Source organism: Hippopotamus amphibius, chromosome 11 (genome assembly GCF_030028045.1).
Source record: "Hippopotamus amphibius kiboko isolate mHipAmp2 chromosome 11, mHipAmp2.hap2, whole genome shotgun sequence".
NCBI lineage: Eukaryota > Metazoa > Chordata > Mammalia > Artiodactyla > Hippopotamidae > Hippopotamus > Hippopotamus amphibius.
In genome coordinates, this window is record NC_080196.1 from 102,771,688 (window position 1) to 102,915,866 (window position 144,179).

The 144,179-nt window shown below is 41.9% G+C and overlaps 3 protein-coding genes and 2 pseudogenes across 6 annotated transcripts; all 5 read right to left on the minus strand.

The window, feature by feature from the left end:
• Positions 1 to 2,805: 2,805 nt before the first annotated feature.
• On the minus strand, positions 2,806 to 10,038 carry LOC130831024 (serpin B3-like; annotated as a pseudogene).
• A 19,710-nt stretch (positions 10,039 to 29,748) lies between these two features.
• Positions 29,749 to 41,146, minus strand: LOC130830942 (serpin B3-like; annotated as a pseudogene).
• Positions 41,147 to 52,041: 10,895 nt separating this feature from the next.
• Positions 52,042 to 87,001, minus strand: LOC130831023 (serpin B3-like). Of its 3 annotated transcripts, none has more exons than XM_057698450.1 (8): positions 86,898 to 87,001; positions 86,103 to 86,292; positions 85,402 to 85,458; positions 56,183 to 56,311; positions 55,770 to 55,887; positions 54,502 to 54,644; positions 54,051 to 54,206; positions 52,042 to 52,446 (listed from the first exon to the last, which is right to left on the minus strand). In XM_057698450.1, the coding sequence occupies exons 2-8, from the start codon at positions 86,265 to 86,267 to the stop codon at positions 52,042 to 52,044; spliced, it is 1,173 nt and encodes a 390-aa protein (XP_057554433.1). In that variant the 5' UTR covers positions 86,268 to 86,292; positions 86,898 to 87,001. The 3 variants fall into 3 exon arrangements, with proteins under 3 accessions (XP_057554433.1, XP_057554435.1, XP_057554432.1); XM_057698449.1 differs by lacking the exons at positions 52,042 to 52,446; positions 54,051 to 54,206; positions 54,502 to 54,644; positions 55,770 to 55,887; positions 56,183 to 56,311 and adding exons at positions 79,617 to 80,461; positions 82,029 to 82,184; positions 82,478 to 82,620; positions 83,683 to 83,800; positions 84,070 to 84,198; XM_057698452.1 differs by lacking the exons at positions 85,402 to 85,458; positions 86,103 to 86,292; positions 86,898 to 87,001 and adding exons at positions 66,379 to 66,435; positions 67,085 to 67,274.
• A 12,799-nt stretch (positions 87,002 to 99,800) lies between these two features.
• On the minus strand, positions 99,801 to 112,750 carry LOC130831350 (serpin B3-like). 2 transcript variants are annotated; one of them, XM_057699380.1, is made up of 9 exons: positions 112,718 to 112,740; positions 111,936 to 112,125; positions 111,238 to 111,294; positions 109,863 to 109,991; positions 104,571 to 104,688; positions 103,329 to 103,471; positions 102,873 to 103,028; positions 100,259 to 100,492; positions 99,801 to 100,144 (listed from the first exon to the last, which is right to left on the minus strand). In XM_057699380.1, the coding sequence occupies exons 2-9, from the start codon at positions 112,098 to 112,100 to the stop codon at positions 100,088 to 100,090; spliced, it is 1,059 nt and encodes a 352-aa protein (XP_057555363.1). In that variant the 5' UTR covers positions 112,101 to 112,125; positions 112,718 to 112,740; the 3' UTR covers positions 99,801 to 100,087. The 2 variants fall into 2 exon arrangements, with proteins under 2 accessions (XP_057555363.1, XP_057555364.1); XM_057699381.1 differs by having other exon boundaries at positions 99,801 to 100,492; positions 112,718 to 112,750.
• A 20,540-nt stretch (positions 112,751 to 133,290) lies between these two features.
• On the minus strand, positions 133,291 to 140,945 carry LOC130831956 (serpin B3-like). Its single transcript, XM_057700449.1, has 8 exons — positions 140,814 to 140,945; positions 140,015 to 140,204; positions 139,355 to 139,411; positions 137,815 to 137,943; positions 137,384 to 137,501; positions 136,151 to 136,293; positions 135,688 to 135,843; positions 133,291 to 134,121 (listed from the first exon to the last, which is right to left on the minus strand). Exons 2-8 carry the CDS (start codon positions 140,177 to 140,179, stop codon positions 133,723 to 133,725), a joined length of 1,167 nt encoding a protein of 388 aa, XP_057556432.1. The 5' UTR covers positions 140,180 to 140,204; positions 140,814 to 140,945; the 3' UTR covers positions 133,291 to 133,722.
• Positions 140,946 to 144,179: the final 3,234 nt, after the last annotated feature.

Genomic DNA, 144,179 nt, shown 5'->3' on the forward strand with positions numbered 1-144,179 from the left:
AAATAGATCTACAATATGATCCTGAGACACATGTTTGTATCCATGGGATCCTGAACCAGCCTGAGCAGCCCAGACACTGGGCGATCCATGGACTGAGACCATAGTTCATGCTTATCTGCTGTGAGCGATGGGCCAGGATAGTGGATATTGGCACTGATGCAGCAAATGGGAGGCTGTGCACTGGCAGCAGGTGGGAACTTCAGGAGCCTTGAAGGACCAGCCAGAGGGTGTGGGGTGACTTTGTCATGGCTCCCGTGGTCCTTCTCCACCCCAGGCCCCAGGAAACGTTAGGGGGAGCTGCACTCTGGCTTGTCCCTTGCTTTTGGACCACTTCTCATGCCAGTAGTTTAGAGACCCTAGAAGTAAACTCCTAATTTCAAGGGCAGAGATGGGGAGGACAGTACAGGAACCTGGCTGCCACAAGAGTGGCCCTTCCCATGGCCCTGCTGGAGGCCTGATTCCAAAGGCAAGATGTGTTTAGTGATGGATCTTTCCTGACCCAGCTCCCTTGGTAAGATGGTGTGTGAGTGTGGTTGATGAGAGGGAGATACGGAGAGAGTTTGGGAAAGAAAATGTCAAGGGCGAAGGTAGGAAGCAGGGAGAGAAGGAGAGAGAGCAAAAGGGTGTGGGAGTGTGTAGTGCGCGGAAGTTGAAGAGGGAGCAGGAGAGACTGAAGCCCCTGAAGTGGATGGTGGGTCTTGGACCCATGACAGCTGACTTTCTCTGAGGTTGGGAGGCGTCCCTGAACCCAAACATCTTCTAAACCAATGGTCTTCATATGAGAGTAATTCTAAAGGTGCCTGCAGAGGTGTGTCTATTGTATGAGATTTTCAACATCACAAGTGCATGTTTTCTCATGTCCAAAACTTATATGCCTGAAAGCGTTCACAGTGGCCGGTTTCCCAACTCTCCCACATTTCACCAAAGAAAAGCAAACTTATCATCTCCCTCAGATCTTACTGATGTGGATGCCCGGCAGCAACGGAGAGGAGACGTTTTACTGATTAATCAAGTCACACAGGCCCAGACGTAGGGCCTCTCCCTCCCCTGTTTTTCTTTCTTTTTTTTTTTTCCTCACCTGTTTTTCACAGATTCCTGTAGCTTGTGGAGAATGGGATGTCTGAAGGTTAGTATTTTAGCTCATATTGAGGTGTCCTGAATTAAGAATATACATAAATTTAAGCAAGATGACAGTGGGAATAGTGACAAGTTTTCAATAATAACATAACCTCTTCTAATCTTTCACTATTGTCTAGATTGGGTTCCAATGGAGACCCACCAGAAGAGCATCGCAAAAAGCACTGAAGCTAAGTATGAGTTTTCTATCCATGAGTTTCAATGGGACAAATTCTCTTCTGCTATTCCTGTTACTATCTCAGGCATGAGAAAATAGCAATAAACTGAAAAGTTTAGTGGGTTATATAGTTTTAAGATATGTTGGTTAAAACCTAGGAAGTTTCTTGCTGGTATGGTGTGTATTATTCAGTTAATACATAAAATCCGTGTCGTCAATCCTGTCATAAATATGGGACACTTCCTATGGAAGCGTCTCCTCATTTATTTCACCTCCGGAAATGTTTAATGATTCAACCTGCTCTAAACAAAGTTCAAGATGCCATGTTAGATGCAGAACCAATGAGTGTTTAGCAGTATCCATCTTTATCTTAAGGGAAAAAGGACAGAGACATTATGCTCTGGTTCATTCCGTTAAGAAATGGTGTTTCCATAAAATATGAGCGTTCATGTTTAATCATTATTTATTAAATTTTCGTATGTTTCGTTCTTATTTGCCATGATCATATTGCTCTAAGTAATCAAAGGTCTCTTTTGTATTGAGATGTAACTACATTTACTCTTTGTATAAAATTGTCATAGAAGTGGAATTATATAACATGTACATTTTCTGGTCAGCTCCTTTTTTGCACAGCATACTGTGTGGGAGTTTTACCGATGTTGCGGCAGGAATCAGTATTTTCTTCCTTTTTATCTCTAAGTACTATTCTTTTGTTTGCATTTTTGTTCACCAGCTGTTAAAATTTTGAGGTTTTGCTAGCTTTTGGTTGGTATGCATAAGGCTTCAATGAACATTTGCATACTAGCCCTTTTGTGGTGCATGCATTCACATCTCTTGGGTAAAATCAAGGATGGGATGGTCAGTATGCGTTTAACTTTATAAGAAAGTACTGATGTGTGTCTCTTTGCACACTATATGAAGACTTTCTGGGGAAGTGCATTGCTCAGCCATGGAGATTTACAGTTTTCTGGAAGGACATCACCCAGATGGCGTTGTCGGAGACCCCAGGCTCCACTCCCCCTCAGGGGTCAACAGGGAGACAGCTCTCCTTGAACAAAAAGAGCTCACAAAAAAGAAATGGCAATGTTGTGATGTCATAGAGGTGTCAGTGCAATCTGTGGTGGTGATCATTTTGCAGAAAATAATTGTATCAAATCCACACATTGTACACCTTCAACTTACTCAATGTGATGTGTCAATGATATGTTAATAAAGATGGAACAGATAAAATGGCAAGACTGTTTTCTGAAGTGGCTGCAGCTTTTGAATCCGCCCAGCGGTGCAGGAGAGTTCTGGGTGATCCCCATTCTCTCTGCAGGGAATGTGACCAGTCTTTTCATTTTAACTTTGGCCAATCCAATGGGGCGAGGTGGTATCCTGGCAGGAGGTATTTTGTGTGTTCATGATATTCTTTATTAAACTTCTGTTATGTTTATTTTTATTTTTTAAACCACAAACATTGATTTTTATTGCTTTACACTCAAAAATAACTTTGTGTATGATTGATATAGAAAGCAGTGTACATATCTAATCTCTGCAACTTCATGAGTTTTGGGATGAGTAGACATCTGTGAAACCATCCCACCAATCTATGTATTAAACATATCTGTCACCTCCAAAAGATTCCCCTGCCCTAAGAAAAGATGTGTTTTAGAAATAAAAATTGTCAGTACTTGATATTTATAAATTGGTTCACTGCAGGGTCATATCTTGGCCCTCCTTTCTTCTCATTTTATTCTCTCCCAATAGGATCCCTTCTTTGCCTTTAGCTACAATTACCATATTTTACTTAGTATCTCTAATATTTGTATCATCTGTCTTATCAGGCTGTATTCCATTTCTGAGTTCTAGTCTCTTATATTCAATTCTTAACATGGGTTACAAAATCTTTCATATTCTGGTAACCGTCCATCTCTTCAACCTCATCATGCTCTACTAGTTTGAATTTTTATATATGAGAATATATCTCTAAATTATCTGCTCTACATGTGGTGGGTCACTTGCACTTTGTTGTAAAGCAAAAAAAAAAAAAAAAAAAAGGAAAAGCAACAACTGACATGAACAAGTCGTTGTTTCATTGATAATGCATTTCTCAAAATCAAGAAATTTAGAGAAGTAAGGGTCCCTAAATTTACTTAAATTCAAATTAATGTGGGTGTCTAGGTGAATAGGTTTGAATCGTAGATATATTTTTGAAATAAGAGGTATATTTCAAACTTGGTAGCAGATAGAGTGTAGAAATAACCTTTAAAAATATAAACATTTTGTCCAAAGAGGACTTATCATGGGGATATACAGTAGGTTTACATGTGTTTGTAGAAAAAGAGAGACAGACAGACATGGCATTTCAACCAACACATTCTTAGTGATGACTGTGAGGTTGGAACGGAAAATCAATCAAGAGAAGCTGATACTTCCAGTAATCAAGGTTCAGGAACAATTCTGGGAATTTCCCTGAGTGTAGCCGCCAGCTAATCACATCTCAGGGGAAGAGACTCTGCCGTAGAAGAGGATGGTGTTGGTCTTGTTGTGCTTGATGAAGAACAGGAAAGGGTGGTCACAGTGGAAACTCTCATAATGTGGTAATGATGTGGTACCACTACCAATAGTGCCTTAACAGCTGCAGCCTCCGTGCCCTCCTCATTCACCTCCACATAGGACTTGTGGACGACATTTGACACCACCAGACCTCTTGTCACTGTCATCCCTGAGAAGTCGACATCCCGGTCACTGAAGGCGGCCACCATCCCCAGGGCTTTCAGCGGGTCATTGAGGCTGTAGCTCGCTTCCACTTTGAACCGAGGTAGGTATAAATGTACGTGACTCCCCCTCATATTCTGTGGGCTCGTCCACTCTATTAACTTCTCAGCAGTGAGTTGATCTTCAAGCTGTAACAATGGAAAAGGGAACAAGTGGCAGGATTCTCACTGGACATTGAGCCCCCTTAGCATTGGATTGAAACATGTGGGAAAACTTTAAGAGTAGACATAAATACAGGAGATTGTTTCTTAGGCTTTATGTGAGCAGGCAAAAATAACAGAGTCCTGAATATATATTATATGATCAAATGTGTTCTTATATATTCATGACTCTGCTCTTTTTATGTATATATGTACACAATAATAATCTATGACTATGTGTACATATCTACAGAAATGTATCCATGTACATATATGCACACATATATGCAACAACAGAATCATTAGATACAATTATTTGTAGATGATGAACCATCCATCTCTTATTCTTGTTATCTATGACCTGCTTCACTTTCAAATAGACTTCTCTTGTTCTTTTGCCCATAAATATTTACACAGTACATTTACAGTGTACATCCTAATTTTATACCTTTTCCTTGCTTGATCTATTTGTAACTTCTCCCATATAGATATATATTTCCCGAATCAAGTTTATGCTATTACATAATAGTACCACTAAATTGATACTCACTGTATGTATCTTTATTTAGTTAATATCTTTCAAGCATTCACTGCCTGTCAGTCCCTAACCTAAGCTAAGGTAATACAAACATATACCACTGTTTCGTATTTTAAGATTTTCATTATTTTGAGCCACTTCTGTCCAAAAGTTTCTCCTTGTTTAGACTTGCTATAGGATGAATCCTAGGACTGAGTTTCCTGACGTCATTGATAACGGGGAATTTTGACCTGGAGCAAGAATACTGTGATGACTGTTCACATTTGTTGCCATATTACTTTCCTTAAGAGTTTCCAGTTCTCAGTGTTAAAACGTATATTTGGAGTGCGGCCGCTTCTGCATCTTCATCAGCTACTACAGTAATCGCAGATGGTCTGTTATTATACGTCCTTTTTTTTGCCAGATATTGTTACTGGTATTTTTACATATTATCTTTACTATAACAATGCTGAGAGGAAAATTCTATAATTCCAGCTGCCCCCCACCTTTTCTCCGAACTCCTAGCAATGAGGCTCTGAATGACGTTTGAGCTCCTAGAGACAGAATAGTTCAAATTAAAAAGTGGGCATGAAGATAAATCTACTTGCCCACAGTCTATATAAAACCACTGTGAATGAGTGTATAAACTTTATTGTGTGAATTTCCTTGTTTTGTTTGTGAGTGAACTTGTACATATTTCCATGTGTCACAAATGAGTGTTCATTTCCTTGTCTTCAAATAAATAGCCTGGAATATATCAGAGGTTCTTATGGTTGCAAAATAGTTCTGCGTGTACCTAGGTATATTTTTTTGTGAATTGACATTGCATAGTTTCATCAGAATACTAGTGTGACCTGTGATGTACAGATACTCTTCATATCATACTGTGATACTTAAGGTTTTACTTTTATATTTTTTGTTCCGTGCTTGAGCTCTGCCAGCCACTATCAGCAATCTATGAGCAGACTGTACAAGCCCTGTATCACTAGGAATGTAAGCAATACCAAAAAGCATTGGAGGTACCAGGCTTTACCTTCTGCAGACCATCCACTTCATCGGGCAGCAGCACCACCATGCTTAGCTCTTCGCCTTTGTACGGAATTTCCAGGATCTTGACTTGCATGTCCTCCAGTGCGGTGAAATTGAAATGACTGGTTTGTTTCATCATCTGCACAGATATGCTTGTGTCCTGCAATAAATTCATGTGACAAAGATGCCAAATGAGCATAAGTCAAATAAGGGTAATATTATTGAGGTACCAAGCACATCCTCCTTCTGAGGGATGATCTGGGAAATCTGTGCATTAGAGACAAAGAGTTTCTTCAAGGAATCGCAACTAAATAAAGTAAAAAAAGGAAGAGAAGAAAATAAATGTTGATAACTTATATCTGCTATGTGCAGTTATATATTAATTACTATATATTTAAATTTCACACGGAATGTGTAACTATGTTACATTATATACATAAATTATAGACAATACCTTGTTCAGCCAAAATTTTTCCTCCACAGTGTTTTCCTTCTTAAATTCCTGGAGCCACTTCCCTTTGAAATAGATCGCAGTCACCAGAACCAGAACGGTAGATCTGTCAATGGAGTCTTTTGGAAACAGATCCTTGATCTTTTCTGTCAAAGAAAGAAAATCGAAGGTCTGTTATGAAAGGCACAAGTGGTTTGTCTGGAAGATGCTTTGAAAGCTAGAACTGATCATTCAATATTCACACAAGTCAGCACATGAAGGATCTGGAGCCCGACTGTTCACAAGGTGAAGCTGTGCTCCTGGCAGCAGCCTGATGGAGCTGCCCTCACGGAGACCCCCTTCCTCTGCCTGGGAAGGTGTTCAGACTCTGTCTGTGGGGACATCAGTCATCTCACACTGAATTCTGTTGAACAGATTTCAGCTGATCCTTCCACTGGTCAGTTTTCACCCTCCCTCTCTCCCTCCCTCCCTCACATCCCCTCAATAGCTCCCTCCATCTCCTCTTTCCTCCATCCTTCCTTCTATTCCTCTTTTCTTCTTCATTTTCTTCTTTGCTTTCTATTTTTTCAAATTTGAACTCACTACTCAGAGGAAATGGGCCTGGTCGTTCTTTAGGAGAAATGACATGGAGGCTAAGATCTAAAACACGCACTCAGACACCATTCCCTGGGGTGTCTTCACCTTCATTCTCCACTTTGAATTGCTTCGGTTTGGCCTGTATTTCGGATGGGAGGTAAGGCATGGTTCATAGGATGGAGACATCGCCCAGTGCCTGCCGTGGTTGGGGAGGACACTGTGACCATCCCTGCAGGGTGGGGGGTGGGGAGGTGGGCCCCGCAGCTCCTATTGCAGGTGGCAAGAACTGTATAGAGGAGAGCGGCTCATGTCCCAAACAACAGAGGATAAGGGAAGCCTTATAATATTACCTCTTAGGAATCATAATCTCAGAGTTAAGCCTCTAATTTAATGAAAAAAGAGGTTATTGCCATGAAGTTTGAGCAGAGACTTGGGATCCACAAAGACACTGTCACCCACAGACTCAGCTGTGCTTCCAGGCAGCTGGTCCTGGGATCCCTCCTGGGCTCCCCTGTTTCCCTCCACATGGATGTGGACCATTCCACCCTCTGCAGTGCCCTGCCCCATCCACTGCAATCTCATCTCGCTCTGGCTTCTGGCACCCCCATTCAGGGTCCAACAGAGCTTTACACGCAGCAGGGATGCAAAGCTGTTTTCTAATGAGTGACTCTCTCATGACCTACCATTAGTTTGGCACGCCACCCAGCAGTTAATCATGTTTCGACTTTATTCTGCAGCATGGACAAAATCAGCAGATTCCACACTGGCCAGGTAAAATTTCTTAACATTATCTATGTATTCCTATGACAGGGAGAAAGACAGCAGGAATTAAGGGTCACTTCTCAGCATCTATGTCGGAATTCCCAAAGAAAATTATGTTCAATCATGACCACATTGCGTGCACAGTACAATTCCTAACCCCAGTGCCCTGGTGGGTTGTCAGGCTCTGGGACACTGCAGTGGGTGGGGTGTGGTCAGGGAGGCTCCTCTGCCTCCCCCTCCGCCATAGGAGATGGGGACAGAGGACCCAGCATGCAGACTAAAGGCGTGAGAGCCATGAATTACCTGAAGAAACGGAAACTCTTTTCCTCCATAGAGCCTGTTGGCGACCTTTAGCTCGTAGGCATCACTAGGTTTCTTTATCTCAGTCAGAAGCTTTTGAAATTGATGATGAACATTTCCTGGCTTTTCAACCTTCAAACACCAGAAAGTGAGCCCATTGGATTCTCATTGTATGTAAATGCTGCCCCCCCACAGGTCTGTTAGATCCTACCTAGAGTCTGGTGTCCCCACGGATGACGTTTGTTTCTGTTTCCCCATTTGGTGTATTTTATCTCAAATATCCTTTATAATCTTTACATCTGATCTTCCAGTAATTCTTCCTTCCTGCTCTAACATACTCAAAATTTTCCCCTTTTGAGCTAGAGATGCAGCAGCATTCCACTATTGGCTTGTGTGTTAATTGTTTCAGATGGTTTGGGTAAGTTTGCTAGCTAAACTTAAGCTCCTTGAGGGCTAGTCCCATAGTGCTTGTCTAACAGTCATCAACTGTTGAGAACATCAAACTTGTACATTTTTCTGTATTTTGATAAAATGCCGTGTCAAGCTCCTTGGTGGGGTTACCTGCTTAGACCCTTTGACTGTGACCTAAGGCTGGTCACTCCTGATGCTCACACTGGAAACAGGCACAGTGTGTACCTGGTACACAGGGAGCAGCTTCACAGCAGCATCTCTAGCACAGAGAACTAAGGAACTTCTCCAAGGAGATAGAGTCAGTTTTTCAACTCAGGCCTGTCTGAATCCAGAACCTTCCACTTGAGAGCTGAGAGTTTTGTACCATTTAGAGTATAAACCATAACTCTCAATCAATTTTCCAAAACATACTTGTTCATATGCTTATTGCTCTTAATCTAACTTCTGAGTAAATTAAAAATCACATAATATCAGCAACATACTGTGAGTCCTATACTTATTTTTATTCTATAATAATAATAATGCATCACATTTATTAGGGTTTTCGTTATCCCAGCACTGCTGTCCAGTTTCACACATACTCGCATGTATAGCAGCAGAGGTTTTATTGCCCTGAGTTAATGGGGATGACATCACTGTGCCTCAGGACAGTTGTATTTTGTCCCCTTCCTCATTCCTGAAGAGCAGAGCAGGAATATGAACTTAGTCTTTGGGTTTCAGAGCCCCTGCTGTGAAGCGCATGCTAATGTCTTCTCAGGAAAACTTATATATGAAATAAAAATGTAATAGGAAAAGAGAAACACCCTGTCCAGTCAATTTTGCCTAAGATTTCCCCACAATTAACATTTCCCAATTTATCTGAAGTCCTAGTTTAAAGTACGACCCTCTCAGAGATGTGATCTCCTTCTAGATCCAAAGCTCTGTGACTCACGAGATCTCTTGTAGCTCCTTCTCTTGTGCTCCCTGTGATTCCATTAAAGTGAAGGACCTGGAGGAGACAGGGAATAGAACAAGGAAACTTTACCCTGAAGATCTGCGGACATCAGCGAAATAAAATATAAAGAAATGAAGGAAGGAAAAAAGAAGAAAAGAAAGAAGGAAAAACCAGAATTCAAAAAAACAAACAAAACAAAATACTAAACCAATTAAAAAAAAAAGGAAAGAAAGAAAACTCCAAAGAATCAAAAGAACAAAGAAGTGTTCTGTTCAAGCATTTGCTCCTTAAGAAACACAGACTGTGTGTGAAAAACACAAAGCTGGCTGATCAACAGCCACTTCAGAGAATCCTGATTCACTTTTCATTCGTTGCTGAGGAAACACGGGAAGATGTCTCCTATGGATTTTAGTCAGTGCATCACTTCTACCTGAACTCTCCCATTTAAGCCTCAGCTCTGGTCATGGGGCAATTGTAGGGTTCATCCCAGCTCCCAAAGGAAGTCTGGGCACAGGGAAGAGGTGGGGCGGAGCACTGGGGCAGAGTGCATGCCGCCCACAGCTGGGTGCCCACCCAGTCACAGAGATGCTTGCAGCTTCCTGTGCTACCCCTGGGGACAGCCAGACCTGAGATCATCTGCACACCAGCCAACAGAGAAACCAGCGCAAACATGTCAACATAGAGGAAGCTGCCACCTACCTTCTCAATTTCTGATGCAGTCTGTCCTCTGGCCCCTAAGGAAGTCAGGGCTAAGGCTGACGTGATACTGAAAGGGGAATAGAAGATATTTTTCTCCTTTGATCCTCTGATCTGTTGGAACAGATCAATTGCAAAGTGGGTGTTTGCTTCACTGAGTGAACTCATGGTGGCCGGAAGTGGTCTGGAGCTCCTGGAAAAGCATCAGATGCATTTTACAATGACTCTACTGAAGGGAAGTTTACTGTGTGATTGATTTTCTGAAAAGAAATGCCTTCTATGTGAGTTGTGGGATTCTGACAACAATAGGTTCCTTCCTTTTACTTTAAAGCCTTTTTCAATGTACATGCATATATTTCATAACTAGAAGAGTATTGAAATTAGTGTTTAAAGAAATCCTTTGTGAAAACCTAATAAAATATCTTTATCTTTTCTTTTGTTCTGGCTTTGCTAAGACTGGGTAGACAACGGTTTGTAAGTGATACCAGGGCAAAGACTGACGTGGTAACAGCCAGCCGTCTCCCATTAGGTGCGTCCCTGCCTTTCCTGAGGGATCTGTGGGTGCCAGACATCCTCCCCGCTGATCACATGAGCTTCCAAAGGAGCATTTAGTATTTTCAGAAATAAATTCCCTCAGGATGAAATCAGGAGAATACTGCTCTGGCAGTATAAGTAAAGTACCATCTTACAGAAAGAAATAGATGTATTATTTAAAAAAACATATTCCTTCTTATTTTCAGAAAGGCATCATATGGTCAAGCAGAGCTGCTGGAAGCACATACCTGTGATCCTGGAGGAAGCAAAGGTGGGCAGGCCGCCTGTCAGCCTATGTGCCCTGGATGGTCAGGTCCTGAATATATACTCCTCTGCCACCTCCCATTCTTCACAGCAGCTGGTGTTTCAAGTAAATCAACTTCATATTTCTTCACCAGGTACCGTCCCTTTCATGAGCATGAAATCTCTATGACTAAAGACAAGATTAATGTTCTTTTCCTTTATTTTCTTTTCATCAGCAGAAGAAATCATGGCATGCAATTACTAGCTTCTGTGAAATGCATGTAGGTGCCTTTCCAGCCTCAATGAGAATAAAGTTAAATTCCCACTTCTTCACATGCCCTGAGCCGCTGCACCCAACCGGAACGAACCCTTAGAGAATCTTTCTTCTCTAACATGTTGCATTGTCTTTAAGGCCACTTCTAACACCAAGAATGAAAAAGGCTTACATTTTCTCTTTTATGTTCTGAAAAGGTTTGTCCAACCTGACCATTTCCTTAAGAATTATTCTGCATAACCAGGCAAACAGCTGGAATTCTCAGCTTAAGAGATTCTGGGGAAGTGTCTCAGCAGTAGGTGGAGAACAGGTATCATTTGCCTTCCCCTAAAGGCTGGCCCTTGGCCGTGGTCCTCCCTGTGACCCCCATGCCCCTTGCAGCCAATCCCAGAGGGTCTCTGATGTCTAAGGTCAGTGAGAAGCTCATTTCCCTGCAGTGTAACCTTCTCTCGGTGAGAAGAATATTGCATACAAACAGTGGCCATTTTGGTGACAGGGATCTAAATTTTACACAAAGATGTATGAGAAACATAAATTGAGCACCAGAATCATGGCATTTCTCAGTCATCCAGCTCTTTAGCACACCAGCTTCCAAGTCATAGTCTGGACAACAGAGTTAAATCCCTGTAAGAAGAAAAGAGAAAAAACGTGTTCTTTGAGTGCCACGGTTAGTTACATCTCTTATCATCAGAGCCTCATTCTTATCCTGGCTTGGCGTTCATATAGCAGAATAATATTAAAAACTCTTGACTCCTGCTGAGGGGGGATATGTATTCACCCAGTTCCCTGTTTAACACCTTCTTCAGGCTGGTGCCTTTATTTCCCCCATTTCACAGAAGACAGAAACGAGGCGCAAAACAGCTGAACAGAAGCCCAGGTTTCTAAGGCAGTGAACTGCTCAGGTGAGCTCTCCAGGCAGGCAGCTGGTTCAGGAAGCTGTGTGTGCATCCACTCTCCATAGGGTAGTCTGTTAGACAGACTCTGGGCTCTTAGTGACACATCACCTTGTATTTAAATGAAAAGAACTTGTTTCTTTTGCCCTCTCAAAAGGGATAATGTCCTCCCACAAAATCTGAAGGGGTGGGAATGGGTCCCCAGGTCTCCTCTGTGAGCCCCTCAGTCACCAGGAGAGAAGGCTGGGCTTCAGACACTCTTTTAGGGCTGGGTGAAATTTAGAAATTTTGATGTGAACATATGTTTTAATTTCTTAGGCATTTACCTAAGTGTGAAATCTCTGGGTCATGGTAAGTTTGTGATTGATTTAGAAAAACTGCCAACCTGCCTTCCCCAACAGTTGCATCATTTTATATTCCCTCCAGACTGTGATGGAAGGATGTGTGTATGGAGTTCTGATTCTCTGCGCATGTCCAGCACTTGTTACTGGTCTTGGTCCTTTTTAACCCCTGCCATGAACAGAGGCTGCAGTCTCACTACATCATTCATTCACAGGAAGATTCTCCCACAACAACGTCCCAGAAGCACCGGGGTTGGAAACATGAGGTGGAGGAAAGGGGAGATCTGTGTTCTAGGAACCATCCTGCAATTTCTAATACCTTTACAGGTTTCTTGGGAAATAGCTCCTCCTTTTCGTGAAATCTTACGTCCTTGTGAAGGGTGAGAAGATTTTTTTTTTAAATGGAATAGGACTTTTAATCACAGCATTCCTACAATTCAGTAAGAAAAAGACCGACAATCTATTGAAAATGAAACAAGTACACAATAGGCACTTTACAAAGTTGCATATGCCAAAAGCACAAAGGAAAACACAGAGATACAGAGACATACACACACACACACACACACACACACACACACACACACAGTGGGGATCAATCTCATTAGTCATTAAGAAATACCAAGTAAAATCATAGTGAGACTATTTACCAATCAAGACTGTTTAAATTAAAAGGAGAGACAGTAAGAATTGTTGACAAGATCTGGAATAATTAACAGCTTTCATACGCTACCAGCAGGAATGTAAATTGTCACAATCATTTTGCAAAATTGATCTTATCTTTGAAGCTAAATATTGATTCACCATATGACACAGTAATCTCATTTCCCAGGTTTATATTTAACAGAATCTATATATGTGAATAATTGTACAAGAACATCCATTACAACATATTAATAGTTCCAAACTGGAAATGTCCATCAACAATAAATGGCTGTCAACAAAACAATGAATGAATTAATTATATTATACTAATACAATTTAATATTGTACACAATGAAAATAAAAAAATTATTGCTACGTGAAACAACATGAAGAAATCTTTCAAACAACACATTGAATAAAAGATGTGAGTAAAATATATATGATTTTATTTATATAAAGTTTAAAAATGGATATTTATTGTTAGATATTAAGATAGTAATTATTGGAGAAAGGAAGAGACATAGTGACTTGGTTGTTATATAAGGAGTACTTCTGGGGTGAAGGCAGTGTTCAGTGATTTTTTGTTTGTTTGTTTTAATTTGGGTGAAGTTTTGCATGCGTGTTCGCATGTAAAATTTTTTTAAATTTACTGAGTTGCTAATTCATGTTTTGTATATATTTATGTATGTTATACTTCAATATAAAACTTTAAAAATAGTAGTGCTGTAAGAAGAGTGTTCTTACAAGTAGTGGCATTGCAAAGTGTGATTACAGAACTTAAAATTATACCTTAAGAAAAAAATCAATTTTTAATCATTAAATTTGCTCAGTTGCCATAAGATGGTTTTCTTTGGGGTCTGGTAAAGTAGTTATTTTCTCACATAACTTATTGAAATATGGATTATTACTATTATTACTTTTTTATAGATTATAGGTTTCAGCAACATCTGTTTCCTGGCCTACTAATAGCCTTTTTTTTTTTAACTTTTTATTTGTTTATTTTTTACAATAAACTGCATATATTTAGAGTGTACAATTTGGTATCCCAGTCTCCCAATTTGCTCCCCCCCCAACCCTCCCCGCTTTCCCTTTGGTGTCCATATGTTTGTTCTCTACATCTGTGTCTTTATTTCTGCCTTGCAAACCAGTTGATTTGTACCATTTTTCTATAGTCCACATATATGTGTTAATATACAATATTTGTTTTTCTCTTTCTGACTCACTTCACTCTGTATGACAGTCTCTAGGTCCATCCATGTCTCTACAAATGTCCCAGTTTCCTTGCTTTTTACAGCTGAGTAATATTCCATTGTATGTATGTACCACATCTTCTTTATCCATTCATCTGTTGATGGACATTTAGGTTGCTTCCATGTCCTGGCTATTGTAAATAGTGCTGCAATGAACATTGGAGTGCATGTGTCTTTTTGAATTAAGGTTTTCTCTGGGTATATGCCCAGTAGTGGGATTGCTGGGTCATATGGTAGTTCTATTTTTAGTTTTGCAAGGAACCTCCATACTGTTTTGCATAGTGGCTGTATCAATTTACATTCCCACCAGCAATGCAAAAGCGTTCCTTTTTCTCCACACCCTCTCTAGCATTTACTGTGTGTAGATTTTCTGATGATGCCCATTCTGACCAGTGTGGGGTGATACCTCATTGTATTTTTGATTTGCATTTCTCTAATAATTAGTGATGTTGAGCAGCTTTTCATGTGCTTCTTGGCCATCCGTATGTCTTCTTTGGAGAAATGCCTGTTTAGGTCGTCTGCCCATTTTTTTATTGGGTTGTTTATTTTTTTGATATTGAGCTGGATGAACAGTTTGTATATTTTGGAGATTAATCCTTTGTCTGTTGATTCATTTGCAAATATTATTTCCCATTCTGAGGGTTGTCTTTTTGTCTTGCTTATAGTTTCCTTTGCTGGGCAGAAGCTTTGAAGTTTCATTAGGTCCCACTTATTTATTTTTGTTTTTATTTTCATTATTCTAGGGGGTGGATTAAAAAAGATTTGGCTGTTATTTACATCGAAGAGTGTTCTTCCTATGTTTTCCTCCAGGAGTTTTATAGTGTCTGGCCTTACATTTAGGTCTTTTATCCATTTTGAGTTTATTTTTGTGTATGGTGTTAGGAAGTGTTCTAATTTCATTCTTTTCCATGTAGTTGTCCAGTTTTCCCAGCACCACTTATCGAAGAGGCTGCCTTTTCTCCATTGTATATCCTTGCCTCCTTTGTCATAGATTAGTTGACCATAGTTTATCCCTGGGCTTTCTCTCCTGTTCCATTGGTCTATATTTCTGCTTTTGTGCCAGTACCATACTGTCTTGATCACTGTAGCCTTATAGTATAGCCTGAAGTCAGGAAGCCTGATTCCCCCAACTCCATCCTTCCTTCTCAAGATTGCTTTGGCTATTCGGGGTCTTTTGCGTTTCCATACAAATTGTAAAATTTCTTGTTCTAGTTCTGTGAAAAATGCCATTGGTAATTTGATGGGGATTGCATTGAATCTGTAAATTGCTTTCAGTAGCATAGTCATTTTCACAATTTTGATTCTTCCAATCCAAGAACATGGTATGTCCCTCCATCTGTTTGTGTCTGCTTTGATTTCTTTCATTAGTGTCTTATAGTTTTCTGAGTACAGGTCTTTTACCTCCTTGGTTAGGTTTATTCCCGGGTATTTTATTCGTTTTGTTGCAATGGTGAATGGGATTGTTTCCTTAATTTCTCTTTCTGATCTTTCATTGTTCGTGTATAGAAGTACAAGAGATTTCTGTGTGTTAATTTTGTATTCTGCAACTTTACCAAATTCATTGATTAGCTCGAGTAGTTTTCTGGTGGCATTTTTAGGATTTTCTATGTATAGTATCATGTCATCTGCAAACAGTGACAGTTTTACTTCTTCTTTTCCAATTTGGATTCCTTTTATTTCTTTTTCTTCTCCGATTGCTGTAGCAAGGACTTCCAAAACTATGTTGAATAGTAGTGGCGAGAGTGGACATCCTTGTCTTATTCCTGATCTTAGAGGGAACGCTTCCAGTTTTTCACCATTGAGAATGATGTTTGCTGTGGGTTTGTCATATATGGCCTTTATTATGTTGAGGTAGATTCCCTCTGTGCCCACCTTCTGGAGAGTTTATATCATAAATGGGTGTTGAATTTTGTCAAAAGCTTTTTCTGCATCTATTGAAATGATCATGGGTTTTTTATCCTTCAGTTTGTTACTGTGGTGTATCATATTGATTTGCATATATTGAAGAATCCTTGCATTCCAGGGATAAACCCCACTTGATCATGGTGGATGATCCTTTTAATGTGTTGTTGGATTCTGTTGGCTAGTATTTTGTTGAGGATTTTTGTATCTAAATTCATCAGTGATATTGGTCAGTAGTTTTCTTTTTCTGTAGTATCTCTGTCTAGCTTTGGTATCAGGGAGATGGTGGCTTCATAAAAGGAGTCTGGGATTGTTCCTTCATCTGAAATTTTTTGGAAGAATTTGAGAAGGATGGGTGTTAGCTCGTCTCTAAATGTTTGATAAAATTCACCTGTGAATCCATTTGGTCCTGGAGTTTTGTTTGTTGGGAGATTTCTAATCACAGTTTCAATTTCATTACTCGTGATTGGTCTATTCATATTTTCTATTTCTTCCTGGTTCAGTCTTGGACGGTTATACTTTTCTAAGAATCTGTCCATTTCCAAGAGGTTTTCCATTTTATTGGCATATAGTTGCTTGTAGTAATCTCTTATGATGCTTTTTATTTCTGCGGTGTCCGTTGTAACTATTCCTGTTTCATTTCTAATTTTATGGATTTGAGTCCTCTCCTTCTTTTTCTTGATGAGTCTTGCGAGAGGTTTATCGATTTTATTTATCTTCTCAAAGAACCAGCTTTTAGTTTTATTGATTTTTGCTATTGTTTCTTTGTCTCTGTTTCATTTATTTCTGCTCTGATCTTTATGATTTCTCTCCATCTACTAACTTGGGGTTTTGTTTGCTCTTCTTTCTCTAGTTTCTTTAGGTGTGAGGTTAGATTGTTTTTTTGGGATGTTTCTTTTTTCTTGAGGTAGGATTGTATTGCTATAAACTTCCCTCTTAGAACTGCCTTTGCTGCATCCCATAGGTTTTGGATCGTTGTATTTTCATTGTCATTTGTCTCTAGGTATTTTTTGATTTCCTCTTTGATTTCTTCAGCGATCTGTTGGTTATTTAGTAGCGTATTGTTTAGCCTCCATGTGTTTGTGTTTTTTACAGTTTTTTTTTTCCTGTAATTGATTTCTAATCTCATAGCATTGTGGTCAGAAAAGATGCTTAATACAATTTCAATTTTCTTGAATTTACCAAGGCTTGATTTATGACCCAAAATGTGATCTATCCTGGAGAATGTCCCATGTGCACTTGAGAAGAATGTGTAATCTTCTGTTTTTGGATGTAATGTCCTATAGATATCTATTAAATCCAGCTGATTTATTGTGTCATTTAAAGCTTGTGTTTCCTTATTAATTTTCTGTCTGGATGATCTGTCCATTGGAGTAAGTGGGGTGTTAAAGTCCCCCACTATCATTGTGTTACTGTCAATTTCCTCTTTCATAGTTGTTAGCATTTGCCTTATGTATTGAGGTGCTCCTACGTTGCGTGCATATATACTTATAATTGTTATCTCTTCTTCTTGGATTGATCCCTCAGTATTTATGTAGTATCCTTTGTTGTCTCTTGTAACATTTTTTATTTTAAAGTCTATTTTAGCTGATATGAATATCACTACTCCAGCTTTCTTTTTATTTCCATTTGCATGGAATATCTTTTTCCATCCCCTCACTTTCAGTCTGTGGGTGTCCCTAGGTCTGAAGTGGGTCTCTTGTACACAGAATATGTATGGGTCTTGTTTTTGTATCCATTCAGCCAGTCTGTGTCTTTTGGTTGGTGCATTTAGTCCATTTACATTCAAGGTAATTATGAATATGTATGTTCCTATGACCATTTTCTTAATTGTTTTGAGTTTGTTTTTGTAGTTCCTTTTCTTCTTTTATGTTTCCCGTTTAGAGAAGTTCCTTTAGCATTTGTTATAGGGCTGGTTTGGTGGTTCTGAATTCTCTTAGCTGTTGCTTGTCTGTAAAGCTTTTGATTTCTCCATCAAATCTGAATGAGATCCTTGCTGGGTAGAGTGTTCTTGGTTGTAGGTTCTTCCCTTTCATCACTTTAAATATATCGTGCCACTCCCTTCTGGCTTGTAGAGTTTCTGCTGTGAAATCAGCTGTTAACCTTATGGGAATTCCCTTGTATGTTGTTTGTCGTTTATCCCTTGTTGCTTTTAATAACTTTTCTCTGTCTTTAATGTTTGTCCATTTGACTACTATATGTCTTGTCATGTTTCTCCTTGGGATTATCCTGCCTGGGACTCTCTGCACTTCCTGGACTTGGGTACCTATTTGCTTTCCCACGTTAGGGAAGTTTTCAACTAGAATCTCTTCCAGTATTTTCTCAGGTCCTTTCTCTCTCTCTTCTCCTTCTGGGACCCCTATAATGCAAATGTTGGTGCGATTAACGTTGTCCCAGAGGTGTCTTGGACTGTCTTCAGTTGTTTTCATTCTTTTTTCTTTATTCTTTTCTGAATCAGTGATGATCACCATTCTGTCTTCCAGGTCACTTATTCGTCCTTCTGCCTCAGTTAATCTGCTATTGGTTCCTTCCAGTGTATTTTTCATTTCCGTTATTGTGTTGCATATATCTGTTTGTTTGTTCTTTAATTCATCTAGGTCTTTGGTACACTTTTCTTGCAACTTTTCGATCTTTGCATCCACTCTTTTTTCAAAGTCCTGGATCATCTTCACCATCATTATTCTGAATTCTTTTTCTGGAAGCATGCCTGTCTCCTCTTCATTTAGTTGTTTTTCTGTTGTTCTATCTTGTCCCTTCATCTGGTACAAAGTCTTTTGCCTTTTCATTTTCTCTGTCTTTCTGTGGCTGTGATTTTCAGTTCCACAAGTTGAAATAGTGCTGATACTGCTTGATTCTGCTGTCTGCCCTCTTGTGGAGGAAGCTGTCTAGGAGGCTCCTGGGTGCTTCCTGATGGGAGTGACTGATGGTGGGTTGGGCTGGGTGGGTGGAGCTCAGGAAAACTTTAATCTGATTTGGTGGGTGGAGCTCAGTAACACTTTAATCTTCTTGTCTGCCAATGGGTGGGGCTGTGTTCCCACCCTGGTGGTTGTTTGGACTGAGGCGACCCAGCCCTGGAGCTTACAGGCTCTTTGGTGGGGCTAGCTAATGGTGGACTCTGGAAGGGCTCATGCCAATGAGCACTTCTCAGAACCCCTGCTGCCAGTGCCCCTGTCTCCTTGGTGAGCCACAGCTGCCCCCCACCTCTGCAGGCAACCCTCCAACACCAGCAGGTATCTCTGGCTCAGTCTGCTATGGGGTCACTGTTCCTTTCCCCTGGGTCCTGGTGAGCACACTTTTTTGTGTGCCCTTCAAGAGTGGAGTCTACATTTCCCCCAGTCCTGTGGAGGTCCTGCAATCAAATCCCGCTGGCTTTCAAAGTCTGATTTTCTGGCAATTCCTCCTCCCATTGCTGGACCGCCAGGTTAGGAAGCCTGATGTGGGGCTCAGAACCCTCAGGACTTCTGCGGTATAACTGTTCTCCAGCTTGTGAGTCACCCACCCAGCATTTATGGGATTTGATTTTTATGTGATTGCGCCCCTCCTACCATCTCATTGCAGCTTCTCCTTTGTCTCTGGATGTGGGGTGGTTTTTTTTGGTGAGTTCCAGTGTCTTTCTGTCAATGGTTGTTCAGCAGTGAGTTGTAATTCTGGTGCTCTTGCAAGAGGGAGTGAGCACACGTCCTCCTACTCCGCCATCTTGATCTGGTCACTCAAGAGTGAGAAGATTTGTCAGCATTGTTGAGTTGCACATCATAGGGGGAATTTATTTCTTCCTTCTTGCCAAATAGGTGATGTTCCCTTTTACAGGTAAACTGATTATTGGAGAAGATCCTTCAAGCATCCAATAATAGGATATCCGCCAATTACACTATTCCCTACAGATACAGGTACAGATATACATACATATGACGTGAATAGCAGAACAGGATGAATCAGTTCCTCCTGATTTTCATTCCTTAGGGAATGATCTCACACGGAGGAATGTCAAAGGAAGATTGAAACAGTTGACATCACCTCCACCCATCTTCCCCTTCCCACACCTCCGACTCCACCTGGGACACTCATCCCAGTCTATGCTGGTCACCATTCCACTCTGTCACTTGCTGATGGCTTACAAGTCCCTCTCCCTTGTTTCTTCTTGGCTCTCCTGTTCTGCTGCCAAAAAACCTATTGTATTTTCTCTCATTTCCAGGGATTTTCCTGCTTCCTCATTGTTTTCTCTGAAATATGTATTTTCCCCATGCCTGCAGGTCCCTTGATCTTTTCTTAGGGACAGCTCTTCATTCCCCTGTTTCATACTGTGAAGGAGAGAAAACATGGTCATCTCTTTCTCTTGTTTCCACTGTCTTCTCCAGCCATGCTTCTTTCTTTCTCTCAATGTCCCCCTTTACAGTTTCTGGCCGTGCAGGTGTTTTACCACGTGCCCTCCTAGCATCCTGCGTGTTACTCCTTCCTATGCACAGATAGTCGGTTGTGCCTCTAGCGTTCATGGTTTTGTTCCTCACCCCAAGTGCTTCCAGCTTCCTCGGTGACTTCAAAACCTGTGTTTTGTAAGCAAGGGGTGGAATCCATGCTTATTTTATGTTACATCTCTATTCTACTTGAAGCTCCTTCCTTGTGAAAATTTTGTCATATCTTTTGTCCTTTTGGTAATTGAATCCATCATCTTTCTTATCTATTTGAATATGCTTTGTATAGAGAGCAAGATTAATTATTGCTGATGCCTGTGTCTGGAGCCTTAATGAAATAAGAAAGTTCTAGAGGGAAGAAGAAATGTGATTACATGTGACATGGGTGTGCAGGGCGATTTTATTTTGCTTCTCCAGTTTCACCATTGCTGTCTCAACTTCCTCTGGCCGCAGGAGGCAGAGATGTAGGGAGACATAAGGAGGGTCTCGTCCTCTGAGGAAATTTGCATCTGGCCTTTGGGAGGCAGCAAGAGTAGACCCACAGCGGGGTGAGGTCAGGGTGCTCGGTCACTAGGCCTCCTCTCAGCAAGTGACCATAAGTGAGTTAGATATTCACATACAAGAGAGGATAGATCCTCAAAAACAATGTCCATTGGAGATAAATGTATGTTGAGAAAGGGTGAGGATCTGTCATTTGTGCATTCTGGGTGGGGAACAATGTGAGATTGATCATTGAAATGTTATCCTGGGAATGTAGGGGATGTGCTGGCTGGAGAAATGTGGAAATGTGCTGGGTGCTATCTGACACCTGTTTGTGATAGATGATCAGCATCGAGAGTCATCTGCTTCATATGTGGTTTGTCTATAAAAACACTGAGCCACACTGACAATGTCTGCGGTTTGTCTTTCAGGCTGAGCTTTACCCAGATGAGGGCAGATTCCTCATTTGCTTCTGTATCCACTGTAGTCTCACCCATTACACCCCTTAAACTTTCCTGCTAAAGCTCAACAGTGACTTCGTAATGGCTTCCTGATGGCTCCCATTTTAGGCTTTGCAGTGAGTTCTGTGAATGATTTGTCACAGGTGGACTCCTCTTCCTGGGAATCCTATCGTCAGCTCTCCTCCCCAGCTCTGACTGTGGTGTGTGTCTTGAACTCCCTTTCCACGGCCACCCTTACGGGCAGGCTTTGCTTTTCCTAGGGATGGACCCACCGCAGGTGCTCTCTCTCTATTCTACCTGGTCATCCATCCACAGCAGTGGCTTCAGTCCAGGACATCTTCTCAGCTTAGGGCCAATCCCTTTCTTTTCTCCCGGCTCTGTGCTCAATCCTTTCTCACATCTCTTGTTTCTAGAGCCATTCATACAGCCCATCCTTTCCATTAGCTTTGGATTGACATTTAACATTTGAAGTCATTAATAGTACATATTAATGAAGGACTGATTAAGTCCTTAGTTAAAATTTCATTCTATAGGTTCTTCTCTTATCAGAAAAATGGAAGTGCCTCCCACAGCAGCTTTTATGGGTCTCTGTTAATGTTTCAGTAGAATAAGCCTGTCTTTCGAACACAAATAGAAAGACTTTTCTTAGCGCACCAACTAGGAACAACTGGTTGTTGGCTTCTTACCTTTGAATGAATGCTTCTTGATTCAATTTGAGTGTAGGGATGGTCACATAATGTGTTTGATCATCATAGTTTTATGGCTTCTTAGTGATCCATCCTCCAAAAAATGGGTTCTTAGCTATTTTCTATGACTTCGTACTGAGCTTAGTGCTACAAGCAGGGACTAAATGACAGGGAGGTTTGCCAAGATTCCTTTACTTCTGGGTGACAAGTGCCTTCCGAAGCCTCAGACCCTGAGACGAAATCTGAGCCCATCACTTGACCACACATTTCCCACCTCATCACCGTGGAAGCAGCCTCTGGATTCCCGGATGTGATCCTGGCTTTAACATGTGTTTCTCCAGGACTGCCAGGAACAGCTGTCATCACCTCTTTCAGTTTCTCAGTGGTCCACGTGTGATAAGATCGATTTCCACAGAGAACAGTAAATATCTATTACTGCACAAGAAAGTCCTGACTGGAAATAGTTCCAGTGATTTCCTCCCTGCAGTATGATGATCACTTGACAAAATATCCTCATTAACTGTGCTTTATGTAAAAGTTTTGTTCCTGAAATTCAGGTCATTTCATTGAATTCTGATTTACAATATTATTCCATTGATACTTATGTACTTCTTTAAAAGTATTTTTTAAAAGTTACTGAAATCCTTGATTTTTGCTCTAGTAACTTAAGGTAATCCAGCAATTTAGCCCGGACAGTGTGTCAGGGGCTCGTCCTCTGCTCTCAAGCTGTGTGTTAGGCTCCTAGGACTGCTGTTGTGAGGTACCCAAAACTGAGGCTTAAAACGATTGGTATTTATTCCCTCCATTTCTGAAGGCTTGAAGTCTAGAATCAATGTGGTCTCAGGATCATAGGTCCATGGAAGGCTGGAGGGGAGAATCCTTTGCTGCTTCAGCTTCTGGTGGTTCCTAGTGTTCCTTCTTTGGCTTGCACCTCCGTCTTCATATGACCTTCTTTTCTGTGTGTCTAGTCTCTTCTTATAAGGGCCCCAGTTTGGATTAGGACCACCCTCAATTAGTATGACCTTATGTTACTAGTTGTGTCTGTGACATATTTCCAAATGAGTTCACACCCTGTGATTAGACATGAGTTTTGTTGGGGTGGGGGGGTGGGGGGGTATTCCTCAATCCAGGAAAATCAGCAGTCCCATTAACCAAACTAAAATCTTGTATGATTTTGGAGAGGAGTCATGGAAGTATTTTTCCAAGAGTATGAGAAACATATTTGTTTTCTAGTTCTGTTTGTTTGTTTGCTTTGTTTTTTAACAAAGAACAGCAGCATTTCTCATGTTTACTTGCTAATGTTAAAGGACATTTATTTCAAACAATATTTGCATGTGAAATATTTTAAAAATTTAAATCTCTATTAAGATTTCCAAACAATAGTATAATATAATGCTAAAATATTTGCCAAGTATTACACAGCCCTTCGAATCAAATTTCCTGTCCTATGGATTAAAAATCTTGTTAATGTTAGATAAGACTTGAGAAATAGGACAGAAAGTGAAAGTGAAAAGAAAGAGCAGTAATTAGTAATCTCCTTCCTTTGGTGGTGGATTTACCCAAAACGCTAGCAACTTGCTATTTGCACATGAATGATGGATGGAGATTCACAGTGCTGAAGTAAATCCAAATGATAACTTACCTATCTGGATATTCTGCTTGCAATACTTTTTTTTTAAGTTTTTATTTTATATTGGAATATAGTTGATTAGCAACATTGTGTTCATTCCAGGTGTACAGCAAAGTGATTCAGTTAGACATCTACATATATCTCTTGTTTTTCAAGTTCTTTTCCCATTTAGGATGTTACACAATACTGAGCAGAGTTCCCTGTGCCCTACAGGGGGTCCTTGTTGGTATCCATTTTAAATACAGCAGTGTGTACATGCCCCCCTCTCCCCTGCACCATATGGGAGACAGCACCCTCCCTAATTAAACTGAAAAGTTTTGCATAGCAAAGGAAGCCATAAACAAAACAAAAAGACAACCCAGAAAATGGGAGATAATATTTGCAAACTATGCTGCTGACAAGTGATTCATTTCCAAAATTTACAAACAGCTCATGCGGCTTAATATCAAAAACCCAAACAACCCACTCAGAATCAGGAAATCTAAATAGAATTTTCTCGAAAGAGGTTGTATGTATAGCCAAAAGGCACAGGAAAAGATGTTCCACATCACTAATTATTAAAGAAATGCAAATGGCAAGTACAATGGTATCACCTCAGATGGCTCAGAATGGCCATCATCAAAAAGACTACAGACAGCTTCCTCTATAAGAGGGCAGACAGCAGTATCAAGCAGAATCAGCAATATTTCATCTTGTGGAACTGAAAACCACAGCCACAGAGAGACAGAGAAAATGAAAAAGCAGAGGACTTTGTACCACATGAAGGGACAGGATAAAACCCCAGAAAGACAACTAAATGAAGAGGAGATCAGCACCCTTCCAGAAAAAGAATTCAGAATAATGATGGTGAAGGTGATCCAGGACTTTGTAAAAAGAGTGGATGCAAAGATCGAAAAGTTTACCAAAGACCTAGAAGAATTAAAGAGCAAACAAACAGAGGTATGCAACACAACAACTGAAATGAAAATTATACTAGAAGGAACCAATAGCAGATTAACTGAGGCAGAAGGGCGAATAAGTGAGCTGGAAGACAAAATGGTGACAATCACTGATGCAGAAAAGAATAAAGAAAAAAGAATGAAAAGAACTGAAGACAGCCTAAGAGACCTCTGGGACAATGTTAAACACACCAACATTCGCATTATAGGGGTCCCAGAAGGAGAAGAGAGAGAGAAAGGACCTGAGAAAATACTGGTAGAGATTCTAGTTGAATACTTCCCTAACATGGGAAAGGAAATAGGTACCCAAGTCCAGAAAGCACAGAGAGTCCAGGCAGGATAAACCCAAGGAGAAACACGCCAAGATACATAGTAGTCAAACTGGCAAAAATTCAAGACACAGAAAAGTTATTTAAAGCAACAAGGGAAAAACGACAAACAACATACAAGGGAATTCCCATCAGGTTAACAGCTGATTTCTCAGCAGAAACTCTGCAAGCCAGAAGGAAGTGGCATGATATATCTCAAGTGATGAAAGGGAAGCAACTACAACCAAGAATAGTCTACCCAGCAAGGATCTCATTCAGATGCGACAGAGAAATCAAAAGCTTTACAGACAAGCAACAGCTAAGAGAATTCAGCAGCACCAAACCAGCTCTACAACAAATGTTTAAGGAACTTCTCTAAGCGGGAAACATAAGAGAAGAAAAGAACCTGCAAAAGCAAAACAAAAACAATTAAGAAAATGATAATAGGAGCCTACATATCAATAATTACCTTGAATGTAAATGGACTAAATGCACCAGCCAAAAGACACAGACTGGCTGAATGGATACAAAAACAAGACCCATACATATTCTGTGTACAAGAGACCCACTTCAGACCCAGGGACACCCACAGACTGAAAGTGAGGGGACGGAAAAAGATATTCCATCCAAATGGAAATCAAAAGAAAGCTGGAGTAGTAATAGTCATATCAGATAAAATAGACCTTAAAATAAAAACTGTTACAAGAGACAAGAAAGGACATTACATAAAGATCAAGGGACCAATCTAAGAAGAGGAGATAACAATTATAAATATATATATGCACCCAGTATAGGAGCCCCTCAATACATAAGGCATATACTAACATCTATGAAAGAGGAAATGCAAGACAGAAACAGAGACACAGATGTAGAGAGCAAACACATGGACGCCAAGTGGGTAAAGTGGTGAAGGTTGAGGGGGAATGAATTGGAAGATTGGGACACCAAATTGTACACTCTAAATATACGCTGTTTATTATCTGTTAACTGTATCTCAATAAAAATTCTTAAAAAAAAATCTACAGACAATGAATACTGGAAGGGTGTGGAGAGAAAGAAACCCTCCTACACTGTCAGTGGGAATGTAAATTGGTACAGCCTCAGTGGAGAACAGTATGCAGGTGCCTCAAACACCTCAAAATAGATCTACCATATGATCCTGAGACACATATTTGTATCCAAAGGATCGTGAGCCAGCCGAACAGCCCAGTCACTGGGCAATCCATGGACATGAGACCATAGTTCTTCATGCTTTTCTGCTGTGAGTGATGCGCCAGGATAGTGGGTATTGGCACTGATGCAGCAAGTGGGAGGCTGTGGCATTGGCAGCAGGAGGGACCTTCAGCAGCGTTGAAGGACCAGCCAGAGGGTGTGGGGTGACTTTGTCATGGCTCCTGTGGTCCTTCTCCACCCCAGGCCCCAGGAAACATTAGGGGGAGATTCACCCTGGCTTTTCCCTTGTTTTTTGGACCACTTCTCATGCCAGTAGTTTAGAGACCCTAGAGGTAAAGTCCTAGTTTCAAGGGCAGAGATGGGGAGGACAGTACAGGAATCTGACTGCCGCAAGAGTGGTCTTTTCCATGGAGGCCTGATTCCAAAGGCAAGAGGTATTTATTGACGGACCACACCTGATCCAGCTCCCTTGGTCAGATGGTGTATGTGGTTGGTGAGAGAGAGAGAGGGATAAAGTTTGGGGAAGAAAATGTTGAGGGTGAGAGTAGGAAGCAGGGAGAGAAGGAGAGAGAGATTGGAGGGTGTGAGAGAGTGTAGATGGGAGGAAGCTGGAGGGGAACAGGAGAGACTGAAGCCCCTGAAGTGGATGGTGGGTTATGGAACCATAATAGCTGACTGTCTCTGAGGGTGGGAGGAGTCCCCTAACCTAAACATCTTGTAAACCAGTCATCTACATATTACAGTAATTCTAAGGTTGCCTCCAGAGATGTGTCTATTGTATGGGATTTTCACATTTCAAGTGCATGTATTCTCATCTCCAAAATTTATCTGCCCGAAAGTCTCCTGTGTTCACTGGTGGCTGGTTTCCCAACTCTCCCACATTTCACCAAAGAAAATCACACTTGTGACCTCCCTCAGATCTTACTGATGAGAGATGGCCGAGAGCAAGAAAGACAAAACTCTTTTCCTGATTAATCCAGACACACAGGCCCACAGGTAAGGCTTCTGCCTCCCCTGTTTTATACAGATTCCTGTAACTGATGGAGAATGGGATGTCAGAAGGTATTTTTAGCTCATATTGAGGTGTTCTGAAGTAAGAATATACATATAGTAAGGCAAGGTGACAGTGGGAATAATGACAAGTTTTCAATAATAACGTAACTTCTTCTAATCTTTCACTATGGTCTAGATTGGGTTCCTATGAAGACCCACTAGAAGAGCATCTCAAAAACTACTGAAAGTAAGTATGATTTTTCTACCCATGAGCTTACACTGGACAAATTCTTTTCTGCTATTCCTGATAGTTACTCGGTCATGAGAAAATACTAAAAAACTGAAGAGCTTACTGAGTTATACAATTTTAGGATATGTTGGATACAACCTAGGAAGTTTCTTGCTGATATGGTGTGTATTATTCAGTTAATACATAAAATCCGTGTCATCAATCCTGTCATAAATATGGGACACTTGCTATGGAAGAATCTCCTCATTTAGGTAAACTCAGGAAATACTTACTGATTCATTCTGCTCTGAACAAAGTATAAGGTTCCACGTTAGATGCAGAACCAGTGAGTGTTTGCCAGTATCCATCTTTATCTTAAGGAAAAAAGCACGGAGACATTCTGCTCTGGTTCATTTCGTTAAGAGATGGTGTATCCATAAAATATGAGCGTTCATGTTTAATAGTTATTAATTTTTATAGGTTTTGTTCTTATTTGCCATAATTATATTGCTCTAAGTATTTCAAAGGTCTCTTTTGTATTGAGATGTAACTATATTTACTCGTATAAAATTTTCTTAGAAGCAGAATTATATAACACGTACATTTTCTGTTCAGCTTCTTTTTTGCGCAGCATGGTGTGTGGGAGTTTTACCGATGTTGCGGCAGGAATCAGTAGTTTCTTTCTTTTCATCTCTAAGTACTATTCTTTTGTTTGTATTATCATTCATCAGCTATTAAAATTTGAGGTTTTGCTAACTTTGGTTGTTATGAATAAGGCTTCAATGAACATACTCGTCCTTCTGTGGCGCATGTATTCATGCGTTGGGTAAAATCAAGGCATGGAATTCCCGGATTGTATGGTCAGTATGCGTTTAACTTTATAAGAAAGCACTGATGCACGTCTCTTTGCACATTTAAAGAAGACTTTCTGAAGAAGTGCATTGCTCAGCCACGGAGATTTACGGTTTTCTGGAGGGATATCACCCACATGGTGGTGTCGGAGACCCCAGCCTCCACTCCCCTCCGAGGTCCACAAGGAGACAGCTCTCCTTGAACAAAAACAGCTCACACAAACGAAATGGCAATGTGTGATGTGATAGAGGTGTTTAGCGCAAGCTGTGTGGTGATCATTTTGCAGAAAATAAGTATCAAATCCACACGTTGTACACCTTCAACATACTCAATGTTATGGGTCAACAATATCTTAATAAAGATGGAAGAAATAAAATTGCAAGACTGGTTTCTGAAGTGGTTGCAGCTTTTGCATCCTCCCCAGGGGTGCAGGAGAGTTCTGGTTGATCCCCATTCTCTCCGCAGGGGGTGTGACTGGTCTTTTCATTTTAACTTTGGCCAATCCAATGGGGTGAGGTGGTATCCTGGCAGGAGGAATTTTGTATGTGCACGATATTCTTTATTAAACTTCTATTATGTTTATTTTTATTTTTTAAACCACATAAGACTTTGATTTTTATTACTTTACATTCAAAAATAACTTTATTTGTATATCATTGATATAGAAAGCAGTGTACATATCTAATCTCTGCAACTTCATGAGTTTTGGGATGAGTAGACATCTGTGAAACCATCACACAAATCTATGTATTAAACATATCTGTCACCACTAATAGATTCCCTCTGCCCTAAGAAAAGTTATGTTTTAGGAGATAAATATGTCAATACTTGACACATATATTGGTGTACTGCAGGGTCATATCTTGGCCTTCCTTTCTTTTCACTTTATTCTCTCCCAGTAGGATTCCTACTTTGCCTTTAGCTACAATTACCACATTTCTTTTAGTGTCTCTAATATTTGTACCATCTGACTTATCAGGTCTTATCCCATTTCTGAGTTCTAGTCTCTTATATTCAATTCTTAACCTGGGTTACAAAACCTTTCATGTTTTGCTAACCACCCACCTCTTCAAACTCATCATGCTCTATTATCTTGAATTTTTATATATGAGAACATATCTCTAAATTATCTGCTCTACATGTGGTGGGTCACTTGCACTTTGTTGTAAAGCAAAAAAAAAAAAAAAAAAAAAAGGAAAAGCAACAACTGACATGAACAAGTCGTTTTATTGATAATGCATTTCTCAAAATCAAGAAATTTAGAGAAGTAAGGGTCCCTAAATTCACCTAAATTCAAATTATTGTGGGTGTCTAGGTGAATAGGTTTGAATAGTAGATATAATTTTGAAATAGGAGGTATGATATTTCAAACTTAGTAGAAGATAGAGTGTAGAAATAACCTTTAAGAATACAGGGAACATTTTGTCTAAAGAGGAGTTATCATGGGGAGATAGAGTAGGTTTACATGTGTTTGTAGAAAGAAAGACAGACAGACATGGTATTTCAACCAGTACATTCTTAGTGATGACTATGAGGATGGACAGGAAAATGAACCAAGAGCACCTGTTACTTCCAGCAATCAGTGCTCGGGAACAACTCTGGGAATGTCCCCGAGTATAGTTGCCGGCTAATCACATCTAAGAGGAAGTGACTCTACCGTAGAAGAGGATGGTATTGGTCTTGTTGTGCTTGATGAAGAAGAGGAAAGGGTGGTCACAGTGGAAACTCTCATAATGTGGTAATGATGTAACAACTATAGTAGTGCCTGTAGCAGCTGCAGCCTCCGTGCCCTCCTCATTCACCTCCACATAGGACTTGTGGACGACGGTCGACACCACCAGACCTCATCTAACACTCATGCCTGAGAAGTCGGCATCCCAGTCACTGAAGGCGGCCACCACCTCCAGGGCTTTCAGCGGGTCATTGAGGCTGTAGCTCGCTTCCACTTTGAACCGAGGTAGGTGTAAATGCACGTGACTCCCCCTCATATTCTGTGGGCTCGTCCACTCTATTAACTTCTCAGCAGTGAGCTGATCTTCAAGCTGTAACAACGGAAAAGGGAACAAGTGGCAGGATTCTCACTGGACATTGAGCCCCCTTAACACTGGATTGAAACGTGTGGGAAAACTTTGAGTAGGGATAAATACAGGAGATTGTTTCTTAGGTTTTATGTGAGCAGGCAAAAATAACAGAGTCCTGAATACATATTATATGATCAAATGTGTTCTTATATATTCATGACTCTGCTCTTTTTATATATATATGTACACAATAATAATCTATGTCTATGTGTACATATCTACAGAAATGTATCCATGTACATATATGCACACATATATGCAACAACAGAATCATTAGATACAATTATTTGTAGATGATGAACCATCCACTTCTTATTCTTGTTATCTATGACCTGCTTCACTTTCAAATAGACTTCTCTTAATGTTCTTTTGTCCATACCTTTTTACACAGTACTTTTACAGTTTACATCCTACTTTTATTCTTTTTCTTGTTGGACCTATTTTTAACCTCTCCCGTATAGATATATATTTCTTGAATCGAATTTATGCTGTTACATTAGAGTACCATGAAATTATACCTTTGTATTGTTAATATCTTTCAAGCAATCACTGCCTGTCAGTCCCTAACCTAAGCTAAGGTAATACAAACATGTACCACTGTTTCGTATTTAAACATTTTCATTATTGTGAGCTACATTTGTCCAAAACGTTTCCCTTGTTTAGACGTGTTGTAGGATAAAATCCTAGGACTGAGATTCCTGATGTCATAGATAACGGGGAATTTCGACCTGGAGCAGGAAGATTCTGATGACCCTTCACATTTATTGCCACATCACTTTCCTCGAGGATATCCAATGCCCAGTGTTAAAACCTGTATATTTGGAATGTGGCAAGATTAGGCCACTTCTGCCTCTTCATCGGCTATTCCAGTAGTTGCAGATGGCCTTTTATGAAATGTCTTTTTTTCCTATTATTGTGACTGGTATTTTTACATGTTAACTTTATTATAACAATGCTAAGAGGAAAATTCTATAATTCCCACCCCACTGCCCTTTTTTTCTGAACTCCTGGCAATGAGGCTCTTAATGACTGAGCTCCTAGAGTCAGAATAGTTCAAAATTAAAAAGTGGGCATCAAGACAAATCTATTTGCCCACAGTCTATATAAAACCATGTGAATTAGTGGACAGTGTATAACCTTTGTTGTGTTCTTTTCCTTGTTGTGTTTGTGAGTGAAGTTGCACATATTTCCATGTGTCACTTACATAAGAGTGTTAATTTCTTTGTCCTTAAATGAATGACCTGGAATATACCAGAGGTTCTTATGGTTGCAAAATACTTAGATGTGTACCTATGTATAATTTTTTGAGAAGTCACATTGCATCGTTTCATCAGAAGACAAATGTGACCTGTGATTTACAGATACACTCTTCATATCATACTGATATGAAGGAATTAATTTTATTTTTTTGCTCTGTGCTTGAGCTCTGCCAGCCACTACTAGCAATCGATGAGCAGCCTATACAAGCTCTGTATCACTAGGAATGTAAGCAATAGTAGGAAGTGTTGGAGGTACCAGGCTTTACCTTCTGCAGACCATCTACTTCATTGGGCAGCAGCACCACCATGCTTAGCTCTTTGCCTTTGTACGGTATTTCCAGGATCTTGACTTTCATGTCCTCCAGTGAGGTGAAATTGAGAAAATCTGTTTGTTTCATCATCTGCACAGATTTGCTTGTTTCCTGCAGTAAATTCATGTGACAAAGATGTAAAGTGAGCATAAGTCAAAGAAAGAGAACACATTATTGAGGCACAAAGCACATCCTCCATCTAAGGGATGATCTGGGAAAACTGTGATTTAGAGACTAGAGTTTCTTCAACAAATGCCAACTAAATAAAGTAAAAAAAGAAAGACAGAAATAAATGGTCCACGTTATTTATTTACAGAAAATAAACCTTGACAACTTCTATCTTCTACCTGCAGTTATATATGAATTACTATATATTTAAATTTCACACAGAATCTGTAGCTATGTTACGTTATATACATAAATCCTAGACAATACCTTGTTCAGCCAAAATTTTTCCTCCACAGTATTTTCCTTCTTAAATTTCTGGTGCCACTGCCTCTTGAAATAGATCGCGGTCACCAGAACCAGAACGGTAGAGCTGTCAACAGAGTCTTTTGGAAACAGATCCTTGATCTTTTCTGTCAAAGAAAGAAAATCAAAGGTCTGTCATGAAAGGCACAAGTGGTTTGTCTGAAAGATACTTTGAAAGCTACAACTGTTGATTCAATATCCACACAAGTCAGCACATGAGGGACTCGGAGCCCGACTGTTCGCAAGGTGAAGCTGTGCTCCTGGCAGCAGCCTGATGGAGCCGCCCTCACGGAGACCCCCTTCCTCTGCCTGGGAAGGTGTTCAGTCTCTGTCTGTGGAGACATCAGTCATCTCACACTGCATTCTGATGAACTGTTTTCAGCTGATCTTTCCACTGGTCAGTTTCCTCCCTCCCTCTATAGCTCCCTCCCTCTCTTGTTTCCTCCATCCTTCCTTCTAATCTTCTTTTCTTCTTCATTTTCTTCTTTGCTTTCTATTATTTCAGACTTGAACTCACTACTCAGAGGAAGTGGTCCTGAATGTTCTTTAGGACAAATGACCTGAAGGCTAAAATCTAAAACATGTGCTCAGATACCATTCCCTGAGTTGTCTTCACCTTCATTCTCCACTTTGAATTGCTTCGGTTTGGCCTATATTTAGGATGGCAGGGAGGACATGGTTCGTAGGATGGAGACATCGTCCAGCGCCTGCCGTGGTTGGGGAGGACACTGTGACCAGCGCTGCAGAGTGGGGGGTGGGGAGGTGGGCCCCGCAGCTCCTGCTGCAGGTGGCAAGAAGGGTGGTTTGGATTAGAGCTGCTCACTTCCAATCAATAAAAGGTAAGGAAAGGCATATAATACTTTCTCTAGGGAGCATAGTCTAGAAGTTAAGCCTCTAATTTAAAGAAAAAAAAGCTAACTGATGTGATGTTTGAGCAAAGACGTGGGACCCCAAAAAGACATGGTCATTCACAGACTCAGCTGTGCTTCCATGCAGCTGGTCCTGGGATCCCTCCTGAGCTCCCCTGTACCTCTCCACATTGACGTGGACCATTCTACCCTCTGCAGGGCCTCCCCCATCCTCTGCAATCTCCTCTCACCCCTGCTCCTGGCACCCTATGCAGTGTCCAGTGCAGCGTTACACACAGCAGGTATTCAACAGTGATTTTTAACGAGTGACTCTCTCATAATCTACCATTAGTTTGACTTTCCACCCAGGAATTAATCATCTTTCGACTTCCTTCTGCAGCATGGACAAAATCAGCAGATTCCGCACTAGCCAAGTAAAATTTCTTAACATTATCTATGTACTCCTACGGCAGGGGAAGGAAGAAAGGAGGAATTAAGGGTCACTTCTCAGCAACTACGCAGGTATTCCCAAATTAAATTATGTTCAATCATGACAACATTGAGTGCACAATACAATCCCTAACCTCAGTGCCCTGGTGGGCTGTCAGGCTCCGGGACACTGCAGTGGGTGTGGTGTGGTCAGGGACCCCAATGCCCCTGGAAGAAATGGGTTAGCCAGACTCCTCTGCCTCTCCCTCTCCCATTAGGAGATGGGATCAGAGGACCCAGCATGCAGACTAAAGGTGTGAGAGCCTATGAACTTACCTGAAGGAATGCAAAGCTCTTTTCTGCATAGAGTCTGTTGGCAACCTTCAGCTCGTAGGTGTCACTGGGTTTCTTTAACTCAGTTAGAAGCTTTTGAAGTTGATGATGAACATTTCCTGACTTTTCACCCTTCAAACACCAGAAAGTGAGCTCATTGGATTCTCATTGTATGCAAATGCTGCCCCCCCACAGGTCTGTTAGATCTGTACCTAGAGTCTGGTGTCCCCACGGATGACATTTGTTGTTGTTTTCCCATTTGGTCTATATTACCTCAAATATCTTTTATCATCCTTACATTTGATCTTCCAGGAAATTCTTCCTTCCTGCTCTGACATACTCGAAACTTTCGTCTTTTGAGCTAAAGATGCAGCAGCATCCCACCTTTGGGTTGTATGTGAATTGTTTCAGGTGGTTTGGGTTGGCTTCTCAGCTAAACTTAAGCTCCTTGATGCCGCGTCCCATAGTGCATCTCTAACAGTCATCAACTGGGTGAGGACAGAAAACTTGTATATTTTTCTGTGTGATGATATGATGCCTTGTTACTCTCCTTGGTGAGATCACCTTCTTAGACCCTTTGACTGTGATCTATGCTGCTCACTCCTGATGCTCACACTGGAAAGAGGCACAGTGTGTGCCTGGTACACGGGGAACAGCTTCACATCAGCATCTCTAGCTCAGAGAACTAAGGAACTTCTCCAAGGAGACAGAGCCAGTTTTTCAACTCAGGCCTGTTTGAATCCAGAACCTTCCACTTGCGAGCTGAGCGTTTTGTACTATTTAGACTCTAAACCATAACTCTCAATCAATCATTTTCCAAAACATACTTGTTCATATGCTTATTGCTCTTAATCTAATTTATGACAAATTAAATTGCATAATTTTCACAAATTATTGTGAGTCCTATACTTATTTTTATTCTATAATAATAATAATGCATCACATTATCAGGGTTTCCCTTATCCTGGCACTGCTGTCCTGTTTCACCTGTATTTGCATGTATAGCAGTAGAGTTTTATTGCCCCGAGTTAATGGAGATGATGTCACTGTGCCTCAGGGCAGTGTTATTTTGCCAGGTTCCTCATTCCTGAACAGCAGAGCAGGAACTTGAACCTAGCCTTTGGGTTTCAGAGCCCTTGCTAAAGAAAACAAATATATGAAATAAGTATGTAATATGAAATGAGAAACACTCTGTCCAATCAATTTTGGCTAAGATTCCCAACCCCCCCAAATTTATTTTTCCCAGTTTATCTGAAATTCCCAGTTTAAACTACGACCCTCATGGATATGTGATCTCCTTCTAGATCCAAAGCTCTGTGACTCACGGCATCTCTTGTAGCTCCTCCTGTTGTGTTTCCTGTGATGTCATTAAAGTGAAGGAGCTGGAGGAGACAGGCAGGAGAAGAAGGAAACTTTACTCAAAAAGTCTATATACACCAGAGTAAATAAAAAAAGAAAAAAATGAAGGAAGGAAGAAAGAAGAAGAGAAAGAATGAAAAAGAACATTTCAAATAAATGAACAAAATACCAAACTAATAAAAAAAAAGAAAATCCCAAAGAAACAAAATAAAGAACAAAGAAATGTTCTGTGCAAGCATTTGCTCCGTCAGAAACACAGACTGTGTGTGAAAAACAGAACATTGGCTGATCAGCAGCCACTTCAGAGTATCCTGATTTACTTTTCATTCGTTGCTGAGGAAACATGGGAAGAAGTCTCCCATGGATTTTAGTCAGTGCATCACTTCTACCTGAACTCTCCCATTTAAGCCTCACCTCTGATTATGGGTAATTGTAGGGTTCATCCCAGCTCCCAAAGGAAGTCTGGGCACAGGGAAGAGATGGAGCGGAGCACTGGGGCAGAGTGTATGCCGCCCACAGCTCTGTGCCCACCCAGTCACAGGGGTGCTTGCCGCTTCCTGTGCTACCCCTGGGGACAGCCAGACCTGTGGTCATCTGCACACCAGCCAACACAGAAACCAGTGCAAACATGTCAACATAGAGGAAGCTGCCACCTACCTTCTCAATTTCTGATGCAGTCTGTCCTCTGGCCGTAAGGAAGTCATGGCTAAGGCTGACATGATATTGAAAGGGGAATAGAAGATATTTTGCTGCTTTGATCCTCTGATCTGTTTGAACAGATCGTTGCAAAGTGGGTGTTTGCTTCACTGAGTGAACTCATGGTGACTGGACGTGGTCTGGAGTTCCTGGAAAAGCATCAGATTCATTTTACTGAAGGGAAGTGTGTAATTGATTATCTGAAGAGAAATGCCTTCAGTGTGGCTTCTGGAATTCTGACAACAATAACTTCCTTCCTTTTACTTTTAAAGCCTTTTCTCAATGTGCATGTATATGTTTGACAATTAGAAGACTGTTGAAACTAGTATTTTAGAAATCCTTTGTGAAAATCTAATAAAATATCTTAATCTTTTCTTTCTTACTGGCTCTGCTAAGACTGGGTAGACAACACTTTATAACAGATACCAAAGCCAGGACTGATGTGGTAACAGCCAGCTGTCTCCCATTAGGTGTGTTGCTGCCTCTTCCTGAGGGATCTGTGGGTGCCGGACCTCCTACCCCTGTTCACCTGAGCTCCCAAAGGAGCATTTAGTTCTTTTGGAGATAAATAAATTCCCTCAGGATGAAATCAGGGGACAAGTATTTTCATTTTTGCTCTGGCAGAAAAAGTAATGTACCATCATACCGAAAGAAATAGATGCATGATAAAAAAAAAACATGGTCATTATTTTCAGAAAGGAGGCATGCAGTCAGGCAGAGTGTCTGGAAGCGCTTACCTGTGATCCTGGAGGAAGCAGAGGCGGGCAGGCAGCTTGTCAGCCTATGTGCCCCGGATGCTCAGGTCTTGAATATATAGTCTCTCTGCCGCCTCCCATTCCTCACACCAGTTGGTATTTCAAGTAAATCCACTTTGGATTTCTTCACTAGGTATGGTCACCTTCATGAGCATGAGATCTCTATGACTAAAGACAAAATTATTGTTCTATTCCTGTATTTCCATTTCATCTGCAGAAGAAATCGTGACCTGCAATCACTAGCTCCTTTGAAATGCATATAGGTGCCTTTCCAATACCTATGAGAATAAAGTTAAATTCCCACTTCTTCACATGCCCTGAGCTGCTGCACCCAACTGGAACTAACCCGCAAAGAATCTTTCTTCTCTTATATGTTCATTTGTCTTTAAGGCCACTTCTAACACCAAGAATTAAAAAGCTTACATTTTCTATCTTATGTTCTGAAAGGATTTGTGCAACCTGACCATTTCCTTAAGAATTACTCCGTATACCTAAGAAAATAGCTCCAGTTCTGAGCTTAAGAGATCCTGGAGAAGTGTCTCAGCAGTAGGTGGAGAACAGATATCATTTGCCTTCCCCTAAAGGCTGGACCTTGGCCGTGGTCCTCCCTGTGACCCCATCCTCCTTGCAGCCAATGTCAGAGGGTCCCTTTTTCGAAGGCCAGTGGGAAGCCCATTTCCCTGCAGTGTAAGCTGCCCTCAGTGAGAAGAATGGTGGATACAAACGGTGGCCGTTTTGGTGACAGGGGTCTAATTTGTACACAAAGATGTACCAGAAAAATAAATTGAGCACCAGAATCACGGCATTTCTCAATCTCCTTGCTCTTTAGCACACCAGCTTTGGATTCATGGTCTGGACAACACAGTCAAATTCTTGTAAGAAAAAAAGAGAAAAAATGTGTTCTTGGAGTGCCATGGTTAAGTCTCTTATCAGTGGATCCTCCTTCTCGTCATGGGCTTGGGGTTCTCACAGCAGAAAAATATTAAGAACTGTTGACTTTTACTGAGGGGGATATGTATTCACCCATTTCCCTCCTTATTCAGGCAGGTGCCTTTGTTCTCCTCTCACAGATGACAGAAACAAGGTACAGAGCAGCTGAACAGAAGCCCAGGTGTCTAAGATGGTGAACGGCCCAGGTGAGCTCTCCAGACAGGTAGCTGGTTCAGGAAGCTGTGTGTGCATCCACTCTCACAGGGTAGTCTGTTAGACAGGTTCTGCGCTCTTAGTGACATATCGCCTTGTATTTAAATGAAAAGAACCTGTTTCTTCTGCCCTCTTAAAAGGGATCATGTCCTTCCACCAAATCTGAAGGGGTGGGAATGGGTCCCAAAATCTCTTTGTGAGCCTCTCAGTCACTAGGAGGGAAAGCTGGGTTTCAGACATTCTTTTAGGACTGTGTAAAATTTTGAAATTTCAGTGTGCACATATGTTTTAATTTCTTAGGCATTTATCCAAGGGTGAAATCTCTGGGTCACGGTAAGTCTATGGCTGATTCAGAAGAATTGCCAGCCTGCCTTCTTCAGCAGATGCATCATTTTATATTCCCACCAAACTGATGGAAGCACGTGTGTATGGAGTTCTGATTCTCTTCACGTCTCCAGCACTTGTTACTGTGCTTGGTCCTTTTAAACCTCTGCCACGAGCAGAGTATGTGGTCTCAGCCCGTCATTCATTCCCAGGAAGATTCACCCATAACAATGTCCCAGAAGCACAGGGGATGGAGACATGAGGTGGAGAGGAGAGGAAATGTGTGTTTCAGGAACCGGCCTGCTATTTCTAACACCTTTATAGGTTGGTTAAGAAAGAGCTCCTCTGTTTTGCTAAACCTTGCTTCCTTGTGAAAGGTGAGAAGATTTGTCAGCATTATTGAGTTGCACATCCTAGGGTGCATCTTATTTCTTCTTTCTTACCAAATAGGTGGTTGTTCCCATTTGCAGGTAAACTGGTTATTGGAGAAGATCCTTTAAGCATCCAATAATAGGATATCCACCAATTATACTTTTCATTACAGGTACAGGTACAGATATACATATGTGCACTGTGAATAACAGCAAAACAGAATGAATCCGTTTTGCCTTGATTTTTGTTCCTTAGGGGACGATCTCACGTGTAGGGATGTCATGGAGGATTGAGACAGTTCATGTCACCCCCACCCGTCCCCCCATTCCATGCCTCCAACTCCACCCGGGACACTCATCCCAGTCTATGCTGGTCACCATTCACCTCTGTCACTTGCTGATGTCTTACAAGTCGCTCTTCCTTGTTTCATCTTGGTTTTCCTGTTCTGCTGCCAAGAAACCTATTGATTTTCTCTCTTTTCCAAGGACTATCCTGCTTCCTCGTTGTTTTAACTGAAATATGTATTTTCCCCATAACTGCGTGTCCCTTGATCTTTTCTTAGGGGCAGCTTCTCATTCCCCTGTTTCATACTGTGAAGAAGAGAAAACATGGTCTTCTCTTTCTCTTCTTTCCACTGTCTTTTCTAGCCATTGTTCTTTCTTTGTCTCCATGTCCCTCTCCAGTTTCTGGCCATGCAGTTGTTTTACCACATGCCCACCTATGGTCTTGTATGTTTCTCCTTAATATTCACTAATAATCAGTTGCTCCTCTACCATTCATGGTTTTGCTCTTCACCCCAAGTGCTTCCAGCTTTCTGGGAGATTTCAAAACTTTTAATCCACAGGCAAGGGATGGAATCCATGCTTATTTTATGCTATATCTCTATTCTAGTCGAAGCTCCTCCTCTGTAAAATCTTGTCATGTCTTTTGCCGTTTTGTTAATTCAATCATGATCTTTCTTATGTATTTGAAGATGCTCTTTACATAAAGCAATATCAATTATTGCTGAGGCTTGTGTCTGGAGTGTTAATGGAGTGGGAACATTCTAGAGGAAAGAAGAAATGGAATTAAAAGAGATCTGGGTGTGCTGGGGATTTTATTTTGCTTCTGCAGTCTCACCTTCACTTTCTCAACCTCCTGTGGCCCCAGGAGGCAGAGATGTAGGGAGACATAAGCAGGGTCTCATCCTCTGAGGAACTTTGCATGTGGCCCGTGCGAGGCAACAGGAGTAGACCCACAGCTGGGTGAGGTCAGGGTGCTCGGTCACCCAGCTTCCTCTCAGCAAGGTTGCCAAGGAATGGCTGCATTTCTTTCCCAAAGGGCACAGATCTTCTTGGTTAGCTTTTATGAAGCTATAGCTACCTTCTCTGGATTTTGGTCACCATTCCTGCCCTTGCCATGTAGGTCTAGGGGTGGCAATGTCCCCCCACTGTTGCTGCCCTGGGATGTTTCACCTTTCTTCCTTGGTTTCTCTGAGCCCTGAGCATACTTTGTACAGTCCCTTCATTAAATTTTCCTTAATTACCCATTTTGACTGTGTCATATGTCTTCTGCTAGACACTTCACTTTTATAGTAAGTAAATGGCTTTAGGAAAAACATCTTTGAATGGAATTTTGGGATTAGGTTGGTTCCATTTTGGGAAGCATGTACTCAGAGGAAATGGGGGAGTGGTGTAAGGCACACATCCACCAAATTATCAGTGATGGAGGCAAGACATGAAGTGCAGGTGGAAGACAGGTGTTGCGACATCCATGGCTGTGGTGCTTGGATGCTACTGTGACAAGTTGTGGGATCAGCAGCTTTCTTATGATGGGCATGGGAAAGGCATCCAACAGAAATCTGAAAAAATTTTTCTTGGATCTTGACAAGTAAATCCTAAAAGACATATGTATGTTTACAGTCATCATATGCTTAATCTTGGTAGGTCAGGAAAATGCACTTAATACCACAGCGTGGTTAACAGCCATAAAGCTGACATTTCTTAACACTTAAGGACTGTTTTGATGTAGAGGATAATTTCTGATAAAATGCTGATGAAAATGTTAGATAGTGCAAGTAATTTGGTAACACTTCACTATGTGGGTAAGATTCAGCAATACTCTATTTAGACATATACCCTATATAGAGTCACATGCTGCGCTCAAGCAGACGTGCGAGGAAATTAGTCACAGTACTGTTGGCAATTACAGTAGAAACAACTTACACGTATATTGAAGAAGAAGAAGGGAAAGAAATACCCTAGGTTCATACAATGGAATGTCCTCCAGCAGTGAACATAGCGCCAGATATTCATGTACTGGAAAGTATAGATCCTTAAACATAACGTCCAGTGAAGACAAAGCAGGTTGAAAAAGGGTGAGTAGCCGTCATTTGTGCATTGTAGGTGGGGAAAGATGGGAGACTGATCATTGAACGTTTATCCTGGGAATGAAGGGGACGTGCTGGCTGGAGAAATGTAGAAATGTGCTGGGTGCGGTTCGACGCCAGTTTGTGATAGTTGATTAGCTTCGCGAGGCATCTGCTGCATGTGTGGTTTGCCTTTAGGAACACTGAGCCACACTGACAACCTCTGAGGTTTGTCTTTCTGGCTGAGGTTTACCCACGTGAGGGCAGATTCCTCTTCTGGTTCTGTATCCACTGTAGTCTGACCCATTACACCCCTTAAACTTTCCTGCTAAAGCCCAACAGTGACTTCCTAATGCCCTCCTGATGGTGCCGTTTTCAGTTTTTACAGTGAGTTTTGTGAATGATTTGTCACTTGTCGACTCCCCTTCCTGGGAATCCTATCTTCAGCTCTCTTCCCCAGCTCTGACTTTCTGTCTTGAACTCCCTTTCCATGGCCACTCTTAAGGGCAGGCTTTGCTTTTCCTAGGGAGGGACTGCAGGCGCTCTCTCTTTATTCTACCTGGTCATCCACCCGCAGCAGCAGCTTCAGTGCAGGAGATCCTCTCAGCTTAGGGCCCGTCCCTTCCTTCCCTCCCGGCTCTGTGCTCCATCCTCTCTCACATCTCTTGTCCCCAGGGTCATTCGTGCAGCCCTTCCTTTCTTTAGTTTTTGATAAATATTTAACATTTGAATTGATAAACATTATCTATTAATAAAGGACCGATTCAGTCCCTAGTTAAAATTGTATAGCTTCTCATCTTATCAGAAATAAGGCACTGCCTCCCACATCTGCTCTTATGGGTTTCTGTTAATGTTTCAGTTGAATAAGCATGTTTTTGGAACACAAAGAGAGACATTTCTTTGTGTACCAACGACGAATAACTGATTGTTGGCTTCTTATATTTGGATGAATGCTTCTTGATCCAATTTGAATGTAGGGATGGTACATAATGTGCTTTATCATCATATTTTATGGTTTCTTGGTGACCCATTCTCCACTGATGAGTTCTTAGCTATTTTCAGTGACTTAGTACTGGGCTTAGTGAAGGGTCTCTAGCACAGGGCTAGAAGCAGGGACTAAATGACGAGGGAGATGTGCCAAGTTTGCTTTACTTTAGTGTGACAAGTGACTCCCTAAGCCTCATCTCCTGACCCAAAATCTGAGACCATCACCTCACCATGTATTTCCCACCTCACGACTTCTGGAAGCAGCCTGTATAATCCCGGACATGATCTTGCCTTTAGCATGTGTCTCACCAGGACTGCCAGGAGTAGCTGTCATCACCTCCTTCAGTTTCTCCATTGTTGAAGCATGGTAACATGGATTACTATCAATTTATAGCGTGATTCCCTTTATAAGTCAATACATTGACATTCTGGATGTGGAATATGTAAGTCAGACACGTCTGGAGTTGAGTCAAGTGAAACTCTGCTCCTGAAAACATTTTTTTCTGCCCCTCCATAACTATCCCTCCCAGTGCAGTCCTCCCAGTGTGCTTGGTGAAGCTTCTTCATACCATTAACTCTATCGTATTGACATTTTCTGTTCATGTGAGTCTCCACCACTAACTAGAGTCGTCTTTGCATGCTTAGCATGTAGATTAATGTCTAGAAATGCAAGGGCTCAGGAATCTGGTCAGTTCCTGGTTCCTGCACATCTTATATCAATGCTCTATCCATCAGGTTTTTGGGGGAGCAAGGTGATAGCACCCAGTGGAAAGTTATCAAGGAAGAATATAACTGCCCTAAAGAAAATGGAAAGGTTTAACTCCCGTGGAGTCTGTTAGATATGAACCACAGGGCAGTCAGCCCTGGGCCTGTTGATAATGATGGAAGGTGAGTGGATCCCAGAGTGGATACTGCCAGGCCTGTGCAGCCGGTGCTTTTGAAGGCGAACGGGTCAGTGGGCAACATAACATGTAACATTGAATTGATCAAAGAGTGAGGGGAAGGAACCAAAATGAAGAATACTTGGAGTCAGGAAGTTAGAGGTTCTATCCTAGCTCTGCCCTGCCCTGTGACCTCAGAGGAGGCAGTTAATTTGGTTTTCTTACTGGTTAAATGAGGAGCATTGTATAAATGATGTCTAATATCACTTCGAATGATATATTTGGTCAATACTCCCTATAAAATGTTCCACTATGGAATTACATGGGAAATAATTAATCCAGGGCATTAAGGGCAACCACTTCAGCAATAAAAACAAATTTTGTTCATGTCCATTTCTAAATCCCCTCCTGTGTGCCAACTTTATGGTCAGACACTTAAATGTAAAACTGAGCTCTGGGAAGAGATACGTGGCCTTGGGTAGTTGAGTTCCTCTCTCTGATCTTTAGTTTCTGGGTTTAACTAAATAGGTTTTATAAGAGTTTCTATTTTATTGAGTTGTTTGAGGACAAATGGACTATGTACTTAGTATAGCATCTCAAACATAGTGTGCGTCCAACAAAAGTTAGCTACTATTTTCTTTATCTTCACCATTAGCAGCAACAACACCACCACTGCATCATCATCATGATCATCATCATCACCATCTTCCTCATCACTATCCACAGCAGCATCCTCTAACTGCTCAGAAACCAAATCGTGGCCATCCTGTCTGTAGCCGCCATGTTAGAATCTGAGCTGTCATTGATCGGTTCTAAAATGTTAGTGAATTTCAAGTAGAGATGCACTCATTCCTTTCTCTGCTTGATTTACCTCCACATCAGTATTTGGAAGTAAGTGCTCCAGGACAACAAAGTGTATATTAAACCCGTTGAGAGTGTTCAAAAGTACTGGCTCAAGAAGCTTACACGGGTAAATGCCTTGGGTTTTGAAAGTATTCACCTGGGATCCTTTATTTGTGATGCATTCTTCATCTCTAAGCACTTTTTATCTCATTGTCACACCCAAGCCTGTCGCTGCAGGAGGTGTTGGTAGACTAACCAGTTCTAAAATTGACATATGTCCAAGCTGCCTTTCCATGCCCCTCTCTGGGGGTCAGCAGAGGGTCCCGGGACCTCTGAGCACTTATTTAACTGCTGCATTTGTGTGGATGTGTATTTGGTGGGGGCTTGGGATGGAGAAGATGACCTCCTAGCACCACCATGTGTGGATTCTAAAATGAACCTAAATCAATGGAGAATTCCTTGAATAATTTTGTTCTGTAAACCCAGTTCAGATGCCTTGTGAAATGCTTCTCTGCTGTAAATGCATTTTTCATTTATTTAATCCACTCAAACGTCCACTCACATCTGCATGATTACAGAAAACATGGGGTATGTAGGCTAGCCACACATAAGAAAATTGCGATGGGACGGTAACGAAACCCTGTATTCATCTTAACATGTTTCAATGGAAAATATTTTGTTTTGAGTATTTATTTGTTGACTGTTCAGTTTCTTACTTTTCAATTGATTAAATCATTTTTGTTGTTGTATTAAACCACATATGTTGCAGCTTGACAGTGAAAAAAAGTCTATAAAAAAATGGGATGAGCTCTGGGGAACAAGGGAGCAGGGCTGCTGTAACAGGCTGCATTGGTCCTGGGATGCAGAGCCCCCTGTGGGGGAGGCAGAGAGATGCCAGGATCCTCTGCAGTAGGGACCCCGTCATTGCCTTCGAGGTCATTGCTGTGCCACCCCTGCAATGGCCAGAAATGTCACTGCAGGGAGGTGACAATGCAGGCGACCCTCTGTTTGTCATGGGCAATTGATCTTCACTTCACTTTAGTCTGATCACTGTCTCACTTAGAATGTTTTCAAAAAGATGCAAGGGTTTTATGGTTTTGTTTTTGTTTTCTTTCCTTAATTATTGTTAAAGAAAAAACTAGGTGAAATAAATCCTCCGGTGGAGGAAACAATCGCATTATTAGTTCCAAATGAAATGTGAGTCCTCTTAGGCCATATTACGGATTATGTGGATTTCTGGTTTCGCCTCATTTAGGCGGATGATTATCTGGCACAGAGACAACACAGCCTTACTTACGTGTTAAGACCCTAGAAGGCCAGGGCCTGGTGCTGGGTTTCTATGCCCTGGGATGGCCCTGTCTCTGGGGAATCACACACACACACAGCCATTGTGAGGGCAGAACCCTGGGTGAGTGGTGGTCTCTTGTGTCTATTGGGAGTTTGCCTCTTTTATGGGACCCCTAAATTTTGTGGATTTCTGCTTTTCTGACTGCCCGCCAGCTATTTTTCTGGCTGATCTCGGCTAATTCCATGTTCATATTGTACCCGAACTAGCTACTCTAGTTCAACCAGTGTGGCATGTGATAGGTGCAGAATAATAGTTGAATGGCCTACGCTACACTCCATGCAGTGAGACAGATAGTACATTTTCTGGATGTTTCTATTGTCTTTTGGAATAGAGATACGGATGAGTTCTTATAGCACAAAGAATAGGCTTCCGAGTGACTTAAGGGGGAAGAGTCATGCATTCCCTCATTTGTCCTGGAGTTACTCACCACCTGGGTGCAGTCTAGGGAGACAGCAGGAATAATTCAGACAGACCTGTGTGCTGCTGCAACTAACAAGATCATACATTGAGGGAGTTTCCCTGAAGAGGACAATATCGTTTCGTAAGGGAAGAGTCACCTAAACTCTCAATTTTATAGCATACGTGGTTTGTGAAGCATAAGTGGCTTTCATCTTTGACTATTGAAATTGTATCAAAAATAGACATGAAAATATCTTTAAATATCATATTTTGTCTAATGATATTTAATGGAAAATTATCTGGAAATGAATTTTGTCATGAAACTTTATTAAATCTCCAACTATATTTTAAATGTAGTCATTTTTTCAACCTCTTGGTTATCAGTAAATGCAACTTGGTCGATGTCAAATCACAGAACTTCATTTGATTTTATTTGTATAAACTTTTATTTTTTAACTTGCAGTTTCTTTCTTGTTTTTTTCTTTCTTTAAGTTTTGGCTGTGTCAGATCTCAGTTGCAGCATGCAGGATCTTTTGTTGCAGCATGTCGGCTCTTCGCTGCATTGCACCGGCTCCTCTCTAGTTGTGGTACACAGACTTAGTTGTCCCCTGGGATGTGGGATCTTACTTCCCCGACTAAGGATCAAACGTGCATCTCCTGCATCGGAGTGGATTCTTTACCACTGGACCACCAGGGAAGTCCCTAACTCGCAGTTTCATGATGCTTCTTGATCCATATGATTGGAACATTGACATTAAATATGGTTAAATGTGTATAAATAAATTAGGATCAGACAGAAGTTGGTAAGAAGGGGGTTGTTCTTCAAAACGTATTTAATTAAGAATTGTTTTTTACTCAAATACTTCCAGAGGCAACAGTAATCACCTGTATTTTGCACAATTCTCTTCCACTTCCTCCTTCTCTGTCTACTTTATGAGGCAGAATTTACATAAAACAAAGTGACACATTGTGAGTGTACACATCAGTGACTTTTCACAAATGTAAACAACCTTGTAAGCACCACTGAATCAGGCTATAGAGTATTCATCTCCACCAGAAATTTCCCTTGGACTCTTTTGCATCCATTTCCTCCCTGACTGCAGCCCCGGGAAAGCACGTCTCAGCTTTCCGTCAGGTTGGACTCCACACGTGTAGAGTTGTACAGTGGGGACGCTTTCTGTGAAGCTTCTCTGCACAGCACAGTGTTGAGAGTGTTCATCCATGACTCTGCAGGAATCAGAATTTTCTTCTTTTCATAGCTGAGTCCCATTTATTGTTTATCCATTCGTTCACTGATGCCAATTCGAGTTTTTCCTAGTTTCTGGCCATTATCAATAAAGCTGCTTTGAACACTTGTACACAAGTCCTTTTGTAGACACCTGTTTTCAGTTCTCTTGGGTGGATAGCAAGCAGTCGCACTGCTGTTAAGTCAATGTTTACTTTTTAAAAAACTTAATTGATTAATTTTATTTTTATTTATTGGCTCTATTGGGTCTTCATTACTGTGTGTGGGCTTTCTCTAGTTGCAGCAAGCAGGGGCTACTCTTCGTTGTGGTACATGGACTTCTCACTGTGGTGGCTTCTCTTGTTGTGGAGCACGGGCTCTAGGGGCGTGGGCTTCAGTAGTTGTAGCACAGGGGCTCATTAGTTGTGATCATGGGCTCTAGAGCGCAGGCTCAGTAGTTGTGGTGCATGGGCTTAGATGCTCCGCAGCATGTGGGATCTTCCCAGATGAGGGATCGAGCCTGGGTCCCCTGCATTGGCAGGTGGGTTCTTAACCACTGTGCTACCAGGGAAGCCCAGTAAATGTTTACTTTTTATCAGAAACTACCAAAGTGATTTCCAAAGTGGTTACACCCTCTTGTATTCCCACCAGGAGTATCTGAGAGGTTTTGGTGCTTCACATTCTCTCTAATGTTTGATAAGGTCAGTTCTTGAAATGTAAACTTAAATTTTGGCCTCTTCAATAGATGTGAGGTGGTGCCCTGTGGGGAGGAACTTTGACAGCAGGTAAACATGCACTCAGTATAAAATGTTTAATGTAGTCATCTACTTGTTTTGTATCAGTATGGCCTCATTGTATTCTGCTTGATTTAATTCATTATAATGTATTCCTTTAAAAATAAAGACAGAGGTGTTGAATTTCCCTTCAATTTCTCTTACATGTGGCCCCTAGGCAGGGCAGTTGGTTCTCTGCCTTCTAGTTGGCCTAGAACAATAGGCAAAGCCTTTCAATTCTCATAGAGAGGTGTCCACCATGCCCTCTACCTGCTATGATTGAAATGCCTATGAGCCTTTGTCCTCAGTTGTTTGCACTTGTAAAGTTCCTTTGGAAAACCCAACTGAAATAGCAAGTAGTTGAAAGGTATGGTTGAAAGGCATTCTAACCATCAATTCTCTAAACACCTTCCCCCCAGCACCCCTCCCCAAACCCAAAAACTCTATACCAGTTTCAATTTCACTGACTCATTAGAAGTTAATTCACACTTGTGGCGATACGCTGATCTGATTTTTTACCTAAAACTTTCCATTTTAAAACCATTTGAAAATCCCAGGTCCTGGGCCAAGTTTCTAATCCTCTCATATTTCTCAGAAACTCATTCCCATCACTTCTTGCTTCAACCTCATGAAGGGCCCCAGGGCCTCTCTGCTCATCAAGGCAAGGGCCCCTGCCTCGCCTTCCCTCCCAGCCTGTTCACTGCATCACTTACTCGGGGACCCACTCCCTGGCCAGTCTGTCACTTCCCTTGATCACGTCTCACACTTATGGGTGAATCATCTACTTCCTCTGCTTTGTTCTGGGCTGCTGAGTGTGGCTGAGGAGAATTTTGACTTTCCTCATATCCTCCTAAATTCACGGTTTATGAAATCAGCTGGAATTAAGTACTGTCTGGGAAGGATTCGGAATGAGTACAGTCCCCTTAGAAAAGCTATGTTTAGAAAATAAAAATTGTTGGGACTTCCCTGGTGGGGAAGTTTGATTCCTGTGTGGGGAAGATCCCACATGCAGCTGAGCAGCTAAGCTTGTGTGCCTTTTGATTCCTGTGTGGGGAAGATCCCATATGCCGCCGAGCAGCTAAGCTTGTGTGCCACAACTACTGATCCTGCACTGTAGAGCCCTCGAACCACAACTGTTGAGACTGTGTGCCACAACTACTGAAGCCTGTATGCCTAGAGCCCGTGCTCTGCAACAAGAGAAGCCACTACATTGAGAATCCGGTGCACCGCAATGAAGTGTAGCCCCTGCTCACCGCAACTAGAGAAAGCCCATGCGCAGCAACCCAAAGCAGCCAATAAATAAATAGATAAAAAAATAAATAAATACTTAAAAAAATTGTCAATACCTGACCTTTATATATTGATGTACTTCAAGGTCAGTTCAAGGCCCTCCTTTCTTAACCCTATACACTATCTCCCAAAGGTCTCATTCCTGCCTTTCTTTAGGTACCAGTTGAAAAAAACAAAACAAAATAAAACAAAACTCTCAGGGTTACTAAATGAATACGGTAAACTTTCTTTTCTTTTTTCTTCCTTCTTTTCCTTTCCTTTTCTTTCTTTTTCTTCCTTTCTTTCTTTCTTCCTTCCTTCCTTCCTTCCTTCCTTCCTTCCTTCCTTCCTTCCTTCCTTCCTTCTTTCTTTCTTTCTTTCTTTCTTTCTTTCTTTCTTTCTTTTTCTTTCTTCCTTTCTTCCTTTCTTCCTTTCTTCCTTTCTTCCTTTCTTCCTTTCTTCCTTTCTTTCTTTCTTTCTTTCTTTCTTTCTTTCTTTCTTTCTCTTTCTTTCTTTCTTTCTTTCTTTCTTTCTTTCTTTCTTTCTTTCTCTCTCTCTCTCTCTCTCTCTCTCTCTCTTTCTTTCTTTCTTTCTTTCTTTCTTTCTTTTTGTGGCTGAGTGGCCTGGGGGATCTTACTTCCCTGACCAGCAATGGAACCCATGCCCCCTCCAGGAAGCCTGGAGTCCTAACCACTCAACTGGCAAGGATGTCTTGCTGGTAAACTTTTCTACTGAATATGTAGGGGAGAAAAAATTGCCACCCCCTAAGTGTGTCTCTTTGGCATGAGGATTATTTTGGGATTAATTTAAGCCACAAAAGGCTCAGGAAGAGCTTTTACATCCTCCCCCTTAACTGCCTAAAAGCTTTAGATAGGGGGCAAATCACTGGAAGAAAGTTATAGTCAGAGTCAACTCCACTGAATATGAATCAGGTATGGTAGCCAGAGGTGGGGGTGAGAGGGGGAAACATAGCAAGGCCTCTTTGATCAAAGTCCTCTCTGTGTCCCATTGTCTCTGTATAGTACAGCAAATTTGGTTTACCAAACATTTGCTTTTCCCCATCTTTCTATAAATCTTTCACTCCCCTTTGAAGTCCCAACCCCCTACCTGCTTCTACATCTCTCAGATGCCACAGAAGCCTCAAGTGCCCAGTTCATCCCAGAGCCTCACTTTGCCTATGGGGTCCCCATATGTGTGTAACTATATTGGATTTTCTCTTGCTAAGCTGTCTTAGGTTAATGTAATTCTTAGGAAACCCGGAAAACCTAGAGGGTAGAGGAAAGTTTTTTCCTTCCCCAATAAGCATCACAAATTTCAAGCTTCAGATCATACCTTGCGTGTGAGCTCTAGACTCATGGATTCAAGTGCTTACTAAACAACTCCATTTGGAGTCGCGAAAGGAAGTTTACAAAGTACAAACCTAAGCCCAGCATCATCTCTTCTCTCCAGAATGAAATCTTCTTCCATCCAATCAGTTGGTTACAGCAGAAATGTCAGCATTGGTCTTGGGTTCTATTTCTCATTTCTGCTATATATAATGTATTGCCAAAGTTCTGTCAATTTTACTTCCAAAACAATTGTCACACCTATCTATTTGTCAGGGAGGGAGAAATTTTTTTCTACCATACAAGGGAGGGACCCAGAAAGACTGAGAAACTTGCCAAAATGGCCCCAGACCTCACGTTAAATACCGTCTTCAGAGAAGACAAAAGAGGATGCTGGAGGTTGTGGTTTGGGACTTGGAGATGGAAAAGCACATGTTTGGTAACATGTTTACTGGGCCAGGCGGGGACTATGGGACACAGAGCAGACTCTGGTCTCTAGGTCCTGCCTTGTTTCCCCACCACTTCTGGCCCATCTTCTTTGCAGGCATCTCTAGGGATAGCTCTAGTGTGGGAACAGGCCCTCAGTCTAAATTCTTTAGGCAGCTAAGGGGGATACAAAGCAAGACTTCGCAGGTCTTCTGTTCCTTAAAAATAATCAGCCTACATTAATCCTCATGCCATTCTGGGTGGCGAACTTTACTTCCTTAATATTTATCTCAATTCTACTCTTGATATTCTAATGTATTCCTAGTAATTTCAGTATATCCTTGCTGTTCTTCCCCCTCATCCATTTACATCAAAATAACCAGATATATATTTTAAAGTTGCACATATGATCTCTTTCTCCTCTTTGGAAAATAAACAAAACCTGAAATGGAGCAGGATGCTATAATCCTTCCCCCCATGTCCTCAGCCTGCCTTTTGTCTGTGGAAAAACTTTAGCCAAACAATAAGTTTAATCACTTGAATCAGAGAAATGAGAAAATGCAGGAACAATGGAAAACAGTCAATGCAGACCAAATAATAGGACTTCTAATTTAGTCATTAAGCAAAGTCAAGGGCTTTTAGTCCCTTCTCAAGGGCTAGAGGTAATATTCTGAGCCATGTCCTGTGAGCTATCTTGTAGGTCCTGAAACACCCACCAGGAGGGAGAAGGTAACTACATGATGACCAGACTGTGGCCATGACATAAGCGGCCGCAATTCCAAGAACTGGCCTCAAGGAAATGGGAACAAACCAACCCTGGAACTGAAGACTAATTGTACTTAAAACAATCAGGATGACGTTGATCAGACCACCGCGTGACCAACTTCAAGATGACTGTCAGAGCTTCATGTAGCCCCCTTCCTCAGTGTGTAAAAGCTCTTGCCCCCCGAATGTCCAGGGGTCGGGGGAGTTGGCCTTTGGACAGATGTCTGCCCTCCCCCCTGGTTGCCAGCATCCAAAATAAAGCAAACTTTTCTTTCCACCAACCTGGCCCCTTTATTTTTGTTATAAACCTATAATGCCTTTTCGTTCATTTCGGGATATAAATACGAAGTTCCTAACATGGGCTGCAAAGCCTCTCATGGTCTGGTAGCAGTCTACCTCTTCAGCCTCATCATGTTCTACTCCTTTTTTGAAGTTTTCTTTTTATAGATTAGTATATTTCCAAATTCTCTCTTCTATGTGTGGCAGGTGACTTGCACTTTGTTGAAAAGAAAGAAAGCACAAAAGGAAAAGCAACCAGTAATACGAATAAGTACTGTTTTATTGATTAAGTATTTCATAAGAGGAAAAATTTTTGACATGTAAGAGTCCCACATACCACTTAAATTCAAATAAATATGGGTGTCTAGGTGAGTAGTTTGAATAGTAGGTATGATTTTTGAAACAGCAGCTATGTTATTTCAAATTCAGGTGAAAATGAAATATCCTTTCATCATATCTTGAATATATAGTCCAAATGGGATTTTTCAGGGGGAAATAGAATAGGTTTACATGTGTTTGTAGAGAGAGAGACACAGACATGGTATTTCAACCAACACATTCTTAGTGATGACTCTGAGGTTGGAAAGGAAAATGAATCAAAGAGAACCTGTTACTTCTAGCAATCAATGTTTGGGAACAACCCTGTGAATGTGCCCTGAGTGTAGCTGCCGGCTAATCACATCTAAGGGGAAGAGACTCTGCCGTAGAAGAGGATGGTGTTGGTCTTGTTGTGTTTGATGAAGAACAGGAAAGGGTGGTCACAGTGGAAAGTGACCGGAATTCGTCCTGATCTTCCAATAATTTCTATGCCTGTAGCAGCTGCAGCCTCCGTGCCCTCCTCATTCACCTCCACAACAGACTTGTGGACGACTTTCGACACCACCAGATCTCGTCCCCCGCTCATGCCCGAGAAATCAGCATCTTGGGGACTGAAGGCGGCCACCATCCCCAGAGCTCCCAGTGTGGCCTTGAGGTCATAGCTCTCTTCCACTTTGAACCGAGGTAGCTGTAAATCCACGAGTCCCTCCTTCATATTCTGTGGGCTCGTCCACTCTATTAACTTCTCAGCAGTGAGCTGATCTTCAAGCTGTAACAACGGGAAAGGGAACAAGTGACACTCTCAGTGACACTGAGCCCCCCAATATTGGATTGAAACGTGTGGGAAAACTTTCTTTTAACAGCAAACATAAATACAGGAGATTCGGTTATATTATGTATACATATAAACTTATATGTTATATAAATACAATATTTATATTATATACATTATCTTATTATATATTGTAAACTGAATCTTCCATAATATATTTTTGATAAACTGAACCTTCTCTATTTTACATGTATAACAGCAGAACCATTAAATAAACTTATTTTGTAAAAGATAAACTATTTATCTTCATTTCTCAAGCTGCCAGACTCCTACATGTTTCATTTTCAAGCAGTGTTTTCTTGTTAATGTCCTTTTGTACACAATTTTGTACATGGTATAATTATAGTGTATAACCCGTTTTTATTCCTTTCCCTTGCTTGACCTATGTACAAACTTGTCCCATATAGGTATATATTTCCATAATCAAGTTTAAATTGTTACATAATACTACCATTCAATAGATATCCAGTGCATATGTCTTAATTAATATTTCTGAACATTGACTGTGTGTCAGTCTCTAAGCTAATCTATTGGTAATGCAAACATGTACCATTGTTCCTCGTTTACATTTTTCGTTATTTTGAGCCTCTTCTGTCCAAAAGCTTTTCCCTTGTTTATACTTATGCCTGTAGGATAAAATCCTGCCACTGGGATTCCTGATCGTTATTGACAGGGGTTGCTGAGCTGAAGCACAAATACTGTGATGGTTCTTCATACGTTTTGCCATATCACATTCCCTGAGGAGTTCCACTTTCCAGGGTTTCCTCATGTATGTTTTGCATGTGGCAAGTTCACCACAACTTCAGCATCACTGGCTGTAAGGTACCTGCAGATGGCCCTTTACAGAATGTCCTCCACATGGCAGATATTGTTATTGGTACTTTTAAACATTATCTTGAACTGACATAATAATACTAAGAGGAAAATTCACTTTTTTTTTTTTTCCTTTTTTTACTCCCAGCAAGGAGGCTCTGAATGACTCTGAGGGAATACATCTAAATAGAAAAGTGAGCATCAAGATAAATATTTGTCTCCTGGCTCCAAACCATTGTGGTTTAGCATGCAAAATAGTGTCCATTACTATTTTAATTTGCTCGATTTTATTTATGAGTTAATATACATATATTTTCCTTGTGTCAGCTATACCTCAGTCTTCATTTCCTGTCTTCAAATGAATAGACTGGAGTAGATGTGGCTTTGATGGTTGCAAAATGGTAATGTGTGAGTCAAGTATATTAGTTTTCTGAACTGCTATTCTGGTTTTCTGAGATATTCCTGGGGGCTGTGATGATAAGATTTTCTACATAATCTTCCATATCACACCATGATGTTTATTTTGGGGAAAGTGACACGATGCCAGGTTCTCCTTGACAATTTTCCATTACACTCTATGCAGAGAAGAAATGATGCACTCTCACATCGAGCTCTCGCCCCACATCACCAACATTCTGTGAGCACTGCTTTCGAGAAGAGCTCATAAAAGCCCTGTGTCACTAGGAATGTAAGCAATAGTAGGAAGCAGTGGAGGTACCAGGCTTTACCTTCTGCAGACCATCCACTTCATCGGGCAGCAGCACCACCATGCTTAGCTCTTTGCCTTTGTATGGAATTTCCAGGATCTTGACTTGCATGTCCTCCAGTGAGGTAAAGTTGAAAAGATTGGTTTGTTTCATCATCTGCACGGATTTTCTTGTATCCTACAATAAATTAATGTGACAAAAGAGCTAAGTGAGCATAATCAAAAAAAAGGTAATATTATTGAGATAACAAACACATCTTCCTGCTAAGAGGTGATCTGGGAAATCTGTGAATTTGAGACGAGTTTCTTCAAGTATTACCAATTACATAAATTAAAAACAAAAAAGACAGTAAACTATAGCCTCAACAGATTCCATTTTGTACCAGCAGTTATACATTAATCAAATATGAATTTGACTACCTCATTCCATGTACAACTGTGTTACATTATTATAAATTAATTATAGACAATACCTTGTTCAGCCAAAAAGTTTCCTCCACAGTATTTTTTTTCTCAAATTTCTGCTTCCACTGCCCTTTGAAATAGACAGCATTCACCAGAACCAGAACGGTGTCGGTACTAAAAGAGTTTTTGGGAAATAGATCTTTGATTTTTTCTGGAAAGAAAGAAAATCAAAGATCTGTCATGAAAGGCACAGTGGTTTGTCTGGAAGATGCTTTGAAAGTTACAGCTGATGATGAAATATTCACACAAGTCACCACATGAGGGACTCAGAGCCCGACTGTTCACAAGGTGAAGCTGTGCTCCTGGCAGCAGCCTGATGGAGTCGCCCTCACGGAGACCCCCTTCCTCTGCCTGGGAAGGTGCTTAGTCTCTGTCTGTGGGGACATCAGTCATCTCACACTGCATTCTGATGGACTGATTTCAGATAAGTTTTCCACAAATCAATTTTTCTCCCTGCCTCCCTCACTGCCTCCTTCCTTGTGCCTCAATATCGCCCCCTGTGTCCTCCATCCTGTGCTCATTCTCCTTCCTTCCTTCCTTCCTTCCTCCCTCTCTGTCTTTTCAAATTTTTAGTCAATATTCAGAAGATGTAGGCCTGAATGTTCTTTAGGACAAATGACATGCATGCTATCACCTAAAACATGTGATCAGACACAATTCCCCCTGATGTCTTTGTCTTCATTCTTCACTTTGAATTGCTTAGGTTTGGCCTATATTTAGGATGGAAGAGAGGACATGGTTCATAGAATGGAGACATTGTCCATCCACCTGTCATGGTTGGGGAGGACAATGTGACCAACTCTGCAGGGCGGGGGGTGGGGAGGTGGGCCCTGCAGCTCCTATTGCAGGTGGCAAGAAGGGTGGTTTGGAGGACAGTGGCTCATTTCCCAACTAAGAAAGGATAAGGGAATAATAGTAATATTATTAAGATTTTTAATATTTTCCCTTAGGGATCATAATCTAGAAGTTAAGCCTCTAATGTAAAGAAAAAAATGAGAAATCAGCCTGAGGTTTGAGCAGAGACTTGGGACCCACAAAGATGCTGTCACCCACAGACTCAGCCGTGTTTCCAGGCAGCTGGTCCTGGGATCCCTCCTGGCCTCCCCTGTTTCTCTCCACATTCACTTGGACCATTCCACCCTCTGCAGTGCCCTCCCCCTTCCTCTGCAATCACGTCTCACCCCGCTCCTGGCACCCCATGCAGGGTCCAGCACAGTGTTCACACACAGTAGGGAGTCAAGAGTGATGTGTAATGAGAGACTCTCTCACAACCTACTGTTAGTTTGACTTTCCACCCAGGAATTAATCATCTTTCGACTTTCTTCTGCAGCATGGACAAAATCAGCAGATTCTACAGCAGCCAGGTAAAATTTCCTAACATTATCCATGTATCCCTATGACATGGGAAGGAAGAAGGCAGGAATTAAGAGTAATTTCTCAGTAACTGTATAGGTATTCCCAAATTAAGTTGTGTTCAATCTTGATCAGATTGAGTGCTCATCTCACTGGTGGGCTGTCAGGCTCTGGGACACTCCAGTGGGTGGAGTTGTGGTCAGGGAGCTGAATGCCCTGGGGCAAAGGCTCCCCATATGGGTCAGTCGGGCTCCTCTGCCTCCCCCTCCCCCATTAGGAGATGGGGACCGAGGACCCAGGATGCAGAGTAAAGGTGTGACAGGTCATGAAACTTACCTGAAGAAATGGAAACTCCTTTTCTGCATAGAGCCTGTTGGCGACCTTCAGCTCGTAGGCATCCCTGGGTTTCTTTAACTCAGTCAGAAGGTTTTGAAATTGATGATGAACATTTCCTGACTTTTCAACCTTCAAACACCAGAAAGTGAGCTCATTGGATTCTCATTGTATGTAAATACTACACCCCCATAGGTCTGTTAGATCCGTACCTAGAGTCTGGGGTCCCCACAGATGACGTTTGCTATTATTTCCCCATTTTTGATGTATTGTACTGGAAATAGCCTTCAAAATGCTTAGATTTTGTTAATATCTTCCAGGTAGTTCTTCCTTCCTTCTAACAAACTGCAGTCTTTCCTCTTTTGAGCTAGAGAGGCAGCAGCATTCCACTACTGGATTGTGTCTTAATTGTTTCAGATGGTTAAGGGTTAGCTTCCCTAACCTTAAGCTCCTTGTGGGCTACAACCAAAGTGCATCTGACAGTCATCAACTGTATAACAACATCAAACTTGTGTATTTCCTATGTTAATGCATGAAGCCCTGTTGTCCTCCGAGGCGGAGTCACCTTCTAGGACCCTTTGGCTGTGCTCTGTGACTCTTCACTCATGGTGGCCATGCTCCCAGTGTTGGAACCGTGTGTGCCTGGTTCACTGCTGACAGCGGTGCACCAGCATGTCTAAGCCTTTCCTTCCATTCACATGAAGACAAGAGAGCTCAGAGTGAGGCAGGTTAATAACAAAACAGGGAAGGACAAAGCAAAAATAGGAAAATGCAAACCCCAGGGAATAAGTAACTTATGGTCTCTTTCACAAGACCCTGCCAGGGGAAGCACAAACAACTGGGTCAACAAGATAAGGAAAAACTAACGTATGCACTCTGGCTTTTGTATATTGCTTCTGCATATATAAACATAGCTATAGGCTCCCAAAAGCACAGCAACTAGTCTATAAAAGGAGGAGCTCTCCTTTGGTTTGGGGCTCAGTCTTTGAATGTGAATCCACTGGGCCTATATAGGTACAATAAATATTGCTTCCTGCATTATAAACCTCAGTGTCCTGCCTACCTCTACTGACTCCCCCCAAATTTCTGGGGGCTTGTTTGGGATTGGGAGATGGTAGAGAGAGACGGTGCTTTCACCTCCCTTGTCTCCGGGATACGAGCCCTGGGATGCCGGGGGTGGTGCCACCGCCTGGCGCCAGTGGACCAATTGATCCATAGGAGACTAGCCCTCCTGGTGTGTCAGGGTGAGACTTCCAAGAGCACAACAGAACCCGGAGAGGCATAAGAACCAGTGCAGGGAGCACCACCCCACAGACTGGTAAGAACCCAGGTTCATTCTGGTTTAATAGGCCCAACCTTAAGTGATAGAAGGGGAGGCTGATCACCTCCCAAGAGTCACCCAAGTAACCTGTAAGACCCTCTCAGGGGGAGTTGGAGGCGAAACCATGACTCCAAGGTTAAAGGATTGGGCGGATGGCTGGAGCTTATTGAATGAATGTGAGTAAATGAGATGACCAATTAAGGTCGAAGAGAATGTTGAGTCCTGATCCGTTCCATGGCAATCCTCATATGGCTTAGGGTGGTTCTCTTTGGAGCAGTCCTGATGTGGGGTTTATTCCATCCCACCAATGCTAAGAGGTGCCTGAAAATTTCCGCAAGGGAAGCGGCTGGAGCCGGATGAAGCGCATTTCCAAAACCCAATTTTCCTACTCCTGCCCTCCCATGTGTGTGTGTGTGTTGTCTGATAGTACAGGAGGAAATGGGTGACAAGCAAAGTAAACCCACCCCTTTAGAATGCATGATTAAGAACTTTAAAAAGGGATACTCAGGAGACAATGGAGTTAAATTGACCCCTAGAAAACTCCGTACCTTGTGCGAAATAGAGTGGCCTTCATTTGGAGTAGGATGGCCCTTGGAGGGCTCCTTGGACAGGGGACTAATCAGTAAGATATATAAAGTAGTGACAGGGGACCTGGGATACCCAGACCAATTCCCATATATAGACTCATGGCAGGATGAAATCCTGATAAAGCCATGCTGGCTTCAGCTATGCCTAGAGGAAAATTGTAAGATCCTGATGGCACAGGCAATAGCCTCCTCTAGGTGCAAGCATAAACCAAAAGGGCCAGTCCTAGCGGGAGAGCCAGAGGAAGTGCCCCCACCATATGTACCCTTATACCCTCCCCTACCCGCTACTGACTCAGCAAGGACTAGTGAGGTCTGTAGCTCATCTGAAGCCTCCTCACCCATTATGCCCCAGACATCAGACTCCAAACCACCTCCTAGGGGAAAGTCCCTGAACCCTGGGGAATAGAAGGGAAATGAGAGCAGCCCACCCTTCACTCTGAGCCGATGGGTGGCCCTAGAGATGCCATTGAGGGTAACACAGGGACCTCTCTACTATGAGCAGGATGGACAGATATGGGGGCACAGCATACATTCGTGTATCAGCCCTTCACCACAACAGACTTCCTAAAATGGAAAAACCATACCCCCTCGTATACAGAAAAGCCCCAAGCTATGATTGATTTGATGCAGTCCATAATTCAAACTCATAAGCCCACTTGAGCGGACTGTCGTCAGCTTTTATTGACATTATTTAACCCCGAAGAGTGCCATAGAGTCACACAAGCTGCCCTGCGGTGGCTAGAGGAACATTCACCAGAAGGCACTCTTAACACCCAGGCATACGCCCAACTGTTTTCCTGAGGAAGACCCCCAGTGGGACCCCAATGAAATCCAAGGCCTTCGAATGCTAGAACAATACCAGGAGGCCCTGTTACGTGGGATGAAAGAAGGAGGGAAAAAGGTTATGAACATGAGTAAGACCACTGAGGTGCTCCAGGAGCCCCGGGAAAGCCTGAGCCAATACTATGAGAGACTGTGTGAGGCATTCCGCCTTTACACCCCATTTGATCCTGAAGCCGCAGAGAACCAGAGGATGCTTACTGCAGCCTGTGTGAGGCAGGCCCAAGGGGATATCCGACAAAAACTGCAGAAGCTTGAGGGTTTTGCTGGGATGAATGTCAGTCAATTGCTGGAGGTAGCCACCAAGGTCTATATTAATCGAGACCAAGAAGCTAAGTGGGAGGAGGAAAGAAAATTAAAGAGAAAGGCAGATTTACTTGTGGCTGCTCTTACAGAAAGGAAAGAGTGCCCCCAAGGAAGGGACATACGAGGTCGAGGTCGAGGTCAAGGCTACGGCAGGGGCCTGAAAGTGAGTCTAGAGGGGAAACCAACCTATCCAAGACCCAGGCTGGGACCAAACCAATGCGCCTATTGCTGTAGGGAAGGACACTGGAAAAATGAATGTCCTCACTGCTCAGAGGACTGTCATTCAGACCATAAAGGAGAGGAAAGGGGGCGAGTAATCCAGGGACAATATCAACTTGGTTAACAGAGACATGAGACCTCCTCCGATGACTTTGTGGGCCTGGCTGCCATGGAAGGATATGGGGACGACTAGGATAGACCGGGCTCCATTTTACTAGGCCCCCAGGAGCCCATGGTCCAAATGACTGTAGGGAGCCAACCCATGGACTTTATGATAGACACGGGGGCAGAACACTCTGTAGTAACACAATTGGTGGGACCTATTTCGCAAAAACAAGCTACCATTGTGGGGGCCACAGGTGGTCGAGCGCACCGTCCCTTTTTGTTACCTAGGCGATGCAGGCTAGGAGGCCATGATGTGGTTCATGAGTTCCTACATCTTCCTGATTGTCCCGTAGCCCTAATGGGATGTGACTTGTTAGGAAAATTACAAGCCCAGATAATCTTTAACTCACAAGGATGAGCGGCTTTGACTTTGGGGAAGCCCAAGGCTAGGATTTTGGCTCTTATTTTCCCCCGAGAAGAGGAATGGCGCCTCTATAGTGCCGTGAAGGACCCACAACAAGGACCTGAGCTCCCTTTCCGAATACCTGGGGTATGGGCAGAAGATAACCCCCCTGGACTGGCTAGAAACATTCCCCCGGTGATGATAGAACTAAAACCCGGGCCCAGGCCAATCCGCCAAAAACAGTATTTCATTCCCTGAAAGGCTCAGGTTGGGATGCAAAAACATTTGGAGAGGCTCTTAAAGTAGGGATTCTATGGCTTTGTCAGTCAGCCTGGAACACGCCTCTCCTGCCTGTACAGAAACAAGGCACAGAGGAATATAGGCCAGTTCAAGATTTCTGAGCCTTAAACCAGGCTACTGTCACCCTGCATCCAGTTGTCCTGAACCCCTACATGCTATTAGGACTTATTCCTGCTGAAGCAACTTGTCTAGACCTAAAGGATGCATTCTTTTGCATCCGTCTAGCTCCACCATGTCAGGACATTTTTGTATTCCAATGGGAAAACACTGTAAATGGAGACAAGGGCCATCTGACTTGGACTAGATAGCCACAGGGTTTTAAAAACTCCCTGACCATCGTTGGGATGGCCCTAGCAACTGATTTAAGGGCTTATCTGGCCAAGCAGCTGGACTGTACCTTGCTCCAATATGTGGATGACCTTTTATTTAGCCAGAAAAACTAAAGAAGAATGTATGGAGGGAACCCAGCACCTCCTTACCCTTCTATGGGAAGCAGGCTATAAAGTATCTGAAAGAAAAGCCCCGATCTGCCAGGAAAGTGTAAAATACCTCGGGTTCCACCTTTCACAGGGACAATGACGGCTAGGCCCAGAAAGAAAACAAGCCCTTTGCTCAATCCTGGTCCCTACAACCCAACGCCAGGTCTGAGAATTCCTCGGGGCGGCAGGCTTTTGTAGAATTTGGATACCTAACTTTTCTATAATGGCAAAACCCCTATATGAAGCGACAAAAGGGGGGGAAGGGAACCATTACTATGGGAACAGGCACAACAGGAGGCATTCGAAAAGACCAAAAGAGCCCTCATTAACGCTCCCAGTTTAGGGCTCCCGGATGTCTCAAAACCTTTCTTTCTACATGTACATGAATGTACTGGGAGAGCGGTAGGCATGTTAACTCAAATTCTGGGCTCCTGGCACCGTCCCGTAGCATACTTGTCCAAACAACTGGATGCAGTTGCTAGAGGATGGCCCCCTTGTTGGCAAGCATTGGCAGCTACTGCTCTCCTGGTCGCTGAGGCTGACAAGCTCACTGTGGGACAAGAATGGACTGTTCGGGTGCCACATGCGGTGCTCACTCTGATGGCCTGTAAGGGACAATATTGGCTGACCAATGCTCAGATGGTTAGATGTCAGGGGGTGTTATGTGAAAACCCCCGTGTCCACCTAGAAGTGGTAAAAACTCTCAATTCAGCTACGTTGTTGCCAGTGGGACCAGGTCCGCCAGACCATGACTGCATTGAAGTCATGGATGAAGTGTTCTCTAGCAGACCAGATTTCACAGATCAGCCCCTCAAAGACCCTGATGTAGAATATTTTACGGATGGTAGCAGCTTTGTAAAGGAGAGAGAGTGGTTGGCCAGATACGTGGTGGTGACATTAAATTCCACCATAGAAGCTAGGCCCTTGCCAAAGGGAACTTCTGCCCAAAAGGCAGAGTTGATTGCATTGATCAGGGCTCTTCCATTGGCAGCAGGTGTGCAAGTAAATATCTATACTCTAAATATGCCTTCACCACTCTCCATGTGCATGGAGCCCTATACAAAGAAAAAAGCGTTAATTAATTCAGGAGGAAAAGATATAAAATATGGAAGAGAAATTCTAGAACTTCTAGATGCAGTCTGGGCCCCCAAGAAAATGGCAGTTATGCACTGTCAGAAGGAAAAGACAGTAACTGCTAGGGGAATTCGCCGAGCCGGTCGAGAGGCAAGACTAGCAGCCTCTAGAGAACTTCAGGAAACTGCAGCCTTAAACTACTGCTTTACTCCCCTGTCCCCTAACAGAATGGAACCCTCAATACTCTAAAAATGAGGAAACTTGGCTTAAAACTGAGAAGGGAAAATATCTCCAAGTGGATGGCGGCAGTTTGAGGATGGCCGCATAGCCATCCCAGAAGCCCTTGCCCTGGCCTTTGTCAAATCATATCATCAAGGAACACATGGGTGTCGGACAGCCTCAGAGGTTACCCTGAGCCGACATGTCTATGTTCCTCGGCTCTCTAGTATCCCTTGGGCAATAAGCAAACAACGTGAACTGTGTGCCAAAAACAACCCACGCCAGGGGCCAGTCATGGCTCCTGGGTCACAAAGTGTTGGAGGGACTCCATTTGAAACTCTTGTAGTAGATGTCACTGAACTCCCTCCCGCCCGGGGCTGTAAGTACCTGTTGGTATTTGTGTGCACATTCTCAGGGTGGGTAGAGGCCTTTCCCACCCGTACAGAAAAGGCGCGAGAAGTAGCCCGGCTCCTTCTAAGGGAGATCGTTCCCCGGTTTGGAATTCTGATTACCATAGGGTCAGACAATGGGCCTGCATTTGTGGCAGAAATAGTACAGTTAATTGCCAAAGTATTAAAAATTACTTGGACATTGCATACAGCCTATTGCCCACAGAGGTCAGGGAAAGTAGAGCAAATGAATAGAACTTTAAAACGACAGCTAAGCAAGTTATGTCAGGAGACTCATTTACATTGGGATCAACTGCTTCCTATTGCTCTGTTGAGAATTAGGGCAACCCCCACAAAACGGACTGGGTTTCTCCATTTGAAATTCTTTATGGGCGACCGCCCCCTATAGTTAAGAGTATAAGGGGAGATTTAAAAGAAATAGGAAATATCACTTTAAGGCAACAAATGCAGGCTCTTGGCTTGACCCTAACAGATATACATCACTGGACTGGGGAACGACTGCCTGTAAGTCTAACTACTGGCCTCCGTTTCTTCAAACCCGGAGATACTGTATGGGTGAAGGAATGGAATGTCCAGCCTTTGAAGCCCCTCTGGAGGGGACCATTCACTGTTATTCTGTCCACTCCTACTGCCGTAAAGGTGGCTGAGGTGACACCTGGGATTCACCACAGCAGAGTGAAGCCAGCCTCTCCAGACTGGGAGTGCATCCCTGATCCAACGGCCCCGTGTGACCTGACTCTTCGAAAGAAACGAGTTGCGGCGCTTAGAAGCCCGGGAGACAACAGCCCTGCCTCAGTCACTCCAGAGGCGAACTGATCTATGCATGGCAGAAGCCTGAGAAAGGACACCACAGCAAAAGGACAGATAAGACTATTATTACCTCCCCATAGACTGTAATCCCTTTTTCCTGATTCTAGCTCACTTTTAGCGCTAAATCTAGCTGTGAGATTAGCGTCTACTGCTCCTGAAGATTGGACATGGGGGGAAAGGACTTTACTCGTGCTGTTTTTCCTCATGCTTATAAGTTGCTTACTTGCTATTGGATGCTTGGGATAATTGTTGCCATAGGAAGTACCCCAAACCCATCCCTAAGAAGGTGACCATCAATGTGACTAGATCAGCTACTCCCTTTTCTGTAAAGTTTGATGCTTGCCTAGTCATACCCTGTGGAAATCTAAATGTACAAAAACAACTTTCCCTGGTAGATAAATACCTCTGTCCTGAGACAGATAATAGCATGGGGCCACGCTGTCCAACTTGGAATGACATATGGTGGACCACTCAGTATCAAGGGTGGACAGCCAGCACAAGTCCACTCAGGTGGCAACTTAGGCGGGGATGGGACCGCCTGAAGACAAAATTACATATTTACAAAGGAACTACATCCCCAACTGCCAGCCGTTACAATGTAATCCGATAATTCTTTCTATTAATCACCCTGCTGAAATAAACACCTTACCTGTAGTAGCCCCTCGGACTTACGGACTAGGAGCTCATGTGTCTGGAAGGGACCCCCAGGGGAAATTCAAAATAGTTTTAGTCAGCGGTCCAGTAGTTAAATCTACTACCATAGTGCCTAACCCAAAAAAAGAGACATCAAAACGCCAGCCTGTAAATAATCCAAAACAAGTAAAGGTGATTGAAGTAAAGGATCTGAGACAGACCCTAGAAATTGAAACAGGATATGGGGGGCCAATTGCCTGGATAGAATGGGTAAAATTCTCAGTGTTGGTCCTAAAAATAGTGACTGTTACGCATGTGCAGCAGGACGACCACAAGCACAGGTAGTCCCATTCCCTCTCGGATGGGACAATGATCCTTCTGGATTTGGCTGCATGATGGCACTCTATCAAGACAAAAAGGCCTGGGGAAATGAGACATGTAGGAGTTTGGCCCTGCTCTACCCGGCGATCCGCGAGTCAGACCCGAGGGTAACACCCTCCTTCTTGGTGGGAAAGGTGAACTACTCTTCGTGTCTCTCTAGACGGGGAGAAAAGTTCTCTACTCCTGTGGGAGACCTGTCAGACTGTGTAAAGCCAAGAGACGTGTCGCATGAACCGGGAGCCAATTACTCTAACAAATATTCTTCAGGCCGATGTCTGGTGGTACTACGGAAACTGGACTCCCTTAGACAGATTGCCCACTGGATGGATGGGAACATGGCTATACCATTCATCCTGGCATTCCGTCCCCCTACAAGGGCCAAAATATTCATACCGGGATATTTCGACAGAGATGTATTTCTAGACTCAACAGGAGTACCCCGGGGAGTCCCCAACGAGTTCAAGGCCAGAGATCAGATAGCAGCAGGATTTGAGTTGTTCCTTTTCTGGTGGGTAACAATTAACAAAAATGTAGATTGGATAAACCATATTTACTACAACCAGCAAAGATTTATTAATCACACTAGAGACGCCCCAGAAGGGGTGGCTAGCCAGTTAGACGCCACTAGCCGCATGACCTGGGAAAACAGGATTGCCTTAGATATGCTGTTAGCAGAGAAAGGAGGAGTATGTGTCATGTTGGGAGGGAACTGCTGTACTTCAATGCGCAATAACACCGCCCTGGATGGCACCATAACTAAGGCCCTCAAGGGATTATCATCATTGGCAAACGAACTGGCTAAAAATTCGGAAATTAAAAACTCTGTTACTGGCTGGCTGTAAGAATGGTTCTCAACTTTAGGTGGTTACAAGACTCTAATAATAAGTGTGCTCACAATATTGGGAATTCTCCTATTACTTCCCTGTTTTGTCCCCTTAATTATACGGATAATTTCAAACTTCATTGAAAATTTAGTCGAGAGAAAAACGGCTACCCATGCAATGATGCTATGAAAATACCAACCAGTAAATCAAAATCAAAATGATGCTCTTGGACCTTAAGTCAGAACCAAGCACCAAAGAGGGGGATGAGGCAGGTTAATAACAAAAACAGGGAAGGACAAAGCAAAAATAGGAAAATGCAAACCCCAGGGAATAAATAACTTATGGCCTCTTTCAAAAACCCCGCCAGGGGCAGCACAAACAACTGGCTCAACGAGATAAGGAAAAATTAATGTATGCTCTCTGGCTTCTGTACATTGCTTCTGCATAGATAAACATAGCTATAGGCTCCTAAAAGCACGGGAAGTAGTCTATAAAAGGAGGAGCTCTCCTTTGGTTTGGGGCTCAGTCTTTGAATGTGAATCCACTGGGCCTGTACCGGTACAATAAACGTTGCTTCCTGCATTGTAAGCCTCAGTGTCCTGCCTACCTCTACCGATTCCTCCAGCAAGAGAACTAAGAAGCTTGTCCAAGAAGACAGAGCCAGTTTTTCAACTCAGGCTTGTCTCAGGTTAGCACCTTCCACTTGGTAGCTAAAAGTTTTGGACTATTTAGACTGTAAACCATAACTCTTACTCTTCATTTTTCAAAATATACTTGATCACAGCCTTATTGCTCTTAACCTAATTCATGAGTTAAAGTTATATACTTTTAGTAACAATGCTGTGATTACTATACTTATTTTTATTCTATAATAATAATAATACATGTCAGAGTTTTCTTCATCCTGGCACTGTTGTCCTAGTTTGTGTGTATTTGCATGTATTGCAGCAGAGCTTTTACTGCCCCTAGTTAATGGGAACGATGTCACTGTGGTTCAGGACAATTGTATTCTGCCAAGTTCCTCATTCCTGAACAGCACAGCAGGAATTTGAAGCTCTTCAGGTTTCAGAGCCCCTGCTGTGAAGCACATGCAACTCTCCTCTCAGGAAAACAAGTATATGAAATAAAGAAGTACGTAACGTGATATGAGAAACAACTCTGTCCAATCTATTTTGCCTAAGATGCCCTCTAAAAATGGACTTTTCCCTGTTGATCTGAAATTCCCAGTTTGAACTACGACCCTCTTAGATATGTGATCTCCTGCTAGATCCAAAGCTCTGTGACTCACGGGATCTCTTGTGGCTCCTCCTCTTGTGTTCCCTGTGATTTCATTAAAGTGAAGGACCTGGAGGAGACAGGGAGTAGAACAAAGAAAAATTAAAGTTCTAGATATATCAGGGCACATAAGGAAGGAAGGGAGGAAGGAAGGAAGGGAGGAAAGGAAGGAGGGAGGGAGGGAAAAAGGAAGGAAGAAAGAAAGAATCCAAACAAAACAAAATAGCAAACCAATCACACACACACATAGGACTCAAAAATAAACAAAGAAAAAGAACAAAGAAATGTTCTGCAGAAGCATTTGCTCCTGAAGAAACACAAACCATGTGTGAGAAACACAACACTGGCTGATCAACAGCCAGTTCAGAGAATCCTGACTCAGTCTTCATTTGCTGCTGAGGAAACATGGGAAGAGGTCTCCCATGGATTTTAGTCAGTGAATCACTTCTACCTGAACTCTCCCATTTAAGCCTCACCTCTGGTCGTTGGGCAATTGTAGGGTTCATCCCAGCTCCCAAAGGAAGTCTGGGCACAGGGAAGACATGGGACGGAGCACTGGGGCAGAGTGTATGCCCCCTACTGCTCTGTGCCCACCCAGCCACAGGGATGCGTGCAGCTTCCTGTGCTACCCCTGGGGACAGCCAGACCTGTGGTCATCTGCACACCAGCCAACACAGAAACCAGTGCAAAATGTCAACATAGAGGAAGCTGCCACCTACCTTCTCAATTTCTGATGCAGTCTGTCCTCGGGCCCCTAAGGAAGTCATGGCTAAGGCTGATGTGATACTGAAAGGGGAATAGAAGATATTTTCCTCCTTTGATCTTCTGATCTGTTTGAACAGATCGATTGCAAAGTGGGCGTTTGCTTCACTGAGTGAACTCATGGTGGCTGGACGTGGTCTGGAACTCCTGGAAAAGCAACAGATTCATTTTACAATGACTTTACTGAAGGGAAGGCTAGTCTGAAATAAGGATTTCCTTAAACGAAATGCCTCATATGTAGCTTGTGGGATTCTGGCAACTAATGTTTTTCTCTTTTTGCTTTTCAAGTCTTTGAAAATGTACTTGTGTACATTTCATCGTTAGAAGGCTGTTGAAATTGGTATTTAAAGAAAACTTTTGTGGGAACGTCATAGAATATCTTTATCTTTTCTTCCACACTGACTGTATTAAGACTGGGTAAAAAATGTGTTCTAACAGATACCAAGGCGAAGACTGACGTGGTAACCGCCAGCCGTCTCCCACTGTGTCCCTGCCTTTTCCTGCAGGGTCTGTGGGTGCCAGACATCCTACCCCTGATCACATGAGCTCCCAAGGCAGCATTTAGTTTTTTCAGATACAAATTCCCTCAGGATGAAATCAGGAGAAAAAGGTCTTTTACTTTTGCTCTGGCAGAATAAGCAATGTGCCATCTTACCAGAAGAAATAGCTGCATGATAAGAACACATATTCCTTGTTATTTTCAGAAAAGAGGCATGTAGTCCGGCAGAGCAGCTGGAAGCGCTTACCTGTGATTCTGGAGGAAGCAGAGGTGGGCAGGCAGCCGGTCAGCCTATGTGCCCTGGATGCTCAGGTCCTGAATATATACTCTCTCTGCCGCCTCCCATTCCTCACAGCAGCTGGTGTTTCAAGTAAATCCACTTCTGATTTCTTCACCAGGTACCATCACCTTATGAGCATGGAATCTCTGTGAGTAAAGAGAAGATTATTGTTCTATTCCTGTATTTGCTTTTCATCTGCAGAAGAAATTGTCACCTGCAATCACTAGCTCCTATGAAATACATGTAGTTGTCTTTCCAACACCAATGAGAATAAAGTTAAATTCCCACTTCTTCACAAGCCCTGAGCTACGGTGCCCAACCAGAACTAACCCTCCAAGAATCTTTCTTCTATTACATATGGAGCTGTCTTTAAGGTCACTTCTAACACCAAGAATTAAAATGCTTACATTTTCTGTTTTATGTTCTGAAAGGGCTTGTGTAACCTGACCATTTCCTTAAGAATTATTCTGCACATCCAGGAAAAGAGCTGGAATTCTCAGCTTAAGAGATCCTGCGGCAGCCAAAGTCTCTCAGCAGTAGGTGGAGAACAGGCATCATCTGCCTTCCCCTAAAGGCTGGCCCTTGGCCGTGGTCCTCCCTGCGACCCTCATATCCCTTGCAGCCAATACCCGTTGGACGCTGATTCCTAAGTTTGGTGGGAAGCTCATTTCCCTGCAGCGTAACCTGCTCTCAGTGAGGAGAACGATGGATATGAACAGGGGGCATTTTGGTGGCTGTTTTCTAATATTTTGGTACAAAGATGGGTCAGAAACATAAATTGTTTGAGCTCCAGACTCATGATATTTCTCCGCCTGCTCTTTAGCACCCCAGCTTCTGAGCTATGGTCGGGACAACAGAGTCAAATTCCTCTAAGAAAAGAAGAGAAAATAATATGTTCTTTGAATGCCAGCATTAAGTCTCATCACTGGAGCCTCCTTCTCTTCATGGGCCTGGGGTTCTCATAGCAGAACCATATTTAAAACTTTTGCCTTTACCGAGGTGGATATGTATTCTCTAATTTCCCTCTTTAACACCTTATTCAGAGAGATTCCTTTGTTTTCTGCATTTCAAGGGGACATGAAGCAGGCACAGAGCAGCTGAACTGAAGCCAAGGTTTCTAAGGTAGTGAATTGCACAGGTGAGCTCTCCAGGCAGGCAGCTGGTTCAGGAATCTGCTTGTGTATCTGCTCCCCACTGGCTGGTCTCTTAGAGAGACTCTGCGCTCTTGGTAACACAATTTCTTGTGTTTAACTGAAAAGAACTTGTTTCTTCTGCCCTCTCAAAAGAGATAACATCCTCCCACAAAATCTGAAAGGCTGGGAGTGGGTCCCCAAAGTTCTCCTGTGTGAGCCCCTCAGTCACTTGGAGGGAAGGCTGGGTTTCAGACACGCTTTTAGGACCATGCAAAATTTAGAAATTTCAGTGTGAACATAGGTTTTAATTTCTGAGGCTTTTACCTCAGAGTGAGATGATTGATTTAGAAGAACTACCAGCCTCCCCTTCACAGCAGCTGCAGCATTTTATATTCCCACCAGACTGTGATGGAAGCACGTGTGTATGGAGTTCTGAATCTCTGCACATCTCCAGCCCTTGTTACTAGCCTTGGTCCTTTTTAACCCCTGCCACGAGCAGAGTCTGTGATCTCAGCACATCATTCACTCACAGGAAGATACACCTACAACAAGGTCCCAGAAGCAATGGGGATGGAGACATGAGGTGGAGGGGAGAAGAGATCTGTGTTTTTAAACCTGAAGGGTGATTCCATCTATTCCTCCAGCTCTGCTGCTCTCAGGGCGTGTCTGTCAATTGGTGTGCAGTGACTCGTGACAAATAGTGTAGGTCAGAGATCCCCGTGCTGAGACTGGGTGGGGCTGAGTGAGGATGTAGACTATTGGAGTTTGATGAAGCAGTTAAGTTCGAAAAGAGATGGAAATGTGAGGAGAAAAGACCCAGGATGAAAACTGACAAGCAACAGGATAGGAGCTTCTAGTCAAGGTTGCATCACTGGCCACTGTCCCTGAGAGAGGGGAGGTCCCTGGAGCAGGTGCAGAATGGTTTCCTTTGGGCTCAAAGAGGAAGGGATCTGATCCCTTAGACAGAAGCAAGAAGCTCAGCCTGGGCCTGGAGGAAGCAATAGGGGGACAAAGGAGGAGAAAGGGACGCAAGGGAACTGACTAAGCTGATTCCTAATTCCTGTGACTAAATGACCAAGGTGTGGCATGCAGAGGTTGGCTTTGAGGAAAAGGCAGGAATTGATAAGGACCAGGAATTTGCATAAATTTAGAGAGGACTTGGGTTAGTTCAAATAAGAAACCCTGTCATCTACGTCTCTCCCTCTTTTTGAAAAGTGCCCCTGGCATGTAATAGACTAGGTTATGGCACTGTGATATTACACACTGTCACAGAAGACTCAGCAATTCTCATTAGATTTTGCAAGTCTGTACTTGCCAACTTTTGTCTTTGGGTATTTTGTAAAAACACACCAACATCATTGGCATCAGGAATCTACACACCCAATGAAATGGAAGAGGAAATGACAGTTTCAGGAACCATCCTCCTATTTCTAACATGTTTATAGGTTGGTTAGGAAAGAGCTCCTCTGTTTTTCTTAACCTTCCTTCCTTGTGGAGGGTGGGAAGTTGTGTCAGCATTATTGAGTTGCACATCCTGGGGTGCATTTTATTTCCTCCTTCTCACCAAGTATGTGATTATTTCCATCTGCAGGTAAACTGGTTACTGGAGAAGATCCTTCAAGCAGCAAATCATAGGGTATCTGCCAATGACCCAATTCCCTACAGGTACAGGTATAGATATACCTATGCACGATGTAATAACAGCAGAAAAGGATGAATCTGTGTTGCCTTGATTTTCGTTCCTTAGGGAATGATCTCACATGTAGGGGTGTCATGGAAGACTGAGACAAATTCATGTCAGCTCCACCCGTCCCCCCATTCCCACACCTCCAACTCCACCCGGGACACTCATTCCAGTCTATGCTGGTCACCATTCCACTCTCTCACTTGCTGATGTGTTACAGGGCCCTCTTCCTTGTTTCATCTTGGCTTTCCTGTTCTGCTACCAAGAAATCTATTGTATTTTCTCTCTTGTCCTAGGATTATCCTGATTCCTCATTGCTTCATGTGAAATATGGATTTTCCCCATGACTGCAGGTCCCTTGATCTTTTCTTAGGGGCAGCTCCTCATTCCCCTGTTTCATACTGTGAAGAAGAGAAAACATGGTCTTTTTCTCTTGTTTCCATTGTCTTTTCTAGCCATGGTTCTTCCTTTGTCTCAATGTCCCGTTTCCAGTTTCTAGCCATGCAGGTATTTTACCATGTGCCCACCTATCGTCTCGTATGTTTCTCCTTAATATTCACTAACAATCAGTTGCCCCTCCACCGTCTATGGTTTTCTCTTCATCCAAAGTGCTTCCAGCTTTCTCAGTCCCTTGAAAACTTTTATTCCATTGGCAAGGGATGCAATCCATGCTTATTTTATGTTATATCTCTCTTCTACTTAAAGCTCCTCGTTTGTGGAAAGCTTATCGTATCTTTTGTCATTTTGTTAACTCAATCCGTTATCTTTCTTATGTATTTGAAGGTGCTCATTACATAAAGCAATATTAATTATTGCTGATGCCTGTGTCTGGAGTATTAATGGAGTGGGAACATTCTAGAGGGAAGAAGAAATGGGATTAAAAGAGATCTGGGTGTGCCAGGGATTTAATTTTGCTTCTGCAGTTTCACCTTCACTTTCTCAACCTCCTGTGGCCCCAGGAAGCAGAGATGTATAGAGACATAAGCAGGGTGTCGTCCTCTGGGGAACTTTGCATGTGGCCCGTGCGAGGCAACAGGAGTAGACCCATAGCTGGGTGAGGTCAGGGTGCTCGGTCATCCAGCTTCCTCTCAGTGAGGTTGCCAAGGTTGGCTGCATTTCTTTCCCAAAGGCCACAGATCTTCTTGGTTAGCTTTTCTGCAGCTACAGCTACTTTCTCTGGATTTTGGTCACCATTCCTGCCCTTGTCATGCAGGTGTAGGGGTGTCCATATCCCCCCACTTTTGCTGTCCTGGGATGCTTCACCATCCTTCCTTGGTTTCTCTGAGCCCTGACTACACTTTGTACAGTCCCTTTATTAAATTTTCCTTAATTACCCATTTTGACTGTGTCATATATCTTCTGCTAGACCCTTGACTTTTACGGTAAGTAAATGGCTTTAGGAAAAACATCTTTGATGGAATTTGGCATCAGGTTGGTCCCATATTGAGAAGCACACGCTAAGAAGATAACGGGCCCTGGTGTAAGACACATGTCGCACCAAATTATCAGTGATGGAGCGAAGACATGAAGTGCAGGTGGATGACAGGTGTTGGGACATCGGTGGCTGTGGTGCTTGGGTGCTATAGTGACAATTTGTGGGATCAGCTGCTTTCTTATGATGGGTTATGAAGAGACATCCAACAGAAATCTGAAAAACATTTTCATGGATCTTGACAAGTAAATCCTACTGGAAATCCTTTACAGTATTCAGATGCCTAATCTTTGTAGGTGAGCAAAATGTACTCGATACCACAGTGAGAGTAACAGCTAATATTTTTTTAAAAAACTACATATTGTTATGACGCAGGGCCTGGTGTGATGTAGGATGGAATCGCTGATAAAATGCTCAAAAAATATTAGCTAGTACAAGCAATTTGGTAACACTACACTATGTGAGTAAGATTCAGCAATTCTCAAAATATATCCCCTGTATGTCCTCACACGCTGTGCTCAAGAAGACATGTATGGAGAGGATTCAGGCACTGTTGGCAATGACAATAGAAACAACCTACATGTATGTTAAAGAAGCAGAAGGGAAAGAAACACCCTAGGTTTGCACAGTGGAACATCCTACAGCCGTGAACATAAGTGAGTCAGATATTCACATACGAGAGAGGATAGATCCTCTAAAACAAAGTCTAGTGGAGATAAACGTCTGATGAAAAAGGCTGAGTAGCTATCATTTGTGCATTGAGGGTGGGGAAAGATGGGAGATTGATCACTGAAATGTAATCCTGGGAATGCAGGGGACGTGCTGACTGGAGAAATGTAGAAATGTGCTGGGGGGGTATAGGACACCTGTTTGTGACAGATGACCAGCATGGAGAGCCATCTGCTTCCTATGTGGTTTGTCTTTAGAAACACTGAGGCACACTGACAACGTCTGTGGTTTGTCTTTCAGGCTGAGGTTTACCCAGATGAGGGCAGATTCCTCGTCTGCTTCTGTACCCACTGTAGCGTCACCCATTACGCCGCTTAAACTTTCCTTCTAAAGCCCACCAGTGACTTCCTAATGGCCTCCTGATGGCCCTCTTTTCAGGCTTTGCAGTGAGTTTTGTGAATGATTTGTCACTTGTGGCCTCCTCTTCTTGGGAATCCTATCGTCAGCTCTCCTCCCCAGCTATGACTTTCTGTCTTGAACTCCCTTTCCACGGCCACCCTTAAGGGTAGGCTTTTAGCTCTTCCTAGGGATGACTTAGGATGTAGAAGGGAATTATTGATAAAATGCTGATAAAATATTAGATAGTGCACGTAATTGTACTAATCCTAGGGATTGACCAACCGCAGGCACTCTCTCTCTCTTCTACCTGGTCATCCATCCACAGCAGCAGCTTCAGACAGGAGATCCCAAGTCCATTTCTCTCAACTTAGGGTCCTGCCCTTCCTTCCCTCCCGGCTCTGTGCTCCATCCTCTTTCAAAGCTCCCACCTCTAGAGCCATTCATGCAGCCCTTCCTTTCCATTAGTTTCATATTGACATTTAACCTTTGAAGTCATTAATATTATATATTAATGAAGGACTGATTAAGTCCTTAGTTAAAATTTGATTTTATAGCTTCTTATCAGAAAAATGGAACTGCATCCTACATCTGTTTAGTGGATCTCTGTAAATGTTTCAGTAGAATAAGTATGTCATTTGAACACAAAGAGAGAGACTTTTCTTTGTGCACAAACTAGGGACAACTGGTTGTTGGCTTCTTACCTTTGGATGAATGCTTCTTGATTCAATATGAGTGCAGGGATGGTCACATAATGTGCTTGATCATCATATTTTTATAGCTTCTTAGTGATTCATTTTGCATACAGTGGATTCTTAGCTACTTTCTATGACCTAGTACTGGGCTTAGGGAGGGGTCTTTACCACAGGGCTGGAAGCAGGGACTAAATGACAGAGAGGTTTGCCAAGTTTCCTTTACTTCTGGGTGACAAGTGACTTCTGAAGCCTCATCCCATGAGATGAAATCTAAGCCCATCACTTGACCACACATTTCCCACCTCATCACCATGGAAGCAGCCTCTGGATTCCCGGATGTGATCCTGGCTCTAACCTGTGTGTCTCCAGGACTGCCAGGAACAGCTGTCATCACCTCCTTCAGTTTCTCAGTGGTCCGCCGCGATCAGATCGATTTCCATAGAGAACAGTAAATGTCTATTACTGCACAAGAAAGTCCTGACTTGAAATCCAGTGATTTCCTCCCTGCAGTATGATGATCACTTGACAAAATATCCTCATTAACTGTGTGTTATGTAAAAGGTTTGCTCCTGAAATTCAGGGCATTTCATTGAATTTTGATTTACAATATTATTCCATTGATACTTATGTATTTCTTTGAAAGCATTTTTTTTAAATTACTGAAATCCTTGATTTTTGCTCTAGTAAATTAAGGTAATCCAGCAATTTAGCCCGGGCAGTGTGTCGGGGGCTCGTCCTCTACTCTCAAGCTGTGTGTTAGGCTCCTAGGACTGCTGTCATGAGGTACCCAAAACTGAGGCTTAAAACGAATGGTATTTATTCCCTCCCATTTCTGTAGGCTTGAAGTCTAGAATCAATGTGGTCTCAGGACCACAGGTGTTCGGAAGGCTGGCAGGGAGAATCCTTTGCCGCTTCAGCTTCTGGTGGTTCCTAGTGTTCCTTTGCTTGCACATCTGTCTTCCCATGACCTTCTTCACTGTGTGTCTTGTCTCTTCTTGTAAGGGCCCTGGGCATTGGATTAGGATCCGCCCTGACTCAGTATGACCTTATGTTAACTAGCTGTGTCTGTGACCTGTTTCCAAAGAAGTTCACACTCTGTGATTAGACATGAGTTGGGTTGGAGTGAGGGTGGTGTATTCCTCAATCCAGTACAACCAGCAGTCCCATTAACCAAACTAAAAACTTGTATGAGTTTGAAGAGAAGTCATGGAAGTATTTCTCCATGAATATGAGAAACATATTTGTTTTCTGATTTTGTTTGTTCATTTGTTTGTTTCTTTTGTTTTTTAAAGAAGAACAGCAGCATGTCTCATGTTTACTTGCTAATGTTAAGGTACATTGATTTCAAACGATACTTGCATATAAAATATTTTAAGAATTTAAATCTTTTTTATGAGTTCCAAAGAATGTTATAATATGATGCTAAAATATTTGCCAAGTATGACACAGCCCCTAGAATCAAATTTCCTGTCCTATGGATTAAAAATCTTGTTAATGTTAGATAAGACTTGGGAAATAGGGCACAAAGTGAAGGTGAAAAGAAAGAGCAGTAGTTAGTAATCTCTTTCCGTTTGTGGTGGATTTACCCAAAACACTAGCAGCTTGCTATTTGCACATGGATGATGGATGGAGATTCACAGTGCTGAAATTAATCCAAATGATAATTTACCTACCTGGATATTCTGCTTGCAATACTTTGTTTTTTAACTTTTTATTTTATGTTTTTATTTGAACAATGTTGTGTTCGTTTCAGGTGTACAGCAAAGTGATTCTGTTAGACATCTACATATATGTCTTGGTTTTCCAATTCTTTTCCCATTTAGCTTGTTACCTAGTGCTGAGCAGAGTTCCCTGTGCTCTACAGGCGGTCCTTGTTGGTATCCATTTTAAATACAGAAGTGGGTACACTTGTCGCCCATGGGTGAGAGCACCCTCCCTAATTAAACTGAAAACTTTTGCACAGCAAAGGAGCCATAAACAAATCAAAAAGACAACCCAGAAAATGGGAGAAAATATTTGCAAACAATGCTACTGACCCGTGATTAGTTTTCAAAATTTACAAACAGCTCTTGTGGCTTAATATCAAAACACCAAATAACCCATTCACAAAATGGGCAGAAGACCTAAACAGACATTTCTCCAAAGCAGACATATAAATGGACAAAAGACACAGGAAAAAATGTTCCACATCACTAATCATTAGAGAAATGCAAATGGCAAGTGCAATGAGGTATCACCTCAGACGGGTCAGAATGGCCATCATCAAAACGTCTATGACAATGAATGCTGGAGAGGGTGTGGAGAGAAAGGAACCCTCCCGCACTGTCAGTGGGAATGTAAATTGGTTCAGCCTCTGTGGAGCACAGTATGCAGGTGCCTCAAACACCTCAAAACAGATCTGCCATATGATCCTGAGACACATTTGTATCCATGGGATCCTGAACCAGCCTGAGCAGCCCAGACACTGGGCGATCCATGGACACGTGGCCATAGTTCTTCATGCTTATCTGCGATGAGCAATGGGCCAGGATAGTGGGTACTGGCACTGGTGCAGCAAGTGGGAGGCCGTGGCACTGGCAGCAGGAGGGACCTTCAGCAGCCTTGAAGGACCAGCCAGAGGGTGTGGGGTGACTTTGTCATGGCTCCCGTGGTCCTTCTCCACCCCAGGCCCCAGGAAACATTAGGGGGAGCTGCACTCTGGCTTGCCCCTTTTTTTTGGACCACTTCTCATGCCAGTAGTTTAGAGACCCTAGAGGTAAAGTCCTAGTTTCAAGGGCAGAGCTGGGGAGGACAGTACAGGAACCTGGCTGCCACAAGAGTGGCCCTTCCCATGGCCCTGCTGGAGGCCTGGTTCCAAAGGCAAGAGGTATCTAATGATGGACCACTCCTGACCCAGCTCCCTTGGTCAGATGGTCTGTATGTGGTTGGTGAGAGAGAGACTGGGAGAAAGTTTGGGGAACAAATTTTGAGGGAGAGAATAGGAAGCAGGGAGAGAAGGAGAGAGAAAGACAGTATGAGAGAGTGTAGAAGGGAGGAAGTTGGAGAGGGAACAGGAGAGACTGAAGCCACTGAAGTGGATGGTGCATCATGGAACTGTGACAGCTGACTGTCTCTGAGGATGGGAGGTGTCCCCTAACCCAAATATCTTCTAAAACAGTCATCTTCATGTTAGAGTAATTCTAAAGTTGCCTCCAGAGATGTTTCTCTTGTATGAGATTTTCAACATTTCAAGTACATGTGTTCTCCTCTCCAAAATTTATCTGCCTGAAAGTCTCTTGTGTTCACAGTGACCGGTTTCCCAACTCTCCCACATTTCACCAAAGAAAAGTGAACTTGTCACCTCCCTCAGATCTCACTGATGAGAGGTGCCCAAGAGCATGAAAGACAAAACTCTTTTCCTGATTAACCAACACACACAGGCCCACATGTAGGGCTTCTGCCTCCCCAGTTTTATGCAGATTCTTGTAATGCGTGGAGAATGGGATGTCAGAAGGTAGTTTTAGCTCATATTGAGGTGTTCTGAAGTAAGAATATTCATATATTAAGGCAAGATGACAGTGGGAATAATGACAAGTTTTCAATAATAACATAACTTCTAATCTTTTGCTATTGTCTAGATTGGGTTCCTCTGAAGACCCACTAGAAGAGCATCTCAAAAACTACTGAAACTAAGGATGATTATTCTGCCCATGAGCTTACACGGGACAAAATCTTTTCTGCTATTCCTGATACATACTCAGTCACGAGAAAATACCAAAAACCTGAAGAGCGTACTGGGTTATATAATTTTAGGATATGTTGGATATAACCTAGGAAGTTTCTTGCCGATATGGTGTGTATTATTCAGTTAATACCTAAAATCCGTGTCATCAATCCTGTCATAAATATGGGATACTTGCTACGGAAGAGTCTCCTCATTTAGTTAAACTCAGGAAATACTTACTGATTCAACCTGCTCTTAACAAAGTAAAAGATTCCACGTTAGATGCAGAATCAGTGAGTGTTTAGCAGTATCCATCTTTATCTTACGTGAAAAAGCACAGAGACATTATGCTCTGGTTTATCTCTATAAGAGATGGTGTTTCCATAAAATATAAGCGTTCATGTTTAATAATTTTTTTTGTATGTTTTGTTCTTATTTGCCATGATCATATTGCTCTAAGTAATCAAAGGTCTCTTTTGTATTGAGATGTAACTACATTTACTTGTTGTATAAAATTGTCATAGAAGTGGAATTATATAACACGTACATTTTCTGTTCAGCTTCTTTTTTTCTGTGGCATAGTGTGTGGGAGTTTTACCAGGTTGCGGCAGGAATCAGTAGTTTCATCCTTTTTATGTCTAAGTACTATGCTTTTGTTTGTATCATCGTTCATCAGCTATTAAAATTTGAGGGTTTGCCAGCTTTTGGTTGTTATGAATAAGGCTTCAATGAACATACTCGTCCTTCTGTGGTGCATGTATTCATGTGTTGGGTAAAATCAAGGCATGGAATGCCTGGATCGTATGGTCAGTATACATTTAACTTTACAAAAAAGCACTGATGCATGTCTCTTTGCACACTTAAAGAAGACTTTCTGGAGAAGTGCATTGCTCAGCCATGGAGATTTACGGTTATCTGGAGGGATATCACCCAGAAGGTCATGTCGGAGACCCCAGCCTCCACTCCCCTCCGAGGTCCACAAGGAGACAGCTCTCCTTGAACAAAAACAGCTCACACAAACGAAATGGCAATGTGTGATGGGATAGAGGTGTTTAGCGCAAGCTGTGTGGTGATCATTTTGCAGAAAATAATTGTATCAAATCCACATGTTGTACCCCTTCAACTTGCTAAGTGTTATGGGTCAATGATATCTTAACAAAGATGGAAGAAATAAAATTGCAAGACTGTTTTCTGAAGTGGTCGCAGCTTTTGAATCTCCCCCGCAGGGGTGCAGGAGAGTTCTGGTTGATCCCCATTCTCTCCGCAGGGGGTGTGACCAGTCTTTTCATTTTAACTTTGACAGATCCAGTGGGGATGAGGTGGTATCCTGGCAGGAGGAATTTTGTATGTGCACGGTATTCGTTATTAAACTTCTGTTATGTTTATTGTTATTTTTTAAACCACATAACACATTGATTTTTATTACCTTATATTCAAAAATAACATTGTGTATGATTGATATAGAAAGCAGTGTACATACGTAATCTCTGCAATTTCATGAATTTTGGGAAGAGTAGACATCTTTGAAACCATAACACTAAACTATGTATTAAACATATCCATCACCTCAAAAGATTCCTCCTGCCCTAAGAAAAGTTATGTTTTAGGAAATAAAAATTTTTGACACATGACATTTATATATTGGTGCACTGCAGGGTTATATCTTGGCCCCACTTTCTTCTCACTTTATTCTCTCCCAATAGGATCCCTTCTTTGCCTTTAGCTACAATTACCATATTTCTCTTAGTGTCTCTAATATTTGTACCATCTGACTTATCAGGTCATATCCCATTTCTAAGTTCTATTTTCTTATATTCAATTCTTAATATGGGTTACAAAATCTTTCATGTTCTGGTAAACACCCACCTCTTCAACCTCATTATGCGCTACTATTTTGAATTTTTATATATGAGAATATATCTCTAAATTATCTCCTCTATATGTGGTGAGTCACTTGCACTTTGTTGTAAAGCAAAAAAAAAAAAAAAAAAAAAGGAAAAGGAAAAGCAACAAATGTCATGAACAAGTCATTGTTTTATTGATAATGTATTTCTCAAAATCAGGAAATTTAGAGAAGTAAGGGTCCCTAAATTCACCTAAATTCAAATTAATGTGGGTGTCTAGGTGAATAGGTTTGAGTAGAAGATATATTTTTGAAATAGGAAGTATGATATTTCAGACTTAGCAGAAGATAGAGTGTTGAAATAAACTTTTTGTCCAAAAGGACAAAGAGGATTTATCATGGGGAGATAGAGTAGGTTTACACGTGTTTGTAGAAGGAGAGAGACAAACATACTTTGATTTCAACCAACACATTCTTAGTGTTGACTATGAGATTGGACAGGAAAATGAATCTAGAGAAACCTGTTACTTCCAGCAATCAGTGCTCAGGAACAACTCTGGGAATGTCCCTGAGTGTAGCCGCTGGCTAATCACATCTCAGGGGAAGAGACTCTGCCGTAGAAGAGGATGGTGTTGGTCTTGTTGTGCTTGATGAAGAAGAGGAAAGGGTGGTCACAGTGGAAACTCTCATAATGTGGTAATGATGTGATACCAATACTTATGCCTGTAGCAGCTGCAGCCTCCGTGCCCTCCTCATTCACCTCCACATAGGACTTGTGGACGACATTTGACACCACCAGGCCACCTGCGCTGCTCATGCCTGAGAAGTCAGCTTCCTGGTCACTGAAGGCGGCCACCATCCCCAGGGCTCTCAGCGGGCCATTGAGGCCGTAGCTCGCTTCCACTTTGAACCGAGGTAGGTGTAAATGCACGTGACTCCCCCTCATATTCTGTGGGCTCGTCCACTCTATTAACTTCTCAGCAGTGAGTTGATCTTCAAGCTGTAACAATGGAAAAGGGAACAAGTGGCAGGATTCTCAGTGGACACTGAGCCCCTTAACATTGGATTAAAATGTGTGGGAAACCTTTATCTTAACAGGAAACATAAATGCGGGAAATTATGTGTTTTAGGTTTTATCTGAGGAGGCAAAAATAAGAGTCCTGATTATATATTGTATGATCAAATAAGTGTTCTTATATATTCATTAGTTTGCCCTTCTTATGTGTATATATACACAATAATAATCTATGCCTATGTATACATATCTACAGAAATGTATACATGTACATATATGCACACATATGCAACAACAGAATTGTTAGATGAAATTATTTGTAGATGATGAACCATCCGCTTCTTATGCTTGTAATCTATGACGCGCTTCACTTTCAAATAGACTTCTCTTGTTCTTTTGCCCATAAATATTTACACAGTGCATTTACAGTGTACATCCTACTTTTATACCTTTTTCTTGTTTGATCTATTTTTAACCTCTCGCATATATATATGTGTTTCCCGAATCAAGTTTATGCTGTTACGTGAGTACCATTAAATGGATACTCAGTGTATGTATCTTTATTTAGTTAATATCTTTCAAGCAATCACTGCCTGTCAGTCCCTAACCTAAGCTAAGGTAATACAAACATGTACTACTGTTTTGTATTTTAAAATTTTCATTATTTTGAGCCACTTCTGTCCAAAACCTTTCCCCTTTAGACTTGTTATAGGATAAAATCCTAGGACTGAGTTTCCTGATGTCATTGATGATAGGGAATTTGGACCTGGGGTAGGAATATTCTGACAACTCTTCACATTTATTGCCATATTACTTTCCTTAAGGATTTCCAATTCTCAGTGTTAAAACATGTATATTTGGAGTGTGGCCGCTTCTGCATCTTCATCGGCTATTACAGTAATTGCAGGTGGCCTTTTATGAAATGTCCTTTTTTCGCAGATATTGGTATTTTTATATATCAACTTTATTATAACAATGCTAAGAGGAAAATTCTGTAATTGCTGCCCCCCCCACCATTTTCTCTGAACTCCTGGCAATGAGACTCTGAATGACGTTTGAGCTCCTAGACTCAGAATAGTTCAAAATTAAAAAATGGGCATGAAGATAAATCTATTAGACCACGGTCTATAAAGGCACTCTGAATTAGTGGGCAATGTATAAACTTTACTGTGTTATTTCCTTGTTTTGTTTGTGAGTGAGCTTGCAAATATTTCTATGTGTCACTTACTTATGAGTGTTAATTTCCTTGTTGTTAAATGAATGGCCTGGAATATATCAGAGGTTCCTATGGTAGCAAAATACTGATGCGTGTACCTAGGTATATTTTTTTGTGAATTGACATTGCATAGTTTCATCTGAATGCTAGTGTGACCTGTGATGTACAGATATACTCTTCTTATCATACTGTGATACTTAAGGTTTTAATTTTATTTTTCTGTTCCATGCTTGAGCTCTGCCAGCCACTACCAGCAATCTGTGAGCAGACTGTACAAGCCCTGTATCACTAGGAATGTAAGCAACAGCAGGAAGCACTGGAGGTACCAGGCTTTACCTTCTGCAGACCATCCACTTCATCGGGCAGCAGCACCACCATGCTTAGCTCTTCGCCTTTGTACGGAATTTCCAGGATCTTGACTTGCAAGTCCTCCAGTGCGGTGAAATTGAAATGACTGGTTTGTTTCATCATCTGCACGGATTTGCTTGTATCCTGCAGTAAATTCATGTGACAAAAATGCGAAGTGAGCATAAGTCAAAAACGGATAATATTATGGAGATACCAAACACATTCTCCTTCTAAGAGATGATGTGGGAAAACTGTGGTTTAGAGACAAGAGTTTCTTCAAGGAATCCCAAGTAAATAAAGTAAAAAAAGAAAGACAAGAAAATAAAGCTTGACAACTTCTATCTGCTATGTGCAGTTATATATTAATTACTATATATTTAAATTTCACACTGACTGTGTAGCTATGTTACATTATATACATAAATTATAGACAATACCTTGTTCAGCCAAAATTTTTCCTCCACAGTATTTTCCTTCTTAAATTCCTGGAGCCACTTCCCTTTGAAATAGATTGCGGTCACCAGAACCAGAATAGTATAGTGGTTAATAGTACCTTTGGGAAACAGATCCTTGATTTTTTCTGTCAAAAGAAAAAAAATCAAAGGTCTGTTATGAAAGGCACACGTGGTTTGTCTGGAAGATACGTTGAAAGTTAACTGATGATTCAATATTCACACAAGTCAGCACATGAGGGCCTCCGAGCCTGACTGTTCACAAGGTGAAGCTGTGCTCCTGGCAGCAGCCTGATGGAGCCGCCCTCACGGAGACCCCCTTCCTCTGCCTGGGAGGGTGTTCAGTCTGTCTGTGGGGACATCAGTCATCTCACACTGAAATCTGTAGAACGGATTTCAGCTGATCTTTCCAATGGTCAGTTTCCTCCCTTCTCCCTGTCCCCTCAATAGCTCCCTCCCTCTCTTGTTCCCTGCTTCCTTCCTTCTTTTCTTCTTTGCTTTCTATTTTCTCAGATTTGAACTCACTACTCAGAGGAAATGGGCCCGATCGTTCTTTAGGAGAAACGACGTGGAGGCTAAAATCTAAAACATGTGCTCAGACACCATGTCTTCATCTTTATTCTCCACTTTGAAGTGCTTAGGTTTGGCCTGTATTTAGGATGGGAGGTAGGACATGGTGCATAGGATGGAGGTATCATCCAGCGCCTGCCATGGTTGGGGAGGACACTGTGACCATCCCTGCAGGGTGGGGGGTGGGGCGGTGGGCTAGGCAGCTCCTGCTGGAGGTGGAAGAAGGGTGGTTTGGAGGAGAGCTGCTCATTTCCCAATGAAAAAAAGGTAAGGGAAGCCATATAATATTTTCTCTAGGGATCATAATCTAGAAGTTAAGCCTCTAATTTAATGAAAAAAATGCTAATCGACATGAATTTTGAGCACAGAGTTGGGACCCACAAAGACACTGTCATCCACAGACTCAGCTGTGCTTCCAGGGAGCTGGTCCTGGGATCCCTCCTGGGCTCCCCTGTTTCTCTGCACATGGATGTGGACCATTCCACCCTCTGCAGGGCCTCCCCCATTCTCTGCAATCTCGTCTCACCTGCGCTCCTACACCCCATGCAGGGTCCAGTGCAGCTTTACACGCAGCAGGGACTCACAGGTGTTTTTCAAAGAGTGACTCTCTCATAACCTACCATTAGTTTGACTTTCCACCCAGGAATTAATCATCTTTCGACTTTCTTCTGCAGCATGGACAAAATCAGTGGATTCCACACTGGCCAGGTAAAATTTCTTAACATTATTTATGTATTCCTATGACAGGGGAGGGAAGAAAGGCGGAATGAAGAGTAATTTATCAGCAACTACGTAGGAATTCCCACATTAAATTAGGTTCAATCATGACCACATTGAATGCACAGTACAATCCCTAACCCCAGTGCCCTGGTGGGTTGTCAGGCTCTGGGACACTGCAGTGGGTGCGGTGTGGTCAGGGAGGCTCCTCTGCCTCCCCCTCCCCCATTAGGAGATGGGGACAGAGGACCCAGCATGCAGACTAAAGGCGTGAGAGCCATGAAACTTACCTGACGAAACGGAAACTCCTTTCGTCCATAGAGCCTGTTGGCGACTTTCAGCTCGTAGGCATCACTGGGTTTCTTTAACTCAGTCAGAAGCTTTTGAAATTGATGATGAACATTTCCTGACTTTTCAACCTTCAAACACCAGAAAGTGAGCTCATTACATTCTCATTGTATGTAAACGCTGCAGCCTCACAGGTCTGTTGGATCCATACCTAGAGTCTGGTGTCCCCACGGATGACTGTTGTTGTTTCCCCATTTGGTGTATTTCACCTCAAATATCCTTTATAATCCTTACATTTGATATCCCGGGAAATTCTTCCTTCCTGCTCTAACATACTGAAAACTTTCCTCTTCTCAACTGGAGATGCAGCAGCATTCCACTATTGGGTTGTAAGTTAATTGTTTCAGATGGTTTGTGATGGCTTTGCAGCTAAACAAGCTCCTTGAGAGCTAGTCCCATAGTGCATCTCCAATAGTCATCAACTGTGTGAGGACAGAAAACTTGTATATTTTTCTGTGTGATGATATGATGCCTTGCTACTCTCCTTGGTGGGGTTACCTGCTTAGACCCTTTGACTGTGATCTAGGCTGGTCACTCGTGATGTTCACACTGGAAACAGGCACAGTGTGTGCCTGGTGCTCGGGGAACAGCTTCACATCGGCATCTCAAGCTGAGAGAACTAAGGAACTTCTCCAAGGAGACAGAGTCAGTTTTTCAACTCAGCCTGTCTGAATCCAGAACTTTCCACTTTTGAGCTGAGTGTTTTGTACTATTTAGACTCTAAACCATAACTCTCAATCAATCATTTTCCAAAACACACTTGTTCATATGCTTACTGCCCTTAATCTAACTTATGAGTTATTTAAAATTACATAATTTCAGCAACATACTGTGAGTCCTATACTTATTTTTATTCTATGATAATAATAATGCATAACATTTATCAGGGTTTCCCTTATCCCAGCACTGCTGTCCTGCTTCACTTGTATTTGCATGTTTGCAGCAGAGCTGCCCAGAGTTAATGGGGATGATGTCACTGTGCCTCAGGGCAGGTGTTTTCTCCCACATTCCTCATTCCTGAAGAGCAGAGCAGGAATTTGAACATAGTCTGTGGGTTTCAGAGCCCCTGCTGTGAAGCACATGATCATGTCCTCTCAGGAAGACAAACATATGAAATAAAATGTAATAGGAAATGAGAAACACTCTGTGCAATCAATTTTGCCTTAAGATTTCCCTCGAAATTGACTTTTCCCAGTTGATCTGAAATTCCTAGTTTAAACTATGACCCTCTTGGATATGTGATCTCCTTCTACATCCAAAGCTCTGTGACTTACGGGATCTTTTGTGGCTCCTCCTTTTGTGCTCCCTGTGATTCCATTAAAGTGAAGGACCTGGAGGAGACAGGGAGTAGAACAAGGAAACTTTAAAGATCTACGTACTTCAGAGTAAATAAAGAAGAAAGAAATGAAGGAAGGAAGAAAAAAGGAAAGATAAAGAAGAATCCATGAAAAGAAACAAAACAAAATACAAAACTAATCCAAAAAAGAAAGAAAAGAAAAGAAAGAAAACCTGAAAGAAACAAAGAAAAAGTACAAAGAAGTGTTCTGTTCAAGAATTTGCTCCTTAAGAAACACAGACTGTGTGTGAAAAATAGAATGCTGGCTGATCACCAGCCACTTCAAAGAATCCTGATTCACTTTTCATTTGTTGCTGAGGAAACACAGGTAGATGTCTCCCATGGATTTTAGTCAGTGAATCACTTCTACCTGAACTCTCCCCTTTAAGCCTCAGCTCTGGTCATTGCGAAATTGTAGGGTTCATCCCAGCTCCCAAAGGAAGTATAGGCACAGGGAAGAGGTGGGGCAGAGCACTGGGGGAGAGTGTATGCTCCCCACAGCTCTGTGCCCACCCAGTCACGGGGATGCTTGCCGCTCCCTGTGCTCCCCCTGGGGAGAGCCAGACCTGTGGTCATCTGCACACCAGCCAACACAGAAACCAGTGCAAACATGTCACCATAGAGGAAGCTGCCACCTACCTTCTCAATTTCTGATGCCGTGTGTCCTCGGGCCCCTAAGGAAGTCATGGCTAAGGCTGACATGATATTGAAAGGGGAATAGAAGACATTTTGCTCCTTTGATCCTCTGATCTGTTTGAACAGGTCGATTGCAAAGTGGGTGTTTGCTTCACTGAGTGAACTCATGGTGGCTGGACGCTGTCTGGAGCTCCTGGTAAAGCATGAGATTCATTTTAGAATGACTTTACTGAAGGGAAGGTTAGTGCGTAATTGATTTTCTGAAAAGAAATGCCTTCTATCTGGGTTGTGGGATTCTGACAACGATAGCTTCCTTCCTTTTACTTTTAAAGCCTTTTCTCAATGTACATGTATATGTTTGATAATTAGAAGACTACTGAAATTAGTATTTGAAGAAATCCTTTGTGAAAATCTAATAAAATATCTTAATCTTTTATTTCTTACTAGCTCTGTTAAAACTGGGTAGACAATGCTTTGTAACAGATACCGAGGCAGAGAGTCATGGGGTAATAGCCTGCGGTCTCCCATTAGGTGTGTCCCTATCTTTTCTTGAAGGATCTGTGGGTGCCAGACATCCTATCCCTGATCACATGAGCTCCCGAAGGTACATTTTTTTCTTTTTGTTTTTTGCCATGAATCAGTTTCCTAAGAAATAAATCAGGAGGAAAAGGTCTCTTACATTTACCCTGGCAGATTAAGTACCATCATACCGAGTGAAATAGATGCCTGATAAAAAAAATGTGTCATTATTTTCAGAAAGGAGTCATGTATTCAGACAGAGCTGCTGGAAGCACGTACCTGTGATCCTGGAGAAAGCAGAGGTGGGCGGGCAGCCGGTCAGCCTATGTGCCCTGGATGGTTGGGTCCTGAATATATACTCTCTCTTGCCGCCTCCCATTCCTCACAGCAGCTGGTATTTCAAGTAAATCCACTTCTGATTTCTTCACCAAGTACTGCTGCTTTCATGAGCATGTGATCTCTGTGACTAAAGACAAGATTAATATTCTATTTCTTTACTTCCTTTTCATCTGCAGAAGAAATGGTGACCTGCAATCACTAGCTCCTATGAAATGCATGTAGGTGCCTTGCAACACCGATGAGAATAAAATTAAATTCCCACTTCTTCACATGCCTTGAGCTACCGCGCCCAACCACAGCTAAACCTCCAAGAATCGTTCTCTTATATGTTGACTTGCGTTTAAGGCCACTTCTAACACCAAGAATGAAAAAGCTTACATTCTCCATCTTATGTTCAAAATGGGCTTTTCCAACCTGACCACTTCCTTCAGAATTATTCTGTATAATGAGGAAAATAGCTCCAATTCTCAGCTTAAGAGATCCTGCCCCTGTCAAAGTGTCTCAGCAGTTGGTGGAGAACAAGTGTCATTTGCCTTCCCCTAAAGGCTGGCCCTTGGCCGTGGTCCTCCCTGTGACCCACACGCCCCTTGCAGCCAATCTCAGAGGGTCCCTTGTGTCTAAGGGAAGCTCATTTCCCTGCAGTGTAAGCTGCTCTCAGTGAGAAGAATGATGGACACAGACAGAGACCATTTTGATGACAGGGATCTATCTACTTTTTACACAAAGATGTATGAGAAACATGAATTGTTTGGGCTCCAGAATCGTGACATTTCCCAGTCAGCCTGCTCTTTAGCGCACCAGCTTCCGAGTCACAGTCTGGACAACGGAGTCAAATTCCCGTAACAAGAAAAGAGAAAAAGCCTGTTCTTTGAGGGCCACTGTTATGTCTGATGCCACTGGAGCCTCCTTCTCATCATGGGCGTGGTGTTCTCATAGCAGAAATATATTAAAAATTGTTGAATTCTCCTGAGGGGAGATATGTATTCACCTGTTTCCCTCTTTAGCACCTTATTCAGGCTGGTGCCTTTGTTTTCCCCATTTCACAGATGACAGAAATGAGGCACAAGGCAGCTGCACAGAAGCCCAGGTTTCTAAGGCAGTGAACTGCCCAGGTGAGCTCTCCAGGCAGGCAGCTGGTTCAGGAAGCTGTGTGTGCAGCCACTCTCCACAGGGTAGTCTGTTAGACTCTGGGCTTTTAGTGACATATCACCTTGTGTTTAAATGAAAAGAACCTGTTTCTTTTGTCCTCTCAAAAGTGATAATGTCCTCCCATAATAACTGAAGGGGTGGGAATGTTACCCTCAATGTCCTCTGTGAACCCCTCAGTCACTTGGAGGAAAGGCTGGGTTTCAGACAGGTTTTAAGGGCTGGATAAAATTTAGAAATTTCAGTGTGGACATATGTTTTAATTTCTTAGGCATTTACCTAAGTGTCAAATTTCTGGCTCAATGCTAAGTTTATGACTAAGTTAGAAGAATTGAAATCCTGCTTTTCACAGCAGCTGCAGCATTTTATATTCCCTCCAGACTGTGATGGAAGCAGGTGTGTATGGAGTTCTGATTCTCTGCGCGTTTCCAGCACTTCTTACTGTCCTTGGTCCTTTTTAACCTCTGGCGTAAGCAGAGTCTGTAGTCCCAGCACATCATTCATTCACAAGAAGATTCTCCCACAACAAAGTCCCAGCAGCAGAGCTGATGGAGACATGAGGTAGAGGAAAGAGGAGATCTATGGTTCAGAAACCATCGTGTTACTTGTAATACCTTTATTGTTTGATTAAGAAAGAGCTCCCCTGTTTTGCGAAAGCTTACGTCCTTGTGAAGGCGGAGAAGATTTGTCAGCATTATTGAGTTGCACATAATAGGGAGAATTTATTACTTCCTTCTTATCAAATAGGTGGTTGTTCCCATTTGCAGGTAAACTGGTTATTGGAGGAGATCCTTCAAGCATCCAATAATAGGATAACCACCAATTACACGATTCCCTACAGGTACAGGTACAGATATACATATGTACACTGTGAATAACAGCAAAACAGAATGAATCCGTTTCGCCTTGATTTTCATTCCTTAGGGAATGATCTCACATGTAGGGATGTCATGGAGATTGAGACAGTTCATGTCCCCTCCACCCGTCCCCCCATTCCATGCCTGCAACTCCACCCGGGACACTCATCCCACTCTATGCTGGTCACCATTTCACTCTCTCACTTGCTGATGTATTTCAAGTCCCTTTTCCTTGTTTCATCTTGGCTTTCCTGTCCTGCTGCCAAAAAGCCTATTGTATTCTCTCTCTTTTCCTAGGACTCTCCAGCTTCCTCGTTGCTTTATGTGAAATATGTATTTTCCCCATGACTGCAGGTCCCTTGATCTTTTCTTAGGGGCACTCTTCATTCCCCTGTATCATACCGTGAAGAAGAGAAAACATGGTCTTCTCTTTCTCTTGTTTCCACTGTCTTTTCCAGCCATGCTTCTTTCTTTGTCTCAACGTCCCTTTTCCAGTTTCTGCCATGCAGGTGTTTTACCACGTGCCCTCGTAGCATCCTGCGTGTTACTCCTTCCTATGCACGGATGGTCGGTTGAGCCTCCAGCATTCGTGGTTTTTTCTTCATCCCAAGTGCTTCCCACTTCCTCGGTGACTTCAAAACCTGTGTCTTATAGGCAAGAGATGGAATCCATGCTTATTTTATGTCACATCTCTATTCTAGTCAAAGCTTCTCCTTGGTGAGAATCTTGTCATATCTTTTATCCTTTTGGTAACTGGACTCATGATCTTTCTTATCTATTTGAATACACTCGATAAAGCAATATTAATTATTGCTGATGCCTGTGTCTGAAGTATTCATGGAGTGGGAATGTTCTAGAGGGAAGAAGAAATGGGATTAAAAGGGATCTGGGGGTGCTAGGGATTTTATTTTGTTTCTCCAGTTTCCCCTTCACTGTCTCAACCTCCTGTGGCCCCAGGAAGCAGAGATGTAGGGTGACATAGCAGGGTCTTGTCCTCTGAGCAACTTTGCATCTGGCCCGTGGGGGGCAGCAAGAGTAGACCCACAATGGGGTGAGCTCAGGGTGCTCGGTCCCCAGGCTTCCTCTCAGCGAGGTTGCCAAGGGATGGCTGCATTTCTTTACCAAAGGCTACAGATCTTATTGGGAAGACTTTTCTGCAGCTACAGGTACTTCCTCTGGATTTTGGTCACCATTCCTGCCCTTGCCATGTAGGTCTAGGGGTGTAAATGTCTCTGCACTGTTTCTGCCCTGAGATGCTTCACCATCCTTCCCTGGTTTCTCTGAGCCCTGACCATGCTTTGTACAGTCCCTTTATTAATCTTTCCTTAATTACCCATTTTGACTGTCATTTGTTTTGTACTAGACCCTTGACTTTTTATGGTAAGTAAATGGCTTTAGGAAGAACATCTTTCAATGGAAATTTGGGATCAGGTTGGTCCCATATTGAGAAGCAGGTGTGGGGAGGAAAGGGGGCACTGGTGTCAGGCACATGCAGCACCAAGCTGTCGTGATGGGGGCAGGCTCACTCTCTGTGATAGGTGATTAGCACTGAGAGCCATCTGCTTCATTGGTGGTTTCTCTAGAAACTCTGAGACAGTGAAAATGTCTGTGGTTTGTGTTTCAGGCTGAGGTTTACCCAGATGAGGGCAGATTCCTCATGTGTTTCTGTGTCTACTCTAGTCTAACCCATGACACTCAAAGTTTCCTGCTAAAGTCCAACGGTCATTTCTTACTAGTCTCCTGATGGCCTCCTTTTCTGTCCTTGTAGTGTATTTGTGGAAAATTTGTCACCCATTGACTCCTCTTCCTGGGAATCCTATCCTCAGCTCTCCTTCTTCTGTCTCCTTCAAGACAGAAAGTTCAAGCTCCCTTTCCATGGCCACCCTTAAGTGCAGTCTTTCAGCTCTTCCTAGGGATGGACCGACCGCAGGTGCTGTGTCTCTTTTCTACCTTGTCATGCATCCACAGCAGTGGGTTCTGTCCAGCAGATCCTCTCAACTTAGGGTCTGTCCCTTCCTTCCCTCCCAGCTCTGTACTCCATCCTCTCTCACATCTCCCATCTCTGGAGCCATTCATACAGCCCTTCTTTCCATTAGTTTTGGATTGACATTTAACATTTGAATTCATTAATATTATATATGAATGAAGGACTGATAAAGTCCTTAGTTAAAATTTCATTCCATAGCTTCTTTTCTTGTCAGAAAAATGGAACTGACTCCCACATCTGCTTTGTGTGTCTCTGTTAATGTTGCAGTAGAATTAGTGTGTCTTTCAAACACAGAGAGAGAGACTTTTCGCACCAAGTAAGGACAACTGATTGTTCGCTTCCTACATTTGGATGAATGCTTCTTGATTCAAATTAATGTAGGGATGCTCACATAATTTGTTTAATCATCATGTAGTTATTTCTTCTTCGTGATCCATTCTCCATACAACGGGTTCTTAGCTATTTTCCATGACTTACTACTGGGCTCTGGGAAGGGTCTCTACCCCAGTGCTAGAATCGGGGACTGAATGACAAGGGAAGTTTGCCAAGCTTCCTTTACATTTGGGGAACAATTGACATCCTAAGCCTCACCACTGATACAAAATCTGAGAGCATGACACACTCCCCCCCACCATGACTCTGGGAGCAGCCTCCGTACTCGCAGAAGTGATCCTGGCTTTAACAAGTGTCTCACAAGGACTGCCAGGGTTAGCTGTCATCACTTCCTTCCATATCTCAGTGGTCCAGTGTGATAACATCAATTAATATAAATTTATAGAGTGATTTGCTTTCTAAATCAATACATTGACATTTTGAACAAGAAAACATGTAAATCAGACCATTTGTCAGTGGAGTCAAGCCAAACTCTCCTCCCGGGAGCATTTTTTTCTGCCTCTCCCTAACAATCCCACCCTGTCCAGTCCTCCTAGAGTGCTTGGTGAAGATTTTTCATACTATTAACTCTATCATATTGATATTTCCTGCTCATATGAGTCTCTGCCAGTAACTGGAGTCATCTCTGCATGCTTAGCGTGTACATCAATGTCTGGAAATGCAAGTTCTCCAGAATCTGGTCAGTTCCTGGTCCCTGCACATCTTATATCCAGTATTCAATCTACCAATTTATTGAAGGAGCAAGGACACAGCATCCAATGGAAACTTATCAATGAAGGATATAATTTCCCAAATGAAAACAGAGGTATTTAACTCCCGTGTAATCTGTTAGGTATGAACCACAGGGCAATCAGCCCCGGGTATGTTGATGATGACCAAAGGCACGTGGGTTGGGGAATGGATACCCCCAGACCCGTGCAGTCAGTGCTTTTGGAGGATAACAGATCACTGCCAACATAACAGGTAAAACTGAAGTGATCAAACAGTGAAGAGAATGAAGCAAAACAAAGAACACCAGGCTTGGAGTCAGGAAGTTAGAGTTTCTATCCCAGTTCTGCCTTGACTTAACTGTGACCTCAGAGAAGGTCTTTGGAATTTGGGTTTTTATTGCTTGAATGTAGAGCACTGGATACATGATCTCTATAGTAACTTCTAACATTATATTTGGTGCGCACTCCCTGTGAAATGGTCCACTATCTAATTCCGTGGAAAATAATTACTCCAGGGAATTAAGGTCACCACTTCAGCAATAAAAACAAATTTTGTTCCTGTCCATTTCTACATCCTCCTCTTATGTGCCAAGTTTCGGGTCAGACACACTGAACACTCTTCTGGGCTTTGGGAAGAGACACATGGCCTTGGGTAGTTGTGTCCACCCCTCTGACCTTCAGTTTCTTCAATTTAAAAAATGGGTTTCATAAGAGTTTCTACTTTATTGAGTTGTTTGAGGATAAGTAGACAATGTGCTTCTTAAGGAATCTTGAACTTAGTATGCCTCCAACTGAAGGTAGCTGCTCTTTTCCTCATCTTTGCTGCTGCCTCCACCACCACCACCATCACCAGCACCACCATCACCACCACCACCACCACCACCACCACCATCATCATCCACAGCAGCATCCTCTAACTTTGCTTAGAAACCAAATCATGGCCATCCTGTCCATAGCCGCCATATTAGAATCTGAGCTGTCATTGATGGGTTCTAAAATGTTAGTGAATTTCAGGTAGAGAGGCACTCATTCCTCTCTCTGCTTGATTTACCTCCACATCAGCATTTGGAAGTGAGTTTCCAGGACAACGAAGTGTATATTAAACCCGTTGAGGGTGTTCAAAAGTTCTGACTCACGAAGCTTACATGGATAAATCCCTTGAGTTTTGGAAATACTCACCTGTGATCCATTATTTGTGATGCATTCTGCCTCTCCAAGCACTTTTTGTGTCACTGTCACACCCAAAGCCTGTCCCTGAAGGAGGTGTTGGTAGACTAACCAGTTCTAAAATTGACATATGTCTAAGCAGCCTTTCCATGCCCCTCTCTGGGGGTCAGCCTAAGGTCCCAGGACCTCTGAGCACTTATGCACTTATTTAACCCCCCCATCTATGTGCATGTGTCTTTGGAATGTGGGGGCTTGGGATGGAGAAGATGACCTCCTAGCACTACCATGTGCAGTTTCTGAAATGAACCTACATCAGTGGAGAATTTCTTGAATAATTTTGTTCTCTAAACCCAGTTTGGATGCCTTGTGAAATGCTTCTCTACAGTAAATATACTTTTCATTAATTTTATCATTCAAACGTCCACTCACATCTGCATGATTACAGAAAACATGGGATATGTAGGCTAGCCACACATAGAAAAATTTCAGTAAGACGGTAACAAAACCCTGTATTCATCTTAACATGTTACCAATGGAAAAGATTTTGTGTTTATTTGTTTATTGTTGTTTAGTACCTTTCAACTGGTTAAATTTTTTATTAAACTATGCATGTTGCAGCTTAACAATTTAAAAGAAATCTATGAAAAAAATGGGATGAGCTCTGGGGAATAAGGGAGCAGGGATCTTGTGACAAGCTTCATGGGTCCCAGGATGCAGAGTCCCCCTGTGGTGGAAGCAGAGAGATGCCAGGATCCTCTGCAGTAGAGGCCTCGTCATTGCCTTTGAGGTCATGATGTGCTGTCCTGCAATGGCCAGTAACGTCACTGCAGGGAGGTGACCATGCAGGTGACCCTCCGTTTATCATGTGCAGTTGATCTTCACTTCACTTACTCTGATCACTGTCTCACGTAGAATGTACTCCAAAAAAAAAAACCAAATAAAACGCAAGATTTTCTTTTTTTTTCCTTACAATTATTGTTAGAGAAAAAAAAGTGTGAAATAAATCCTTCAGTGGAGGAAACAATCGCATTATTAGTCCCAAATGAACTGTGAGTCCTCTTAGGCCATATTGTGGGTTATGTGGATTTCTGCTTTCTCCTCATTTGGGCAGATGATTATCTGGCACAGAGACAACAGAGCCTTAGGCGCTAAGACCCTAGAAGGCCAGGGCCTGGTGCTGGGTTTCTATGCCCTGGGATGGCCCTGTCTCTGGGGAATCACACACACACACACAGCCACTGTGAGGGCAGGACCCTGGGTGAGTGGTGGTCTCTTGTGTCTATTGAGAGGTTGTCTCTTTTATGGGACCCCTGAATTTTGTGGATTTCTGCCTTTCTGACTGCCCACCAGCTATTTTTCTGGCTGATCTCGGCTCATTCCATGTTCATATTGTACCCGTACTGCTACTCTACTTCCAGACCTTGAACTCTGCCTTGGCCATCAAGCTTAGGGCATTTTTCCAAGTTCTTGCCTGCTTGTGTTCTGAATTCAGTTCCCCTGTCCTGACCCTCAGGATGCTGGGTGACTTTATTTACTCATATTTTTTTGTCATCTTATATCTGAGAATCCATTTCCTTATCCAGTGTGGCATATGGTAGGTGCAGAATCATAGCTGAAAGGCCAAGGCTACACTCCACGCAGTGAGACAAATTATACATTTTCTGGATGTTTCTATTGTCTTTTGGAATAGAGATACAGGTGAGTTCTTATAGCACAAAGAATAGGCTTCCGAGTGACTTAAGGGGGAAGAGTCATACATTCCCTCATTTGTCCTGGAGTTACTCACCACCTGGGTGCAGTCTAGGGAGACAGCAGGAATAATTCAGACAGACCTGTGTGCTGCTGCAACTAACAAGATTATACATTGAGGGAGTTTCCCTTAAGAGGAAAATATCGTTTTGTAAGGGAAGAAAGCATCTATCCTTTCAGTTATACAACACACGTGGTGTGTGAAGCATGGCTTTCATCTTTGACTATTGAAAATTGTACCAAACATTGACATGAAAATAGCTTTAAATATCATATTTGGTGAAACGATATTTAAAGGAAAATTATCTGGAAATGAATTTTTCTCATCAAACTTTTAAATCTCCAACGAAATTTTAAATGTACTCATTTTTTTCCACCTCTTGATTATCAGTACATGCAAGTTGGTAGATTTCAAATCACAGAATTTTATTTGATTTCATTTTGTATAAAATTTTATTTCTTAATTTACAATTTCATGATGTTTCTTGATCCATATGATACGAACACTGATATATAATTAAATATGGTTAAATGTGTATAAATAAATTAGGATCAGACAGAAGTTGGTAAGATGGGGGTTGTTCTTCAAAACATAGTTAGGTAAGGATTGTTTTTCACTCAAATACTTCCAGAGGCAACAGAAACCACGTGTGTTTTGCCTCTTTCTCTTCCTCTCCCTCTTCCCTATCTACTTTATGAGGCAGAATTTACATAAAACAAACTGACACATTGTGAGTGTACACATCAGTGACTTTTCACAAATGTAAACACCCTTGTAAGCACCACTCAATCAGGCTATAGAGCATTCATCTCCACCAGAAATTTCCCTTGGACTCTTTTGCATCCATTTCCTCTCTGACGGCAGCCCTGGGAAAGCACTCCTCAGCTTTCCATCCGGCAGACTCCACATGTGTGGAATCACACAGTGGGGACGCTTTCTGTGCAGCTTTTCTCCGCAGCACAGGGTAGAGATGGTTCATCCCAGTCTCTGCAGCAATCAGAATTTTCTTCTTTTCGTGGCTGAGTCCCATTTATTGTTTATCCACTCGCCCCCTGGGGCCAATTTGACTTTTTTCCAGTTTCTGGCCATTATCGATAAAGCGGCCTTGAACACTTGTGCACAAGCCCTTTTGCAGACACCTGTTTTCAGCTCTCTTGGGTGGATCGCAAGGAGTGGCACTGCTGGATCATATGTTAAGTCAATGTTTACTTTTTATAAGAAATTACCAAAGTGATTTCCGAAGTGGTCACACCCTCTTGCATTCCCCCCGGGATTGTATGAGAGTTTTCCTTGCTTTGCATTCTCTCTAATATTTGATAAGGCCAGTTCTTTAAATGTAAATTTAAATTTTGGCCACTTCAATAGATGTGAGGTGGTGCCCTGTGGGGAGGCACTTTGACAACAGGTAAACATCCACTCAGTATAAGACTTTTAATGTAGTCATTTACTTATTTTGTATCAATATGGCCTCATTGTATTCTGCTTGATTTAATTCATTAAAATGTATTCCTTTAAAAATAAAGATACAGGTGTTGAATTTCCCTTCAATTTCTCTTACATGTGGCCCCTAGGCAGGGCAGTTGGTTCTCTGCCTTCTAGTTGGCCTAGAACAACAGGCAAAGCTTTTCAATTCTCATAGAGAGATGTCCCCCATGCCCTCTACCTGCTATGATTCAAATGCCTATGAGTCTTTGTCCTCAGTTGTTTGCACTTGTAAAGTTCCTTTGGAAAACCCAACTGAAATAGCAAGTAGTTGAAAAGTATGGTCGAAAGGCATTCTAACCATCAATTTCTTCAAACGGCCCACCCTCCCAAAAAAAACCCCAAATAACTCTATACCAGTTGTAAGTTCATTGACTCATTAGAAGTTAATTCACACCTAGAGTGACACTCTGATCTTATTTATTACCTAAAACTTTCCATGTTAAAGTACACCTGAAAATCCCCGGTCCTGGGCCAAATTTCTGATCCTCTGGTATTTCTCAGAAACTCATTCCCATCACGTCTTGCTTCAACCTCCTTAGGTGCCCCAGGGCCTCTCTGCTCATCAAGGCAACGGCCCCTGCCTTGCCATCCCTCCCAGCCTGTTCACTGCATCGCTTACTCAGGGACCCACTCCCTGGCCAGTCTGTCAGGTCCCTTGATCATGTCTCACACTTAATGGTGAAACATTGACTTCCTCTGCTTAGTTCTTGGGCTGCTGAGTGTGGCTGTGGAGAATTTTGACTTTCCTCACATCCTCTGAAATTCATGGTTTATGAAATCAGCTGGGACTGAGGACTGACTGGGAAGGATTCGGAATGAGTACAGTCCCCTAAGAAAAGCTATGTTTGGGAAAAAAAAGGTGTCAATACCTAACCTTTATATATTGATGTACTTTAAGGTCAGTTTTAGGCCCTCCTCTCTTACCACTTTATACTCTCTCCCTAGGGTCTCATTCCTGCCTTACCTACACATAAAAAACAACAACAACCCAAACCACCAAACTTTTAGGGTTACTGAATAAATATGGTGAACTTTTCTTTATTTCATTCTTTCTCTTTCTTTCTTTCTTCCTTTCTTTCCTTCCTTCCTTCTTTTTTTCTTTCTTTGCCATTTGGCTTGCAGGATCTTAGTTCCCTGATCAGGGATCGAACCCATGCTCCCTGCAGTGGAAGCCTGGAATCCTAACCCCTGGACTGCCAGGGAAGTTCCCCTGGTAAAGTTTTCTACTAAACATGTAGGGGAGAAAAAATTGCCACCTCTCAATGTGTCTCTTTGGCAAGAGGATTATTTTAGCATTTTTTTTTTAAGTGCGAAAAGGCTCCGGAAGAGCTTTTACATCCTACCCCTTAACTGCCTAAGAGAATTCAGATGAGGGGCCAATCCCAGGAGGAGAACTATCCTCTGAGTCAACTCCAATGAATAGGAGTCAGGTGTGGTAGCCAGGGGTCGGGGTGAGGGGGGAAGCATAGCAAGGCCTCTTGGATCAGAGTCCTCTCTGTGTCCCACTGTCTCTGTGTAGTATGACAAACTTTGGTTTACCAAACATCGGTTTTCTCCCATCTTTCTATAGATCTTTCCCTCCTCTTTGAAGTCCCAACCCCCTACCTGCTTCTCTGTCTCTCAGATGCCACAGAAGCCTCAAGTGCCCAGTCTGTCCCAGAGCCTCACTTTGCCTGTGGGGTCCCCATCTGTGTGTAACTATATTGGATTTTCTCCTGCTAAGCGGTCTCAGGTCAATGTAATTCTTAGAAAGGCCAGAAAACCTAGAGGGTAGAGGAAAGTTTTTTCCTTCCCCAGTGAGCATCACAAATTTGAAGCTTCAGATCATACCCTGCATGTGAGCTCTAGACTCATGGATTCAAGTGCTTACTAGACAACTCCCTTTGGAGTCTCGAAAGGAAGGTTACAAAGTGCACACCTAAGCCCAGCATCATCTCTTCTCTCCGGAATGAAATTTTATTCCCTCCAATCAGTTGCTTACAGCAGAAATGTCAGCATTGGTCCTGGGTTCTAACTCTCATTTCTGCATTTATACTGTGTTGGTTAAATTCCATGGATTTTACTTCTTAAGCAATTATCGCACTTATCCATTTGTCAGGGAGGAGGAAATTTTTAAAAAGTTTTATTTATATTGGAGTACAATTGCTTAACAATGTTGTGTTAGTTTTGGGTGCACAGCAAAGTGATTCAGTATATTTTACGCATCTATTCTTTTTCAATGTTTTTCCTATTTGTTATTACAGAGTGTTGAGCAGAGTTCCCTGTGCTGTACCATAGGTCCTTGCTGATTATCTGTTTTACATGCAGTAGTGGACATGTCAACCCCAAACTTCCAATCTGTTCCTCCCCAGCACACTCAGGAAGCAAGGAATTTTTTGCTACTGGACATGGGAGAGACCTAGGAAGACTAGGAACCTTGCCAAAATGGCCCCAAACCTCACCTTAAATACCGTCTTCAGAGAAGACAAAAGAGGATGTTGGGGGTAGTGGTTTGGGACTTGGAGATGGAAAAGCACATGTGTGGTAACATCTTTACTGGGCCAGGCGGGGACTACGGGACACAGAGCAGACTGTGGTCTCTAGGCCCTGCTGAGTTTCCCCTCCACTTCTGGCCCATCTTCTTTGCAGGTATCTCTAGGGATAGCTCTAGTGTGGGAACAGGCCCTCAGTCTAAATTCTTTAGGCAGCTAAGGGGGATGCAAAGCAAGACTTCGCAGGTCTTCTGTTCCTTAAAAATAATCAGCCTATGTTAATCCTCATGCCAAAAGAGACACATTTTGGGGTGGCAAATGTTACTCCCCCAATATTTATCTCAGCTCCACTCCTGACATTCTAATGGTTTCCTCATAATTTCACTCTATGCATGCTGTTCTTTCCTCTCATCCATTTGCATCATATTAATCAGGTATATATATATATATATATATATATATATATATATATTTAAAGTTGCAGATATGAGCTCTTTCTGCTCTTTGGAAAACAAACAACACCTACCATGTCTTTTCATTTATTTAAGGATAAAATACAAAGTTCCTATCATGGGCTAAAAAAGCTTTTCATGTTCTGGTAGCAGCCTACTGTTCAGCCTCATCATGTTCTACTCTTGTTGTGAATTTTTCTTTTTGTAAATCACTATATTTCCAAATTCTCTCTCCTATGTGTGGCAGGCCACTTGCACTTCGTTGAAAAGAACATAAAAAGGGAAAGGCAACAAGCAGTATGAATAAGTACTGTTTTATTGATAATCTATTTCATGAGAGGAAAACTTCATCATGTAAGGGTCCCACATATCACTTAAATCCATATAAACATGGATGTCTAGGGCTGAATGGTAGATAGGAGTTTTGAAACAGCAGCCATGTTATTTCAAATTTAGGTGAAGCTAGAGTGTCGAAATATCCTTCATCATATCTTGAATATCTTGTCGAAATGGGAGTTAACATGGGGAAATAGAGTAGGTTTACATGTGTTTATAGAAAGAGAGAGACAGTCAGACATAGTATTTGAACCAGCACATTCTTAGTGGTGACTATGAGGTTGGAAAGGAGAATGAATCTGGAGAACCTGTTAGTTCCAGTAATCAGTGCTCGGGAACAACTCTGGGAATGTCCCTGAGTGTAGCCGCCAGCTAATCACATCTCAGGGGCAGAGACTCTGCCGTAGAAGAGAATGGTGTTGGTCTTGTTGTGCTTGATGAAGAACAGGAAAGGGTGGTTACAATGGAAACTGTCAGGAATTCGTCCTATTCTTTCACGAATTCCTATACCCGTAGCAGCTGTGGCCTCCGTGCCCTCCTCATTCACCTCCACAAAGGACTTGTGGACGACTTTCGACACCACCAGATCTCTGGTCCCGGTCATGCCCGAGAAGTCTGCATTATTGAAGGCAGCCACCATCCCCAGGGCTGTCAGCGTGTCCTTGAGGTCATAGCTCTCTTCCACCTTGAACCGAGGTAGGTGTAAATCCACGTCATGCTCCCTCATATTCTCTGAGTTTGTCCACTCCATTAACTTCTCAGCAGTGAGTTGATCTTCAAGCTGTAACAATGGAAAAAGGAGCAACTGGCAGGGTTCTCAGTGGACATCAAGCTCTCTTAACATTAGATTGAAATGTGTGGAAAACTCTATTTTAAGAGTAGACATAAATGCAGGAGATTCGGTAACATATATATAAACTTATTATATGGTATATAAATACAATTTTTAAATATTATATATAATCTTATTATATATTATAAGCTGGAGCTTCCATAATATATATGTGATAAACTGAACCTTCTGTATTTTACATATATAGCAGCAGAACCATTAAATAAACTCATTTTGTAAAAGATAAACTATATATCTTCATTTCTCAGGCTGCTAGATCCCTACATGTTTCATTTTCAACAAATCTTGTCTTGTTGATATCCTTTTGTACATAATTTTTTACATGGTATAATTATAGTCTACAACCCATTTTTATTCCTTTTTCTTGCTTGACCTATTTCCAGTCTTGTCTTGTATAGATATGTATTTCTTTAATCAAGTTTAAATTGATTAAATACTACCAATAAATAGATATGAAGTGCATATGTCTTTACTTAATATTTTTAAGCATTCACTGCATCAGTCCCTAAGCTAAACTATTTTTTTTGAACAATTACACGATTATTTTGTTGAATTTATTTCTTGGTCTGTTTCCTGAGTTGCAGTTTTTACATTCATGTCCCCTGAGGTGCTCTGCTGGTCTCCCCCTTCCCTCCCTCCTCCCTCCCCCATCCTTCCCTTCCTTCCTTTTTGAATTAATAGACTTTATGTTTTAGTGTAGTTTTACATTACAGAAAATCTGAGCAGAAAGTCAGATTTCCATATAGTCACCACCCCCATCACTAATTTCCCCTGTTACGAACAGCTTGCATTAACTAGTGCGGTACATTTGGTAAATTGATGAACCAATAGTGATACATTACTGTTAATTAAATTCCATAGTTTACATTACAATTCAACTTTGTGTTATGTAGTTTTATGGATTTTGACAAATATATTGTCATATATCCACCATTAAAGTGTCACACAGACTAGTTTCACTTCCTTCAATTGTGTTTCACCTATTCATTCCACACTCCCACCTCTGTAGCCACTGATCTCTTTACTGTCTCTATAGTTTTGCCTTTTCCAGAATACCATTTGTAAGCAATATAATAGGTAGCCTTTTCAGACTAGCCTCTTTCACTTCACAATATGCATTTAAGATTCCTTCATTGTTCGCAGTGTAAAAGCTCATTTCCTTTGATCACTGAATAATATCCTGTTATATGTATGTACCAGTATGTTTATCCATTTACCTGTTGAAGGACATCTTGGTTGCTTCCAGTTTTTGACAATTACGAATAAACACTTGAGTACATGTTTTGGTGCAGACATAAGTTTCTGGTAATACAACATACACCATTGTTCCTTGTTTTAAATTTTTCATTATATTGAGCCACTTCTATCCAAAAGCTTTCCCCTTGTTTATACTTATGCCTGTAGGATAAAATCCTGGGATTGGGATTCCTAATCGTTACTGACAGGGATTGCTGAGCTGAAGCACAAATACTGTGATGGTTCTTCATACGTCTTGCCACCTTACCTTCCCTGAAGAACCCAGCTCCCGGCGTGACCTCATGTATGTTTTGAGTGTGGCAAGTAGCTCACCGCACGTTCAGCGTCACTGGTATCACAGTAACCACAGACGGCCATTGAGGGAATGTCCTTCTGTGGCAGATGTTGTTATGGGTATTTCTACACACTATTTTGAACCAATATAACAATGCTAGGAGGAATATTCACTTTTTTTCTTTTTTGTTTATACCCAGCAAGGAGGCCCTGAATGACTCTGAGGGAATATTTCTAAACAGAAAAGTAAGCATCAAGATAAATCTTTGTCTCCTGGCTCCAAACCACTGTGGTTTAGCGTGCAAAATAGTGTCCATTCTTGTTTCAGTTTGCTTGATTTTATTTATGAGTTAATATACATATATTTTCTTTGTGTGACCTACACCCGAGTCTTCGTTTCCTGTCTTCAAATGAATAGACTGGAGTAGATGTGGTTTTGATGGTTGCAAAATGTTAATGTGTGAGTCAAGTATATTAGCTTTCTGAACTGCTATTCCAGTTTTCTGAGATATTCCTGGGGGCTGTGATGATAAGATTTTCTACATGATCTTCCAATCACACTATGTTATTTATTTTGGGGAAAGTGACATGATGCCTGGTTTTCCTTGACACTTTTCCTTTATGCTCTACGCGGATAGAAATGATGCACTCTTACAACGAGCTCTCGCCTCACATCACCAACATTCCGTGAGCACTGCTTCTGAGAACAGCCCGTACAAGCCCTATATCACTAGGAGTGTAAGCAACAGCAGGAAGCGCTGGGAGTACCAGGCTTTACCTTCTGCAGACCATCCACTTCATCGGGCAGCAGCACCACCATGCTTAGCTCTTCGCCGTTGTATGGTATTTCCAGGATCTTGACTTGCATGTTCTCCAGTGAGGTGAAATTGAAACGACTGGTTTGTTTCATCATCTGCACAGATTTGCTTGTATCCTGCAGTAAATTCATGTCACAAAAGTGCTAAGTGAGCATAAGTCAAAAAAAAAAAGGTAATATTATTGAGATACAAACAATCTTTCTGCCGAGAGAGGATCTGGGAAATCTGTGAATTTGAGACAAGCATTTCTTCAGTATTACCAATTAAATAAAGTAAAAAAAAAAAAAGGACGATTAACTATAGCCTCAATAGATTATCTTTTTTATCAGCAGTTATACATTAATCAAATATGTATTTGGCTTTCACATTCCACGTACAGCTATGCTACATTATTATAAATTAATTATAGACAATACCTTGTTCAGCCAAAATTTTTCCTCCCCAGTGTTTTCTTTCTCAAATTTCTGCTTCCACTGCCCTTTGAAATAGACAGCATTCACCAGAACCAGAACGGTGTCGGCACTAAAAGAGTCTTTGGGAAATAGATCCTTGATTTTTTCTGCAAAGAAAGAATATCAAAGATCTGTCATGAAAGGCACAAGTGGTTTGCCTGGAAGATGCTTTGAAAGTTAACAACTGATGATTCAATATTCACACAAGTCACCACAAGAGGGACTCGGAGCCCGACTGTTCACAAGGTGAAGCTGTGCTCCTGGCAGCAGCCTGATGGAGCCGCCCTCACGGAGACCCCCTTCCTCTGCTTGGGAAGGTGTTCAGTCTCGGTCTGGCGGGACATAGGTCATCTCACACTGAATTCTGATGGACTGATTTCAGATGTTTTCCACAAATCAGTTTTTCTCCCTCCCTCCCTCACTGCCTCATTCCTTGTGCCTCAATACCGCCCCCCTTGTGTCCTCCATCCTGTGCTCATTCTAATTCCTTCCTTCCTTCCTCCCTCTGTCTTTTTAAACTTGAAGTCAATATTCAGAAGATGTAGGCCTGAATGTTCTTTAGGACAAATGACATGTACCCTATCATCTAAAACATGCACTCAGACACCATTCCCCAGGGTGTCTTCATCTTCATTCTCCAATTTGAATTGCTTAGGTTTGGCCTGTATTTAGGATGGGAGGTAGGACATGGTTCATAGGATGGAGGTATCATCCAGCTACCTGCCGTGGCTGGGGAGGACACTGTGACCATCCCTGCAGGGTGGGGGGATGGGGACGTGGGTCCTGCAGCTCCTGCTGTAGGTGGCAAGAAGCATGGTGAAGAGGAGGGTGGCTTGCATTCCAATTAACAAAAGATAAAGGAAGCCTTATAATATTATCCTTTGGGGATCATAATCTAGAAGATAAGCCTCTTATTTAAAGAGAAAAATGCTAATCAACATGAAGTTTGTGCAGAGACTTGGGATCCACAGACACTATCATCACAGACTCAGCTGTGCTTCCAGGGAGCTGGTCCTGGGATCCTTCCTGGACTCCCCTGTTTCTCTCCACAGTGATGTGGACCATTCCACCCTCTGCAGGGCCTCCCCCACCCTCTGCAATCTCGTCTCACCCCTGCTCCTGGCACCCCTGCAGGGTCCAGCGCAGCGTACATGCACAGCGGGGACTCAACAGTGATTTTTAATGAGTGACTCTCTCACAACCTACCATTAGTTTGTCTTTCCACCCAGGAATTAATCATCTTTCGACTTTCTTCTGCAGCATGGACAAAATTAGCAGACTCCACACTGGTCAGGTAAAATTTCTTAACGTTATTCATGTATCCCTATGATATGGGAAGGAAGAAGGCAGGAATTAAGAGTAATTTATCAGCAACCATATAGGTATTCCCAAATTAAATTGTGTTAGATCTTTTTTTTTTTTTTTTTTTTTTTTATTTTATTTTTTTTTGGGGGTACACCAGGTTCAATCAACTGTTTTTATACACATATCCCCATATTCCCTCCCTTCCTTGACGCCCCCCCCTCGATTCCCCCCCACCCTCCCTGCCCCAGTCCTCTAAGGCATCTTCCATCCTCGAGTTGGACTCCCTTTGTTATACAACAACTTCCCACTGACTATTTTACAGTTGGTAGTATATATATGTCTGTACTACTCTCCCGCTTCTTCTCAGTTTCCCCTTCACCCCCCGCCCCCTCCCATACCTCGAGTTCTCCAGTCCATTCCCTGTATCTGCTTCCCTGTTCTTGTCACTGAGTTCATCAGTACCATTTTTAGATTCCGTATATGTGAGTTAGCATACAATATTTGTCTTTCTCTTTCTGACTTACTTCACTCTGTATGACAGATTGTAGTTCTATCCACCTCATTACATATAGCTCCATCTCATCCCTTTTTATAGCTGAGTAATATTCCATTGTATATATATGCCACATCTTCTGTAGCCATTCATTTGTTGTTGGGCATTTAGGTTGCTTCCATGTCCTGGCTATTGTAAAGAGTGCTGCAATAAACATTATGGTACAAGTTTCTTTTGGGATTATGGTTTTCTTTGGGTATATGCCCAGGAGTGGGATTACTGGATCATATGGTAGTTCTATTTGTAGTTTTTTAAGGAACCTCCAAATTGTTTTCCATAGTGGCTGTACCAACTTACAGTCCCACCAACAGTGCAGGAGAGTTCCCTTTTCTCCACACCCTCTCCAACATTTGTTGTTTCCAGACTTTGTGATGATGGCCATTCTGATGGGTGTGAGGTGATACCTCATTGTGGCTTTGACTTGCATTTCTCTGATGATGAGTGATGTTGAGCATCTTTTCATGTGTTTGTTGGCCATCTGTATGTCTTCTTTGGAGAAATGTCTATTTAGGTCTTCTGCCCATTTGTGGATTGGGTTATTTGCTTTTTTGGTATGAAGCTGCATGAGCTGCTTGTATATTTTGGAGGTTAATCCTTTGTCCGTTGTTTCATAGGCAATTATTTTTTCCCATTCTGAGGGTTGCCTTTTAGTCTTGTTTATGGTTTCTTTTGCTGTGCAAAAGCTTTTAAGTTTCATGAGGTCCCATTCATTTATTCTTGATTTTACTTCCATGATTCTAGGAGGTGGGTCAAAAAGGATGTTGCTTTGATGGATGTCAAAGAGTGTTCTGCCTATGTTTTCCTCTAGGAGTTTGATAGTGTCTGGCCTTATATGTAGGTCTTTAATCCATTTGGAGTTTATTTTTGTGTATGGTGTTAGGAAGTGTTCTAATTTCATTCTTTTACATGTTGCTGTCCAATTTTCCCAGCACCACTTATTGAAGAGGCTGTCTTTTTTCCATTGTATACTCGTGCCTCCTTTGTCAAAGATAAGGTGCCCATATGTGTTTGGGCTTACTTGTGAGTTCTCTATTCTGTTCCATTGATCTTCCTTTCTATTTTTGTGCCAGTACCATACTGTCTTGATCACTATGGCCTTGTAGTATAGTTTGAAGTCAGGAAGCCTGATTCCACCAACTCCATTTTTCCTTCTCAAGATTGCTTTGGCTATTCGGGGTCTTTTGCGTTTCCATACAAATCGTAAGATTTCTTGCTCTAGTTCTGTGAAAAATGCCATTGGTAATCTGATCGGGATTGCATTAAATCTGTAAATTGCTTTGGGTAGTACAGTCATTTTCACGATGTTGATTCTTCCAATCCAGGAACATGGTATATCCCTCCATCTGTTTATGTCATCTTTGATTTCTTTCATCAATGTCTTAAAGTTTTCTGCATACAGATCTTTTGCCTCCTTAGGCAGGTTTATTCCTAGGTATTTTATTCTTTTGGTTGCAATGGTGAATGGGAGAGTTTCCTTAATTTCTCTTTCTGCTCTTCCATTGTTAGTGTATAGGAATGCAAGAGATTTCTGTGCATTAATTTTGTATCCTGCTACTTTACTAAACTCATCAATGAGTGCTAGCAGTTTTCTGGTAGAGTCTTTAGGGTTTTCTATATATAGTATCATGTCATCTGCAAAGAGTGATAATTTTACTTCTTCTTTTCCAATTTGGATTCCTTTAATTTCTTTTTCTTCTCTGATTGCTGTGGCTAACACTTCCAAAACTATGTTGAATAACAGTGGTGAGAGTGGACACCCTTGTCTTGTTCCTGTTCTTAGAGGGAATTCTTCCAGTTTTTCTCCATTGAGAACAATGTTGGCTTTTGGTTTGTCATATATGGCTTTTATGATGTTCAGGTAATTTCCTTCTATGCCCATTTTCTGGAGAGCTTTTATCATAAATGGATGTTGAACTTTGTCAAAAGCTTTTTCTGCATCTATTGAAATGATCATATGGTTTTTATCCTTCAATTTGTTGATATGATGTATCACGTTGATTGATTTGCGTATATTGAAGAATCCTTGCATCCCAGGGATAAACCCCACTTGATCGTGGTGTATGATTTTTTTAATGTGCTGTTGCAGTCTGTTCGCTAGTATTTTGTTGAGGATTTTTGCATCTATATTCATCAGTGATATTGGTCTGTAGTTTTCTTTTTTTGTGACATCTTTGCCTGGTTTTGGTATCAGGGTGATGGTAGCCTCATAGAATGAGTTTGGGAGTGCTCCGCCTTCTGCAATATTTTGGAAGAGTTTGAGAAGGATAGGTGTTAACTCTTCTCGAAATGTTTGATAGAATTCGCCTGTGAATCCATCTGGTCCTGGGCTTTTGTGTGTTGGGAGATTTTTAATCACTGCCTCAATTTCTGTACTTGTGATTGGTCTGTTCATGGTTTCTATTTCTTCCTGGTTCAGTCTTGGAAGATTGTATTTTTCTAAGAATGTATCCATTTCTTCCAGGTTATCCAATTGATTGGCATATAGTTGCTTGTAGTAGTCTCTCATGATGTTTTGTATTTCTGAGGTGTCCGTTGTGACTTCTCCTTTTTCATTTCTAATTCTGTTGATTTGCATCTTCTCCCTTTTTTTCTTGATGAGTCTGGCTAATGGTTTATCAATTTTGTTAATCTTCTCAAAGAACCAGCTTTTAGTTTTATTAATTTTTCTTATGGTTTCTTTCCTTTCTTTTTCATTTATTTCTGCTCTGATCTTTACGATTTCTTTCCTTCTGCTCACTTTGGGGTTTCTTTGTTCTTCTTTCTCTAGTTGTTTGAGGTGTAAGGTTAGGTTGTTTATTCGATCATTTTCTTGTTTCTTAAGGTAGGACTGTATTGCTATAAACTTCCCTCTTAGAACTGCTTTTGCTGCGTCCCATAGGTTTTGGGTTGTTGTGTTTTCGTTGTCATTTGTTTCTAGATACTTTTTGATTTCCTCTTTGATTTCTGTAGTGATTCCTTGGTTGTTTAATAGTGAATTGTTTAGCCTCCATGTGTTTGTATTTTTTGCAGTTTTTTTCCTGTAATTGATATCTAGTCTCATGGCGTTGTGGTCTGAGAAGATGCTTGATATGATTTCAATTTTCTTGAATTTGCTGAGGTTTGATTTGTGACCCAAGATGTGATCTATCCTGGAAAATGTTCCGTGTGCACTTGAGAAGAAAGTGTAGTCTGTCGTTTTTGGATGGAATGTCCTATAAATATCAATGAAGTCGAGATGGTCTAATGTGTCATTTAAAGCTTGTGTGTCTTTATTTATTTTCTGTTTGGATGATCTGTCCATTGATGTAAGTGGGGTGTTCAAGTCTCCCACTATAATTGTGTTCCTGTCGATGTCCCCTTTTATAGCTGTTAGCATTTGCCTTATGTATTGAGGTGCTCCTATATTGGGGGCATAGATATTTACCATTGTGATATGTTCTTCTTGGATGGATCCCTTGATCATTATGTAGTGCCCTTCCTTGTCTCTTTTAATAGTCTTTACTTTCAAGTCTAATTTGTCTGATATGAGTATTGCTACTCCAGCTTTCTTTTGACTTCCATTTGCATGGAATATCTTTTTCCATCCCTTCACTTTCAGTCTATATGTATCCCTTGGTCTGAAGTGGGTTTCTTGTAGGCAGCATATAGAAGGGTCTTGTTTTTGTATCCATTCAGCCAGTCTGTGTCTTTTGGTTGGAGCATTTAATCCATTTACATTTAAAGTGATTATTGACATGTGTGTTCCAATTACCATTTTCTGAATTGTTTTGGGTTTGTATTTGTAGGTGTTTTCCTTTTCTTGTGTTTCCTACTTAGAGAAGTTCCTTTAGCAGTTGTTGTAATGCTGGTTTGGTGGTGCTGAATTCTCTTAACTTTTGCTTGTCTGGAAAGCTTTTGATTTCTCCCTCAAATCTGAATGAGATTCTTGCTGGGTAGAGTAATCTTGGCTGTAGGTTTCTCTCTTTCAGGACTTTCAGTATATCCTGCCATTCCCTTCTGGCCTGCAGAGTTTCTGTAGAAAGGTCAGCTGTTATCCTGATGGGTTTTCCCTTATATGTTGTTTGTTGCTTTTCTCTTGCTGCTTTTAATATTTTTTCTTTGTGTTGAATTGTCATTAGTTTGATTAATATGTGTCTTGGTGTATTTCTCCTTGGGTTTATTTGGGGTTGCTTGTCCTGGTGATAGAGGTGTTTATAGAAGACTGTCCAAGCCTCAGACTAATGTCCAAGTATTGGATTAGACGAATATTCAGTCGGCTATGTCAGGTTCTCCGCAGCCCTTTCCGGTGTCCGAGGCCGTCTGCTGGTGTTCAGCTGGTTCTCTGTGGGAATGACTGTGTCCTTCCGTGCATTCCCAATGCATCTGTGGAGAGGGATGCACTCCACGTCTGTCTACTTCGCCGCCATCTTTTTCTCTCCCATGTGTCTAGTCTTAACTCAAATTGTGTTAGATCTTGATCAAATAGAGTACCCATCTCACCAGTCGGCTGGCAGGCTCTCAGACACTCCAGTGGGTGGGGATGTGGTCAAGGAGCTGAATGTCCCGGGGCAAAGGCTCCCCATGTGGGTCAGCTGGGCTCCTCTGCCCCCCCCTCCCCCATTAGGAGATGGGGTCAGAGGACCCAGGATGCAGAGTAAAGGCATGAGAGGCCATGAACTTACCTGAAGAAACGGAAACTCCTTTTCTGCATAGAGCCTGTTGGCGACCTTTAGTTCGTAGGCATCCCTGGGTTTCTTTAACTCAGTCAGAAGGTTTTGAAATTGATGGTGAACATCTCCTGACTTTTCGACCTTCAAACACCAGAAAGGGAGCTCATTGGATTCTCATTGTATGTAAACGCTGCCCCCTCACAGGTCTGTTAGATCCGTATCTACAGTTTGGAGTCCCTACGGATGACGTTTGTTGTTGTTTCCCCATATGTGATATATTTTACTGGAAATATCCTTCATAATCCTTAGATTTTATTGATATCATCCAGGTAGTTCTTCCTTCCTGCTCTAACAAACTGCAGTCTTTCCTCTTCTGAGCTAGAGAGGCAGCAGCATTCCACTCCTGGATTGTGTCTTAATTGTCTCAGATGGTTAGGGTTAGCTTCCCTCAACTTAAGCTCCCTGTGGGCTACAATCAAAGTGCATCTCTAACAGTTATCAACTGGATGACAACATCAAATCTGTATATTTCCTATGTTAATGCATGAAGCCCTTTGTCCCCCGTGGTGGGGCACCTTCTAAGACCCTGTGTCTGTGCTCTGTGGCTCTTCACTCGTAGTGGCCACGCACCCAGTGTAAGAACCGTGTGTGCCTGGTTCACTGCTGACAGTGGTGCACCAGCATGTCCAAGGCTTTCCTTCCATTCACATGAAGACAAGAGAGCTCGGACAACTAAGAAGCTTGTCCAAGGAGACAGAGCCAATTTTTCAGCTCAGGCTTGTCTCAGTCCAGAACCTTCTGCCTGGTAGTTTTGGATTATTTAGACTGTAAACCATAACTCTCAGTCTTCATTTTCCAAAATATACTTGCTCACAGACTTATTGCTCTTTATCTAATTCATGAGTTAATCAAAGTTATATACTTTTAGTTACAGTACTGTGATTACTATACTTACTTTTATTCTATAATAATAATAATACATGTCAGAGTTTTCTTCATCCTGACACTGTTGTCCTAGTTTGTGTGTATTTGCATGTATAGCAGCAGAGCTTTTATTGCCCCTAGATAATGGGGACGATGTCACTGTCGTTCAGGGCAATTGTATTTTGCCAAGTTCCTCATTCCTGAGCAGCAGAGCCAGAATTTGAAGCTCCTTTGGGTTTTAGAGCCCCTGCTGCGAAGCACATGCTATTCTCCTCTCAGGAAAACAAGTATATAAAATACATAAGTACCTAATGTCATATAAGACAAATCTGTTCGTCCAATCTATTTTGCCTAAGATGCCCTCTGCAAATGGACTTTTCCCAGTTTATCTGAAATTCCCAGTTTGAACTACAACCCTCTTGGATATGTGATCTCCTTCTAGATCCAAATTTCTTTCACTCACAGGATCTCTTGTAGCTTCTCCTTTTGTGTTCCCTGTGATTTCATTAAAGTGAAGCACCTGGAAGAGACAGGGAGTAGAACAAGGAAACTTTACTCAAGATCTATGTACTTCAGAGTAAATAAGGAAGGAGGAAAGGAAGGAAGAAAGAAAGAAAAGAGAGAGAGAGAGAGAAATGAAAGAATCCAAACAAAACAAAATACCAAACCAATCAGAAACACACACACAAAAACCAACCCAAAAATAAACAAAGAAAAAAGCAAAGAAATGTTTCGTGCAAGCATTTGCTCCTTAAGAAACACAGACTGTGTGTGAAAAATACAATGCTAGCTGATCTCCAGCCAGTAAAGAATCCTGATTCACTTTTCATTCGTTGCTGAGGAAACATGGGAAGAGGTCTCCCATGGATATTAGTCACTGCATCACTTCTACCTGAACTCTCCCATTTAAAGCCTCACTTCTGGTCGTTGGGCACTTGTACGGTTCATCCCAGCTCCCAAAGGAAGTCTGGGCACAGGGAAGAGATGGGGCGGAGTAATGGGGCAGAGTGTATGCCCCCCACAGCTCTGCGCCCACCCAGTCGCAGGGATGCTTGCAGCTTCCTGTGCTACCCCTGGGGACAGCCAGACCTGTGGTCATCTGCACACCAGCCAACAGAGAAACCAGTGCAAACATTCAACATAGAGGAAGCTGCCACCTACCTTCTCAATTTCTGATGCAGTTTGTCCTTGGGCCCCTAAGGAAGTCATGGCTAAGGCTGACATGATACTGAAAGGGGAATAGAAGACGTTTTCCTTTTTTGATTGTCTGATCTGTTGGAACAGATCTATTGCAAAGTGGGTGTTTGCTTCACTGAGAGAACTCATGGTGGCTAGACGTGGTCTGGAGCTCCTGGAAAAGCAACAGATTCATTTTATAATGAGTTTATTGAAGGGAAGCTGAGTCTGTAATAAGATTTTCTTAAAAGAAATGCCTTCCATGTGGGTTGTTAGATTCTGGCACCTAACATTTTTCCCCTTCTTACTTTTCAAGTCTTTTAAAAAATAATTCTATACATTCCATCATTAGAAGACTGTTATAATTAGTATTTTATGAAAACTTTTTGAAAAGGTCATAGAATATCTTTCTTTTCTTCCTTATTGATTGTGTTAAGACTGGGTAGACAATGCTTTACAACAGATACCAAGCCAAAGACTGATGTGGTAACAGCCAGCTGTCTCCCATTAGGTGTGTTCCTGACTTTTCCTGAGGGATCTGTGGGTGCCGCATATCCTACCCCTGATCACATGAGCGCCCAAAGGAGCATTTAGTGTTTTTGGAGATAAATAAACTCCCATAGGATTAAATCAGGAGACACAGGTATTTTACTCTGGCAGGACAGGTAAAGTACCATCATATTGAATAAAATAGATGCATGATAAAAAATATTTGTCATTTTCAGAAAAGAGTCATGTAGTCCGGCATTGCTGCTGGAAGCACTTACCTGTGATCCTGGAGGAAGCAGCGGCGGGCAGGCAGCCTGTCAGCCTATGTGCCCTGGATGCTCAGGTCCTGAATATATACTCTCTCTGCCGCCTCCCATTCCTCTCAGCAGCTAGTGTTTCAAGTAAATCCACTTCTGATTTCTTCACCAGGTACCATCACCTTATGAGCATGAAATCTCTTTGAGTGAAGAGAAGATTATTGTTCTATTCCTATACTTCCTTTTCATCTGCAGAAGAAATTGTGACCTGCAATCACTAGCTCCTATGAAATGCATGTAGGTGCCTTTGCAACACCAATGAGAATAAAATTAAATTCCAACTTCTTCACATGCCCTGAGCTACTGTGCCCAACGACAAGTAATCCTTAAAGAATTTTTCTTCTATTACAATTTGACTTGTGTTTCAGGCCACTTCTAACATCAAGAATGAAAAAGGCTTACATTTTCTCTTTTATGTTCTGAAAGGGTTTGTCCAACCTGACCATTTCCTTAAGAATTATTCTGCATAACCAGGAAAATAGCTGGAATTCTCAGCTTAAGTGATCCTGGTGAAGTGTCTCAGCAGTTGGTGGAGAACAGATATCTTTTGCCTTCCCCTAAAGGCTGGACCTTGGCCGTGGTCCTCCCTGTGACCTGCATGCCCCTTGCAGCCAATCTCAGAGGGTCCCTGCTGTCTAAGGTTAGTGGGAAGTTCATTTCCCTGCAGTGTAAGCTGCTCTCAGTGAGAAGAATGATGGATACAGACAGAGACCATTTTGATGACAGGGATCTAATTTTTTTTAAATAAATTTACTTTTTATTTATTTATTTATTTATTTATTTATTTATTTATTTATTTATTTATTTTTGGCTGTGTTGGGTCTTCATTGCTGGGCAAGGGTTTTTTCTTAGTTGCTGCGAGCTGGGGCTACTCTTCATTGTGGTGTGTGGGCTTCTCATTGTGGTGGCTTCTCTTGTTGCGGGGCATGTGCTCTAGGTGCGCAGGCACCAGTAGTTGCCACACTCAGGCTCCGTAGTTGTGGCTCTCCAGCTCTAGCACGCAGGCTCAGCTGTTGTGGTGCAGGGGCTTAGTTGCTCCACAGCACATGTGATCTTCCCAGACCAGGGCTCTAATCTGTGTCCCCTGCATGGCAGGTGGATTCTTAACCAGTGCGCCACCAGGGGAGCCCCAGTTATTTAATTTTTACACAAAGATGTATCAGAAAAATTAATTGTTTGGGCACCAGAATCACGACACTTCTCCGTCATCCCGCTCTTAAGCACACCAGCTTCGGAATCAGGGTCGGGACAATAGGGTCAAATTCCTGTAAGAAAAAAAAAATGTGTTCTTTGAATGCCATGGTTAAGTCTCTTATCACTGGAACATCCTTCTTGTCATGGGTGTGGGGTTCTCATAGCAGAAAAATATTAAAAACTGTTGACTTCTACTGAGGGGGGTTATGTATTCACCCGTTTCCCTCTTTAACAGCTTATCAGGCTGGTGCCTTTGTTTTCCCCATTTCACAGATGATAGAAACGAGGCACAAGGCAGCGGAACAGAAGGCCAGGTTTCTAAAGCAGTAAACTGCCCAGGTGAGCTCTCCAGGCAGGCAGCTGGTTCAGGAAGCTGTGTGTGCATCCACTCTCCACAGGGTAGTCTGTTACACGCTGGGCTTTTAGTGACATATCACCTTGTGTTTAAATGAAAAGAGCCTGTTTCTTTTGCCCTCTCAAAAGTGATAATGTCCTCCCACAAAATCTGAAGGGGTGGGAATTTTACCCCCAATGTCCTCTGTGAGCCCCTCAGTCACTTTGAGGACAGGCTGGGTTTCAGACAGTTTTTAAGGGCTGGGTAAAATTTAGAAATTTCAGTGTGGACAAATGTTTTAATTTCTTAGGCATTTACCTAAGTGTGAAATCTCTGGGTCAATGGTAAGTCTATGATTGATTTAGAAGAACTACCAGCCTGCCTTCCTCAGCAGGTGCACCATTTTATATTCCCACCAGACTGTGATGGAAGCACGTGTATATGGAGTTCTGATTCTCTGCGCATCTCCAGCACTTGTTACTGGCCTTGGTCCTTTTCAACCCCTGCCACGAACAGAGTCTCAGCACACCGTTCATTCACAGGAAGGTTCACCCTCAACCAAGTCTGAGAAGCACTGGGGATGGAGACATGAGGTGGAGAGGAGAGGAGATCTGTGTTTGTAAACCTGAAGGATGATTCCACCTGATCCCCCAGCCCTGCTGCTCTCAGGGCTCCTCTGTCGATAGGTGTGTAGTGATCCGTGAATGAGAGTGTAGGTCAAAGATCCCTGAGCTGAGACTGGGTAGGGCTGAGTGAGGATGTACACTATTGGAGTTTGATGAAGGAGTTAAGTCCAAAACTTGACAGAAATGGGAAGAGAAAAGACCCAGGATGAAAATCGACAAACACACAGATAGGAGCTTCTAGTCAAGGTTGCATCACAGGCCACTGTCCCTGAGGGAGGGGAGGTCCCTGGAGCAGGTGCAGAACCGTTTCCTTTGGGCTCAAAGAGGAAGGGATCTGACCCCTTAGACAGAAGCTAGAAACACAGCCTGGGCCTGGTGGAAGCAATAGGGGAACAAAGTAGGAGAAAGGGACTCAAGGGAACTGACTAAGCTGATTCCTTCTGTGACTAAATGACCAAGGTGTGGCATGCAGAGGTTGGCTTTGGGGAAAAGGCACTAACTGATAAAAACCAGGAATTTGCTGAAGTTTAGAGAGGGCTTGCATTAGTTCAAATAAGAAACCATGTCATCCCCTTCTCCCCCTCTTTATGAAAAGCGCTCCTGGCATGTAATAGTCAAGGTTATGACTCTGTGATGTCACACAGTTTCACAGAAGACTCAGCAATTCTCATAAGATTTTGCAAGTCAGCACTTGCCAACCTATGTCTTTGGGTATTTTCTGAATATACACCAACACCATTGGCATCAGGAATCCAGGAATCCAATAAAACTGAGGGGGATATGACACTTTCAGGAACCATCCTGTTATTGCTAATACCTTTACAGGTTGGTTAAGAAAGAGCTCCTCTGTTTTGCTAAACCTTACTTCCTTGTGAAGGGTGTGAAGATTTGTCAGCATCATTGAGCTGCACATCCTAGGGTGCATTTTATTGCTTCCTTCTTACCAAGTATGTGGTTGTTCCCGTTTGCAGGTAAACTGGTTATTGGAGAAGATCCTTTCAGTATCCAATAATAGGATATCCACCAATTACACTATTCCCTACAGATATAGATGTAGATATATACATATGTAGATGTGAATACCATCAGAACACGATGAATCAGTTATGCCTTAATTTTCGTTCCTTAAGGAATGATCTCACAAGTAGGAACGTCATGGAAGATTGAGACAATTCATGTCACCTCCACTCGTCCCCCCACTCCCATGCCTCCAATGCCACCCAGGACACTCATCCTACTTGATGCTTGTCACCATTCAACTCTGTCCCTTGCTGACGTCTTACAAGTCCCTCTTCTTTGTTTCATCTTGGCTTTCCTGTTCTGTTTCCAAGAAACCTATTGTACTTTCTCCCTTTTCCTAGGATTGTCCTGCCTCCTCGTTGCTTTATTTGAAATCTGAATTTTCCCAATGACTGCAGGTCTCTTGATCGTTTCTTAGGGGAAGCTCCTCATTCCTTTGTTTCAGACTGTGAAGAAAAGAAAACATGGTCTTCCCTTTCTCTTGTTTCCACTATCTTTTCTAGCCATGTTCTTTCTTTGTTTCCATGTCCCTTTTCCATTTGCTGTGGGGAGTAGGAGTGCGGGGGAGCCCAGCTGTGGGGAAGGCACACTTAGCCTGGTACTCACCCTGTCTCCCTTGGGCCCAGTGATACCAGCTGCTCCTCTCTCACCGGGCATCCCCTGCAGACCTGGAGGGCCCTGAGCCCCAGGGGGGCCTGCTGGGCCAGCTGCATCCTGTGGGGGAGGGGCTGTGGTGGGCAGCACTTACCCTGGTCCCCCCAAGTCCCCTTTCCTTCCCTTCTTCCTCTGCCCAGACCCCTTTCTGTCTCATCCTCCATCCCTCCCTCCTTCCATCTTCATTCCCCCTGAGCCCCCTCCCCTTCTGGCCCAGAGGACCCCTGCCAGTGGGACCCGCCTCACTTACTTTGGGACCATCAGTGCCAGGAGTGCCGGGGAGGCCGCAGGCTCCCTGGAGGCCCTGGGACCTGGGAGAGCCATGTGGTATTTTACCACATGTCCATCTACCATCTTGTATGTTACTCCTTAATATTCAGTAATAATCAGTTGCCCCTCCAGCATTCATGGTTTTGTTCTTCACCCCAACTGCTTCCAGCTTTCTGGGTGACTTCAAAACTGTTACTCCATAGGCAAGGGATGGAATCCATGAATATTTTGTTACATCTCTATTCTAGTTGAAGCTCCTCGTTTGTGAAATTCTTGTTGTGTCTTTTGTCCTTTTGTTATTTGGATCCACGATCTCTCTTATGTATTTGAAGGTGCTCTTTGCATAAAGCAATATTAATTATTGCTGATGCCTGTGTCTGGAGTATTAATGGAGTGGGAACATTCTAGAGGGAAGAAGAAATGCAATTAAAAGGGATCTGGGTGTGCTAGAGCTTTTATTTTGCTTCTCCAGTTTCACCTTTGCTGTCTCAACCTCCTGTGGCCCCAGGAGGCAGAGATGTAAGGAGACATAAGCAGGGTTCTCGTCCTCTGGGAAACTTTGCATCTGGCTCATGGAAGGCAGCAAGTGTAGACCCACAGCTAGGTGAGGTCAGAGTACTCGGTCACCTGGCTTCCTCTCAGCAAGGTTGCCAAGGGACGGCTGCATTTCTTTACCAAAGGCCATAGATCTTTTGGGCAGCTTTTCTGCAGCTACAGCTAATTTCTCTGGATTTTGGTCACCATTCCTGCCCTTGCCATGCAGGTCTAGGGGTGGCAATGTCTCCCCACTGTTGTTGCCGTGGGATGCTTCATCATCCTTCCTTGGTTTCTCTTAGCCCTGACCATATTTTGTACAGTCCCTTTATTAAACTTTCCCTAATTACCCATTTTGACTGTGTCATTTGTTTTCTTAGACCCTTGCCTATTATGGTAAGTAAATGGCATTAGGAAAAGCATTTTCAAATGGAATTTTGGGGATCAGTTGGTCCCATATTGAGAAGCACATGCTGAGAGGAAAGGGGGCAGTGGTGTCAGGCACATGTAGCACCAAATTATCAATGATGCACAGAACTCATGAAGTGCAAGTGGAAGACAGTTGTTGGGACGTTGGTGGCTGTGGTGCTTCGTTGCTATGGTGACAACTTGTGGGATCAGCTGCTTTTTTATGATGGGGATGGGAAAGTTATCCAACAGAAATCTAAAAAACTTTTGTTGGATCTTGACAATTAAACCCTAAAAGACATGTATATGTTTACAGTAGTAAGATGTTTAATCTTTCTAGGTCAGGAAAACACACAATACAACACAACACAGTGAGATTAACACCAGTATTGCTGAAAGTTGTTAAAAGCTAAGAATTGGCGTGATGTAGAAGGAGAGAATTCCTGATAAAATGATGAAAACGTTTGTTAGTACAGGGGTCCCCATCCCCTGGCCATGGACCGGTACCAGTCACGGTTGCTAGGAATGGGGCTGCACGACAGGAGACCAGCGGCTGGCTAGCAGTGAAATTTCATCTGTGTTTACAGCCGCTCCCCATCGCTCACATCACCACCTGAGCTCCACCTCCCGTCAGAGCACCGGTGGCATTAGGTTCTCATAGATGTGCAAACCCTACTGTGAACTGCACATGCGAGGAATCTAGGTTTTGCTCTCCTTATGAGAATCTATTGCCTGATGCTCTGAGGTGGAGCTGAGGTGGTGATACTAGTGCTGGGGAGTGGCTGCAAACACAAACTATCATTAGCAGAGAGGTTTGACAGCACAGAGACCATAATCAATCAACTGCTTGCATACTCATATCAAAACCCTATCAGTGAAGCCAGTGACAGGGCAAGAATAAAGATGCAGATGTAGAGAACAGACTTGAGGACACGGGTTGGGGGGCGAAGGGGAAGCTGGGACGAAGGGAGAGAGTAGCATAGACATATATACACTACCAAAAGTAAATAGGTCGCTCGTGGGAAGCTGCTGCATAACACAGGGAGATCAACTTGATGATGGGTGATGACTTATAGGGCTGGGCTAGGGAGGGTGGGAAGGCATCATGGGAGGGAGGGGATATGGGGATATATGTATAAATACAACTGGTTCACTTTGTTGTACAGCAAAAACTGGCACAGCAGTGTAAAGCAATTATACTCCAATAAAGAGGTTAAAAAAAAAAAAAAAGGAAAAAACCCTATCAGTGAGTGGCAAGTGAAAACAAGCTCAGGGCCTCCACTGATGCTGCATTATGGTGAATTGTATAATTATTTCATTATATATTGCAGTGTAATAATTATAGAAATAAAGTGCACAATAAATGTGCTTGAAACTTCCTGATTCATTCCCCAAACCCCCGTCCCTGGAAAAATTGTCTTCCACGAAACCCGTCCCTGGGGCCAAAAAGGTTGGGGACCCCTGTGTTAGTATAAGTAACTTGGTAATACTTGGCAAATGTGGTTAAGATTCAGCAGTTCTCTATTTAAACATGTACCCTGTATATCCTCACATGCTGTGCTCAAGGACACACGTATTGTGGGTTAATCCCAGTACTTTCAGCAGAGGCAAGAAGTGAAAACAGATTAGAGAATTATTAATAGAATAACAAAGGAAATAAATACCCTAGGTTTATAGAATGGAATATACTACAGCAGTGAACATAAATGAACCAGATATTCATGTATCAGAAAGGATAGATCCTCAAACATAATATCCAGTGGAGAAAAATGTATGTTCAGAAAGGATAAGTAGCTGTCATTTGTGCATTGTGGGTGGGGAATGATGGGAGATTGATCATTGAAATGTAATCCTGGGAATGAAGGGGACATGCTGGCTGGAGAAATGTAGAAATTTCCTGGGTCGTATACAACACCTGTTTGTGATAGATGACCAACATCGAGAGCCATCTGCTTCACATGTGGTTTGTCTGTAGAAACACTTAGCCACACTGACAACGTCTGCGGTTTGTCTTTCAGGCTGAGGTTTACCCAGGTGAGGGCAGATGCCTCATCTGGTTCTGTATCCACTGTAGTCTCACCCATTACACTCCTTAAACTTTCCTGCTAAAGCCCAACAGTGACTTCCTACTAGTGTCCTGATGGCCCCCTTTTAAGGTTTTGCAGTGCATTTTCTGAATGATTTGTCACTTGTGGACTCCTCTTCCTGGGAATCCTATCTTCAGCTCTCCTCCCCAGCTCTGACTTCCACGGCCACCCTTAAGGGCAGGCTTTTAGCTTTTCCTAGGGAGGGACCGCAGGCACTCCCTATCTGTTCTACCTGGTCATCCATCCAGAGCAGTAGCTTCAGTCCAGGAGATCCCTAGTCCATTTCTCTCAGCTTAAGGCCCTTCCCTTCCTTGCCTCCCAGCTCTGCGTTCCATCCTCTCTCACATCTCCCATCTCAAGTGCCATTCAAACAGATCTTCCCTCCAATTAGTTTTAAATGATACATAACATCTGGATTGATTGATATTTTACTTTAACAAAGGTCTAATTAATATCCTTAGTTAAAACTTTATTCTGTAACTTTCCATCTCATCAGTAAATGATATTGCTTCCCATCTCTTCTATTTTGGGGGGCTCTCTTAATGTTTCAGTAGAATAAGTTTATCTTTGGAACACAGATTTTTCTCTGTGCACCAAGGCTAGCAGTAAAGAGGAATAATAGTTTGTGGGCTGCTTATATTTGGATGAATGCTTCCTGAAGATTCAATTTGAATTAAGGGATGTTACATAGTATATTTGACAATCATATCTTTAGGCTTCTTCAGTGGTCCATTCTCCCTGCAGTGGGTCCTTAGTTACTTTCTTTCTTTCTTCTTTTTTTAATGTATTAATTTTTTTTAGCTCTCTATTGGAATATAATTGCTTTACACACTTGTACCAGCTTTTGAGGTACACCAAAGTGAATCAGCTGTATTTATACACATATACCCTTATCCCCTCCCTCCTGCGACTCCCTCCCACCCTCCCTGTCCTGGACCTCTAAGGTATCACCCACCATTGAGTTGATCTCCCTTTGTTATACAGCAACTTCCCACTAACTCTTTTACAGTTGGTAGTGTATATATGTCTATGCTACTCTCTCTCATCATCCCAACTTCCCCTTTCCTTCCCCCCTCCCCCGCCACCCTGTGTCCTCCAGTCCATTCTCTGCATCTGCATCCTTATTCTTGCCCTGTCACTGGGTTCATCAGTACGATTTTTTTACATTCCGTATATATGAGTTAGCATACTGTATTTGTTTGTCTCTTTCTGGCTTACTTCACTCTGTATGACAGACTCTAGGTCTACCCACCTCATTACATATAGCTCCATTTCATTCCTTTTTATGGCTGAGTAATATTCCATTGTATATATGTGCCACATCTTCTTTATCTATTCATCTGTTGATAGGCATTTAAGTTGCTTCAATGTCCTAGCTATTGTAAATAGTGCTGCAATGAACATTATGGTACATGTTTCTTTTTGGATTATGGTTTTCTCTGGGTATATACCCAGTAGAAGGAATACTGGATCATATGGTAGTTCTATTTTTAGTTTTTTAAGGAACCTCTAAACTGTTTTCCATAGTGGGTGTCTCAACTTACATTCCCACCAACAGTGCAGGAGGGTTCCCTTTTCTCCAACCCTCTCCAACATTTATTGTTTCTAGATTTTTTGATGATGGCCATTCTGACTGGAGTGAGGTGATACCTCATTGTGGCTTTGACTTGCATTTCTCTAATGATTAGTGATGTTGAGCATCTTTTTATGTGTTTGTTGGCCATCTGTATGTCTTCTTTGGAGAAATGTCTATTTAGGTCTTCCACCCATTTGTGGATTGGGTTATTTGCCTTTTTGGTATTAAGCTACATAAGCTGCTTATATATTTTGGAAATTAATCCTTTGTCCATTGCTTCATTGGCAAGTATTTTCTCCCATTCTGAGGGTTGCCTTCTTGTCTTATTTAGGATTTATTTCGCTGTGCAAAAGCTTTTGTTTCATTAGGTCCCATTTGTTTATTCTTGCTTTTATTTCCATTATTCTAGGAGGTGGGTCCAAAAGGATCTTGCTTTGATGGATGTCATAGAGTGTTCTGCCTATGTTTCCTCTAGGTGTTTTATAGTGTCTGGCCTTACATTTAGGTCTTTAATTCATTTGGAGTTTATTTTTGTGTATGGTGTTAGGAAGCCTTCTAATTTCATTCTTTTACATGTTGCTGTCCAATTTTCCCAGCACCACTTATTGAAGAGGATGTCTTTTGTTTCCATTGTATATTCTTGCCTCCTTTGTCAAAGATAAGGTGCCCATATGTGCTTGGGTTTACCTCTGGGTTCTCTATTCTGTTCCATTGATCTTCCTTTCTATTTTTGTGCCAGTACCATATTGTCTTGATCACTGTGTCCTTGTAGTATAGTTTGAAGTCAGGAAGGCTAATTCCACCAACTCCGTTTTTCCTTCTCAACTGCTTTGGCTATTCAGGGTCTTTTGCATTTCCATACATACAAATCGTTAGATTTCTTGTTCTAGTTCTGTGAAAAATGCCATTGGTAATTTGATAAGGATTGTGTTGAATCTGTAAATTGCTTTCGGTAGTAGAATCATTTTCACAATGTTGATTCTTCCAATCCAAGAATGTGGTATTTCTCCCCACCTGTTTGTTTCATCTTTGATTTCTTTCATCAGTGTATTATAGTTTTTGGCATACAGGTCTTTTGCTTCTTAGACAGGTTTATACCTAGGTATTTTATTCTTTTTGTTGCAATGGTAAATGGCAGAGTTTCCTTAATTTCTCTTTCTGCTTTTTCATTGTTAGTGTATACAAATGCAAGAGATTCCTGTGCATTAATTTTGTGTCATGCTAGTTTACTAAATTCATCGATTAGTGTTAGTAGTTTTCTGGTAGAGTCTTTAGGATTTTCTATGTATAATATCGTGTCATCTGCAAAGAGTGACAATTTTACTTCTTATTTTCCAATTTTGGATTCCTCTTATTTCATTTTATACTCTGATTGCTGTGGCTAAAACTTCCAAAATTATGTTGAATGATAATGGTGGGAGTGGGCACCCTTGTCTTGTTCTTGTTCTTAGAGGAAATTCCTTCAGTTTTTAACCATTTAGAATAATGTGGGCTTTTGGTTTCTCATATATGGCTTTTATTATGTTGAGGTAATTTATTTCTATGCCCATTTTCTGGAGAGCTTTTATCATAAATGGATGTTGAATGTTGTCAAGAGCTTTTTCTGTGTCTATTGAGATTATCATATGGTTTTTATCCTTCAATTTCTTGATATGATGTATCACACTGATTGATTTGCGTATATTAAAGAATCCTTGCATCCCAGGGATAAACCCCACTTGATCATGGTGTATGATCTTTTTAATGTGCTGTTGGAGTCTGTTAGCTAGTATTTTGTCGAGGAATTTTGCATCTATATTCATCAGTTATATTGGCCTGTAATTTCTTTTTTGACATCTTTGCCTGGTTTTGGTATCAGGGTGATGGTAGCCTCGGAGAATGAGTTTGGGAGTGTTCCAACTTCTTTAATATTTTGGAAGAGTTTGAGAAGGATAAGTGTTAGCTCTTCTCTAAATGTTTGATAGAATTCGCCTGTGAATCCATCTGGCCCTGGGCTTTGGTTTGTTGGGAGATTTTTAATCACAGTTTCAATTTCCATACTTGTGATTGGTCTGTTCATATTTTCCATTTCTTCCTGGTTAAGTCTAAGAATTTTTTTCTAAGAATGTATCCATTTCTTCCAGGTTATCCAATTGATTGGCATATGGTTGCTTGTAGTAGTCTCTCATGATCTTTTGTATTTCTGCGGTGTCTGTTGTTACTTCTCCTTTTTCATTTCTAATTCTGTTGATTTGAGTCTTTTTTTTCTTGATGAGTCTGGCTAATGGTTTATCAATTTTGTTTATCTTCTCAAAGAACCAGCTTTTAATTTTATTGATCTTTGCTATTGTTTCCTTCCTTTCTTTTTCATTTATTTCTGCTCTGATCTTTATGATTTCTTTCCTTCTGCTCACTTTGGGGTTTCTTTGTTCTTCTTTCTCTAATTGTTTTAGGTGTAAGGTTAGTTTATTTATTCAATATTTTTCTTGTGTCTTGAGGTAGGACTGTATTGCAATAAACTTCCCTCTTAGAACAGCTTTTGCTGTGTCCAATAGGTTTTGGGCTGTGTTTTCATTGTCATTTGTTTCTAGGTATTTTTTGATTTCCTCTTTGATTTCTTCAGTGATTTCTTGGTTGTTTAATAGCTTATTGTTTAGCCTCCATGTGTTTGTATTTTTTACAGTTTTTTTCCTGTAATTGATATCTAGTCTCATGGCGTTGTGGTCAGAGAAGACGCTTGATATGATTTCAATTTTCTTGAATTTATCAAGGCTTAATTTGTGACCCAAGATGTGATCTATCCTGGAATATGTTCCCTGTGCACTTGAGAAGTGTATTCTGTAGTTTTTGGATGGAATGTCTTATGAATATCAATTAAGTCGAGGTGGTCTAATGTGTCATTTAAAGCTTGTGTGTCTTTATTTTCTGTTTGGATGATCTGTCCATTGATGTAAGTGGGGTGTTAAAGTCTCCTACTCTTATTTTGTTACTGTCAATTTCCCCTTTTATGGTTGCCAGCATTTGCCTTATGTATTGAGGTACTCCTATGTTGGGTACAATTGTTCTATGTTCTTCTTGGATTGATCCCTTGATCATTATGTAGTGTCCTTCCTTGTCTCTTTTAATAGTCTTTAAAGTCTAATTTGTCTGATATGAATATTGCTACTCCAGCTTTCTTTTGACTTCCATTTGCATGGAATATCCTTTTCCATCCCCTAACTTTCAGTCTATATGTGTCCCTTGGTCTGAAGTGGTTTTCTTGTAGGCAGCATATATAAGGATCTTGTTTTTGTATCCATTCAGCCAGTCTGTGTCTTTTGGTTGGAGCATTGAATCCATTTACTTTTAAGGTGATTATTGACATGTATGTTCCTAGTACCATTTTCTTAATTCTTTTGGGTTTGTTTTTGTAGGTCTTTTCCTTCTCTTGTGTTTCCTACTTAGAAAAGTTCTTTAAGCATTTGTTGTAAGGCTGGTTTGGTGGTGCTGAAATCTTCTCTTAACCTTTCCTTGTCTGTAAAGCTTTTGATTTCTCTGTTGAATCTGAATGAGTTTCTTGCTGGGTAGAGTAATCTTGGCTGTAGGTTTTTCTCTTTCAGGACTTTCAGTATATCCTGCCTTTCCCTTCTGGCTTGCAGAGTTTCTGCAGAGAAATCAGCTGTTATACTTATGGGTTTTCCCTTATGTGTTATTTGTTGCCTTTCTCTTGCTGCTTTTAATATTTTTACTTTGTGTTTAATTTTTGTTAGTTTAATATGTGTCTCAGTGTATTTCTCCTTGGGTTTCTTCTTTGGGACTTTCTGCACTTCTTGGACTTGATTATTTCCTTTCCCATGTTGGGGAAGTTTTCCACTATAACCTCTTCCAATATTTTCTCAGATCCTTTCCTTTTTTCTTCTTCTTCTGGGAGGCCTCTGATTCGAATGTTTATGTGCTTAATGTTGTCACCAAGGTCTCTGAGACTGTCTTCCATTGTTTTTATTCTTTTTTCTTTTTCCTGCTCTGTGGCAGTTATTTCCCCCATTCTACCTTCCAACTCACTCATTCTTCTGCCTCAGTTATTCTGCTAATTATACCATCTAGAGTATTTTTAATTTCAGTTATTTTGTTGTTCATTACTGTTTGTTTGCTCTTTAGTTCTTCTAAGTCCTTATTAACTGTTCTTGCATTTTCTCTATTTTGTTGTCGAGATTTTGGATCAACTTTACTATCATTACTCTGAATTCTTTTTCTGGCAATTTTCCTATTTCCTCTTCACTGATTTGGTCTTCTGGGTTTTTTTTTTCCTGCTCCTTTGCCTGCATGGTGTTTCTTTGTTTTCTCATTTTGTCTAATTTATAGGATTTGCTTTCCCCTTTCCCTATGCTGCCTAGTAGTAATTCCTCTTGTTTCTGCCCTCTGCCTCCTGTGGTGGGATTTGTCCAGTGTCTTGGGTAGGCTTCCCGGTGTGGGGGTCTGATGCCTGCTTTCTGGTGTGTGACTCTGTGTCTTTTCTCTCTCATGACCAGTGTCATGTCAGGTGGTATGTTTTAGAGTATCTGTGAGGTTAATATGGCTTTAGGTAGTCTGTGTGCTGATGGGTGGGTTTGTGTTCCTGTCTTGTTTGTAGTTTGGTGTGAGGTGTCCAGCACTGGAAGTTGCAGACAGTTGGACAAAGCCATGTGTTAGACTCTGATACAGGGTTCTGTGAGAGTTCTCTGCAGTTAATCTTCCCTGTGTCTGAGGACTCCCTAGTAGTCTAGCATCCTGAATTCAGTGCTCCCTCCCCAGAGCTTCCTACTTGACTTCTGATGGAGTAGTCCAGACTTCAGTGGTTGCTTGTCCTGGCAATAAAGAGGTTTAAAGAAGACTGCCCCAGACTAATGGCAGAATGTTGAGTCAAACAAATACTAAATGAAGGAAACACATACATGTATAAGACACACAAATACCGAATCCAATAGAACATAAGACACTAGAAAGACCTGACAGAATAACCCCAGTATGTAGTCAGACAATCAAAGAGAAACCCAGCAGAAATTCAAAACCAAAAAAAAAAAAAAAAAGAAACCACCAAAAAAACACACAAAATACCCCCCACTCACACACACAAACACAAATCCAGGGAAGTTTTGAAAGCTAGGATCAAATATAATAAAGAACAAGAGTAGGATCAGACAGACTGAGGATTCCCAAAACAAAATCAGTCAATTATAATCAGAACTAAGATAAAGACAAAACCTAATAATAAAAACCAAAGCAGTGTGTCATCTGGAGAATAAAGCAAGGAAACAGAGCAGAGCAATAATATTGATTATAAGTATATTAAGATAAACTAAACTAAAAAAGGATAGTTGACAGGACAACAGAATAGTGAAGTGTGACTGGAAATATGGAAAGAAAAAGAAAAAAATAGAAATGTATAAAAGATAGAGAAGAAAAAAGGTAGGAGAGATACACTCAGCACTACAAAAAACTTAGCTAGAAATAGAAATATATAAAGAGGCTAAAAATGAAAATAGAAGAAAAAATAGAATTAAAAAAGTATGTTACAAAATGTGTAGATCCCTTAGGACTAAGATCATAATTAAAAAAAAAAACCTAGACCTGACCCCAGAATGGACCAGATCAATAGAATTAATAATAATATTTCTGTTTCCTTGGGGTCTCAGCTGTAAGTGTCCTTCTACTCACCTTGGGCTTTTTGTATTACTCTGCGACCATCAGAGCTTTCTTTATTGTTTGTCTGTAAGTGCTGGTGTGTGGGGAGAGAGAGGGTACAGTAGTGACTTCTTCCCCTGGCAGTGAGTGAGCAGTGGTGCCCTGCCTGGGTTGCGGCAACTTGGTTGGTGGTGGCGGTGCCTGTTGCAGTGGGACGCCGGTGGCTCAGGTGTAAACAGAATGCCTCCAGAGCTGGGCCACTCTGCAGACTTTTGGCTCTTGGCTTCAGGCACCTTAGGCCAGCCCTGCCCGGGGTCTTTTGTTATCCCTGAGTACACTAGCCAGGCCCAGAAGGGTCCTTCCTCTGTCCATAGCAGGTGACGAGAGATAGGCTACACCCGCAACTCCTCCCCCCTGCTTGTGAGTCAGCAGTATCAAGCTGCCACCATGGCCGCCCAGCTTTCTGCAGTAGGCATTCTCTGCTGCGGATTTCTTCCCTCCTGTCCTCTTGGTCCATCTCTTCACTGCCAACAATGTTTCTCACCCTGAACTAGTTCTCCAGTTCCCACATTCTAGCTCCCAGACCCCCTATTCAGCTGTGAGCCGATGTCTCAGTTCAGACATGCTGAGCTGTGGTGCGGACCCGCCATGTGTTTCTCACTCTTTCCCATCTGCCACAGATCAGCTGCTTCACCCTCTTTGAACAGTCCCAAATGTCTCCCTTCTGACCCAGAGAAATTCCTGTTGGAGAAGGGGTTTCCCTGTCAGATAAGGGACGTTTCCCTGAATTCGGCAATCTCTCCTCTGTTTCAGATCTCCCCACCCCAGGATGTGGGACCCAACCCTTTCCTTTCTTCTCCTCCTCTCTCTCCTTTTTTCCCCCTTTGTCCTACCCAGTTATGTTGGGATCTTTGCAGTCCTTTCTGGTGTCTGAGGTTGTTTGCTGGTGTTCAGCTGGTTCTCGTGGGAATTATTGCGTCTTTTGATGTATACCTAATGCATCTGTGGAGAGGGATGCATTCCACATCCTTCTACTTCACCACCATCTTTCTTCCTTCTTAGTTACTTTCTATGACTTAGTAGTAGGCAAAGTGAGGGGTCTCTAATGCAGTGCTATAAGCTAGGACATTTCTTTTAATATTTTAATTTAATTAATGAATTAATTATTTAATTTAAATGTTCATTCTTTTTTAGATTCTTTTCTCATATAGGTTATCACAGATTATTGAGTAGAGGTCCCTGTGCTACTCAGTAAGTCCTTGTTAGTTACCAATCTTACATATAGTAGTATGTGTGTATGTTCATCCCAAGCTCCTGATTTATCCTCCCCTGCCATGTTTTCCCTTTGGTAATCATATGTTTCTTTTCGATATCTGTAAGTCTGCTTCTGTTTTGTAAATGAGTTCATTTGTGTCATTTTTAAAAAATTAGATTCCACACAGGAGTGATATCATATGATATTTGTCTTTCTCTGTCTGACTTACTTCACATGGTATGATAACCTCTAGGTCCATCCATGTTAGAAGTAGGGACTTATTGACCAGGGAGGTTTGCCAAGGGTCCTTTACTTTTGGGTGACAAGTGACTCACTAAGCCTCATCCCCTGAGCCAAACTCCTGACTCTAGCCCATCACCATGCACCTTCCATCTCACTGCCTCTGGAACTAGCTTCTGTGTTCCTGGAAATGATTCCATCCTTAATACTCATCTCCCAGGACTATCAGGAATAGATATCATCACATCCTTCAGTTTCTCAGTTGCCCAAACATGATAACATCTATTCCCCAGGATACCAGTAATTATCTTTCACTACACAAGAAACTCCTTATCCTGAAATGACCTCAGTGATATCCTCCCTATGAGGATCACTTGACAAAGTATGTGAATTAACTCTATTTTATGTAAAAAAAAATTTCCTGAAATTCTGGGCTTTAAGTTGTTCATTCGGTCAATATTCATTTTGATTTATAGTATTTTTCCAATCATGTTCATGTCCTCCTCTGGACATGAACATGATTAGAAAAGTATTTTTTTAATTGCTAAAATACTTGATTTTTGTTGTAGTGAATAAAGGTACCTTAGCAATTTAAGCAGGGGAGTGTGAGAAGGGACTCTGCTCTGCTCTCAAGCCGTGTGTTAGATTCCTAGGACTACTGTCATGAGGAATCCAAAACTATTTTTTATTTATTCCCTCCCACTTCTGAATGCTTGAAATCTAATATCAGTGTGTTTTCATAACCACATGTCCTTGAAGGCTGTAGGCGAGAATCCTTTGCAGCTTCTGGTGGTTCCTAGTGTTCCTGGCGTTGTGCCTCCATCTTCACATTACCTTCTTCTCTGTGTGTCTCTTCTCCTCTTATAAGGGCCCCAGTGATTAGATTAGGACCCATCCTGAGTCTGTGTGACCTTATCTTAATAAGTGATGTCTATGACCTCTTTCCAAATAAGTTCACACTCAAGGATGAGACATGAAATTTTTTGGGGGAGGAAGGTATTCTTCAATCCAGTACAACCAGCAGTCCCATTAGCCAAACTAAAAACTCATAAAAGTTTGGAGAGAAGTCTTGGAAGTACTTTTCCATGAGTATGAGGCATATATTTCTATCCATGTGATCCTGAACAATCCTGAAGTGCGCAAAGACTGGGAGGTCCATGGACCAAGACCATAGTTCTTCATGATTTTCTGCTGTGAGTGATGGGGCCAGGATAGTGGGTATTAGCACAGATGCAGCAAATGGGAGGCCATGGCACTGGCAGCAGGAAGGACCTTCAGCAGCCTTGAAGGACCAGCCAGAGGGTGTGGGGTGACTTTGTCATGGCTCCTGTGGTCCTTCTCCACCCCAAGCCCTAGGAAACATTCGGGGGAGCTGCACTCTGACTTGTCCCTCAGTTTTCAGACCACTCCTAATGGCAGCAGTTTAGAGACCCTAGAGTTAAAGTCCTAGTTTCAAGGGTGGAGATTGGGAAGGCAGTACAGGAAACTGGCTGCCATGTGAGTGGCCCTTTCCAAGGCCCTACTGGAGGGCTAGTTCCAAAGGCAAGGTGTATTTACTGATGGATCATTCCTGACCCAGCTCCCTTGGTCAGATGGTGTGTGTGGGGTTGGTGACAGAGAGACAGGGAGAAAGTTTGGGGGGAAAAGATAATGTTAAGGGAGAGAGTAGGAAGCAGGGAGAGAAGGAGAGAGAGAAAGAGAATGTGAGAGAGTGTAGAAGGGAGGAAGTTGGAGAGGGAACAGGAGAGACTGAAGCCAATGAAGTGGTTGGTGGATCATGGAACCATGACAGCTGACCCTCTCTGAGGGTGGGAGGTGTCCCCTAACCCAAACATCTTCTAAATCAGTTGTCTTCATAAGGTGCCTCCAGAGATGTTTCTATTCCATGAGATGTTCAGCATCGAAAGTACCTGTGTTCTCTTCTCCAAAATTCATCTGCCTGAAAGTCTCTTGTGTTCACAGTGGCAGGTTTCCCAGTTCTCCCACAATTCACCAAAGAAAAGCAAAGCTGTCACCTCCCTCAGATCTTACTGATGAGAGATGCCTGGGAGCAACAAAGACAAAACTCTTTTTCCTGATTAATCAAGACACACAGGCCCAAACACAGGGCTTCTGCCTCCCCTGTTTATACAGATTCCTGTAACCTGTGGAAAATGGGATGTCAGAATGGCAGTATTTTAGCTCATAATTAATTGTTCTGAATTAAGAATATACATCAATTAAGGTAAGACGACAGTGGGAATAATGACAAGTTTTCAATAATAACATAACTTCTTCTAATCTTTCACTATTGCCCAGATTAGTTTCCTTTGGAGACCCAACCAGAAGAGCATCTCAAAAGTTACCAAAACTAAATATGATTTTCCTACCCATGGATTTACACAGGACAAAATCTTCCCTGATATTTGTGATACTTACTCAGGCACAAGAAAATACTAAAAAACTGGAATGTTTACTGGTTATACAGTTTTAAGATATGTTGAATAAAACCCATGAATATAACCTACAAAATTTCTTGCAGGTATGGTTTGTGTTATTTGATTAATACATAAAATCTATTTTAAGAATTGCATAATAAATATCTACTCCTGTGAAACTAACTCATTTATTTCCTCTCTAAAAATGTTTAATGATTCAACCTGTTATTAACATAGATCAAGACTCTACATTAGGTGCAGAACAAATGAGTGTTTAGCAGTATCCATCTTTATCTCGAGTGAAAAAGCACAGAGATAGTATGCTCTGGTTCATCTCATTACGATCTGGTGTTTTGGGACTTCCCTGGTGGTGCAGTGGTTAAGAATCTGCCTGCCAATGCAGGGGACATGGCTTTGATCCCTGGGCTGGGAGGATCCCACATGCCTCAGAGCAACTAAGCCTGTGCGCCACCACTACTGAGTCCACTCACCTAGAGCCTGTGCTCTTCAACAAGAGAGGTCATAGCACTAGAAGCCCGCGCACCACAACAAAGAGTAGCCTCCTCTTGCCACAACTAGAGAAAGCTTGTGTGCAGCAACGAAGACCCAAAGCAACCAATAAATAAATAAATAATTTTTTAAAAAAGGTATGGTGTTTCAATAAAATATTAGCTTTTGTGTTTAATAATTGTTTATTAAAATTTTGTATTTTTTGTTTTTATTTCCCCTGATCATATTGCTCTAAGTATTTCAAAGCAATACTTTTGTACTGAGATTTAACTACATTTACTCAGTATAAAATTGTGATATAAGTGGAATTATGTAACATGTACATTTTCTGTTCAGCTTCCTTTTTTGCACAGCATAGTGTGTGGGAGTTTTACCCATGTTGCTGCAGGAATCAGCAGTTTCTTCCTTTTTATCTCCAAGTACTATGCTTTTGTTTGTATTTTTGTTCACCAGCTATTAAAAATTTGAGGTTTTGCCAGCTTTTTGCTTGTTATGAATAGGGCTTCAATGAATGTTTGCATACTAGCCCTTTCGTGGCACATGTATTCACATCTCTTAGGTAAAATCAAGGCATGGAATTCCTGGGATGGTCAGTATGTGTTTAACTTTACAAGAAAATACCCATGCATGTCTCTTTGCACACTTCATGAAGACTTTCTGGAGAAGTGCATTGCTCAGCCATGGAGATTTACAGTTTTCTGGAGGGACATCACCCAGATGGTGGTGTTAGAGACCCCAGGCTCCACTCCCCCTCAGAGGTCCACAAGGAGACAGCTCTCCTTGAAGAAAAACAGTTCACAAAAAGGAAATGGCAATGTTGTGATGTGTTAGAGGTGTTGGTGCAACCTGTGGTGGTGATCATTTTGCAGAAAATAAGTATCAAATCCACACGTTGTACATCTTCAACTTACTCAATGTTATGGGACAATTATATCTTAATAAAGATGGAACAGATAAAATGGCAAGGCTGTTTTCTGAAGCGGTTGCAGCTTTTGAAACCCCCCCAGGGGTGCAGGAGAGTTCTAGTTGATCCCCATTCTCTCCACAGGGGGTGTGACCAGTCCTCTCATTTTAACTTTGGCCAATCCAATGGTGAAGAGGTGGCATCCTTGGGGGAGGTGTTTTGCATGTACATTATATTCTTCACTATGCTTCCATTATCTTTGTTTTTATTTTTTATACCACATAACATATTGATTTTTTATTACTTTACATTCAAAAATAACTATTGATGTACGATTGATACAGAAAGCAGTGTACATATCTAACATACGCAACTTCATGAGTTTTGGGATGAGTAGATGTCTGTGAAACCATCACACCAATCTATGTATTAAACATATCTGTAACCTCCAAAAGATTCCCCCTGCCCTAAGAAAAGTTATGTTTTAGGAAAGAAAAATTGTCTATATTTGACATTTATATATTGGTGTACTGCAAGGTCATATCTTGGCCCTCCTTTCTTCTCACTTTATTCTCTCCCAGTAGGATCCCATCTTCACCTTTAGCTACCATTGCCGTATTTCTCTCAGTAACTCTAAAATTTGTATCACCTGTCACATATTTAGAGATTCATTTCATATCCCATCTAAAGCTCTAGACTCTTATGTTAAATTCTTAACATGGGTTACAAAGCATTTCTTATTCTGGTAACAACCCACCTCTTCAACTTTATTATGCTCTGCTTTTTAAAATTTTTATACATGATAATATATTTCTGAATTATGTTTTATATGTGTGGCAGGCCACTTGCAATTTGTTCGAAAGAAAAAAAAAGAAAAAGCAACAAATGACATGAATAAGTCATTGTTTTATTGATAATGCATTTCACAAAATCAAGAAGTTTAAATATGTAAGGGTCCCACATACCACCTAAATTCAAATAAATGTGTTTAGGTGAATAGGTTTGAATAGTAGATATAATTTTTGAAATAGAGACTATCATATTTCAAACTTAGTAGAAGATAGAGTGCTGAAATAACCTTTTAAAATATAGTGAACCTTTTTTCCAAAGAGGAGTTATCATGGGGAGATAGAGTAGGATGGCACATGTTTGTAGAAAGTGAGAGACAGACAGACATGGTATTTCAAGCTTTACATTCTTAGTGGTGACTATGAGGCTGGAAAGGAGAATGAATGAAAGAGCACCTGCTACTTCCAGCAATCAGCGCTCAGGAACAACTCTGGGAATGTCCCTAAGTGTAGCCGCCAGCTAATCACATCTAAGGGGAAGAGACTCTGCCATAGAAGAGGATGGTGTTGGTCTTGTTGTGCTTGATGAAGAACAGGAAAGGGTGGTTACAGTGGAAACTGTCATAATATGGCCCTGATGAATATGTCATACTTATGCCTGTAGCAGCTGTGGCCTCCGTGCCCTCCTCATTCACCTCCACAAAGGACTTGTGGACGACTTTCGACACCACCAGATCTCTTGTCCCGGTCATGCCCGAGAAGTCTGCGCTATTGAAGGCGGCCACCATCCCCAGGGCTGTCAGCGTGTCCTTGAGGTCATAGCTCTCTTCCACTTTGAACCGAGGTAGGTGTAAATCCACAAGTCCCTCCTTCATATTCTGTGGGCTCGTCCACTCTATTAACTTCTCAGCAGTGAGCTGATCTTCAAGCTGTAACAATGGAAAAGGGAACAAGTGGCAGGATTCTCAGTGGACACTGAGCCCCCTTAACGTTGGATTGAAATGTGTGGGAAAACTTTATTTTAAGAGTAGACATAAATACAGGAGATTCAGTTTCTTGCATTTTATCTGAAGAGGCAAAAATAACAGAGTCCTAAATAGATATTATATAATCAAATAGCTGTTCTCATATGTTCATGACTTTGTTCTTTTTACGTACATATGTACATGTAAATAATATATGCACAGGCATAAATATTCGTAAAAGGTATACATGTATATATATGCACACATATATGCAACAACAGAGTCATTAAATAAAATTATTTGTAGAAGATGAACCATCTATTTCTTAGGCTTGTTATCTATGATGTGCTTCACTTTCAGATGGACTTCTCTTGTTAATGTTCTTTCATCCATAAATTTTTACATAGTGCATTTACAACACACATCTTACTTTTATTCCTTTTTCTTGCTTGATCTATTTGTATACTTTTTCCATATAGATATATATTTCTTGAGTCAAGTTTACATTGTTACCTAATACTACCATTACACTGATACTCAGTATGTATATATAATTAATATATTTTACCCTTCACTGCCTGTCAGTCCCTAACCTAAGCTAAGGTTACACAGACACATAATATTGTTTCTTATCTAAAATTTTTCACTATTTTCAGCCACTTGTGTCCAAAGCATTTCCCTTGTTTAGACTTCTTGCTATAGGATAAAATCCTGGGAATGAGATTTCCGATGTCATTGATAACGGGGAATTTGGGGCTGGAGGCCGAACATTCTGATGACTTCACATTTATTGCCACATCACTTTCATTAAGGATTTCCAACTCCTAGTGTTACCACGTATATATTTGGAGTGTGGCAAGATTACAGCCACTTCCGCATCATCATTGGCTGTTACAGTAATCGCAGATGGCCTTTTATGAAATGTCTTTTTATTGTCAGGTATTGTTGTTGGTATTTTTACAAATTAAGTTTATCATAACAATGCTAAGAGGAAAATTCTATAATCCTCTGCCCCCCTTTATTTGAACTCCTATCAATGAGGCTCTGAATGACTTTTGAGCTCCTAGGGACAGAATAGTTGAAAATTAAGAAGTGAGTGTCAAGATAAATCTGTTTGCCCACAGTCTACAAAACCACTGTGAATTATTATGCAATATGTAACTTTTATTGTGTTAATTTCCTTGTTTTGTTTGTGAGTAAACTTGCAAAATTTCCATGTGTCAACTACAAATGTGTTAATTTCCTTGCCTTCAAATGAATAGAATGGAATATACCAGAGGTTCTTCACATGTACCTAGGTATATATTTTTGTGAACTGACATTGCATAGTTTCACCAGAATATTAATGTGACCTGTGATGTACAGATACACTCTTCATATCATACTGTGATGCTTAAGGTATTGATTTTTTTTTTGTTCTGTGCTTGAGCTCTGCCAGCCACTACCAGCAATCTGAGAGCAGCCCATACAAGCCCTGTATCACTAGAAATGTAAGCAATAATAGGAAGCACTGGAGGTACCAGGCTTTACCTTCTGCAGACCATCTACTTCATCAGGCAGCAGCACCACCATGCTTAGCTCTTTGCCTTTGTATGGAATTTCCAGAATCTTGACTTGCATGTTCTGCAGTGCCGTGAAATTGAAACGACTGGTTTGTTTCATCATCTGCACAGATTTGCTTGTATCCTGCAATAAATTCATGTGACAAAAATGCTAACTGAGCATAAGTTAAAAGAAAAAAGACAACATTATCGTGAAAGCAACATATCCTCCTTCTACAAGATGATCTGGCAAATTTGTAAATTAGAGACAAGAGTTTCTTCAAGGAATCCCAACTAAATAAAGTGAAAAAAAGAAAAAGAAAATAAGAAAAGAAAAGAAGCCTTGACAAGTTCTATCTTCTATCTGCAGTTTTATATTAATTACTATGTACTTAAATTTCACACTGAAAGTGTAGCTTTGTTATGTTTTATACATAAATTATAGGTAATACCTTGTTCAGCCAAAATTTTTCCTCCACAGTATTTTCTTTCTTAAATTCCTGGAGCCACTTCCCTTTGAAATAGACTGCGTTCACCAGAACCAGAATGGTAGAGCTGTCAATGGAGTTTTCTGGAAACAATTCCTTGATTTTTTCTGTCAAAGAAGAAAATCAAAGGTCTGTTATGAAAGGCACCGTGGTTTGTCTGGAAGATACTTTGAAAGTTACACCTGATGATTCAATATTCACACAAGTCACCACATGAGGGCCTCCGAGCCCGACTGTTCACAAGGTGAAGCTGTGCTCCTGGCAGCAGCCTGATGGAGCTGCCCTCACGGAGACCCCCTTCCTCTGTCTCGGAGGGTGTTCAGTCTCTGTCTGTGGGAACATCGGTCATCTCACACTGCATTCTGATGAACAGGTTTCAGCTGATCTTTCCACTGGTCAGTTTCCTCCCTCCCTCCCTGTCCCCTCAATAACTCCCTCCCTCTTTTGTTTCCTCCATCCTTCTATTCTTTTTTCTTCACTTTCTTCTTTGCTTTCTATTATTTCCAACTTGAACTCACTGCTCAGAGGAAATGGGCTTGAATGCTCTTTAGGAAAAATGACATGAAGTCTAAAATCTAAAACATGTGCTCAGACACCATTTCCCGGGGTCTCTTCATCTTCATTTTCCATTTTGAATTGCTTAGGTTTGGCCTGCATTTAGGATGGAAGCGAGGACATGGTTCATAGGATGGAGACATCATCCAGCGCCTACTGTGGTTGGGGAGGACACTGTGGCCATCCTTGCAGAGTGGGGGTGGGGAGGTGGGCCCCGCAGCTCCTGCTGCAGGTGGCAAGAAGAGTGGTTTGGAGGAGAGCTACTTGTTTCCCAGTTAGCAAAAGATAAGGGAAACCTTTTAATATTTTCCCTTATGGATCACAATTCAGAAGATAAACCTCTTATTTAAAGAAAAAGATGATAATCAACCTGAAGTTTGCGTAGAGACATGGGACCCACAAAGACACTGTCATCCACAGACTCAGCTGTGTTTCCAGGGAGCTGGTTCTGGGATCCCTCCTGGGCTCCCCTCTTTCTCTCTACATCGACATGGACTATTTCACTCTCTGCAGTGCCCTCCCCCCATCCTCTACAATCTCATCTCATCCCTGCTCCTGGCACCCCTGCAGGGTCCAGCCCAGCTTTCACACAGGGAAAGAACCCAACAGTGATTTTTAGTGAGTGACTCTCTCATAACCTACCATTAGTTTGACTTTCCACCCAAGAATTAATCATCTTTCGACTTTTTTCTGCAGCATGGACAAAATCAGCAGATTCCGCACTGGCCAGGTAAAATTTCTTAACATTATCTATGTATTCCTACCACAGGGGAAGGAATAAAGGAGGAATTAAGGGTCACTTATCAGCAACTATGCAGGTATTCCCAAATTAAATTATGTTCAATCATGACAACATTGAGTGCACAGTGCAATCCCTAACCCCCGTGCCCTGGTGGGTTGTCAGGCTCTGGGACGCTGCAGTGGGTGGGGTGTGGTCAGGAAGCCCGATGCCCCTGGAGGAAATTCTCCCCATGTGGGTCGGCCAGACTCCTCTGCCTCCCCCTCCCTCATTAGGAGATGGGAACAGAGGACCCAGCATGCAGACTAAAGGCGAGAGAGGCCATGAAACTCACCTGAAGAAATGGAAACTCCTTTTCTGCATAGAGCCTATTGGCGACCTTTAGTTCGTAGGCATCCGTGGGTTTCTTTAACTCAGTCAGAAGGTTTTGAAATTGATGATGAACATTTCCTGACTTTTCAACCTTCAAACACCAGAAAGTGAGCTCATTGGATTCTCATTGTATGTAAATACTACACCCCCATAGGTCTGTTAGATCCACACCTAGAATCTGGTGTCCCCATGGATGACATTTGTGGTTCTTTTCCCATATTTGTTGTATTTTACAGGGAATATCCTTCATAATCCTTACATTCAATCTTCCAGGTAGTTCTTCTTTTCTGCTCTAACACACTCCAGGCTTTTCTCTTTGGAATTAGAGATGCAGCACCATTCCATTATTGCATGAGTCGTAATTGTCTCAAATGTTTAGGGACCAGGTAGCTAAACTTAAGCTTCTTGAGGGCTAGAACCATCGTGCATCTCTAACAGTCATCAACTGTATGCCAACATCAAACGTGTATATTTCCTATGTTAATGCATGAAGCCCTGTTGCCCTCTGTGGTGGGGTCACCTTCTAAGACCCTGTGGCTGTGCCCTGTGGCTCTTCACTCATGGTGGCCACGCTCCCAGTGTAGGAACCGTGTGTGCTTGGTTCACTGCTGACAGCGGTGCACCAGCATGTCCAAGGCTTTCCTTCCATTCACATGAAGACAAGAGAGCTCAGAGAACTAAGAAGCTTGTTCAGGAGACAGAGCCAATTTTTCAACTCTCACTGGTCTCAGTCCAAAACCTTCTCCCTGGTAGCTAAGGGTTTTGAACTATTTAGCCATAAACCATAGCTCTCACTCAATCATTTTCCAAAATATGCGTGGTCATATTCTTATTGCTCTTAATATAATTTATGACTTAGTTAAAATTTTATAATTTTAGCAACATATTGTGAGTCCTATAGTCTCTATTTTCTATAATAATAATAATAATAGTAATAATACATAACATACATCAGGGTTTCCCTTATCCCGGCACTGCTCTCCTAGTTCTCATGTATTTGCATGTGTTGCAGCAGAGCTTCTATCACCCCTAGTTAATGGGGATGCCATCACTGTGGCTCAGGGCTGTTGTATTTTGCCATGTTCCCCATTCCCAAACAGCAGGGCACAATTTGAAGCTCCTGAGACCCTGGCGGCCTGGTGCTTAGGATTCCAGGCTTTCACCGCCATGGCACATGTTCAGTCCCTGGTCAGGGAACTGAGGCCCTGCTCGCTAGGTGGTGTGGCAAAAACAAAAAAGGAAAAAGAAGTCTTTCAATTTGAACCCCTCCGGTTTTTGGAGCCCCTGCTCTTACGCACATGCTATTCTTCTCTCAGGAAGATGAGTATATGAAATAAATAGGTACATAATGTGATGTGAGAAACAACTCTGTTTCTTCAATCTATTTTACCTAAGACGTCCTCTAAAAATTGGCTTTTCCCAGTTTACCTGAAATTCCCAGTTTAAACTATGACCCTCTTGGATATGTGATCTCCCTCTAGATCCAGAGCTCTATGACTCACGGGATCGTTTGTAGCGCCTCCTCTTGTGCTCCCTGTGATTCCATTAAAGTGAAGGACCTGGAGGAGACAGGGAGTAGAACAAGGAAATTTTTCTCTAAAGATCTAGGTATATCAGGGCAAATAAGGAAGGAAGGAAGGGAGGGAGGAAGGAAGGAAGGATGGAAAGAATACAAACAAACAAAACAAATGCCAAACCAATAAAAAAGAAAAGAACAAAGATCAAAGAAATCTTCTGTGCAAGCATTTGCTCCTTAAGAAACACAAATTCTGTGTGAAAAACACAATGCTGGCTGATCACCACAGTTCAGAGAATCCTGATTCACTTTTCATCCATTGCTGAGGAAACACGGGTAGATGTCTCCCATGCATTTTAGTCAGTGCATCACTTCTACCTGAACTCTCCCATTTAAGCCTCACCTCTGGTTTTTGGGCAATTGTAGGGTTCATCCCAGCTCCCAAAGGAAGTCTGGGCACAGAGAAGAGATGCGGTGGAGACTGTGGGAGAGTGTATGCCCCCCACAGCTCTGCGCCCACCCAGTCACAGGGATGCGTGCAGCTTCCTGTGCTACCCCTGGGGACAGCCAGACCTGAGATCATCTGCACACCAGCCAACACAGAAACCAGCACAAACATGTCAACATAGAGGAAGCTGCCACCTACCTTCTCAATTTCTGATGCAGTTTGTCCTTGGGCCCCTAAGGAAGTCATGGCTAAGGCTGACGTGATACTGAAAGGGGAATAGAAGATATTTTCCTCCTTTGATTGTCTGATCTGTTGGAACAGATCAACTGCAAAGTGGGTGATTGCTTCACCGAGTGAAATCATGGTGGCTTGCTGTGGTCTGGAACTCCTGGAAAAGCATCAGATTCATTTTATAATGACTTTACTGAGGGAAGGTTAGTGTGTAAGAAGATTTTCATTAAAAAATATCTTATCTGTAGGTTGTGGGATTCTGAAAACCATAGCTTCCTTCCTTTGACTTTTAAAACTTTTTTTCAGTGTACATGCATACACTTCATCATTAGAAGACTTTAAATTTGTATTTAAAAAAAAACTTTTGTGAAAACTAAAGGAATATCTTTATCTTTTTTTCCTTACTCGTAGTACTAAGACTCGGTAGAAAATGCTTTATAACAGACACCAGGACAAAGACTGATGTGCTAACACCCAGCCCCCTCTCTTGAGGCACATCTCTGGCTTTTCCTTGAAGGATCTGTAGGTGCTGGACATCCTACCCCCATCACACTTCCTCCTAAAGGAGCATTTGATTTTTTGGAAATAAATTCCCTAAAGATTAAAGCAGATGAAATATTGCTTTTTTTTTTTTTTTTTTTTTGCCATGGCTAAAGAATAAAATATAATCAGACAAAATGAAGTAGACAAATGATCTAATACCCATCATTGTTATTATATTCAGAAAGGAGTCATGCTGTCAGGCAGAGCTGCTGGGAGCACTTACCTGTGATCCTGGAGGAAGCAGAGGTGGGCAGGCAGCCTGTCAGCCTATGTGCTCTGGATGCTCAGGTCCTGAATATATACTCTCTCTTGCCGCCTCCCATTCCTCGCCTCAGCTGGTGTTTCAAGTAAATCAACTTCTGATTTCTTCACCAGGTACCAACACCTTATGAGCATGCAGTCTCTGTGAGTGAAGAGAAGATTATTGTTCTATTCCTGTGCTTCCTTTTTATCTGTAGAAGAAACTGTGACCTTCAATCATTGGCTTATATGAAATGCATGTAGGTGGATTTCCAATACCAATGAGAATAAAGTTAAATTCCCACTTCTTCACATGCCCTAAGCTACTGCGCCCAACCAGAACTACGTCTCAAAGAATCTTTCCTCTCTTACATGTTGAATTGTCTTTAAGGCCACTTCTAACATCAAGAATTAAAAAGCTTACATTTTCTATTTTATGTTCTTAAAGGGTTTGTCCAACCTGACTACTTCCTTAGGAATTATTTTGTATAACCAGGAAAATACCTGGAATTTGCAGCTTAAGAGATCCTGGGGAAGTGTCTCAACAGCAGGTGGAGAACAGGTATCATTTGCCTTCCCCCAAAGGCTGGCCCTTGGCCGTGGTCCTCCCTGTGACCCCCATGTCCCTTGCAGCCAATCCCAGAGGGTCCCTGACGTCTAAGGTCAGTGGGAAGTTCATTTCCCTGCAGTGTAACCTGCTCTCAGTGAGAAGAATGATGGATACAAACAAGGGCCATTTTGGTGGCAGTTTTCTAATTTTTTTGTACAAAGATGTATCAGAAAAATACATTGTTCAAACTCCAGAATCACGACATTTCTCGAACATCCTGCACTTTATCACAACAACTTCCGATTCATGGTCTGAACAACAGAGTCAAATGTCTGTGAGCAAAAAGCAGGAAAACATGTTTGAGTGCCATGGTTAAATCTCATCACTGGAGCCTCCTTCTCTTCATGTATCTGGGGTTCTCACAGTAGAATGTTAAAAATTGTTGACTTCTGCTAAGGGGGAATACGTATTCACCCATTTTCCTCTTTAACACCATATTCGGGCTGGTGCCTTTATTTTCCCCATTTCACAAATGACACAAACGAGGAACAGAGCTGCTGAACAGAAGCCCAGATTTCTAAGGTAGCAAACTGCCCAGGTGAGCTCTCCAGGCAGACAGCTGGTTCAGGAAGCTGTGTGTGCAGCCACTCTCCACAGGGTAGTCTGTTAGACAGACTCTGGGCTGTTAGTGACATAACTTCTTGTGTTTAAATGAAAAGAACCTGTTTCTTCTGCCCTCTCAAAAGAGGACGTCCTTCCACAAAATGTGCAGGGATGTGAATGTGTCCGCAAATTCTTCTCTGCTAGCCGCTCAGTCACAGGAGGGCAGGGTGGGTTTCAGACACACTTCTAGGGCTCCATCCAGAGACCACCAGGAGCAGTGAGTAGGGAGTGGAATCCAGGTGTTTCCTGCGTGAGTGCGACTCAGACGGTGGGTCCAGTCACGCTCACTCTCCATTCCCCGAAATTGCCCTATCCAGCTGGGAGTTAGTAGAAATGAGTAATTTTGAGAGGGAAAAAAGGTGGACAAAAGAAAGTATTTTTCTCCAGAGTCCACTGTTCCCTGAGGTATGGCTGTCAGGGGATGGGTTGTATTTCCAGGGCAGCCGGCCTAATATCTCCCCTACCTTAAGGTGTGGGATGTTGTACTATGGGCTGACTTTCCAACCAAAATAGAATTCACACAGAGTCAGCCATCTGTATGCATGTGTTCTGCACCCACAGACTCAATCAACCAGTGGAAAATACTTGGAAAAAATTCCAGAAAGTTTTAAAAAGCAACACTTGAATTTTCCCTACACCAGCAAATATTTTACATTGTATTTAGAACTCTTTACCTAGCCTTTACATTGCATTAAGTATTATAAGAAATCTAGAGATGATTTAAAGTATCATATAAAGGAGAATGTATGTAGGTCATGCATCATTTTATATAAGGTACTTGAGCATCCCCGTATTTGGGAATTTTAGGGCTGTCCTCGAATCAATCCCCTGTAGATCCCAAGAAATGTCCACAGTGTAAGGTTCATCTTTTAAAACTATATATGCGTCATCCGCTATTAGCCCATTGACAAGTTGTACACCCATCACCATGGTCTATTCCAGAATAATTTCATTGCTCCCCAAAGAAGCTCCCTGAATAGTTCTTCCTTACCCCCGCTCTCTGAAGACCACTTCTGCTCTCTATGGATTTGTTTATTCTGGATATTCCATGTAAATGGGATTGCACAGTATGTGGCCTTTTCTCTCAGGCTCTCTTCACTCACTGTAATATTCTCGCGTTTCCTCCATGTTGTGGTATAAATTGGAGCATCATTCCTTTATATGACTATCTTATGCTCCATTGTATGAAATACCACTTGAAGAAAATCCATTCACATGTGGATGTGCAGTTGGCTTTTTTATACTGTTGTAATACTGACATGAACTCTCACATAGAAATTTCAGCGTGGAAATATGTTTTAATTTCTTCGGCATTTACCTAAGAGTGAAATCCCTGGGTCATATGGCAAGTCTATTTTGCTTTAAAAGAACTGCCTGACTGCCTTCCACAGCAGGTGCACCATTTTATATTCCTACCAGACTACAATGGAAGCATGTGTGTATGGAGGGAAGAGGAGATCTGTGTTTCTAAACCTGAAAGATGTTTCCGCCTGATTCCCTGCTGCTCTTAGGGTTTTTCTGTCAATATGTGTACAGTGACCTGTGACTGATAGTGTAGGTCAAAGATCCCTGAAGAGAGACTGGGTTGGGCTGAGTGAGGATGTACACTATTGGAGTTCAATGAAGGAGTTAAGTCCAAAACAGAAGGAAATAGGAAGAGAAAAGACCCAGGATGAAAAAGCAAACACGAGGATAGGAGCTTCTAGTCAAGGTTGCATCACAGGCCACTGTCCCTGAGAGAGGGGAGGTCCCTGGAGCAGGTGCAGAATGGTTTCCTTTGGGCTCAAAGAGAACGGGATATGACCCCTTAGACAGAAGCAAGAAGCTCAGCCTGGGCCTGGAGGAAGCAATAGGGCAACAAAGTAGGAGAAACTGGTCTTCAAGGGATCTTTCACCTAGGACTGAATATTTTTGAGAATAAACTTCCAAGATTTATCATATAGTTTGGCTTTCAGGTAAAGGCACTAATTGATAAAGACCAGGAGTTTGGTTAAATTTACAGAGATCTCAGGTTAATTCAAATAAGAAGCCATATTATACTTTCCCCTCCATCTTTGAAAAGTGCTCCTGGAATGAAATAGACAAGATTATGACAGCCTGATGTCATACAGTGTCACAGAAGACACAGCAATTCAC

Excerpts from the sequence above, each read along its gene's own strand:
- LOC130831023 (XM_057698449.1), bottom strand. The coding sequence starts at position 86,267 with ATGAGTTCACTCAGTGAAGCAAACACCCACTTTGCAATCGACCTGTTC. Across the intron at positions 82,621-83,682 it reads GGTGGAAAGTCAAACTAATG|AAAAAATCAAGGATCTGTTT; the intron begins GTAGGTTATGAG and ends TTCTTTTGACAG. Across the intron at positions 82,185-82,477 it reads AAAAATTTTGGCTGAACAAG|GATACAAGCAAATCCGTGCA; the intron begins GTATTGTCTATA and ends AATTTACTGCAG.
- LOC130831956 (XM_057700449.1), bottom strand. The coding sequence starts at position 140,179 with ATGATTTCACTCGGTGAAGCAATCACCCACTTTGCAGTTGATCTGTTC. Across the intron at positions 136,294-137,383 it reads GGTGGAAAGTCAAACTAATG|AAAAAATCAAGGAATTGTTT; the intron begins GTAGGTTATGAG and ends CTTCTTTGACAG. Across the intron at positions 134,122-135,687 it reads AAGTAGATGGTCTGCAGAAG|CTTGAAGATCAGCTCACTGC; the intron begins GTAAAGCCTGGT and ends CCATTGTTACAG.
- LOC130831350 (XM_057699381.1), bottom strand. The coding sequence starts at position 112,100 with ATGAGTTCTCTCAGTGAAGCAAACACCCACTTTGCAATAGATCTGTTC. Across the intron at positions 111,295-111,935 it reads CTGCATCAGAAATTGAGAAG|GTGCTTCACTTTAATGAAAT; the intron begins GTAGGTGGCAGC and ends TGTCTCTTCCAG. Across the intron at positions 104,689-109,862 it reads AGGAGTTTCCGTTTCTTCAG|GGATACATGAATAACGTTAA; the intron begins GTAAGTTCATGG and ends CCCATATCATAG.